We start from the raw sequence: 121,646 nt of genomic DNA, 5'->3' as shown, positions 1-121,646 counted from the left end.
GTTACGCTTTTGGTCATGGATGATCGGCATCTTTCCCGATTAACTGGCATGTGGAGCCCCATTCGGTATGGACCTGATCACATTTCGTCCTGTTAGAACCGGGTGTGACCCGGCTAATATGACAAGGTGTTATATTCGGGTTATACCCGTTTGGTTCTCAGCTTTCCGTATCATATAGGATATTTGATCAGTTTGACTTTGACCCAGTTGGGCATGCAATGGCACGAGTCGGGATCAGCGACCCCGACGTTTGTGCTCCCCGACGCTTCTTGACCACAAAGATCAGTGGGGCCCACGATGAAAAATACTTTTTGGAAAAAAAATTCGCCAGTGGGACTCACTGGTTTCTTTGGTCAAGAAGCCATGGGGGAGCGACGGGGAGATGATCCGGATTCCTTGTAACTCCCTATAAACTTGGTTTTCTTGACAACAACAAAAATGACTCTTCCTTGTTTGCTGCATAATCTAAGATTAATGAAAAATATACTTGCAAAATGAAATTTATTAGGTTGCTTATAATTTCGATGGAATTTCAGTATTTCAATCTAAAATCTGTGTAATTAATTGTTTGATCATTAAATATGTCAATATAATCTAACATAGGGTTTTTCATGAGTGTAAATTTATACTTCAAGAATATTAAACTTAGAACATATTGATGATAATCACTCTTGGTTAATGCAAGGGGCCTTGTTTCTTGAACCACTTTAGAAGCTTATGGGTTAAGTTGTGAGTTCTTGATTAATTGGTTCACCTGTACATTTTGGGTATCATATGTGTCGATGTGGACTGAACAAGAACACATCTTTTATAGGTAAGAGTCAGCCAACAAACTTCAACTCTGCAATCAAATTCTGTGGCTGCAACTAAAAAATAAACCCAGAAGTTAAAGAGGGCATTAACACAGTAAGTTCAAGCAACTAATTTAGGAATCAAAGAAACATAACAACCTCCTCTGTTTCTCTGTGAACAAAACATACACAGGCACTTGCAAGTTGGCTTTTTTTCATCCACTCCTTCTTCCTATAGTTTAATAAATAATCAATTAATACTATAGTTGTATATAGTTATGTATGCATAAAAAACTTTAAGTCAACAACAAGATTGTAATGTATCCAGCACAAAAAATTAGATTGTATTGCAATTTAAATTTTTTTTTTAAAAGCACTGAAGTGGTTGCTATCATAATTTGAATTTATTAGTCTATTATATCAAAGGAAGTTGGCAAAAATAAATAACAAGTCATTAAAAAGTGAAAAGTTTTGGTATCTAGATTCAATAATAAATTTGTGAGTAAAAAAAAGTGGAAAATGACATTGTACAGATAATTAGTATTTGTAAATGAAGTAGTGAATTGTGTAAAATAAACAATATTATGTTTGTCTACACTTAGGGAACAATTCAAACAACAGGTGAAGGAAGATAACCAAACCTATCTTATAACTTATAAGATCTTAACAGTGTAGTCGATCACCTTGATTAGCTTTCAAGGAGCAAGAGAAATTTGAAATAATAACTAAAACTACTATATAATTGATATATCAAACTTCAACTTAATAGTCCTTTTCACAAGGATATTTGGCTATTTTTTCTTTGTTTTTTCTTACCAGCTACCTGGGGGTGGGGAACAGAGAACTCTTATGTCACTTCATGATGATCTTATAATAAAGTAAGTCCCTCTAATAACCATTTATTTAAAGGATAACCCATTTTCCACTGTATAAACCTAGCAGAGAAAACCTACTAAGCCTTCTAATAGCTAATTTTTTGTAAATATGTTATTGATTATTAAACTTCACTTATTTTTCTGTTTATGAAAAGAAGTTTTCATTTTTATTTAAAACCCCAAGCAAATATAAAACCTAAGCTTCATTTGATGCACAATGCTTCAGAGTAAGGTTTGTGTGTCCAGCAACTGCTGTTGAACCAGCTTTCAAGGCTTGTGACCATGAGGAGTGTCTCCTAGAGCTGCAAGACTCTTCCAGTGGAGTCCGGATCATCTCTCCTGTTAGGGGTGCACTCTGTGCTCCCCGACGGTTTTATAAACACATGCCACTGTGGGCCCCACAGGTGAAGGTGGTGATATTTTTTTTTTAAAATATTTTATTGTTTTTCACTTGTGGGCCCCACCGTAGTGTGTGGTTGTAATGCCGTCGGGGAGCACAGAGTGCACCCCCGACTGGGAGATGATCCGGACTCCTTCCAGTGATGGTGGCAACAGGTGTGCTTCTTTGTTGCTCATTGCCACGTCATAAATAAGTGGTGGAAGGAAATGGTCCTTCCAAAAAGTGCTTTTCCTAGGTCAAAGATTTCCACTAGCTAACTGCACACCAGAATGTGAGGCTTGGAAAAGTTCGACATTTCTTATCTTGGCTTACAGATGTTCGAAAATGCTCTTTTCCCACAAAGGTTGTCCATTGTTGTGACCAAATCTAATCCCTCAAGTGAACAGCGGTTTGAACGGTTGTAGGTGGCTTCAAAACTTTTTCATAGAAATATAAGGTGAGTGTGGGTTGATGTTGGGCAAGTCGCCTTTAAAGAGCTAGTTAGATTTAGAAACAACACCAACCCAATGTTAGGGTTTTAAATGGTCAAGCTGAGTAGCTAAAAGACAGTAGGATAGTTAATGAGCATTATTTCTAAAAGCTGTAGGTGAGGGGTAGTTATAACTTAACATGACCCTTTGGAGTTGTCGGGTTACGCAGTTTTTGTAGATATCTTCCAAGCTTAACACGTCGGATGCGAGAGTTGACTGCTAACATGTCAACACACAGTGTGGCCTGACAAAACAAGCCTTGCAACTCGTAGCTGACAATCTAGCAAGTGTTTTGGCCAAGGCTAATTCTATGTCATGTCAATGTATCTTTTGTTTGGTGCATATTTAGGGCTCTTTGAGTTGGTTGACTTCCCCCTAGTCATTTCTAGTTGCTTGTGTCCATTTCCATTGGTATGCACATATTGGGAAGACGACGTTGCTAATCTGCTCTTACCCTAGAACACAATGTCGAGCCCCCTATTACATTCAGGGTTTGTCTGATCAAAAGTCACATACTCAGTCGGACCAATAGTTTGGACTGAGCTGCGGTACTTGGTACAAATCAGCATAGCACTTTCAATTATGAGCTTAGGTGTCACACCCCCACTAGCCAGCATATTGGGCTTACCCAGATCCTATGGCCCAAATACCTATGGTGGTGATCCACCACAAGATCTGGATTCAAGGCCAATCCATAGCAATGTAGTATCACATAGCATAATCCAAAAGTAAAGAAATTAATGTATCAAATAATTAAGTTATTACAGTCATCCTCAAATCATTATGTTAAAAGAAAGCAAGAGTTATTACAAGGGAAATCTCAAAATTACCAAGGATGGTTTAAGAGAATTTAGTTTAATCCTTTGATTTCCCAAAAGAGAGTTATGCAAACCCAGTCAAACTCTACCACAACAACAATAAAAAAGGATAAACACCGTATGAGTAGTCCAAGCATGGATACATGTCTCCATATCTCTGCCTGCTAAAATGTCATACTCCGGAATGATGGAGTCCTCATAACATGTTAAAGAGTCTAGAGAAAATATATCTTCGAGGAATGAATTCCACAAGATTCATTAAGGGTAACACAATCACATATCGTGCATCAAATACATAAATCAAGTATGAAATATGAATGCAAATGAAAAGGAGCAATGTATTTATGCAAGTATACCCCTGTACTCAAACAAGTGTTGGTCTCTATGACGGACGTGCATTAAGTCGTAACACCAGCCTCCTCTGAGAAGTCTTGTTACTCTGATCCCTTACAAACTAGATACTTCTATTGGGATCTCGCAGTGTAGGGATACAATCACATCACGCCATGGCTAAGGGATTAAGTCATCACTTGCTCACCACACTATTGGGTTTGTGTCTCCTCATGGATTAGATACCTCTGTTGGACACTCACAGGACTCAATCATTGTTATCATGGGTCACTTGACTTCAATACTCATGCCGAATGGATAGTAACATGTAAAAAGGTAATCTAGCAATGCATCTAGACACGTGTATATATAATACACATAATGGCTAAATGAATACAAAGGCACCATGGGCAATAGGAGAACCCACAACCAAGGGTTAATATACATGAGCAATGATTTACCACTTAATTCTCTAACGGGTAATTTTCATCTGGACCCCCTGAGGTTTGCTCTATGTCATTTTTAGTCCAAAATAACTGAGACGCACGCCTCCCGACTATAGAAAAGTCAATTTAAGGACAGATTATCATTTTATGACCAATTTGCCCTTTTTTAATTAAATTTTTTTACATACATAATCTCCATGTTTATTTTCTTCTTTTTTTTTTTCTTTTTTTTCTTTTGGTTCTACCATCGCTAATGTTTATTATGAGGGGAAAGTACACACTATAAACCCTAAAAAATCTTGATCTTTCCCTCTGGGTAGCGGCTGACGTTTGCAAGGGAAAGTACACAAATTATAAACCCTAAAATTCTTGATCTTTCCCTCGTAGCGGCCGACGTTTGCAATCGTGATTGGTTAGAAAAATTCATGGTTTCCCTTATTCTACATCTCGATTCTCTTCCCGTCCATCGATGGTGAAAAAGCAAGGCCCAAATTGCCCAGAAGCTTTTGGAGTTGTTCAACAAAGAACAACTAATCGACAAGGGCATAAAGTATAGCCAACACAACATGTAAATCCCAGCCATTAACCGCTCAAATAATTGTCCATTGATTACAAAGAGCGTAGAAAATCTTCAAACGGTAGAAATGGAAGTTCTTTTTGTTTCTCTTTCCTTTTTCTAATTAGTTTGCTTCTAGATTTGCTCAATTATAACTCAAATGGGGAATATGTCGGTCCATCGGGAAGATGCATTTGAAGCTTGGAATTTCCACGAAAATGGTTTGAATCGGCACGACTACTATTGAAAAAAAAAAAAAGGGAATTTCTTCGATCCGGATCCCGAGCACGACTACTATTGAAGAAATTTAAAAAAGGGAATTTCTTGATCCGGATCCTGAAGTTTTAAATTATTCTTGATCGAATCCTCAAGTTTTTAAATTATGTAAAATTCAAATTAAAAAAATAAATGGCAAATTGGTCATAAAGTGATACTTTGTCTTAAATTGATTTTTAAGGGGAGGTAGATGAAAGTTAATTTTTTGTAAAATGACATAGCAAACTGTCAGCCTATCACATTCATAGCCATAATTTGAAATGAATTAAGTAATAAATAAACATAATATATACCTTACCATTTATCCGTGCAAAGTCTTGCAATAATTTTGAAAATCATATATACAACACCACCTGAATTTTAGGGACGGATACAGTTCATGCCAAATATTGTTTTCGTGACGGAAGACATGGAGAGCACTTATATCGCGGTGCCTTTAGCGACGGTTAACCTGACGATTTACGTTGCATCTACTTTAAGGGACGGACCAGCAAATCAAGTTCTTCAGAAATTCACAATCAAACGCCTTTAGAGACGGAAGACCATTATAACTTTTTTAACTGTGAGAATTTTCGGGAGCTTTTAACGACGGATAAATGTGAGTTTTCTTCGCTTACAGTAACGACGAAGTGATAAGCGCAGATGATTACAAAAGCTCTGACTCGCCGTTGGGATTGGGTAGAAGTGGAGGTCCAGGTTTGGAGACATTCCCCAAGTACATCTTCGAAACCAATGCTAATGAAATTGGAATATTGAATCGAAAAGACAATTTTAGAAAACACAAGAAGTGCAGAAGTTGGAAACCATTGGTGCTGAAGCTATGTTTGGTATGAACTCTTAAGAATGCACACCAAATCAATCATCATGAGAACTCCCACCTCAGAAACCAGCCTGAGCTCTGTTCTTGTCCACCAGCACAAATAGTTACTACGACAGCACCAAGGATGATTAATATCACTGCAATCAGGAAAAACACAGGCCAAGTAGAGAACAAAAGGTGTGTTTCCAACAGTTGCTGCAGATTCCATTAAAACAAGTAAATGAAATCAAAATCAAACCAGCTACTTAAACCAATCTCTGAAACAACAGGTCAAAGCAGCAAATATTTTAGGGCTTATACGGGATATAAGAAACTCAGAAGACACAATATCCCTTCAAATTCTTTTCATGGGATACTGCACAATATCCCTTCGAATCGTTTCCTGTTCTCTCAGTTTCCCCTCCTTCGACTGACATTTGCACTGTATATAACTATAGCTATCAGACATTTAATGATACGGGAAGGATCATCAACTAAATTCAACCTTGAGCATGGACCATCCAATACTACGGCAACACCATGATTTCCTCATCAATATCTGAAATTACAATAAATTACCAGTACTCTGAAACAAAACATCCAACAATTGCATTTGCATGCATATACAGAACCTATGCATGTTCCCGCCAAAATCTAGATCAATGCAAGACTAGGAAGACGAACCTGGCTGGGACCTGTATGAATTTTTTGTTTTTTCCGATGTTACCTTGTGATGTCCTTAAACTGCGTAACATCTAAGTCTCTCATTTCTGTAAGAATCTCTAACCAAATTTCGAATAGCTTTGGCAGACTGGGCATGAAGTGATCCAAAAACAACTTCCGGATCCATCAACCCTCCACAATACATCACCACCTGTGGTTGAACTCTGTATGTTTTATCTACATTACCAGATTAATTGAAAGAGTTTGGGAAGGGGGAAAAACATCTAGCAGTATTATGTGAATAGTGTGGATGAGTAATTTGATGCTTTTTCTGCATTAGGAAATGCAAGTGCAGCGGCAAACCCATCTTAACCCTAAACCTTATCCCAACTAAATGAACCCAACTACATGCATCCCCCTTGACATTCAGATCGAAAAAAATATCTGGTGTCAAATCTACTCAATGCACATCTTTTTCTCACTACTCTCACAACCATTTAAGGCAATCCTTTGCTCTGCTAGTTTTTCCAATCTAAATCTCACTCCTTAACAGTTAGTCAAAGATCTCGGAACATAATCTGGATAACACAATGAAATGAAGAACAGGAGGCATTAGTCCACTAGCTAGATCATCATCTAGTAACTGAGACTTCGAAGAACTATAAAGAAATCCCACGATGCATGGACCACTAATTATAATTAGACTATGAATACCATTAAAAAACTAGACTGAAAAGTTGAGTCAACAAGGACTACAATAAAGTATATCAATACACAACACCCCCTGCATATGGTGGCCCAAATGCATGACTCTGCACGTAGCACCAAGGGCACACCAGACAAAATACAAACCCCTTCCACAGACCAAGAATCAAACACCGGATGTACCGACTTCGATATCATGTTACATTTGCTAATCCCAAAAACTCAAGTTGTTAAGGACTACAACAATGTTAACCCCGGGACAATATACATATTTGAACCACCACAAAAAAGAAATGGTGTTTCATGGGATCTTTGCATTCCCAAGCAGAAAGCTTTCAATTGCTACCAGGATTATACAACCATCTAATCTACTAGCTCAACAAAGCCTTAACCCAAATATATGGCTGCTCCACAATCAAATCTAAGCCATACTGTCTTTAGTCCATGCGTGTCTTTTCTAACTTCTTCGAAAACCCTTTTAGACTGCCCTCTGCTGTTCTAGCTCCTCCACTCTGAGTCATGTCCCTCCTCCATATTGCACGTCACCTCTAAACGTATCATGTATCAAAAGTTCAAAACTACTCTAAAATTACCTACAATGTGCCGATTCCTTGTTTTATAGCATGTAGTTTTACTACCCCCCCCTCTCTACACGTTTTACTAATCTGTTACTTTTTGTTGCCCAGCTTTCAGCCCCACACTTCGTGGTGGGTCTGCCTCACAAATTACCCTTTGGGAACCCATAATTTCCCAAAATACTACAGTTACAAGCCTAATCCAATATATCCAATACCTTACTGCCCAATTACTTCTTTTCCAGTAATATATTAAAAAGCTTATAAAGCTGTCTCTTCAACCCCCTTGAACAACAAAACATCCCAATTACCACCCAAAAATAAATGCAGCATACAACATGCCAGACAAACCAGTGCAACAGAGAACCAAGTCCAAATCTAATTGATCATCAATAAGCATCTCATAAGAGTGCATGCATTGCGGCTCCTCGGTGCTAGTTGGTTACAGATGCAGATCCAGCCTCAAACCAGGTCCTTTTTCCAAGAAATAGGCCTGGGGTTGGGTTATATAGGTATTGGCCTTTATTGGATGAGTTATTTTTGTAATAGGCTAACTTAGTGGACCCTAAAAAATTGGGTACATGAATTGAGTATGAAAACCCCATACAGTTAGTTTTTTATTTTTCTACTCCTTATTAGACTTGATAGATACAATTTAATTAGTCCATATTAGAGTTGATGCATCTTATTTAATTAGTCCTTATTCAGGCTAATGCATACAATTTAATTTAATCCTTATTATAGTTGATGGAGAATCCTTGTAAGGGTTGAACTATAATACCCAAGACAAATCAGAGTTTGTGTTAAAATTCAGTCAAGTTGTTAAAAGTACAACTAGGGGTCATATTCTAATGTTTGTTAAGACAATAAATAGCCATGCATAGCATGTAATAGTTTCCCAATTCAGATTATCAATAAAATCAGCTATTGCAATCTGCGTGTTTTTTGTTCCCAGAGAATACATAACTCCAATAGTGGTAAGGTATCTCTAGGTGCTCGAGTGGAAGGGTCTCTGGTGAAGTCAAACTGAGATTCCTCCGCGGCTGTGGATTCAGCCTGCCTTCAGTCCTGTTCACGATGCAGCTCTGACATCAAATTGGCCAAAAAAGGGCTAACTCCGTGCCAAAGGCTGCCACACAAGCAGAGCCTAGGCAGGCAGTTTTCCCACAATCTTACCCCAACAATTTTTGCTGGAAGGTCCGGCATCAAATTGGCCAACTTCCCTTTGAAATCAACTTAGGGTTGATAGATATGGGTGTTGGGCCTAGTTCAGCAGGATTATGTGGTTATCAAGGTTCGAAATATCGTTTAAAAAGGGGGTGTCGGTGGCTGGCGAAACCATCGACACCCCGAGATGTCAGCGATACACCCATGAGATATCGAGGTTTCAACGTTTAAACCGTAAAGTGTTTTATACTTTATAATTTATTACTCAAATAATATATAATATATTAATATAAAAACATTTGTATGTTTTAAATTGTAACCTGCAAGCGCACATGTGAAGCAGCGGGACCCGTGCAATTGATTTTCAAGCTTTTAACTTTTAGTGGTAAACGGTGGAGACCTTATCCGTCCTCACACCGCCCGAGAGCGAGAGAAAACGATGCGGGGTGATTGAGGGAGACGGAGTAGAGAGATGAGAAATGAGAAGACGAAGAGAGCGAGAGTGAGAAATGAGCAACGGTGAGCGACTAGGAGAGCCGGAGAAAGTCGGTGACGGGCCGGAACCGCGACCGCACGCGAGACAGCCGGAGAGCGAGAAGGGAGGCAGCGGAGCCCCATCGCGAGAGAGAAAGAAGATGGGAAAGCGGAGAGAGAGGGACAAACCACGAGAAGGCGCATCCGCGGTTCCCCGGCATCCACGGGGAGGCCACCAGCGGAGAAAGATGATTTTTCCGTTTTCGCGGTTGGCGAAAAGATCGATTTCATTGCGACTTTTAGTGTTGCGAAATCGCAGGGTTGAGGCATATGCGATTGCGCGAAATGTCGCGACATTTCGGCGACATAATGTACATTGGTGGTTATTAGCCAATTCTATGGGCCCATAAATTTTTTGTTAGGCCAAGTACGAAAATAGGTTTCTATTTTAGTACAATTGGTCTAAATATGTAAATTATGCCCAACTTAAGTTATAAGGCAGAATAGTCTTTTCTTATGTTTTATTTTAGTTTTAAGAGTCTAAGACAGTCTAGAATTTGACTAGGAGTGCTTTTAAGTTTAGTTTTAAGTGTCCTATTTGAATTTGGATTAGTATGTTGAGTACAACTAGGAAAGTCACTTTCTAAGTCCTAATTTCACTAGGATTTCTTATGTAAGGCTAAGAGTAAACCCCCGCACATGTAATAGATTACATACTTGAGAATACAATTAATAAAGTCTTTTACTGCCTAAGGGCAAGGTTAGTAGAGCTTCTCATTTGTGATTGAGTAAGCAACCTAGGTTTGTATTTGAAGGATTCTCCTTCAAAGTGTCCTTCAAAGTGCTTGTAGCCTGCATCCACTTCTTTCCATCTCCATTGCACCCCATTACAAGGCTCACATTACAAGTTAATAATAAGTCAGCACTTAATCCCATTCCCCCTCTCATATCACCCTTTTTTTTTTTTTCTTGAATTTTCTGAAACTTTAAAACTTTTCAAAGAAACCCAAAACTCAAGGTCAGATCTTTGCCAATCTAACTGTTAGATCTGTCCCCAACTCTAGGAATCCCATCCCCCCAAACCTTAGAGACCTTCCATCCCAATTGCAGCCATATCGGACCAACCAAACCCTAGTCTAAGCCCTAAACCCTTAACTGCCCAAAATTCCCAAATCCTATTCAAAACCCTAATCCCTTTGCTGCCCTAAATTCCCAAACCCTATCCTAAATCCTAATTCCTTGTTGCACTAGATTCCCAAACCTAATTTAAAACTGTGAAACCTTAATTTGAACCTCAGGCTAAGGCTGGTTTTGATAAGATCCCAAAAGAACTGGCCCTCACTGACTTGAGGCTACATCAGTCCACCATCATCACAGCTCACCACAGGGCCTTTCTTCCAAGTACATGGCAAGCCAGCAATCTCCCATCCCCCTTCTAACCTTTTTTTAATTCCTTTAAATTTTCAAACCCGCTTAACACCCAAAACAAGAACCATCATATCTTCCAATTTAGCCATCCAAACTCAACCATTTCAACTTGGGGGATCGTATCCTCATATCATTACCTATATCCCTACAAGTTTCAACCCATTCTAATACCTACCCACCTTAGCTCCCCATATCATTCACCATATATTTTTAAGATCAAGAAACCTTTAATTAATCCCATTTGAGTTGGTTCTCTTTATAGATCTTTGAAGAACTGACCCTCATTCAATTGAGGCTACATCATCAAGTCTCTCACATCCCCAAGCATGGCTTCAGTGCTTCACACTGTAATTGTGTCACAACAATCTTTTTTAATCCATCACCAAATTGCCATCTCCCCTGTTTGTTATCTCTGCTCGAATGGAACAGAGGAAGTGGAACCCATTTTTTCTCCACCATTTGGGGGAAGGTCTTCTGTCCAAATGTTGGCCTTAAAACCAGAGGATCCTCTCCTTTCACGCGCGGGGTGGGGGTGGGGGTGGGGGGGAGCGGATATGCGTAAATATGACTTTTGGTGGTTCACTTATTTGTGATGCTGTGAGTCAACTGACTTCTAGTGCAGCCATTGGTCATATTTGGTCCATAGATTATGGCATCTGGAACAAGCTTTCCTTCTTCTCTTCCAGATGTGTTGGCTTCCCAAAGTTCAGGTTTACAGTTGTTCCCCAGGACCCTCCCTCCTGCTGCTGCCATCTTCTTAGGGTTCCACTCTGTTTGTTTAGTAATTATTTCTTCTCCCCCTGTTCTTAGAAGCCTTGTCCTTCTCCAGTTCTCCTTTTAGTAATGAAACTTTTATTCATCCAAAGAAAGAAAGAAAGGTTTTTTATTTTCATGGATTTCTTCTTATCGAAGATCTACAATCTTCCTGGAGCTTTAGTTTGAAGATTTCTACTGTGCTATTTTCTCAGGTTTTACTGCTGCTGTTTTCTTTCCTACAGCGGATCAATTCAGCCACTTGGGTTGGATTGCTATTGTCAAGGTTATCCCCAAAGAAAATCCTTTTTACTGCCAATGGAGGTTGGTATTTCCTATCAGACCTATGCTGGTCTAGTCTGTTTAAGCTGCAACTAGGAGTTTCTCCTTTTTGCTGTTCTTTTGTGTGCTACATCTTTTGGTCTGGCTGCTGGCCACTGTTTCTGATATATTGGTTCCAAGGTTGAGTATATCCTGGTCAATGATGTTATGGTAGTTTGAAGTTGCATCTCATGATTTATGAGTGTTAAAAATACTCTGTAAAGTAGCAGTGCAGGGGGAATACATCTCAAATATCAAATGTTGTGTTCTGTCAATGATTTACGGATGCAGGCACAGACCAAGGCCACTTGGACCACTGAATAATACTTAGAAGATTGGTATTCTAGTTCAAAATCTTAAATCTAGCCCAACACCTAGCAATTGGTAGTGCAGTTCTATGGATAGTCATCATGGGTTGTCCTTGCTTGAAATATTGCCAAATGATGGTGGTATCTAAAGTTCAGAATAACTTGTCTAACCATGAGTCATGTTTCTTCTCCTTGCTGCTCTTCTCTTCCGTTTTTATCTGCACTGGTAATGATTCCCCCTAGTTCTATTGTAAGTTAATAAGTTATAACAAGACTTGGTTTCAACAAATTTAAATATCAAGATCTCCGAACCCAGACATAAATTTAAACAATATAAAAGGACTTCAATCCTATGCATGAAAAAGCATTGTACATGATTTCATAATAAAAGAACTTTTACATTGTAATTATTGTTAGATGCCTTCAATTATTTCATAGCATTAGATACAATTTTTAAGGACATACACTAGGACATGCAAGAAAAAATCATGAATGATGAAATTTCCTACTTCGGATTTAGAAGAAAAAATGGCCTAATGTTCAATCCTGAAAGCTTGTTCCCTTAGACTTCACGAATCAGTAGATCACATCAATTTTCTCTGAAAATCCCATAACCCAGTAGCAAGAGTTTGACATTCTGAAAATCAGCTCAGTACAAGAATTTGCTTGAAATAGGAAGATGGTAACGATACACAATCAAAACTCCCTAGGCATTGCATGCAAAAGAAAATGAAGGATAACATTACATAATGAATCATGTTTAAACAAAAATTTGACTTGATTCAGTTCTAACTCGAATCCTGGACCTAGCCATTACCCTACAGTGGTGTTTGATGAGGTGTGAGAGGTTTTTCATGTTGGCACCACCAACTGACAAACCTACGATCTACCTGTCTAATGTAGAGGTGATACGTTGGTAGAGACAAACACTAATGAAACCTATGATGTCTTATCGCAACTTTATGTGGTTGTCTACAATGATCCAAACAACATAAAGAAAACTAAGGTCAACACAAAAAAGGGGATGAGGGAGATATGATGTGCAAAAAAATAAAAAAACGGTAGAAATATAAGGAAAAGTCAAGGATGAAAAATAGAAATAAAAATAAAATAAGTACGAGGAAAGAGGCACAACCCAGCAAATGAGAAAATTCTCACCAAGTGGGCTCTGCCAGGATCCTTGCCCTCCAATAGGCCCTATCCAAGGTCATACTTGGTACAAACAAGGCCACACATGTACTTTCTCAGATCTCACATGGTCATTCTAAGCCTGTCCCAAGCTATCTCAGCTCCTTCAATCAGGATCATGTCATTCCCCCTACTGTGACATCCCTAGGCCTCTGTTGAACATGACCACACCATCTCAAATGACTCTCTTGGAGCAACTCTGAAGTCAGATCTAAGTCAATCATTCCTTACTTTATCCTTTCAAGTCTTCCACACCCATCTTAACATCTTCATCCCTACAACAGAAAAGCTTCTAGATATGGCACTTCTCAACTGCCCAACAATAAGCCCCATTCACCACAGCCAGTTGTACAACAGACCTGTAGACCTTCCCTTTAAGCTTTAAAAGTGGCAATGACAAAGTGCTGAATTCATTTTCCTGGTTTGGGTAACAAATAGAAACCATAAAAATAAAAAGAGCAAGATGAGGAGGATATGCAGGAATTTTATTTACCGAATTATCCAGTTGTCTCAACTCCTCGATGTTAATAAAGAACATTTTGGGTATAGGCCATCTGAGAGGGTGTCAATTCACTTGGGGCCATGGCTCTGACACCAACTGACGAGCTTTGCTAGATTGAAATATAACAAACAGTAGAAACCAGAGTCGCAGTGAACCAGAAAACCATGAATAAAATCATGAATATTGCAGAAACAAAATGTTATTAGAACTTGCATACCACATTTCTGATGGAACTGGAACTAACATATGTTAGAGGTTTGTAATGGGGTATGTCATATGTGGTAAATATAGTAATGGTTAAATCAAAATAAAATGTGCAGACAGATAATAGCAAGGAAAACCAACCACGTCATGATCATTAGTGTAAGCATGCTGAAGTATGGATCAAAGGAGAATATATAGTGAGCAGAATATTTCCAAAATCCAGCCTAATTTGATTGTTATATTCTCTGAATCATAGGCTGAAGTTTCAGACTTAGGCAAGGAAAATAATTCCAATTGCAAGATTTGTAGCAGTATGTTAATCAATGGAAGATGAGAGAAACTATAAGAAACAAAATAGAAAATTATATGATAATACAAAAGAGGTTAAAAATTTCCACCTGCAGGCAATTCTGTATAACTCTAAATGAATGGAAGAAAAGAAAAGGAAGACGAGAATATGATCATAGGTTTCATCACCATGCACACACTCACATACAGTTAGCTTTCTCATACATCAACTGTAAAAATCAACGAACTGATTACTAGAATACGAACTCTCCTTGCTCTTAGCTGCTCAGCAAACACTAAAAAGGAATCCCTCTAGAAAGGATCCTTAATGATTATAAGGAAAATAGAAAGCAACTAAAATAGAATCCAGGCTGGAATCCTTCCGGAGGGTCCCCTGTATTACATACAAAAGAGAAAGTGACAAAAATGGAACTTTTATTTAAGACTATGATCACTAAGTGACTCAAAACATGAAATTATAAACTAAAAATTTGACATATTACCTACTCAATCCAAATAGGCATTAAATTCCTGATTTTTTGGGCTTAAGGAATGGGCCTGTTACCAAAAATAAAAAACTCAAAATATATAACCATTGGACACTTAAAATGGGTCTAAAATATTGAACTACAGGTTGACTTGGCGAAAAAAATAGAACGATATTAGAGTCTCTACATTCTTCTCCCATGGGATATGAGATGCATTATTCTAGAATTAGTTCTGACACTATTCAACTTGGGTTACCATACAATAAACAGATGTAAAGGTAGAGGGCCTTCCCAATGACACGAAGTAATCCATCAGTCGAGTTTTTTCGGCTACGGATTTAGTAATGCGCTCAATGGACTCCAAAAGAATGCTACAGTGGATTCCTTGGAGGACAAATGGCTCCTTTCACAAGATTGATGTTTACCATTAATCCCTTCCATTTTTCTATGTATACTCGTCAAGTTTTCAGTTTGGAATTGTATCAAATTTTTCACCCAGCAGCAACTCTATTTTACTCAAATTTCTGGTTAGTTCCCCTGTTTTTCATTTTTTTAAGCTAATGGAATTTTCCGATTTCTGGATTCTTACATTACAGCAGACATACTTCTAACAACCTTACATCAAAAGCAACACAGGAAGAATAGCTCCAATCATAACATGCAAATCAAGCAAAGTGGCAGAAGAGGTTCATGAAAAATGTTACAGAAAAGTTTAAGTTCCTGCATCTATCAATCCAGTGTGAGCCCATGTAATGCCTCCTCTTAGCAGTAGGGATGCAATAGAAATGGTGCACATAAACTAAAATAATTCTATGTAGACAAGATACTGTGATTATCATAAAAACTTTAAAGAACCAAAGAGGAGAGAAGTCCACTATATGCTTATGGTAAGATATCAAAGCCTGCGAACATGGTTAGAAAAGTTAATGAATCTTGTGCAAGCAGCCAAAAGGATACTCTGCACAGCTATCGAACAGTAAAGATGCCAAACTATGCGTGTTAGGTTATAATATTCAGTGTACATAATATATAATCCCACTTTCAACTAAGCCCATCACTTAAGCTATAACTATGCTCTACAATTACACAATCTCCTCATGCCTGAATCCACTATCCCCGCAATCTGTACTAGGATCCAAGCTGCAAGGTGAATCATACCACTTAGAATTATCTGGGTAGAAGCTGTCTACCTGTATACCAACAAGACTCGCATCCATTGTACCGTCAATCCTCATGGGCTTAATCAATTTCGAATCCTCACAATTGAGGATGCTCTTCTCATCGAAATCATCACAAGCATCCTTCAACCACTTATCAGATTTACAGTTATCACTGATCAAAGACTTTCTACTCCTACATTCTGTGCTCATTTGATCCCAAGGTGCAACATCCACAAGTGTCCGTCCAAAACTATCATCATCATCCTCAATGAGTTCAGCATCCTTGCCATTCCCATATAACCGATCATGGTGGTGGTCACCCCAATGTGCCAGATCATTATCTCCCACCAAAACATCTTCTGGCTGTTGCTTACCATGAAGTAATCCCAGAGGCCTAGATGATTCCTCCCCAATGCTCCTAACTCTATTCACAACTTCTGAGAGTTCTCTAGACACCGAACTCACTAGCTCTTGCGGCATTTTTGTGATTCTTCCCTCAAGCAGCCCAATTTCAGCCTTAAGTTCCTGTACCTGGTGCAAAACTGAAAGCTGAAAATCACCATCGTCCTTACCCGGAAAGGCAAATGCATCAGTTTCGGTATCCTCATTCATCCCATACACAGTATCCTGATCCATCAAAAATCCACCTTTATGCCCAACAACCCTATGTATGATCCTAGCGTTTCCATCCAACGGACCCGGTTCATGCCCAGAATGCACAGCATAAAGCTTGAACACGGCCATCCCCTCCTCCTGATACACAAATGTCTTGTCTTTCTCGTTATAGTTTGAAATCGGAACAATTGCCCTAATCCGGAAACCGCAACCGCACCGCTTAGACGCGTAAGGCTCCCTCTTCAAAATCCTCGATTTCTTCGCTGCAGGCTCCCCCGCCCGGTGACAAGCATAGTCTTTAACTTCAGCCATAAAGGGTTTGTATCTGATATACTTCTGACGAATACAAAGGACAACCTTGTGTTTCGCCGCCAGCTGCTGAAGACGGTGAGGGACCTCCTTGGCAGGAACATCGAACGACTCCGTGTACTCGAATCTGCGGCGTTTAGTCCTGGGAGCGGACCCTGAAGCATCAGAGCAAACAGGGCAGGACGCAACACAAACTCTAATAAAGGATTCGGGAATACCGTAGAATTTGGCTCCTACGGTCCAAACTTGCTTGATACGTTCAATAGTCTCTTTCAACCCTAGATGCTTGAGATCGGCATCGCCGTGGAAGCTCATGACGATGTCTTGCCACTGATCAATGAAAGACACATACTGCTGAGAATTGTTCTTGAAATACAATACCTCGTTACCATGAGCATCGATGTGAGCGTTGAGCTTGTCTTGGATGCGCTTCCAAGCCGTGAGGTAAGCAGTATCCTCGTTTCGGTCCTTCCAAACGGAACGCCAGCTCCTGAGGACATCTCGAGGGGTAGCGTTGCGGATCTCTTCAGGCGTAGCAAGCCGACGATCTAGAATACACTGGACCATGAGAGCATGAGAATCGCGGTTGAAGGTGTAGAACTGAGACGAGATGTGAGGTTCAGGGTTGATGCAAACCGGTGCACGCTGGTTTATGCCCGTGGAGACTGTACCATCAGCGGCGGAGGAGGAGACGGTGCCGGTGTTGGTGTGGTGATGAGTGTCGTCGGCGTCAGACGAGCTAGGGCTTGGTGAGTCACCGTGTTTGTCTTCTTCTTCATCTTCATCGTCTTCGTCTCTAAAGACCACAATTTCGGAAATGGAAGGGAGAGAATAGGGTTCTTGTGCTTGATTTTGTGGTGGTTCCGGTGGCGGAGGTTGCAATTCCTCTGTTTGGCTCATGATCTGGTGGTCGTAGCCGTGGTGGTGCTCCTGGTGGTGGAGGTCCGGAGCTTTGTCGCGGCTCATCAGAAGCGGAGAAAAGTGGGGAACGTGTGTCTCGGTGGTGATGGTTGATTTCGGGAAAGTAGATCTTCATTTTTTTCCTCCTTGTACTCTTAGTTCGAGGCTTTAGATTGAGTTATGTTTATGTATTTCTCCCATTTTAATAATAGGAGTTTTTAACAATGCCACCTCACATTTAACTCTCTCTCTCTTTTTCTTTCTTTCCTTTTTTTTTTCCCATTCCTTGCAATATCTACATGAGGGGTTGGAGGAGACTCTACGCTTAGAAAATATATCAAACCAGATGGTTCAATTTAAATTTAGAGATATATCTTTTAATATTTTGCTCCCACCATAAGTGAGAGATCATGCATTGAACACCAATTTGTTGGCCATGTCGCCAATAAAGGAGCATGCATAATGTCTCAAAAACTAAACCCAACCTTAAGAGAAAGTCAAGGATTGTCTAGAGCGAGGCCAAATGAGGGTTATGGCTAAACCCCACAGCGAACGGGAGAACAGACAAATTGGGACTGTTCCAACAAAGAAATTGATCGGAGCTAACATTAAGGTACCGGTTATAAGGAAGGATTGAGTGGGGACTGGGGAGGCAGTGGCCGGTGAAGGGTCTCCAAGTGGTGATGCAGCCTCTATGCCAAACTAGCGATGATTAATTAACTATGGGGGAGGGGGACTGATAGGACAAGATTCCACACAAAGGAAGGGGAGACGGAACCTGAGAGGGAGGAGGACCCAAAGATCCAGTCATTAGCAGTGGGGTTGAAAGATGGGGTGGGAGGTTGGACCAAAATTGAGCAACACTCGAGGGGAAGAGGGTAGGAAATCTAGGAATTACCAAGTATGAAATGTGAGAAGAGGGTGAATTTCTTCAAAAAAATTGGTGAATACAATTTCAATTGTTGTTGTACACTTCTTTTCGAGCCTATATCCTCTACGCATAAGGGTAGAGGTCAATGCTCCCCTCACATCTCTCCACCACATATTATGAGAGAATTTCACCTCTGAATTGTGACAAAATGAATTAGAGATGGGACCCCCAGTGACCCCAACATAGATCCCCTCATAATGTGTGGTAAAGTGTGAGGGGAGTACAATCATCTACCCTAACAAGTAGAGGACCCGAGTTTATTTTTTCTCTTACTCTAATAATAGGGTCTATTACAATTCCTTCACAAATTTAAATATCTCATTCGCTACAAAGATTTGCCACAAAATTGCATGGATATCCTACGTGATACGTGTAATACCCGCGTTCCGAAAGTCCAGTCCAACTAGGTAATAAACTGGTTCTACTAAATGAACAGTAAGTCGGCGAACCAAAATCAATAAGGGGAACACCGAATACTCTAAATAAAGAAGCTAATTTTAAAAATTTTGATATTGGATCTAATGACTGTAGTCTTAGCACTGATAGTGGTACCTGTGGCCTAAGTACAGTTTACCCGTGGGACCTATATATGATGAAATTAGACTAAATTGAAGATAGGAGAATAATCAAAGTAATTTTCTTTATCCCAAGGTACCTACAACTTGACTATTAAGCTGGTCTTATACTCTGTTTTTGGTAAGAGCGAGTCTTATATCAAAAGCGAGTCTTATATCAAAAGCCCGTAATTCATTAATTAGGACCTAAATGGCAATTCAATAAATTGTATGCGTAATTAATGAGTTTAAATAAAAAGTGAATTAATAAATGTATATTATATATAGTATAGTATATGCATTTATATAATCAAATATCTTTATGGGTGGAATTATCCCACCTCCCAACTTGCCACGTTGAGTGTGAGGCGGTGAACTGGTGATGCTTGGGAGTAGAGTAAGAAAGATGGGAAATAGCTGATGGGTTAGTAAAGCGGTTAAAGACTCTACCTTTTACGGGGAGGTCTTGGGTTCGCACCCATTCGACGGCATTAATTTGAGGATGTAATCGTGGTGCGCGCAAGCTGGCCCGGATAAACCTCATAAAAAAATTGTAAAAAGAAATCAGTGGATAGATTGTGGGTTCAATCCTTACCGGCAGCATATGTAATATTCTCATTATTCTCATTAGGGTTGCAACTGGGTCGGGCTTTTGCAATTCCAAGCCTAGCCCTATATGTTCTAACATGAGTCCATTCCCGCCCTAATCCTAGCTCAGGGCCAATGATTATTGTCCCTAGCCCTAAGACCTACAGGGCCAAGCCAAGCACATTCCCGCCCTAATTGGCCCTAATTAGGCCGAATCAGGTGGGTTGGCCCTGACCCTGGCCCTAACCCTGATTGGCCTTGACCCTGGCCCTGTCCCTAGCCCTAGTTGGCCCTGACCCTGATTAGCCTTGTTTGGGCCCTGATTAACCTTATGTTGGCTCTAGCCTTAGTTGGTCATGTCCGTAAACCTAAAATATCAAATGTAAATTCGTAAAATATATATCGAGTTTGATTCAACTAGCAATTTTGCTTATCAGATTCAGATATGGATAGTGGTTAACCACTCCGAGCCTAATCCAACAAGGTGTATCATGCATGCAGTTAGAGAGGAGGTGTTGATGTATGAATTGTGAGATCTAAGTCAAATCAACCATGACCCAAACAATGTACAAACAGAAGTCAAAGGATCAAACCTAACCTCTTAACTAAGAGGTGGTGGTCATTGCCAACTTGCCAACTCTTTGGTGGTGACTAAGATTCTTTTTTCTTGAAGTTTATGATTAAGCTGCCCTAAACAGAACTTACATTTCGATTTGATTTCAGTTTTTAAGGCTTGTGTTTATTTCTGTAGAAAATTTTATCTTATATACAAATAAAATGTTCTGCAAAACAAACGGAACTTTCATGAAAATATTCATTCTCTTGTCCCTTTAATTTGGTGAGCTTTTCGAAGTGGCTACTGATGTGGGTTCTGATGACCTTTCTCAACCTGTGAAATTTAATTGAAACAAAAATTAAACGGTTTCACTTCATATGTTTCACAAACACTCCTAGAGTCAAGAACCTAAGATTAATATCAGCTTATCCCAGAAAAATATGTATTTCAAGCTCAATAAGTTGCACTAGTTTTGGAGATTTGTTTTTAGGAAACTGATCTCAGAATAGGCTTTGTGGCTAACAGGAATCCGGTGACTGAATTCTTCCTTGCAAGTATTTAGAGAAAAATTCTCGTGCTAATTCCTGCAGATCGCCATTGTTAGGATCTTGGTCAGCTTGGTTCCAACAACTTGACGTGTCAAACTGTAGATGCACTGAATCAACTAATGCGGATGCACCAGAACTGGGCTGTGAGTTGTTTGATGAAGCATGGAGGCTTGCTGAAGCAGGAGACTGTGATGGCGACATGGGCGGTGGAGGAAGCTCCAAGGCTGCGAGGTGGGCTTGAATTACCGCAAGCTCTGCCTGCAAATTCACCACCTGCAGTTCCAAAATACATCTTCTCTTGGTTAATCTCTTCATGTTCCGAATATACAATTCTTTCCTCTTCTTTCAGCTGGAGAGAGCTAGGTTCACCACTGATCTAGTGATGATATAAGACATACCCTAAATCAAAAGGAATTTAACATCTATGGCAAAAATAAAGATAACTCTTAGGATTACTCATACTCTTTATAGAAAACGAGTCAATTTCATATTATTTTAAAAGCTTTCTTTACCTCTTTCTTAAAAATTCTTGGGAATAAAGATAACTAAAACGGGTTATGATTTCTCACTTTAACAGGAAAAAACATTTGCTTATGTGAATTGTTAAGCCAGACGAAAAATCCCTATGATAAGATGAACCACGCAAGAACATAGATGAGAAGGAAACACGCAAATTTGATTATGGAGTTTGGCCAAAACTAGGTCTAAAAATTCGGAGCTCAAGTTAAAGCTCGATGCACCAAATGAAGAACTATAATCTTAAACTGAATGTTCAATACACACAATCACATTGAATCTTATGAAAAATTGCAAGATTTCAACCTTGAATCACCAGATTAGATCACATACAAAAGAAGAGGAGAAGAGTGGAAAAAACCCTAGTTGCAACAACAAAAGGAACCTAAGATGAAAAGAATCTAACTTCTCAACGAATAAGAAAAATATACACTTTGACACCCCAAAAAAAAAGAAAGCATATACTTCGGTTCAAACCCAACTAATATGTGCCAGTTCAAATTTGGTACATGCTAGAGTGAACAATAATTGGTTCTCCTTCAAACAAAAATACCTTGCATTAAGAGGGTAAATTTACAGATTAACCCTCTGATGAATCATGTCTATATTGCAAATGAAATTCATATTTGAATCCTGATATTCTCGTGTCCTAATGCTCACTGAAATTAAGTAATGAAATAAAATATTTCTCTGGAGTACATATTCCTTTATTATTAGTTATTTGAATGGTCAATATGTGAGATCCATTTTTTATAAGAACCTACTAGAAAGTAGTAGCTATATTTGTTTTCATTATCTTTTAGGCAAAGCTGTGGGCCTATTCAAGAAATGCATGAGAAAGAATTTTGAATTTAAGATAAGAGTTGTTTTTTTACCTAACAAAATAGTGTGATAGTGTTTATCATTTCGTTTCCACAAACAGGAGAGCTGCATCTTTGTAGATGAACTTAAATAGATATAAAAGAATTTCTAAACCTGCTCTGTGATATGAAAATCAACCTACACATACTCCCATGAGATCTAACGCGGAGGTCTCAAATTATAACTTAGATTTCTTCCTCGAGTTGATAAATACTTGCCAAAGTCAAAAGTTCAAACATTTAAATATTACCCATTTGGCTAAGTTCCTAAGCAAGTAACAAAGACTATACTATGTTCCTTGGAAGAAGCCATTAATGGCGGTGAGCTTCCTTCAACCCATCAAAACAACTGAAACCTGCTAGAGAACAAGAAGAAAAAGGGTAATACCTGCCGTTGTAGAGCAAAGATTTGACCAACAGAGCCATAGACAGGGTCTTTAAGTCGAGCTAGTGCTTCATAGCAGATGGTAAGAACAGCATCAAGACGTTTGTGGACAGGTAAACGTAGGAGAAGCTTGGAAACGTTGCTGGCACCAAACACCTTATGCACAGCAGCGAAGTGTGAAGCACCTTGTTCTGGGTCGAAGTAAGGTGCAAAGATGCAACCCTTGATACACTTCCGGCGTAAGAACTTGCAAGCTCCACAAGGCCCACCACCATTGCTGCTACTTTTGCTCATATCTTTCTCTAGTTTCTGCAGAGGTTATGGATTCTCTCCTTCTCAAATCTAGTCTCGGTGGGGTGGGGTCGAGTGAGAGAGAATGATATCAAACGGGAGGTGTTCAGAGAGAAAAGAAGAGAGAAGAGAGGACAAGAGAGTTGTTTTTGGGGGTTTGATGATAATTAATATAATGAAAAAGAAGGATTCGTAGTTAGCTAAGCTCTAGTGGGTCATACGAAGAAAATGGCATTTTTTTTCTCCATTCAATGAATGTGTTTGGGTTTCAGTTTCAATCTTTAAAGCTACGGCAGGCCTAGCAATAGCCACCTTTGCAGCAGCTTGCGTGAAGCAAACCCACATACGATTGTGTGCCAATCAGCAAATCTTTAGGGCTTCACCTTTTGTTGAGGATTTTTTATGAGCACATAATTACCAACTTTATATTCAAATTAAGGTATTAAAAAACGCCTTGAAATTTACAACATGAATTAACTAAGATCAAATAGTTCTTAATCATTAAATTTCACTCAAAAATGATTTCTTCAATTGCTTCTGAGGCTTCAATAATAAAACAGGAAGGAGAGAAGAATTCCAAAAAATTAACAAAAGCAGTGTGCTTGTTTAGCCAACTGTTTCAACTGTTAATGAACCATCAAGTCTAAATGTACTAGAATTCTAAGTCGTCACTCCTACGATTACCAAACGCGGCATTGGAATGTATGTGACACCCATGATCCAACCAAGCCTATGACCAAATTGGGAAGGATGTGATGTCATTTCCATCAGCAGGAATAGATATGAAGAAATCACTGAAAAATCATTCAAGAGATTCCCAATTGCCAAATGCACGTGTTGTTAACTTGGAAGACAGTTGCCATCGATGTGATTGTCCAATCTCTTCCATCTTACGAAATGGAGAAAATATTTGAATTCCGTGCGTAAATGCATATAAGTATGATGCAATGGTGATGAGAGCCTCTCTCTCTCTCTCTCTCTTTCTTGTACCGTTGTTTAACTGTAGAAAGAAAGACGACGCAGACACGCATGGAGCTAAGAGAGACACGGCGTTCAGGGCCGCGCCGTCCGCCACTTGTGCGGCGGTGGGTGTGAGATATGAGTCAGTATAGACGTACGCAATCTCCATGTGGTGATGATCACTGTTTGGATTGTGGAGAAGAAAGGTGTTTAAACTTGGGGAAGGAAAGCTAGCTCCATGAATTGAGAATCACTCGATGAAGTGCTTTTGACACATCACGTTGATCGTTCATGTATAAAGCTGCAAACCTTAGGGTGAAAGGCTCCAGGAATGGAAGAGAGGAATTTAGGGACGGCGAGTACTAGTCAGAGCATGCCGTGACGGCCGGCTCATGGCAAATGACCAAAGGTGTTCAGCCTTGAGACTAACCTAACTATTCGAGAACTAGGGGTTTAGTATAGGGGTGTCAATGGTGCTGTTTGGGATGGGCCTAATGGTTTTGGGCTGAAAAACATCTAACCAAACACGGCTCATTAGCAAAATAACGGTTTTGGGTTTGGTTTCAGGTTGGTGCGGTTTGGGTTTGGGCTAACGGTTTATATTCGGGTTGACTAACGATTTATGGTGTGTAAGAAGAAAAAAAAAACAAAAAAAACAATTGAGTATCCTACAACAAAAGTGAAAATTATATGGAAAGTAAAGTTATTATTGGTCAATTTCCATTAAAAAAAAAAACAACCCATTCTAAAGAAAATAAAAAACCTAGATATTAAATAGTAAAATGACTATTTGATATTTAAATTTATGCTTAATTTTTTTAATTGTCTATACAAACTACCTAATGGTAATATAATAATACAAATACTATTTAATGTAAAATTACAAAATGGGTTGTAAACGGGTTATAACGGGTTGCGGGTCGGTTTTGGGTTGGTGCGGGCTCCACAACCCTCAGCCCAATTATGGCTCATTAAGGTTTGGTTTGGGCCGGTTTGGGCTATAACGGGCCGATGCTGTTCGGTTTTAACGGTTCGGACTATAAATTGACACCCATAGTTTAGTAGGATGCATTAAACACACCATCTCTTTTGATGCTAAGCAACACTCTCGTATTTGTTTTTGGTATATGAAGTTTATCCGGGCCATCTTGTGCGCACCTCAATTACATCCTCAGGAGAGCTTTGTCATCTGTAAATGTCGAACCCATAATCTCTTCACTGAGAAGTATGGATCTTACCACTCTACCACCATGCATTGACAATATTCTCTCATGTTGTTTCATTGTTTTCATTCTAACCAGCCTAGATTCAAGTGATTTTGCTTACCTTAAAAGGATATTATTATATGGTATATGCAAAGAGACTTATTAGGTCAAAAATTAGGGTGGGTCACTGTAAAATAGGGCTAACCCAATCCTATCAAGTAAATCAACTCGTGTGGGGCTTAGAAAAACCCTAACATGTAGGGTTTTGGGTTCTCAAACCTTGGTGGCGTTGGGTTTAGACTGACCCTACCCTTTGCGGCCTTTCGACACCCCTACCAATATGATACTCAATACGAATACTTTAAACCTAGGTTTTAGTAAATTGGATGATGTATAAAATACAATTGTTGATGGGTAATTGATTTACATACTAGCCTTAATGTAATTTTTGTCAGGCATCTAGTCTCTTCAATAATCATCTTTTGTGGATGTGCCTTAGAAACCTCCTATGTAAAGATGGTATATAAAGAAGTCTTGACTCATGATTCGTGACTCAATTTTGGTTGTCAAACCTCCAAACTTCCACACACAGTTGTGTAGTGAACTAGAGGCTAACTAGGATGCATCAAATGCATCGCCCATATTTCTTTGATGTTAAAAACCCTGACTTGTGATTCAAGATAAGGAATATCACACGCAATTAGAGTGGTTTGGATGCAATGTGCAACCTATATCCATTATTAAAATGATTCTCTCAGTGTTTTTTTTTTTTTATTAATGGAGGTGGTATACTTCTTATAAAAGTTTTACACAGAGTCTTATATTTATTAACCTCTAAGTTTAAGATTTGCTTTACATTTGAATTTATTAAATCTTTATCAACAAGATATACTTGGTACGCAACTCTTTTGAATTTAAATTGAAGTTACTATTGAGTTGTGACTCATCAAAATTGTCCTGACTGATCCGATTTCCCGGGTCTGTGACCAATTGCAGGGTTTTGTTAAAGCCGATTCCGATCCATTTATATTTAAAATTTAAATGCTCCCCGTCCGATTTATTTTCCCGATTCTGAGTTTTAAAACCTTCGTGAAAATGACTCTGTAATCCGCATTTCGAGCTTCGATTCCCATATCGCATCAAACCTCAAAAATTGCAGGTTGAGCAGTTTTCTTGGAGGAAAACGAGAAGAGACCAGACCATCGAAATTTGAATCTCAACAGCCACTGGAAAACTACTCTTCCTTCGTCGACATTTTTGTTTTCGTTGAGGTGCTAATTGTTCTTGCTGGTTGAGCAGAGGACGTATTTTGTAATCTCGGCTCAATAATTAGGGTTCCTGGAAGAATGGCCGCACGAGCGCTCTCCGTATTGCAAATTTCGACAGCCTCTTCACAATTCGATTGTAGAATTCCGAGTCATTCTTCTCTCTCTTTTCCTGGGAATCTCAAACTAGATTCGTTGGTGAATTCTTTGCTATCGAACCAGCTATCGCTTCGTTACTCGCGTTTGAGGCCTCTGCTTCCGAGAAAACGAGCGGTCGTTGCGACGGTTTCTTTTAGTCTTCCTACTGCGTATGTTTCAATCTTATTTTATTTTAATTCATCTTTTAGCCACCTCTGAAAGGATTTGGGTTTATTTTCTGCAGTAAACCGGAGAGAGCTTCCTCTGAGAAGGTACCGAAGTAAGTTCCACTGAATCTTCTTGATTCATATTCGCTTTCTTGAATTGATGTTTGGATATGTTTTATTTTTAATTTTGTGTTGTATGCTGGTGAAGATGGTCACAGAGGGCCATTAAATCTTTTGCCATGGGAGAATTGGAAGCCAGGAAGCTTAAGTATCTCTCCACTGGGACTGAAGCTCTTCTCATGGGAATATTGGTTGAAGGTTAATGATTTTGCCATTCTCGAAAATCACCTTATAGGATTGCAGCCGAAGTTTTGGTATTTGAAATTTCTCATAGTTATTCCTTAATTATATGCTGATGATATAGCTTCTTGTCGTTACTAAAATTGTAATTTGTAAAATATATGTAATTTTGTCATCTGATCTCGCGAGAATTCAAAGCGGATCTCCTGAAAATTTCCTATGTGACAAAAAAGAGAGAGAGAAGAGTTTGGCCTTTGAAATCCTTTGCCTTGTTGCTCTATGTTGCATGGTTGTAGCAAATGAATATGAGACTGTTGAAGAAAAAAGTGGATAAAAAAATTCTTCGCTTTTTTCTCCTGCTCCTTGACATGTGGCATTATAAAATTTTCATGATGAACTTTAAAGATATGCTCTTAAAATCAAATAGTTATACATCGAACACAAACAGATTATATGGGGTATGTGACAACAAGAACGGAGGTTAGATGGTGAGAATTGGTGATTGGGGGACCTCAGATGACAAGTTGAAATATCTAAGCTGAATCTGAAATAAAAAAGAGAAATAGGTATTGCTGTTGCAGATGAAATTGCAGCAAGATGAAGTGGAGAGCTGATTCTAAAGTGTAATGTTATTGAGAGAAAGTCGTTTCAGGTGCCATGGGCACGTGGAGCATTCTGAACCCACTAAAAAGGAGTCATATGATTCAGGTTAGTGGAACTAAAGAAGCAAGAGGTTAACCTAACATGACTTTTAGGGATGTTTTGAGAAAATAAATGCATTTTGTAGGGTTGAGAGCAAGGATTGGTTATTGTTGTTTGACAGTAGGATTTGTGCAGCTGGCTTCGTTTAACTGCGACAGGGCTTAGTTGAGTTGAGATGACATCATGATGGCATATGTTTTGTTGTTGAACTGAAATGAGACTACAAAGTGGTCTAGAACAACAACTGCTGCAAGCTACCATGCCTCACAAAAAGTCTGTGCAAATTCAACGGAGATCACCAAAAACATTAATTTCCTTCCAGTTCTCAGCATACCCAAGAGATGAAGGCGATTATAAGGGTATGTCATTTCACAGATCATTGTGCACTTCATTAGCAGATCTAGGCTTCTATCGAGGATGCCTTTGGGAGAAGATCTTTACCTGTCTGTTTTCATCTCACCCACCCATCCCCCACCAAAAAAGTGTCTTTTGTGATCTTCTATTCTCGAAAATTAAACTAAAAGACTTTGTCAACCTTCTTGACCGTAGCTTGAAATGGCTAAATTTCCAGTTAGGAAATAAAAGCAAGTCTTAAGAAGGAAATACACAAGCTCTAATGATGCCCATAATCATCTAAAAAGAGCCCAAAGAATACTGAAGGATTTATTTGCTTATTAACTGTAAACTGAACTAGTTGTAGCACAGTTCTGAATTTTATTTTCCATTCCATTATAGTCAATAAGTAAATTATCTTCATGCCCAAACACTTAAAATAGGCCACTCATAGATGAGAATGGAAGGACCAAGTTAACGCTGCTGATCAGTTAGTTTGGTTATGGTTGATCATGTCCAAGAGAAGATGCAATACTGCATACGTTTTTTGTCTGAAGGGAAAGAATGAGAATACCAATCTTAGAATATCATGATTTACCAACTATGAACAGATTTATCAACTCTCATTTCTTCTATTGTCCATGCAAAATGTCAAAATTGATGTAGCAATTTTCTATGTTCTTATTACTTGTAGAAAATGTTAATTTGTAGCTCCAATAGCCTATAATAGATTATTAACCCCTTTTGCATATGAATCCACTATGTAGCATGCTGAACAAGAAACAATCTCAAGTGGGAACTGTAACTACTGGAAACATCTATAAGCAGCGGACTGCAAACTGCTTATTTTCCATTTTGTACTGTAGGATAACTTTCCTTTTTCTAATTGAAATCCTATCATGATAACAATTGAGATCTCTTTTCTACAATTGTTTTTAACGAAACTTACTTTACCTTTTACACTTGGACCATCTGCATGAGCCTATGTTTCACATTTTTTCTCTTCCAGGAACCAGTCGAGCAGCAAAATTTTTGTGGGTAAACGGAATTACACTTTTCAAGGTGCGAGAGGAAACTTTAAAGTTACTTGGTAAATCTGACATGTTCTTATTCAGCCCTGAACACCCTCCGCTCACTGAACCAGCACAAAGGGCGCTTGATTGGGCTGTTGATGAGAAACTGAAATCAGGTAATTAGCCGTTTTTGTGATAATTTGTATCTTAAATTATATTAAGAGAAATGGTTTATATTCATCTTTTTTTGTATTCCTAAAATATGTTCCAGGAGCATTTCTTACTTATCCCAGAGTCATTTATCATATAGTGATGTGCGGTAGTATCATGAAATGGGTGAATCAACTGGCCGGGCTCCGTTGGTCCTATCCAGGCCTCATGTTGCTAAAAAAATTGCAGTATGACCACCCATTTTCCAATTGTGACCTACTCCAGCCATGTATATAAATCAAATATGCATTGTGATTGGAAAAGAACCGTTTGATAGTAAGTGCACTTACAAGTAGTAAAATACAATTGTTTAGTTGTTCATCCAAATTGTCATACGATGAAGATTTCATGGGGAGCCTCAAAACCGCTGGAAGATTGCTACTGCTGATATAGCCTTTCCGTTGACTCTTATCACAGAAGATGAAAATGTCATGGTATGTTTGAAGGAATGCTGAAAGTTTGAACTGCAGGCTGAATTTTCTAGGCACTGCCCAACCTAGGACATATTTCAACAGGCAGGGAAGTTCAATCCCAATGTGGACCAATTGTAACTGCTTAGTGGAGTAGACTTTTCTCCTTCTCAGAGTCAAAATGCACGAAACTGGCAAAATGGTCAAAACTTTTACCCATATGGATCAAAATATGGTATTCAAACCATTGAAGGTACCATTTTAAAACAATTCCAGAAGTTCCAACCAAACTAGAATTTTGGTCAAGTTTATTACCCAGTTCTGTCAAAACCAAAATATTTCAAGAAATCTTGGTAGCTCTGATTGAGATTTTGAACTATGATTGGCGGGACATTGTAATTTTTAGGGGAGTTTATGTGTAGATGGATTTATTAATCTTTGATCCTTCAGGGTCCCCTCTATCAAGTATTCTTTATCAACAAATTACTACACCCCAACAAAATAATAATAACAATAGATTTGATGAAGTCTGTATCAGGAAGAGATCAACATAGTCTTCAGGTTGGTTGAACTTCATGACATCTGTTGCAAAAAGGGGATTCTCTTCCTCTAATGGATGATTTTTTGGGCATTTTTGCTGCTTGTATTCTTCGTTATTTGTTGGATCATTGTTGCTGTTCTCTTTATTTTGTTGTGCATAGTTTTAGTTTTTTTTTTGCATATGCTAGTTTTAGTCACTTTTGGCAGTGTTAATTTTCAACTATAATGCTGCTAGTACAGTGAAGATGCTGAAGGAATGACTGAATGAGTGTCCCTGAGAATCCCAAGATAAAGTAGAAGGGTTGTAGAGCCACAAGTACTGGAGCATGCCAAAGATCATTCGCAGTCACTGAAAAAACAGGGTCTATTGCTAGCAAACTGAAGAAGAAAATATCCTTTCTTCTTCTTCCTAGGAAATTGCATCATGATAAACAAACTTTACCTAGTCTATCTATGTGGCAGCTCAGATAAGGAAACATTCTCTAAAGCTTCTAAATAGCTGAAGTTTTGGCCTTTACAGTTATCTCTGAGAACTGATCAACCTGGTTCTGATGAAAGAAGCCTCCTTAAAAGTTTGAGCTTTTCTAAGGAGGTCCACCCTTAACCTAGAATTAGTAAGACTTTATTCTCTGTTCAAAGGTAAGTTACATTAGGACCACCCTTAACCGAGCTGTATAAAACTTTCCTCTCTGTTCAAACTAATAAATTAGGAATGGAGAACCAGTGGGCAGGTTTGATTTTCCATTAAAATCAGGTTGTCCTTAATAAAAATTTACGTGATTTAGGCAATGCCATTTGGACAACAAAGACTTGTTATTGGGCACACAAATCCTGTGCCACCATTTCCTTCACGTACACAACTAAATTCCGCATCTCAGCTTTGACCATGTGATATAAAAACAAGATAACTATAGCCAAACGCCAATGAAGTGCATAGGCAAGCTGACTAACTTTTATGGTATTAGGTATTAAATTCTGGCGGCAGTTTCTTCCTTGATGTATAATAGTTTCTGTAATTGCAAATTTGAAATTCATAATCCTTATTTGACTTTTACTATTGAAATGGCAGGTGAAAGTGGGGAAATTACAACCACCCATTTGCTTCTTGGGATATGGTCTGAAAAAGAATCAGCGGGTCACAAGATAATGGCTGCTCTTGGTTTCAATGATGAGAGAGCTAAAGAGCTCGCCAAGTCAGTAAGTTCCATACTTGGTTTCTCTCCAAAACATCAAATCCTCATCCCATCGAGCTCCATCAAACTAACAAGCCCCTCAGAATTTTAGTGAAACATGTACAATCTATATATATATTTGCAGTCCCCTCTTTCCACGCCTCTATACATTGGAATTCTAAGTCTGGATTCTCCTATAAGCTAAATATAACATCTTGAATCTCACCATTTTTGTATTGCTTTACCTACAGATGGATGAGGAAGTCGTTCCAAGCAATCAGTAGGGATGTGAAATAGTTCACAACTAGCTTGTTTCCCAAAAGCTCCTCTGCAGGACTTCTCAGAAGATCAGTTGCCTTGTAAAGAAAGTTGTCCTGCATGGCTTCATTCAATCAAGTTTGATTTTGTAAGGCACTATTAGGTGCTCATGTAACCATCATTGAGTTTTACAATTCTTTAGAAGGAAGCTCGATTGGATTTGATTTCAATTTCCTGGCAAGATTTGTTTCGAAACTGCTTAAGTCTGCATTGAAGAGACTCCAATTCTGCCTTGTTTAGATCAGTGGTTAGATTTCTCATTTTATCATCAGCTGAATATGTCTTTGTCCGCTTCCTGTATGATATGGATGACGCAAACTCCATATGGTAGATTTTGAGACTCGGAGGACATAAAAGCAGGTCTACTTGTTTAGTGTCCATGGTCAGACTCGCTCTACCAAAAGGTCCATAAAAAATAATTACGATATGATTTAATATATTAAACCGATTCAAAGTGATTTTAGTAAGAATGAAAAGTTATCAGGACCACCGTAATGCACGATGCACCCTGAGTTAGTCCATGTCGGTTTTTCTGCAAATTGCTCAAAACCATGGTGAAGCCAAACTGGAGAGAAACAGAGGCCATGTTATATGGTATACTGTTTTCCCCTGCTACGGATTCTGGTCTGAGACAAATTGCAATATGTTATGTTTGTGCTAGGTGTTTTTCAGCCCGAAACCGTTAGGCCCAGCTCGAAATCACCCGAAACCGCACCGTTGACACCTCTACCCATGAATAACCAATAAATTCTCAGTCTTCTAAAATAAATGTTTATAGCTTGAGTAGCATATTAAGCCCACTTACATTGAGGATGGTCTTTTATGGAATCCGGATCACTTCCTGGTCAAGGGGGCAATTGTTTCTTTACCCCCAAAATCGGGGTGGAGCTCATGTGGGTCTTACTTACTGTTCCATTTTTAAAAATTTTAACATTATTTAAATGTAGGTTCCACTTATTTTGTGGTGAAAAAACGTATGAGGAGATCGGCATAATTCTTTACCAAAAAGGAAAAAGGTAGCTGGTTTAATTGGTTATCCAAAAAAATTAGCTGGTTTAATGTACCCATGGTCAGGCTGAACTCGACCGGAACCAACCGAACCCTGACTTAAACCATGGCACGGCTCCGATTTCTCACTATTCATTAAAAAGAGTTTTTTATTTTTATTCCTCCATTTCGACCCTAAAACCAAGGATGAAACGTGAAGGAAAAGCTGTTTCAGCTTGATTGTCTGTAGAGTAACTGTTTCAGCATAAGAAATCGCCGATTGGATCGTACGGTTGCATTTCATCCACGACACGTGTCAAATAAGAGTGAGAATATGGTGCTCCCCTCGCTGCTCGCTTATCGCTACACCTATTTTGGACAGAAGCCGGACGGCGCGCGGCGATGTGCCTTCACCAACTTCTGTAAATTTTTATTTTTCTTTTTCGATCTCCATTTTTCCTTTACCAAAAAAAAGATCTCCATTTTTCTAATGTCTTTTTCTTTTTTTGGTAAAAAAAAAGTCTTTTTATTTCAAAAAAGAGAGTGAAAACGCCCGCGAGAACCAGTGGGCCCCAATGAGAACTCTCACGATTCACGAAGGCAGTTACGTTGGATCTCACGGAGACACGTGTTGTCTTTTCTTCACATTTATAGTTTGAATCTCATTTTGACTTTGACTTAGGGTTGAAAACGAGGAATCGACCTGAATCCGTTCGAAATAGTTTGATCCTCCTAATATGTATAAAATCATGGTTTTTAGTTGTGAACCGGTCGAACCAAGAAAAACCTTTAATATCATGGATCGGCTGTTCCCTAATACAAAATACTAAGGGTATCAATTGCATACCGATCTTGCCAAACCATGTCTTTTATAACCTCACAAGCACCATGACCAAACCGAATTTTGACAGTACGGTATTGGTTTCAAGTACTCATATTGTCGGTATGTACCGAAACCATACCAAATTGGTATCGTACCCAATTAAGGGATATAAATATAATTTTACAATTAAAACACTTTACCTTTACGTCCCTAATTCCATGTTTCAGTCTTACTCGTTTTGTCCTTCACTACTTTTCTATCGATGGTTTGATCGCAATTTCATTATAATCTTAATGAACTAATAACAAAAGTGGCATGGGTTAGTTCGTACCAAAATTATACCGCACTAGGTAAAGTGTTTAAACCATTTTTTCGCATCGATTTAATACTGAAACCATACCGAACCATTTTTGTAAATACCAAAACCATACTATAACGTATAAATTTGGTGCGGTAAGGTTTTGATTTTTGGTATTCAAAGTTGGTACTGTACCGATTGACACCCTTACAAAATATAGTGCTTTTGATGCGATAAAATGTGATTTGCTTTGGTTGGTTTTCCGGTCCGAAGTATTCAGACCAAACCAAAGCCTACTCAGGGTGGAAGCAAAAGGGCAAAAAGGAGAAGAGATTTAGGCGTCTAGTGCTCTCTACGCCTCTTCAAATACGCAAGCAGATATAGACTAAGTCTAGACACGTTTCGGGTTCTCAAATTTTGCGGTTTTTGTTAACATTTCAATTGAGATTTTGAAGATCAGCACGGAATGGCTCAGCATGAAGATCGATATACTCACTTGATGAAGTGACTGACTGCATTTTGAGACTTGACACTTAGAGAGAGAAAGTAAGAGAAAAGTTATAGATCGGAAGGTATATAGAAATCAAAGGCCATGATAATCTTAGAGAGAGAGAAAGAAAGAAAGGCACAGTTGGGAGTTACTAGGGTTATTGCATGCTTGCTTCACGCAAGCAGCTACAGGGGGGGTTGGATGTCTCGCGTGGCTTCAAAGATTTTAAATAGGATTTAAAAATCAAAGACGACCCACCACCAAAGATTATAGTTTTGGCTCTTCTCTTCTCGTTCGATCTCTTCATCAAATCATCCAACCCCACCGGGAAAAGTTTCATCATCACTTGAAAAAGATGAATACCGCTCCAAACAACACTGGCAGTAGCAGCAGTGGAGGCTGTGGAGGCTTTGGAGGTTTTGGAGGCTTTGGCGTCGGCGCAGGTGGTTCTGGTGGTGGGCCTTGCGGTGCATGCAAATTCCTCCGCCGTAAGTGTCAGTTCGATTGTCTTTTTGCGCCTTACTTCAACTCCGACCAAGGAGCTGCTCATTTCGCGGCGGTGCATAAGGTTTTTGGTGCAAGCAACTTCTCAAAGCTTCTCCAGAACTTGCCTCCCCATATGCGCCATGATGCAGTGGTGACCATTTGTTATGAGGCTCAGGCTCGTCTCCATGACCCCATCTATGGGTGTGTCGGCCACATCTTCGCTCTCCAACAGCAGGTAATAATCCATGCATGATGATCTAATGAGGTTTTCAGAAAATGGTGGAATACAATTTTTTCCAATCACGTTAAATTTCTTGAGTATGTTTTGATTGTGTTTTTCGTAATGGAAATCTTGAATGTGGTGTAGGTGGTGAACTTGCAGACAGAGATCTCATACATGCAGGCTCGTCTGGCAACCCTAGAGCTTCCAGTTCCAGCGCCGCCATTTTCTCAGCCACCAATGATCCAACTCTCTTCACCGGTGGTTCCTGTTCCAGATCTCCCTTCAGCTTTAGGCATGCCCTCAGCGTCTTCATTTGATCTATCGATGTTTTTTGATCCTGAAGTGAGAATGGAATTCCGAGAATATGGTGGTGGTGGTGGCAGGAACCCTTCAGACAACTCTAACCTGTCCATCACCACCACCGGAGAAAGTAGTGGCGGCGGTGACGATGATTTTCAGGCATTGGCAAGGGAGCTTCTTCTCGGACAGGGGACCTCGTTGGGTTCAGCACCTTCAACTGAACCATCACCTGAATTGCAGCCACCACCACCTCCATGATCACCACCTCCGCCTCTCTCTTGATAGATAATAATATCTTAGATTGACTATTGAAGCTAAATAAATGGAGTATTCTGGTTTTTGGGTATAGTTGTCTTCGTCCAAATCAGCAACTGATGATCATATTATTAGATGAAAATATGAAATCAACATAGTAGTTTACAATTTGTGGAGTGTTGCATGCATGGTATTAACATCTCTCGATTCTCTATTTCGAAATATATGATCTGTGAACCGGTCCGCCATGATTAGTGAAGTATAATATTTCACTATTTATCATATAACTTTTTCATGCGAAAGAAGATGATCATGATCAGCTTTAACAAAGCGTCATTGATTCAATCTAAGTATAAAACAAATACAGAAATAAACTAAAATTTCAAAAGATACCATTTTCAAATATGATATCAATTCGAATGATCAACTTTATGTGTTTGTTTTCGGGAATTTAGATCCTCTGCATCCGAGTAGGGCTTACGTCCGGCCGTTCAGCCGCTGAATGCTTTGCCTGTGGTAACCGGAATCCAACCCTAGTCCCACGGCCGCGCGGGGCATCCAGCGACGAAAGGCCTGAACGCAGAGGATTTGGATCATACTTTTGACTGATTCAGCAACAATGACCACTTGCTGCGCACGTGAGAACGGTTTCTTTAGTAACTTAATTATGACGCTACCAATTAATTCAAATTTGAACGACTTTCCATATTTACTTTCATTAATTGAGATACCTTGCGTCCGGGCAAAGCATCCGTTCACGCGTTCAGCCAGTGAGGCTCTGCTCGAGGTACCCAGGATCTAACCCTAATACCATGGGCAGGACATCTAGCGGCTGGATACTAGGATGTAGAGGATTTGGGTTGTACATACAACTGCTTTAGCAACAATGACCACCTTGTGTGCACCTAAGAATGGTTTCTTTAAATAACTTAATTGTGATGCAACCAATTGTTAGGGTAGTCACTACATTGGCTTAGTTTCATGCTCCAAGATAAAAATAGTTTGCCATATTGCTATCTCTCACTACATTTATTTTACTAACATCCTCGTGGGACTATGGTAATTAAGGAAGGCCTATTGGAAGCCATATTAGAAAGGCTTATAAAATTGTAGCAAAAGCAATAATAAAGAAGTGATTTCCTTAGGGCCTATTTGGTTACTTGAGTCTGTAGATTTCAAAAATCTAGAGATTTCAAATCTATAGACTTCAAATCTCTGGAGTCATGGTTCATAAAATTAACTTTTTGATTAGCTTGAATTTTTTGAATGAAATTTGTAGATTTATCCAAAAAAATATATTTATTGAATTATGGTTCAAATGTTTAATGCTTTGATAGTAGGGATGAAATCTCTGGATTTCACCTCGTACCCATAAATCTACAGATTTCACGTTTTTAGTGTAAAAAGGTGAATCTCTAGATTTCATGAATCTAGAGATTCACACAACTAAACGAGTAAAAATCTCCCATTTGTGAATCCAGATATTTGAAATCTCTGGATTCACGTAACCAAACAAGCCCTTAGTGAACGATTTTGGTCATCACAACCGGTACATAGGACGGTTTGGCCTAACTCGAATCCTAGTTTCTTTAATTGCTTCTCCTAACACAGGATAGGCTTGTTATTAATTCTCAATTCCCAAAAAAATTATTTATGTTAAATTATTCAATTAATTCTTTTTTTTTTCTTTGGTAAAGAATTATCCAATTAATTCATTACATTGGTTCAATCGATTTTTTTTTTCGTTCCTTAATAAATCAATTACATAGGTGGTTCTCTAGTGTACCATGGCCAATATTCACTCCGTGGTTCCAAGAATTTTGTTATTTTGGAGCTAAGCATTATGATATATTAAATGAATGTACTTCTTACCAAAAATAAAAAAGACTTTGACCATGCCTTAAATGCCAAAAATATGATCTTTCTTTACTGAAAACCAATTCCGGATCATGAGAATGAATGAGCATTAAATTATGTAACTGTCAAGGAATTAAAAGAAATAAATGAACTGAACCCAAAAAAAGAAGAAGCAATAAATGAACATTTATGAACTGATCTATAGTTTCTAAAAAAGATTGGTCAATTTAGTTGAAATGAAATATTCTTTGTACTTGATTTGATCTAAGTGTCTCTCCAATTGATTGAGGTTTACCGAGTGTGGTTTTTCTTCTTTTTTAATAAAATTTTTTTATATATAAGAGAAAATATTTTACGTAATTGAACCAATTAAACACACCTCTTGCATTTTTCTTGATAAGGGGTCAATGTTGCCAATTGTGGATTGGGCAACTAAGCTAAACAATGGAATCAATATTAAAAGATCAAACTAATATAATCTCAAATATGCAAGGAAAAAAAGATCCATATCCTCTCTATGTTGAGAAAGATGGAAATTTATTTACTCTCACATAAGTTGAAAAGATGATAATGTCACATAATTTCAAAATATGATAAACCCAAGGGGTGGCTTAATTTATAAAAATCAACACTTCCAAGTAAAATGTCAGAATTCGAATTCCCTGAGAGTCATATGGAAAGTTCCACATCTGATTCATTTCTTCAACATTTGCTAAAAGGTCTTTGTTTTCCTCACATTTTATTTACCACATAATAACCTAACAGGGATGTTTTTAAATAGATGTGTAAACGGATCGGATAGTGGTAATACCATATCTGGATTCTATTATATTCAAATGAATTCGGATAATATTCTATCGGTTATTGAACAGATTTTATCCGATAACCAATAATTGGATAGATATTTTCTTAAGTAGATCCTTTTAAATGGACATGAATACAAATAATTTATTTTAATGGTGAAAAAATGATAAAGATGTAAACAGATTGTCAAAATTTTAAAACTCAATTGGTACTTAGTGGATTGAGCAAGTGTGATGTTCCTCGCCCTTGATTTTACAATGATCAATATTGTTAAATTACGAAATATGTATAATAATATTAGGAACCCTAGTCGTGGATGGATAGGAGGAGTCTTCCATTTTATATTAATTAAAATGAATTTGTTTATTTATTCATATATATATATTTTTTTCCTTTGATTCTCATAAGTCAAATGGGTTCAATGAGGGGTATAAATTTAATAATAATAATTATTATTATTATTATTATTATTCTTTTGGTAATAAAGGTACATGTGAGTTTCTTGGCAGAAAAAAATGTCACTTTAATTCTATTAAAAAATAGGAGTTTCACTTGGTATGCGAATGCGACAACCATGATCCGAATGGTGTCTCTGGATTTTCTCAAACCGCTTCGTGCATCTCCCTTCTTCATGGCCGACTGATGGTAACGCACAAGAGTAGCAGAATATAGGAAGTCTGTCCACCTTGACCTCCGGCCACTTGCGCGCACCGCCTCCCCAACACTTGGATTCACATTATAAATGAGGAACTTCAGAGGTGCAGGAAAAACAAAAGTAACATATTTCACTTGACATTATGAAATCAGAGACCATCTTTTTTAACAGAGGCACATTTGGTTGGAGACTATGCCATTGAAGCAACAACGGTAGATGATCATGACAAACAAATGAGTGAGGCCATTCCTGGACTTCATGTAGTCTGAATATAATAATAACATCCAGATCAATCTAACAAACTCAACAAGTAATTGAAGACAGAGCCTCTTCCAAATGAACATTATAAAAACTTGGAAGCCAATCAACAACATGAGCATTACTAGGATAAAAATAAAAGGGGACCATAAATATGTATATATTTATAAAAGCATACAAGTACAAAACAAGAACAAAAAAAGAGAGATCAGCCTCTCCCTGATGATCATTGTAAAAATCTGAAAACCAATCAACAATGTATGCATTAGTAGGATATAATCACTTTCTTGTCTACCAAGAAATTGGTGCGAACCAGATGGGCAGAAATTTGTCTAATCCTGAAGGAGGAGTTCTGTAAAAAGTTTTGACACTTTTATCTTCCAAGTGAAATACACCTAAATCATGGTGATAAGGGCTGAAGCATCCGTCTGTGAAATATATGCAATTTCCTCTAAATCCAGGGCAGTCAAGTGCCGAGCGAGAGAAGCCAGTGCTTACACCAACAAATAGCATTTGATCCCCTAATTCCTCTACCTCAACCCAATATTGTTGTTTCTCCAACTTGAATATCTTCAGTGTCACAGTTCTTTGAATGGTTTCAATTTTGCTCCTCCTTTGCACCTTCACGTCGATATAATCCAGCCTAATCCATCTTATAACCATTAGCAACTCCCCACGACATTCCACCAAATAGAGATGCCTGAACATGCGGGGCGGGTTATCCAATTGTTCAACTGGAGGAGTAACAATGTTACAACTTGTTTCTTTTGGCTGATCAAGACCTAATTCCATTAATACAAGATCATAGTTGTACTTTATGGCGTACAGTTTGCCATCTTGTACAATAAAATCTTGATATCTAAGATATTTATCTTCCACGTAGTGTTTTGTGAAAGCAGTCCATGCCTTATCCCCTGGTCTACAAAATGTTACGAGATTTCTCCTATAAAGAACTAAGACCAAACAATCATCCACAACGACAGCATTGTTGTTGTTGTTGGTTCTGTTGGAATTAGAATTTGTATGGTCAGTAGTAGTAGCAACAACAGCAGCAGGCGACAACAAGATAACCTTGCGAATGTTGGGCCTAAAAATTGGCATATTAATGATGGGGCAAGGAAGAGTAGATGTATTTGGAAGTTCAATACGAACCCCAGTAAATGGATTCAAAAGAAACATGCTTCCGGATCGCTGATTCAACATTATCAACCATCCCCAATTAGACCCACAACACCTTGTATGTCGCAACCTAGTCATTCCCAACCTATAAATTTTTCCATGGAAGGCGCTGAAAAACCCATCATGATCATAAGGATGATGATGAGGAAGAAGATCCTTGAAAGTATTACCACGTTTCCATGAATTGAAGGAAAGCATCAGCCATGGGAATTGAGGTTTAGGGAGGACTTGAATCTGATGCCGTATTTTCTTGGCAGCAGCGGCAACCGAACGCAAGAACCTGCACGCTGCACTGAAGCGATGAAAACCAACCACGTCTAATTTGTTTACTATCAGAATCAGGATATCCTCTGGAAGTAGCGCCGAAATACTACAAATATTATTCTTCGAGTAGCTGCTGCGTGGGATCAACGCTAGGTTTTCTGTGCGATTGCCTTCTCTTCTCCTTTCGGTGTGAATAGGGTTGCTGCAATTGTCGTCGATGGAGGACGCCATTGCACTGCAAAGACGCGGCACAAACAGAGAATAAACTATTGAAAAACAGAGAAGAAACTATTGAAAGAGAAAAAAAGAAACCATTCTTATGCGGATTTTGCTTCAGTGTTGCGTAATAAACGTACATAACAATGAAAACTACAATAAACACAACCGTAGTAAGAAAACTACGGGAGGTGGATATGCATCGCTTCATTTTCTGCTATGGATCGAAGAACATATATGAATCAGCAAGAGTACTAAACGAAGGTTCCATGTCCAAAAGCAGCACACTAAATTTAGAAATTAAAACTTACCACGCTTTGCTGAACATTGGACTGAAAATCAGATAAAATTTGAACTTCTTCCCGGTAAGGATCGGAATTTCGTTTTCCTGCAAACGTATACGGGCTCAGAGATCTAAAAATTGGCAATAACCAGAACCGGGAAAAGGGAAAAGAGAATTTGTCTGTGAGCCCTATCTCTTACCAGTAAAAGAAGAAGATTGAATAAGTAGAACAAAGAGAGAAAATAAAACTACAGCATTGACAAGAATGGGAATGGTGGGCTGCCTGTAGGCGTTTGAAGCCTTGAAGGGTCTCATCTTCCTTGGAGATCAATTCGACCGGGTTGCAACTCCGAGTCAGCCCCTTAAAAGTGCCTATTGAGCTGGAGCTCACTATACGGTCCTGTGAGTTTCAGAAGAATAAGGTTCGTGTGATCCCCGCTGTCGGTAAGTGGCCTGGATACTAGGAGAGTGGATTCGGTCCGGTCGAGTTAGGCTGGGTTGGGTTTGCTTGCTTAAATGGGTTATAAGAGCACATGTGATCTTCAACGGTTGATATTTTATTTGGTGAGATGGCTTCATCCGGACCGTAGGCAGCTCAGTGTTGCCCATTTATTACGCAACACTGAAGCAATATCCTATTTGGATTTCCGCTGAAAGGGGAAAAGAGGGATTTACATCATCGACAATTCCTACCTTTTTATAGTTGACTGTGACTCCTAGCGGTTAATCAGGGTGAGAATTAGAATCCAACATCTAAGAATTTAATCTAATAAATCCTTAAAATTAAGTTTAAGAAAATAGGAGAGGAACTGTTTCGGTACGGTATGATTTTGGTAACGGTTCGGTACGGTTTCGGTATTAAATCGGTACGGAAAACGGTTTAAACACAGTAGCTACTACGGAACACTTTTGGTACAAACAAATCCATTCACTTTTCTTTTTTTTTTGGTTGCCAACCCCAGGTCCAAGGCTTTGCCCTGACTAATCCGGTGTTCAACCCGGGTCGCACACTTGGCTGTGGTGGGTGAGTCTCCCAAGCGGGAATTTTTGCATCCACAAGGTTTCGATACCAGAACCTAGCTTAAGCGGACCAAGTTGCTTACTACTTGGACCAACCACGTTGGTTAATCCATGTCACTTTTATTATTAGTTCATTAAGATCCTGATGAAATTACGACCAAACAATTGATAAATTTTGATATTAACAGAGATAAAGCAAGTAAATCTATGAAGAGGAGTGAAGGACGAAATGAAAAACTGAAATAGGGAATTATAGATAGGGTAAATGTGAAGTGTTTTCATTATAAAATTACATTTATATCCCTTAATTTGGTACTGTACCAATTCGGTATGGTTTCAGTACGTAATAACTACGTACCGACGGTATGAGTACCTAAAACCGAACCGTACCGAAGAAATTCGGTTTCAGTACGGAATTTTGAACTATACGATACAGTGCGGTTTTAGATGGCGAGGTTCGTTATAGTTAAGCGGTTTCGATACGCAATTGACACCCTTACCTTGAATAATTAACTGTGTCACAATCCTTGAATAATTAGTTGGAGGCTAAATTGATGCAAAACAGGCTAAATTACACAGCTTTGCACTTTTTATGTATATCATATTATCATGGTATTATATATATATACATATATATTTTAGATGTTTAGATTTAAAAAAATAAAAATAAAAAAATTACTTAATAAGATATCTTATTGTTAAATGTATTTTATTTAAATAGATTCTATTTCTAAAGATAATAATTAAATTTCAAATTTTGTCATAATTTTTTAGCTCAACTAATTTTCTCTTAAGAACTATCAAGTTACCATCAAGCTTTATATATCTTAGGGTAAATATCACTTATCTCCCCTCTTAGCTGGACAAATAGCATTTACACCCCCTCTTACTTGGATAATATCACTTACCTCCCCTCTATTAATTTTATCAGTTAAATTTAACTTTTACCGTTAAATATTTATCTAAAACCCCAAACTACCCTTGGCTAAATTTTTTTTTTAAACTCTAAATTACCATAATCACCCTAGCAGTTAAAATACTAAATTATCTTCAACTAAAATAATTGTTAAAAACCAAAACACCATAGTTAAAACCCAAATTATCTTTAATTATTAAAAGCCCAACATACCTTTTTTTTTAATTATTAAACAATTAAAAAAACCCCAAAATAGTAATACGTGTTTAATTTTATCAACCTACCTTCTTTTTTTAATTGCATTTTTTATTTTACTTAGATAGTAGTATGTGTTTTTTTAATTATTTGATAATTTAAAAAAAAAAAGTATGTTAGGCTTTTAATAATTAAAGATAATTTAAGTTTCAACTATGGTGTTTTGGTTTTTAATATTTATTTTAATTGAGGTTAATTTAATAGTTTAATGATTACAGTAATTTAGGGTTTAAAATAAAAATATATTTTAGCTCAGGGTAGTTTGGGATTTTATAAAAATATTTGACGGTAAAAATTAAATTTAACCGTGAAAGTTAACAGAAGGGAAGTGTTTGATATATTTGCTAGGTAAGAGGGGAGGTAAGTGATATTATCCAACTAAGAGGGGGTGTGAATGCTATTTGTCCAACTAAGAGGGGAGGTAAGTGATATTTACCTTAAAATAAAACTGAATTATCATTTTCTCTTTTTTTTTTTTTTTATATTTTACATTTCATTCATGATAAGATTTATTCTAATTTATAAATAAATAAAATAGGCACATATTTGTTTTACATTTCCTTTCTCAGATCGAACTCGAAGAAGGTTGCAAGGATGATGTCCAATCTGAGTTCCATATTCTCCTGATGAAGTCCAAGGTGAAGCTAGATTGCTTCAGCTGTTTCTATTGGCACCCATGATCTGGTTGGTCTTCTATGTTCATCAGGACTACTGGGTTACCCAGAGATTTTACATTGACTTTTAAGATCTCAACTTCAAGCAAAACCCAGCAAGTTTTTGGAAAGAATTCTGTGTTCTGTCCCGGGTTCCACGTCTCTTTTGAATCTGTTCTGCTCAAGCAAAGCCGTCCGAGGGGTTCCCTTCAATGTAGAATCTTCAGATCAAGCGCTTTACTGAACTTTGATCCATCTTAGCTCCATGCAAACTCCTCTAATTTCAATGTTTAACTTTGAACCTTGCTGAAGCCATTGTGACTCCAATTCATGTTGCCTCTAGACAAAACCGTGACTGATATATAGAGCAATGAATTGAGACAACCCAACCTACAGTACCTGTTGACTGTTTAAAACTACATCAAAAGCAAAGATGCATAAAATCCTTGGTGCATTAGAGGAAAGGGGTTCAAAGCAGTGGCCCATTTGACAGTCAATAGGATCGTTCTCGTAGGATTAGGCCTATGCATGCCAAAATTAGCAAAGTTTCTGGCCAACCGAATGAACTAGATGATATAACTGGTGCTTGTCATCTTGCAAATAGAAGCAGCAGCAACAAACGATTTGAACAGCACAAGAATGGACAACAGTAAGAAGGCATTCAGTGCTTAAACCAAGTGGTCCAGCAGCAAGTATTCCTTTGGTAACTACAGGACACCAAAATGTGCAGTCAATTCCAATTTCAGTCCTGCAAAAAAAATACAAGGTCAACAGAAAAGGGATAGTTTTGCTTGAGAAACTGTTGCACCATCCCGAATGTTACTCCAAAAACTGCAATTTTCATAGGAAACTTCATCTTACTAGGTGGGCAAAACCAACCATCATTAGAAAGATTTGGACACTAAAGCTTGATGAAGAACTGCAGAAGCAACACTAATAAGAAAAGAGTTCCACCTGCTACTCACAATGAGCCTATTTAACTTATAATGAAATGGTTGCATTAACAGTAATAGCAACCATAAAATTATTTAACCTTGGAACCCAGATCCTAGTATCGTAACATATTTATATGGTGACCCACTCCCAATTTTTTACACATGAAGCACTGTGATTGAGAACAAACTTTTACAAGACCATTCAAATATGGAACCTTTTCACTGAAAATAGAAGGATTCAACAAAGATCTGCATAGCAAACACTTGATTTTAAAATTGCAAGCCTAAATATGGTCAGAGTTCATGGGAAACACTGTGATTGAGACAAACTCAGACCACAATTTGGAACATTTTACTAAAGAAGGTTCACAAGTCTCACAGAAAATCTGCATCAAAATTCGAAGCCTAAATCTGGTCAGAGTTCACGAGAAAGCACCAAGTGGACTAAGACATATTTTTCCATTTGATTCTTATTGTGAAGATGTGGACATTGACATCGTCCAAGGAAGGCCTAGGATAAACTACTATGTACAGAAGAGAACAATAACTAGATCAAGGACAACCTGCTGGCTAATACTGTAGTAAACTCGGTTAAAACTGAGATATAGATCTCCATATCTGTAAACATATGATAGTCTCTACAGAATAAAGAGCCCCCCAAAAAAACAGAAAACTGACATGGACCAGAAAAATCTTGGAAATTGTTCATGGAACAAACCAGAAAAATGGGTGATTTCAAATACAAATCTCTTGTGAAGTCTGATGGACTACCAATTCGAGGTCAAAGGACCTGATATAGACACTAATGAAACCCCAGAAAACCACCAGTGGAAGACAATGGACAAGTCACATGTAAACTCAGAAAATTTTCAAAAGGTACCAAAAAGGTACTGTCAACCGTATCTGAGAAAACCAATAGTGAGGAATTCAGAGCTCTGATTGGCTCAATACTGGGTTGAGTACTTGACTGCGCTATTATAACCAGGCAACAGTGCCTCAAAAAATCAGTAGAATATGTTGGGCAGGTACAGCATGAATTCAAATAGATAAGCAAAGAAGCCCTAGTTTATTTTCATATCTTCGTCAACCAGGGTAGTAGACAAATATTATTCAGCAGAGGTTGCTGCAACATTACAGATAGAAACCCTTCAAAAACCAGAATCAAGTAGACACTGCTTATGGTTGAGGCTCTAATACCATGTAACTAAATTAGAACTTGGGAAGCTAAATTACACTACTCGGTCAACAAAAGTCAAAATAGAGAGACTGGGCATTGTTGAAGGACATTTTGGGCATCACATATGCCCATCAAGAATTAGCGCCATAAAATCCCATCTGGAGTAGAATTCCATCTGGGTTTTGGACTTCTAAAGTCCTATTTTATTTTATATTATTTCTTTCCTGCTTAGGACTGTAACTATACCTATAAATAATGAATAACGAGCATTGGAGCTCTTCATGATAGAAAGTGAAGCTCTACAAAGCACTGCAGCAGGCTTCTTTCACTTTCTCTCTTCTTCTTCTCAACCTTCAGGATCGATTTCATGCATCAAATCAAACCATTCTAAGTTGTATGCAATTTGATCAGTTCTGATGATAACAAAGCATTCTTACGAATTGAAGCCAAAACTTTAGCCTCTGAATCTTTACTCATAAATCACCCACTATGGACACGATCTTCTTGCCAAGAGATTCAATCTTTGTCCTTGCAAAAAGAAATATGATCAGTTCCTTCACAAAGGAAAAGAAATAACAATTATTGATCCAATCTTGAAGAAGTTTATAATTCATCAGCATCGCAGGACATCAGCAGGAAATACAAACAACAAAGAAATGATGATTAATAGTAATAAGTGTCGCGGATAAGGCTCCAATTCTTTGCACACAGATTCTTCATCAGACAAATGAGAGATGGTGATGGTTTCAGATTCGAAAGCCATACCTCACCTCTGCAGCTCACCATGACAGAAGACTATGAGGAACAAACTCACCTCAGAGAAAGAAAGTGAAATCAAGGCAAATCCAATAACTCCCAGTGCAATGACGAACTCCTTGGCTCAATTGAGGTCCCAGGGCAATGTCAATATATAGGAAAACATTAGTCAAGATACACTGAATAAATAATATGTGTACGGTTAGGATCAGAATACATGTTTTCAAAGAATTTTTAAAATATATATGTTTTTTCATGAATCAATGTTTCTAAATGCACCCAAACACAGCATGGCATGTATCCAGACCAAATGAATAGACTTTCCACAAATTTTGGGTGAATTAAGCACCTCACAAGGCTCAAATCAGTCCAATGTCTCATACTTTTATGCTATAGCCCAGGTTGAACTAGACCGCAACTTCTGGGAGATTTGAAGATGTTAATCTAATTTGTGTTCAATGATCAAGGCATATTTTTGTCATCTCATTTACTAAAATTCATACTGACGATAATATCTTGCAAAGGAATGTGGGATAAAAGTTTCAAACTGCAGGCAGCAAGGCATAAATAATTGACTTCAGACAGCAGGTGGAAGCATGGAGCAGGAAACATCACATACTATGCCTTTCCACACCGTAAATGTCAGCAGAGTAATGCAAATCACTAGCTTTGAAGAGCGTAGACGCAGGCTCAAGTTGGCTACAAAGATGACAACACCCACCCAGTTTGTTCCCCCATACGGAAGGGGGGGGGGTTGGGGGGACAATTTGTTTACAGATTCAGAAATCAGACCCATCGTGATGTATTAGCATTGGGTACCATTTTTCTTTCCAATACAAATCCAAGGACAAAACAACCAAACCAGCATCCAGGCCAGAAGGATTTTTACCATTGAAAACAGCTATTTTTATACACAGACCAGAGCTCCAAAGCTGTACACAGTAGGTCCTATTCTTTGCATATGCCATTAGCCCCATGTACAATGATTAATTAAGAGAATGAGAACGAAATCCAAAGTAAGCAACTCAACTAAGCACCAACAAAATTAGAAGGTTGTTTTTTTGCATCTAACTTCAAATAATCTCTCAATACAAACTCTACCTCACCAGCCACCCCTAGCTTACTAAACCACCCAGCCAGGACCTCTGATGCTTCTTTGCCGATGGTAACACCATCTCTTTCTAAACCTATAAGAAGGTCCATGGCCTTCTTAAGCCTGTTCTCCTTTTCATAGGCAGCCAGCATCAATGCCACACATTTATCACTAGGCTCAAGTCCAGCACTCCTCAGATTTTCAAATACACTACCTGCATTGCCACTCTGACCTGCCACTATATAAGCATTAATGAGAAGTGCACACAGTTTAACATCAGGGGTCATCCCAGCAAGCTGGATAGCATCAAACACTCTTTGAGCTCGTTTGGCATCACCAACCATGGAGTAAGCTCTTAACAATGCCTTGAAAACTTCTTTTCCTGCATAGATATCTTGAGCTTCCATTTCTCTCAGTAGACTTTCTCCTCGTGCGGGCATTCCAGCTCTTATATAAGCCATGATCATTGCTCCATAAGCTCTTTTATCAACTGGCACTCCCAGCAACTTGATCTCTTCAAATGTTGCTTCAGCCTGCTTAAGATCACCTGCCTTGTGATACATGTGAATCAGAACAGTAAGCGTCACCTGATCACAGGAAAAGCCTCTGCTCTTCATGGCTATTAGAGCATTTTTGGCATCTTGCAACCGGTTTTGCTTTCCATAACCATCAATTATCTTGGTGTAATCACGAACATTGGCTTCAAATGATTCTTGTCGTAGGGCAAGTTCTGTTACCTAAGAAGAATGTATTAGACAACAAAAATATAGCCATGTTAAACCAATACTTCATATGCATGCAAAATCAATACTAATTTTGGAGGTCAAGAGAAAATAGCAGGCAAGATCAACAAGGATACATTGAATTGCACTACACAGAGAAGAATAATCCATATTATTCTGAGAGGAATCAGAAAAATGGTAGCTAAAATATACAATTGTAGTCTCTTGTCTGAGAATGAGAATATAGTTGGGGAGAGGACTGAATATGCCACCAGCTTTCTGTAAAGCCATGGCATATGCCATCACAGAACTGGATACAGGAGGAAGGGATCCCAGAGGGGCAAAGAGAGGAAAGCACATGCCATGCACCCTGGATGCTTCCCAGCATTTTCACTAGTAATCATTACTAATATTCAAGAACATGAGTTGCTGACACCATGCAGCTAAGATTTTCCAGATTTCCCGGGCTATATCCTCTTTCCTCTTATTCTATTTTCCATTTATCATTTGTTACCTCATCTCTTCATTTTTATATTTTTTTCCTCTCAATTATCATCTCTCTTTGTGAATCTCAGTTTCTGCCATTTTGTTTTAAAAGGATCCATCTACCTAAACTCATTTAGTTGGGATAAGGCTGATTAGTTGTTCTTTTCAAGATTCAAGAACATGATCAGCCACAGTCATACCCATGTCCTAAGGAAGCCTAAGCACCCCCAAGACAACCACCCCCCCCCCCAAAAAAAAAAAAGAAAAAAAGAATCAAGGAATAGCAAAGCTCAAGAAGTAAAAAAGCAGACTGTTTAGTAATTGGGAACCCACAGGCCACAAACAGTCAAATTCTAGTTGTTCATTTTTCTGCATATCTTTTCTTCAGGTCTTCTTAATTTGATACAGGCAACTGAGATAACAGGATACAACAACAACAACAGAAATAAACCTTTTTCCCAACTAAATGGGGTTGGCTACATGGATTATTGCCTCCAATCACGAAAAGCGGCAGCAAGAACGGCCACGCCCCGCGGCCGCCCCCACACCCCCCCCCAAAAAGAAAAGAAAAAGACGGAGCAAGCCAAAAGGAAACCAGACGTAGTAATGGGCCCCGGCCCAAACAGTAAAAGTGTCTTTCGCAATCTCTCAGGTCCTTATTTGAACGGCACGAGAAACAGGAACAACAACAAAAAAAAAAAAAGAAATAAACCTTTTTCCCAACTAAATGGGGTTGGCTACATGGATTATTGCCTTCCAATCAAACTGTAGTTGAGGTCATACTAGATATAAGGCTTTAGCTATGCATATACTCCTGTTCACCACTTCTCTTAAGGTGATCTTAGAATTGCCCTTAGTTCTAATTCCTTCAATCTGGATTAAATTGCTTCTCCGCACAGGGGCATTTAAAGACCCCCATTGAACGTGGCCATACCACCTCAATCGACTTTCTCGTAGCTTATCATTTATCAGAGCTACTACCAGATCAGCTCTAGTATGATATTCCTTACTTTATATTTTCAAGCTTTGCCACTCATCCATCTTAGTATTCAACAATAAGGTCAATCATGTCAGGCTAGTTTAGAATATCCAAGTCTTCATTCTTTTATCTGTTTTAAGGAACAGTAGGATGGCACTTCTGACAGCAATTGGAAATTTGGAGTGGCAGAAATCTAAGACATTTGGACCAACCTATCCATTGACTATAGTTAGATCAGATATCTTTCACCATTCAATTATAGTCAGAAATCTTTCACCATTCAATGAAACTGAAAACATAAGCACTAATTGTCCAAGATGCCATCAAGACTTTGAGTTGGCTAGCCCTAGAAGACTGTAGTCACCAGCTGTTTTTCACAAAGACTACTCTTGATTATTGATATATATTTCAGTCTTCTTTTTTCCCCCTGTGCTGGTGAGAAAGGCATCCTACAAATCAATGAAATAGAGGAATGCAATTTCAAATAGTTCATTGGCTGCAGTATGATGGAAAAATCCAGAAGAAACTCCATTCACTTACTCTCTAATTAGTATACAAGCTTTTTATATTCTTTCATCATTCTACAAGCTTTTCTTATTTTTTCATCATCGTGTATAGTTTACCTTATTCTCTCATCATGCTTTGCCATATCTTTGTACTCTGTTGTTTCTTTCTTCACAACGATACTGTCCTCGTAATTTTTGCAAAACTACTAGTGACAATTGAAACCAACTACTTAAAAAGCTTCCAGATTTTCAACTTGATCGTCTAAACCCTGTACTACCATCTTATGTAACCTTTTTCCATAATTGCTAACAAACAAACTGTTTTGAGTACTTCATAATCAAACACAAAACCTGAAAAAACCCAAAATTTAGTCCAAAACCAAGATTTTTTTTCATTTGGGGGGGGTGGAGGGCAAAGGAGAAGTCTGTCCATGCATGCCACTACTCTACAAGCTCTCGAACATGAACTCAGTCTGCCAAACCTTTTGCCCGATTTCTTGTCAGGACTATAATGCATATGGAATTGTTAGTAAACTCCTCTGACGCTGTTTTTATATATTCAACCAACCAATCAACATAAGATCCCCAAAGAGTTCAACCTACACCATCCTGTCAAACCAATCACCCTTCTCTTTCAGTTTTCTCGACTGCAATTGCTCTTTCTGCACAAAACCTACACTGCTCTACTGCGACACTTAACACTAAAATACCTTTTAGGAACTTCAAATCAAATCCTGAATATTTTAAACCATACAAAGCCCTCAGGATTCTAGCAGTCTTATGTCACCCAATTTTTGTCCAATAGTGTCTACAGAATAATGCTACTTCAGAACTTGCTTTCATGATAGCTGATTGCTTCTTCCTCAATAAAGTTGGAATCATCAGGAGGAGAGCACCATCTTATGACTGAATATACAGTGAAAAAGTGGGTATGGTAGGGAGAATTATGATGAATAATATCACTCAGAAGGAACTAATTTGGTCTTTCTAGTTTCAACTCCATGCAATGACTTAACCTTTCCTTTATTTGGCGAATAAAGTAAACCCAATCAACTTTCTTTTCTTGCTTGGATGATTCTGCAAATCATAAGTTTAATGGTTGCGTACGTTATTTAGATATTCTCTGCAGATGTCAAAAGGGTTGCAGAAAGCATCCAGCATAACCTTATTTATAAACATTCTCTAAGTGAATTGGATTTTCTTTTGGAGAGAGTCTGAGATGAGTTGGTCACCTCCTCTCAAATTCTAAGGTGCTCTTTCAAAGATAGAGAAAAGCCCTAGTCCAAAATTACAAATCTGGTCATCGGAAGAGATGTATGGACAGAAACAACCAAGTATTCAAAAGAAAGAAACTGTTGCAAAGGCTATCAAAATGAAAACTAGAACTTCCTTTCTTTCAATTCCAAATTATTGTCTGGGGATGATAGAGATCTTTAAAAAATTGTACAAATCTGGGCTGGAAACTCTGACAATGACTAATACTTTTACAGCAAGTTTATCAAAACAGCACTCAGTTAAATAACTTAAAATTGCTTTTATCCAACCTGAATTTGAGCATTTCATCATCTGTATTTGACAAGTCCTTCCCTCTAAGACAATAACAACAACTCAACCTTATCCCAACGAAATGCAGTTGGCAATATGGATATCTTCCAATCAGCGCTGTTAGATGTCATACTTGATACAACACCTAAATTATACATGTCCCTCCTCATCGCTTCTTTCCTCATCTAGTAATAATACTGAGATATTGCTATTCAAATTACCGCTATAAAAAATCTTAAAAACAAGGAAAAAGCTATAAGCTATGTACAGTATGAAATTTAGGTTGTTGCATGAGAAATTCACTGGGGAGATTTAAAGTGTGGTTTAGAGGGAACCCTAAATTTAAGAGTTGAAGTTTGAAGAATGTAGGATATGGAGAATGAAAGTACCGAGCAAGAGTCCTAGAGAACTATGTAAGGCCATCTTTATTACAACAAAGACACGGATTCCATCAGAAGTATAGAATGAAAATAACTTTCTTCATTTTTAATCTAGAGTAGTGGAAGCCTCGTACACTGGAACACTCTTTTGATGATCGAGAGTATGAACAAAGTCATTCAATGAATTTAAGCTCTCCCGTCCACGGGCATTCCAGTACCTGTCATCGTAAACAAAAATTCCAAGACATACCTCTTGCAATATCAGATACATCACAATGTTGCTCGACAAATTGGTTCTAAAATCCCTATTGGCAATCAAACCTTATAATAAACACGACTGGCATCTTCAAACCCAGTTTGCAAATCATAAAGGAAGAAGGTGGAAGCATCAAGACTATCAGAAACAACATAAACTAATCAAAACACCTTGCAAGAAATATACAAAACTTAAACTATGATTAGAGAAAACCACCCCAGAAAGGGGTTACTTTCGTGCATCCAGAAAATGGGCAGATAAAAGATACAACAGCTCAGCCCAATCTGAGTTAACGTGTTTGCTACATGGATCCTTGCCATCCAATCATCTCTACAAGTCATACTTTACATAAGGCCTAAGTTATGCATGTCTTTCCTCACCACTTCCCCAGGACTGTCCCTGGCTGTTGTGATTCCTCTGCTATTTTGATATGAAAATAACTTCACCAATAAAGTCAAATTTACTATACATAGATAAATTTAGAGGGGGGAAGAAGGGAAAAATCCCACCTCGAATAGCAGTGGATGCTCCATCCTCCTCAGCTCTTTAAGAACTGAAAGCCAATCTGCTCTTCTGGGCTTCATGATTTTCACCCATGCATCTAATAACTGAGCTATATTATTCTCTTGAGCAGAGAGACAGATGAACTGTCTCATAAGGGCCTTACATCGCTTGGTCATCTTCCTCGGAAGCTGAGATATCGCCTTCTTTTGTTCTTCTGTGGCGCTTCTTCCCACTTCAACCCACTTCAACTTGGGTTTCTGTTCGTTCAAGCCACCGCCTTCTTCTGTTTCGTTCCCATCAACAATATCCACGGCTGACCGTATGGGGAATTTGATTGGGTTAAGTGTTCTGGGTTTACAAGGGAGAGAGACCCTCCATGGAGGGTCTTGATGGGTTCTCCAATTGACGGAGATGATTGGTTTAACTGGGTAAGAACAAGATTGCATGTAACAAACAGAGAAGCTCATGCCCTATCACGCTACAGCAATACCAGAAACCGGGTGTGGGAAACCTGTGCAGTACTGTTAGGAATATCACACCAACACAAAGCTAGTATACTAACATCGTATGATAAATAAATGGTAGGAATAAAACGAACATTCATTCCCGGAAGAAAACTGATCAATTCTGATACTACGGTGGGAAAATATGAGCAGTTCTTGGTTGCAGAGGTGCAGTGATAGATAGATAGGCGCTGGACTGCGGCCGCAAGGCCAATAGATAATTTTCTTTTCGGGGCAATTCTCAGTAGCACCCCGTGACCGTGAGTTATCTCCTACAATGTTAATGTTCCTGCGTTACCTAATTTCTTGTTTGATCCCTTATCACTGAGACGGTTAGTTTCTCATTAGTTTTTATTTATTCATATTCAATATTTCCTCCGCATCTCATGTATAAACATTTTTCATTAACCATATCTCAAATTCAATCAAAATTTATGGTTGGAAAAATAAGAAGTCTTAGATAGTCAAGGGAGACAAAGGGACATGTCCAATGTAGGATTTTTCTCTCCACCCAAACTACCCATTCCCTCACATTCACACATAATACATTGGCCTGTGTGTGTGCTTCAGGTTATTCAATTTAAATTAAATTTGAATTTTATTTAAACCCACCCATAGATTTGAATTTTATTTGAACTCTAGTTTGTTAAGTAACTTTTTGATTCCTTAAATGCCACATAACACAATCCTATGAGGGAATTACAGGGAATTGTAGGGAAAAGAATTATAGAGGATGTGAATCCAAAATTTACTACTAAATGGTTTGAGAAGTTACCTAAAAAATACCAACCTGATCTTTTGTTTTTATGTGAACCTCTTTGAAAGCAGTTTGAAGTTGTCAACAAATAAAAATAAATAATAAATAATATATATAGAGAGAGATAATAATAAAAAAATAAATGAGTGGAACCTTGCTTCATTTCGTATCTCTATTTGAACTCCCAAGTTTAGATATCAAATGGTTAGGGGGGGGGTTTCTAAGTTCTTTCTCAAATTCACCACAATCCCCAAATATCTTCTGTCACAAGACTATGAGGCAATCAAATGATTTGGCTTGGGAGTGTGTTTAGTGATTCTTTGTGTCTACGCCCCCACCTTAGTACACTGGCAAGAAATTGTGTTGAAATTCCCTCTTTCAATATATATTTGTTCTGACATACCCTTTCCTAATCCTAGTTGATTGATAAATTTGGGGGGACCTTTCTTACCCTCGCCTGCCATTGATGAACTCCAATGCCTCATTTATAGCTTTGATATATTAGCCATTCATGGGCATGGATCACAATTCACCTAGTCTAACCATAAAAAACAAACAGATCTAACCATGGAAGCCATTGATAAAGTTTGCTTACCTTCTCTCTATGGCCTTTCTTTTTTCTTCTTTTCAAATATAAATCGCACCATCGTACCTTCAATTGGTTTTGATCACAACCCTCTTATTGTGGATACTAATGGGTCTATTATGACAGGTATAATACTTTTTCATTATCAGTCTGCTTGGCAATACCTCTTGGATTTTTTCACTGATACAGGTTTGTTTTGGAGAACCATGGAAGATAAATCTCTCTCTTATAAACTATCTATTATGTATCAGTTTCTAAGGGTTTGGAATGCTTAAAATCTTGCTAACGTTTATATTTTGTGTGATGAGATTGAAGCGGAGCTAAATGATATTGCTATGTCTATAAATCCTAATCGGTTGGTTTATAATGAAAAAATTGTTTGTTCGCAGTAGTTGCATAATACACAAGAGATGTTTTGTTTTCAAAAATCTCACATATAATATATCAAATATGGTGATAAAAATAATAGGTTTTACCAATTGGCTTATGAAATTCACGTGAAACAAAAGGAAAATTGATTTCACTATTGTCTGACAATGACTATGTGGTTGATCATGGTAAAATTGCTAATTGCTTTGCTTACTTTATGAGTAATTCATTTACCACCACAAATCATGCCATTCCCTCTTTTATTGATGATCCATTTCCAGTTGTTAATTCTATTAGTGGAACCTTGCTTAATTTTGTATCTCTATTTGAACTCCCATTTATTTGGGGTATGATAGATGCAACTCACAACTAGAGTGGGAAAATACGTGTTTTATGTACAGCTTCACAAAAATGACAATATTGTAAGGGATCATACTCAAGAATGTTGTCCATACAAACACCAAGATAACATCAACGTGGTGCACCTGCTTATACTTCAAGGACTATGTCCCTAAACCAAAGAAAATGTGGCTTGAAGATTTGACAGAGGATCTACTCTTACTAAAGCAACTGATAAGGGGCGCTCAATTTATACAATTCCTTCCGTGATTGAATGACCAATATGGCAAAGAATGCTTCTACCCTTGTTTCAGATGTAGGGTGGGGGATATCAATCCCTATGATTTTTGTACATGTTACATGACTTAATCATTTTATATATTTTGTTTTAACCAAAAAAAAAGAAAAATAAATCCGGATGTCTTGGCTTCTTGAAGCTTGTAATTAAATATCCGTTTACCCAAAAAAGATAAAAAGAAAAAAATGAAAAGCCAATAATTTTTGTTGTTTGTGTAATAGAAAAAGCTAATAATTATATGTTTCAGTTTTACATGGAAAAATAACCGGACAGACACTTTCTGTTCCTGTTTTATTTTTTATTTTTTATTTTTCATTTGTATACAAAAAAAAAATGTATTTATATTTTAATAATATTGCTTACTTGGAAAAAACTCTATTTATTTTGTTGTAAAAGTAATTAATTTTCACTTTTTGGTTTGCGTATATAAAAAATGATATGCACATGATATAGGGATTGGTCAAAGTGGTAAGTAGCTTGGTGGTTCGCTTAAGTAAGGTTTCGGTATCGAATCATTGTGGATGGAAAAAATCCCCGCCTCGAGACTCACCCACCACAGCCAGGTGTGCGACGCGGGTCAAACCACCGGTTTATAAACCGGGGTTGGCAAACAAAAAAAGAAAAAAAAGAAAAAAAAAGAACGATATGCACATGATATAGTGCTGGACCGCTGGTTCGGGTTTTGGAACTCGACCGATCTTTGTCCGCGACTCCTGGCGGCAAAGCACGAGTTACGAAGTACGATATTGAATTGTAATTAAACGGTAGAAAACCCTTATTTTTTCTCCCGCCAAGGAGTCTCACGTCTCCTCAGGGTTTAGGCAGGATTTATCTCGTTTCGGAGCTCAATCCCCAGTCATTCATTTTCACTCGTTCAGCGGGGTTCAGAGTTCAGATACGGGTGCCTTCATTCATCATTTTACGAGCTTCTGCACAGTTCTGAAACCCTAGATTAGTAGCAAAAATGAGCTACGCGGCGTTCAAGATGATGCATTGGCCGACCGGAATTGAAAACTGCGCCTCCGGATTCATCACGCACCGTGCCGATATAGTTCAAGAGATCCCTTTAATTCAGGCAGACGACATGGAATCGGAATGGCCGGCGAGGAAAGGAATTGGACCTATCCCTAACCTTGTTGTAACTGCCGGCAACGTTCTTGAGGTGTACGTCGTCAGAGTTCAGGAAGAGGACAATAGAGCTTCACGGCCTCCTTCAGAAGCGAGTCGTGGTGGTATCCTGGCTGGAATTTCTGGCGCTTCACTTGAACTAGTCTGCAACTATAAGTATGTTTTCGCAACTGGTGCCTTTTTATTTTCTATCTTATTCTGCATCTGTCTATTCCCCCCCTCCCTCCCTTTTTGAATCAACGGAAAGAAAATTATGTTTTTTTTTTTTTTGGGGCTAAAGAAAGTTATGGTCTATTGCGTTGCGATTAGCTTAAAATAGTTCAAATGAAATGCTGAAGGAACTTTCGTTTTCTGTCACTGTATTCTGAAATTTGAGGCCGTAATCGAAGGATTCTGGCAGGTAAAGAGGAGTAATGAGTTTTGGTTCGGTGGATTTTACTAGAAGCAAGACCTAGTCCAGCTGAGATATTATATGTTGAGTTTTCGCTTTCCTTTTTCCTTTTTTGGGCAAAATTTCAGTATGATGCACATTCGTTTTGGAAGTCCACTTTGAATTGCACCCTTGTCGAAAAACGTTTTATTCTACCTCTTCTCCAAAGGTTACTGGTTTTATTAGACAAAGACTTCGAATCCAACCTAGTACCTTTGGAAAATGGGGACAATTGAAGAATATAGTAACTTGATTTTCATTCTCTTTTGAGTCCACCAACAACTCAGGGTGACTTTCTTTCTCTTATCCTTGAAATATTTCCCGAGTTATTTCAACACTTTTCTGGCTGTGGTTAGCTTCACCACCTCCAAGTACAATCTAAAACATAGTCAAAGAGTGGCAAGTGTTATCCTTTCTCATTATTTCTTTCTGAATAACATTCTCATAAGTTTCCTGTAATAATCCTGGTTGACATGATCATATACCTTCTCCATGTTTACTTTATAGTGAATCTTGAACTGCAATTACAATGATGATCATTTGCCTCATTGGCTGTCTGCACACGATCAAGAAACCAATGGCCTTTTATGTATGCCCCAATCCATAACCACTTTAAGTCTATAGGAATGAACCGTGCAAAGGATCCTGTCAATGGCTTCGCTTGATACTCATTAAGGGTGATGTGAACCCAAAATCTAGGGTTTAGTAATTGATGCAATGCCCACATTTAGGGTTCACCTTCAGGATCTTATTCAATTGAAACGGCAGTAAGTTTAGGGTTTAGTACCCTGTGGTTATAGGAATAGTGTTGAATAGGTGGTTCTAGGGTTGAGAAAGGAGAGCTACCTGGAAATGACGTTTAATCCTGAACCTTTGCTTTTATATGAATTTCAGAATTGAATCTCCAAGCTTAGGGTTCTGAAATTCAGGGTTTGATAGGAATTAGGGTTTCTAGGGTTGACTAGGGCTGGGGATATAGTCAAAGGTCAAGGAGGGGTTAGGGTAGGTGATCCTAAAAAGAATTAGGGTTTGAACGAATGGTTTGAAAGTTATGAATGAAAGTAGGTTAGGGTTTCTAAGGTTTGGTGAAGAAGATGAAGTTTAGGTATCCTGGGTTTAAGTGAAGGGAAGGGGGCTGTTAATTGGGGGCAAAGTAGGGGAGAGGGAGGTGATTTGATAAGGGGTTTGGGAGATCTAGGGATTTAGGGTTTGAAAAATGTTTGGTTTAGAATTTTGGAAATTCCAGTGCTGCCACAAGAGAGGAGAGAAGAAATCAAGAAGAAAAAACTGAAGAAAAACAGAAAAGAGAGGTTGTGCTTGAAGGGACTAGGGATGGGCAAGGGGAGGGATTAAGGGAATAGGGTTGGGGAGGTAAGAGGATGCTGCTGCAGGGATAGGGGAAAGGGTAGGGTTATTTGCGATGGGGAGGGGATGGTTGAATAGATTTAGGGTTTGGGGGTGGGGGTCATGCCACAGGTGAGGGGAAAGGGAAAGAAGGGCTGTGAATGAGAGAGAGAAGAAGGGAAAGAGATAGGGGCTGGGGTGGGTCGAGAATCGGGGTTGAGTAACGTTACAATCTGCAGAAATCTCATACAACAGCTGCCGCAAATTCCCCTCTTAGGGAAACCTAAGACTCCAACCTCGGCACCTTAAATTCTCAAATTTTATTAATCAATCATAATCTGCCTTTTACAAGCTAAGAGGCTCTATTTATAGCCTTACATGAGTGTAATCATATTAGGACTCAACATATGAAGGTGACTCAAACTTGGGCTCTAACTAGACTTGGTCCTCTCACTTTAACAAGTACTTTGTTGAAACATCTTCTAGGATGGTCCAAATTACAAGATAAGAGTAGATCTAGAATCTTGGTAAGAAGTGGGGATCATGCTTGGGAGCAGTGCTGCTCCCAGCAGCGCACGGTCCAGATGCATTTTGGGTCCAGAGCAAGTCTGGACCGTTGAATGACCACTTCACTCAGTGGTCCATATTTGCTTTGGACACCAAAATGCATCTCAGCCTTTGACTGCTGGGAGCAGCACTGCTCCCAAGCAAAATCAAAGAAGTGGACTGTTGTAGCTAAGGGAATCCCTCTCCACTTGGGACTCCTAAGTTGACCAAGACAGGCAAGACTTTTCAATAACTTGTCCAAAACTAAACCAAATTCAAACACAAAAGTAGATTTGGTATCCCACTAACATACTAGGCCCAACAGTCCCTAAGTTGACTCAACTAGAGAAAGAAAAAGTTACCAAAATACCCCTGATTTCCTATAGAGCCGTAGGGTTTTGGTCCATCATCCTAGGCCCTGTTTTGGCCCTTATTGAGGCCTTGAATTTGGTTCACATCAAAGGTTTTGTCAACTCTTCATATTTGAAGAAAGAGATGGGTGTATACTGTATATGATTGCTGTCCCAATCAAAATTCCAATTTCATAGGCATCAAGTTAGTTTTAATGGTTTACTAAAAAAGAAAAAAGAAGTCAGTTTTAATGCTGGACCAGCGGTGCTGTACATATCCATTAATTGGGAACTAGTAATTTGTTAGTTTCATGGGAAACCAGCACTATTCTAATCTCCGTTACAGAGAAGGTCCTTTTCAGCCAGTTTTTCTTATTATTTGACTACACTTAAATTCAAGGCTTAGGTCTTTCTGGTAATTAAAACTTAACAAAACTACTATAATAAATAGGGCAAAATACATATCGACCCCTGAATTTGCAATTAATTACATCTAATACCCCTATAAAAATCAATTACAAATGTCCCCTTGCTATTAAGAATTGGGTTAAGTGACGATGTCACCACTAAATAAAAATTCGAAAGACCAATTTTGCCCTTCTTTGTTCAAGCATTTCTCATAATAGCAATTTTACTCTAATATTAAATGACTACAATGCCCTCAAAAATTACTAAAGAAGTGGGAGAAGGGATTTCCTCTTCACCCATCTCTTTCCTTAACCGTGCCAAAAATCACCTACCGGCCCCACCATACCCTATTGGAAACTGGAAATTTGTTTATTTGGCGGTGGTTTCCGGTAGGGTAGGGCTGGTGGTTGATTTTTGACAGGATTAAGGAAAGAGATGGGTGAAGAGGAAATCCCTTCACCCACTTCTTTAGTAATTTTGAGGGCATTTTAATCATTTAATATTGGAGTTAAAATTACTATTATGAGAAATGCCTGAACAAAAAAGGGTAAAATTGGTCTTTTGAATTTTTATTTAGTGGTGACATCGTCACTTAATCAATTCTTAACAGCAAAGGGGCATTTATAATTGATTTTTTCTCATGGGTAGTAGATATAATTGATTGCAAATCCAGGGGGTCTATATGTAATTTGCCCTAATAATTAATTGCTTGATTGGATATGATTTGGTCATTATCCAGTCCTATTCTTATAAACTTCAAGGTGCATTCCAAATTTTACTTGAACTAGACGATGCTAAAATTGATAGAAAATCCTTGTAATATGTTCTCCCTTTTTACCAATGAAATTGTGCCTTTTGAATTAATGCTGACATATCACAAATGCCAGCCAGTGTATTGAGCTATGTGATTGGCTAGATTCATCGTTTGATGTACTTGCAGTTTTTGCACTTGCTATTGGGTTGAATAAATTCATCATAGATGAAAAGAATGTAATCATCAATATGCATCAATGACAATTTGGAAGGAAACTGTCTTAAATCTGGGCATCACGTGGAGCGTCTTATGAATGTTGTGAATTTGTGGAATCTTAATATACTGGTACATGTTGAATGATACTCCATGTTAGACTTATGGAGTTGGGGAACTTCTGTTTTTAGTATGACAATGTATGATTTGAATGTATTGCATGAATTGTCTTTTAAAATTGTGTTTTCAATCATTTTTTGTCTTGCTGTTAGGTTGCACGGTAATGTGGAAACAATGGCAGTCTTGTCCATGGGAGGTGGTGATGGTAGCAGGAGAAGAGATTCAATTATCTTAACCTTTCAAGATGCAAAAATTTCAGTGCTTGAATTTGATGATTCAATCCATGGACTTCGTACAAGGTGAGAAATAAGTATAAGCTGGTTAATCAGAGTGTTCTTGTTTTGCTGAAAGTATGAAGAAAGAATAGGAAATCTAGAGAAAAGATTCGATAAACAAGATAATTTTTGCCACTTCAGTATCTCTTTTTGGTTTATTAACTTCAAGCTCCTTTAAAGGTGGGGTTTCCTCGAGAGAGATGGCAGACCCACCTCCTCTCCCCCCGGCTGGCCCTCCCTCTTGGTCCTCTCTCTTCTCTTCATCCTCTTCCCCTGCTAACCGTACCTATTGCTACACTTCATCCAACTTTCCACTTATGGCTTAACCAACCCTCTGTCCCTCTTCATCCCTAGTCCTTGGTATGGCAAAATAGTAGGCTTGTCTTGTTGGAGGCATCATCGGCCGTCATCCTCCCTTCAAAATTGTTCATGCGTCCCTTTCTAAATAGTAAAAAGCCGATGACTCTCTCCACACCTACTTGCTCAAACAATGGTGTTTTTGTACTCTGTTTCTCAACAAAAAGGCTGAGCTCTGGGTTACTGAAGGTGTCACTTGGTAGGTTGGGAATAAGTGGATTTACCTTAGGTGATGGGATCCTGAAATGAGATTAGAAAAATGGATTTGTAGGCCATCCCCCTCTGGGTTTCCTTTTCAAGCCTTCCGTTGCATTTCTAGAACTTAGATTACCTTTAGTGTACTACCTCTCTCATCAGAAAGCCACTACAAATGGATGCCACCACCTTCAAGCAAGACTGCTTGTCATTTGCTAGAAGCCTAGAACTATGTGGCGGTCTTTGCTTGCTCCCCGTTGCTCACTTCGGGTCTAATCAAGGATTAAAATGGTGTTGGATTGGATCAAATTCTACGTTTTTAGAACCTCCCTCCTCTCTGCATTTAGTGAATTAGTGCAGGGTGTTCGGTCACTGCATTTTTGTTTGCTTTGGCTCCGGTGACACCATGATTTTTACTCCAAGATGCTTCTCTGATCAACTTTGTCTACCGCCACCATTGGCATAGTCTCATGACCCTGTTGACAACTCCAATTGGCCAACATGGTGAAAGGAACAACTTTGCCCTCTTGCTAATAATGGTGACCACTTGGTTCTCGCCGATTGAGACCTGGTCCACTTTGTCTTTGCCTCTGAACCCTTGAACGACACTGCCATCCTATGTTTTGTGTGGCCTTGAGTATTGTTACTGCTACCTGCGACTATTCTCTTCTGGTCGCTCTTGCATGCATTGCAACCATCTCTTGCACCTAGCCACCTACTAGTGGTCCACCTCGGGACTTGTCTCCTTGCAAACCTCCGCGTGCAACCCTCTTTCTTCCACCTAGGGCCTGTGTCTTATTGTCCTAGTTCTCTTAGTCAATAATTTGCACTTCCTGCTGCTTGCTTTCTCTTCTTTGCCTCCTTGTCTTTCTGCAACCCTTCCACTGACGGTCCTCTCCATTCCCCCTTCTTCGTTTGGTTTGCCCCCCTTGAACGATACCTCTTGTTTGCCCTACCCATTTCAATCGCTCCTCTTACCCCATCTCCTCTCTTCCTCCTTTGGTCGTCTCTCTTGGGGCCACCACTCAACCCAAGCTCCCCCTTTCACCTTTTCTCCTTACCTCACCCATTAACCTTTTTGGATTTGGGCCGTTCTTCTTGGCCTGGTTCAACTCTTATTTCCTGATGCAGCACAACCAGAAGTTACTGTTCACGCTACAGTAGCGTGAACAGTAACTTAGATGATAACTTCATATTTGGTGGGCCCCAAGTTCAGCTTGCATGGAAATAGATTCAAATTTGGTGGGCCCAAACTCCAGCTTGCAAGGAGATAAAGTAGGAACTGTTTTTGTGGGAGTTATAGAGATAATTTATAATTTTGTTATTTATTATTGGGATAATCATGTAATCAAAGTTTTTATTTGGGTAGGATATCTAGGATAAATTTTAGTTAGTTTTAAATTCCTAAGAGTCGTAGTAGGATCAGTCTTTTGTTAGTTTTAAATTACCAAGAGTCCTATTATAGTTGTTTTCGTATCAAGTATGTTTGTTTTGTTATTTAAACATGTAATCAGCTTATTGAGGATGGAATAGAAAAAATGAAGTAAAGCTTGAGTTTTGTGCGTTTGCAGCCCCCCTTCTCTCCTCTTTCTTTCTTCTCTATTCTACCCCCCATTAATTGGTATCAGAGCCCAAACCTGGATAGATCCCTTCTTTATCTCATCGTTTGTTCAACCTTCTTTTCTTTCTTCCTTGTTTTCTTCTCCTCCTTGAGATCTTTCTACTCTTCATCCTTTTTTTATTGCCCCTTATTTCTTTTCTCAGTAATTGTGAACAATGCTTCAACAACCTATCAAATCCTTTTTTTGTGGTGCCAATCGCGAGACAGATTTTTTCTATGAAACTCGAGGACGAGTTTTTTTTAAGAGAGGGAGAAATTGATGCAGCACAACCAGAAGTTACCGTTCACGCTACAGTAGCGTGAACAATAACTTATATGATATGATAATTTCATATTTGGTGGGCCCCAAGTTCAGCTTGCATGGAACTAGATTTGTTAGAAAACAAGCATTAAATAATCAAAACAATAGCTGAACTAGAACAAAGAAAAGAGAGAAGAAGAAGAAGAGAAGAGAGATGAAGAACCAGTAGAAGAGGCCTGTGATTCTTGCTTAAGCTTCTAGAACCACAAAGCCCTTTTATTTATAGCTTCTAATGAATCTAATACAACTTGAGAGACAAGTAATTGTCCTCTAGAAAAAGGAAACAAAAAATTACAGCTTTAGTAACTTCCTAGCTCCTAAAATAGAAAATTCTGAAAATAGATACTATCTTTCTAAAAATTCCCAAACTTATGTAGCAAGACTCCTACATCATAAATGGAAAGTACGGTAGCATCACTAGCATTATATTGTTCACGTGAACAGTGCAAACAGATTTTACTGTTCACGTGAACAGTAAAAATCATACTTTACTGTTCACGTGAACAGTACCGTGAACAGTAAATATCTCGAAGTCTGTATACGTCAACAAGATTCAAATTTGGTGGGCCCAAACTCCAGCTTGCAAGGAGATAAAATAGGAACTGTTTTTGTGGGAGTTCTAGAGATAATTTAGAATTTTGTGATTTATTGTTGGGATAATCATGTAATCAAAATTTTTATTTGGGTAGGATATGTAGGATAAGTTTTAGTTAGTTTTAAATTCCTAAGAGTCCTAGAAGGATCAGTCTTTTGTTAGTTTTAAATTACCAAGAGTCATATTATAGTTGTTTTCGTATCAAGTATGTTTGTTTTGTTATTTAAACATTTGTAATCAGCTTATTGAGGATGGAATAGAAAAAATGAAGTAAAGCTTGAGTTTTGTGCGTTTGTGGCCCCCCCTCTCCTCTTTTCTTCTTCTCCTCCTTATGAGTGTTCTTCTCTCTCTTCCTCTTCTTCAAGACTAATTCTTCTAAGATTTCCCTTCTTCCCCCTATCTTCTTTATATTCTTCTTTCTTCTCTATTCTGTTTCCCATTATTTCCTCTCCCCTTTTTCTTCTTTGGCCCGGCCCCTCCCTGGTCCATCTCCTTCCCGGCCCAAGCCTCTTCGTCCCCTTCTCAATTCTCCCCTCTCCTTCTCCCCTCTCTCTTCTAGTCGAACCCTCTAACTCTTTCCCTTCTCCCATCTCCTTCTTCCCCCTGTCTCCCCTCCCTTTTTGCTTGTCTCTTCAAATCCGACTCTTGAGTTTATTCTAGTGGTTGTGGCCGGCATTGATGACTCTTTTGACATTGAAACCCCCTTTCCTCCTCTTCGAGTTAACAGAAGTAGCAGTCGTTCTACTAAAGGGCGCCATCATCTCAACAAAATTCTCATAGTGGAGCTCAAGTTAGTTAGGAAGAAGAAAAATAGGAGAATTTTGTTTTTCCCCTTGTATTTGCCTTGGCATCTTTTTATTTTTTGGATGAATAAATAATCAATTAAAGACGGAAAACAAAGTACAGAGAAAGATCCCAAAAGTCAGGATCAAGGGTGAGGATGGGAGTTGAGACCCCAGGAGACAACAATGAGCCTGTTCCTTGGGGAGTCAACCACCGGGGGGATGGGGGTAGCAGAAATTTTAGCAGATACATCAAAGTAAATAACATTCCAAATAGTGTCAATAGAGCGGAATTTAGAGGTCCAGCGACGGAGATTCCGCTCCCACCAAAGATGGTGGACTGTAGCACCAAAGATAATCTTGCCAATGCGATCACAAATAGAAGAACCTGAAAAGTTACTCAATACCCAAGACCAATCCCGGCTAAAACCAAAAGAACGACGGGAGCGGGGCCAAATGGAGTTAAGGGCTTTTCTCCAAAGAGAACTGGAGAAAAGGCAAGAAAAGAACAAATGCTCAGTGTCCTCGGTACCATTCCAGCAAAGGATACAATTTGGATTCACAGGGATGCGGCGGGACGAGGAAAGATTGGGTTGGAAGGGCTAAGTTTAGGGCTCTCCAAAGGGTAAGTGAATGGCGGGGGATATGACCTTTGAACCAATCCAAGGGAGGCTAGGGAGGGGAAGGGGAGGGGGTTCGAACCAAGTTCCAAGCAGAAGAAGTGGTAAATGATTTGGTGGTAGAGGGAAACTAGATAACTAAGTCTCGAGGAAGAGAAAATAGGGGGGAGAGAATTCCAGACTTGTGTGAGACTCTAGTGAGGAGAAGGGACCCAAGAACCATTAGAGATGAAGTGGGAGAGAGGAGTAGATCTGGGAATGTGGGTCTCATAAGCCATGCAGGGGGGTAAATAGGTTGAGAAGGATCCCCATTGGATGCCAAGGATCAATCCAGGAGGAAGTAGAAGAACTAGAAGAGATGAGGATGGTAAGAGCAGGAAGAGCCCGAGGCCTTAGAAGAAGAAGCTTCCTTCAGATCCAGGAAGGATTAGGAGGGATAAGGGCAGTCCAGAAGGAGTTAGATTTGAGAAGGTGAGAGTGGATACAGTGGACCCAGATAGAGTTATGATTTGAGACAATTTTCCAAATAAGTTTAAGCAACACGACGGAATTGACTTCTTGGATTCTACGAATTCCTAGGCCCCCCTCAGTTTTGGGTCGACAAATGTTGGACCAATTGATGGGGCGAAGGAATCGCTTAGATTCCTGACCTTTTGAAAGAAAAGCACAGAAGAGAGATTCCATCGCCGACAAGATGGCCTTAGGGAGGGAGAATCCCACACCAATAAAGGTAGGAAGATTGGAGAACAGATCGAATGAGTTCCACCCTACCAGCGAAAGAGAGGAGCCGGCTTTTCCAAAGTTGAATACTCTTGCGGATATGGTCCAACATGGGGGAACAGTGATGGCGAGAGAGCCTACCTAGGATAAGAGGGAGGCCAAGGTAGACAACAGGGAAGGAGCCTAGCTTGAAGCCAGAGAGATTTAGGAGATTAGAGCGCAAGGGCTCAGTCACTTCAGAAAGGAAGAGAGTAGATTTGTCAAGATTGACCCTAAGGCCAGAGATGGATTCAAAAAAGGAGAGGGCAGAATTGATGGAGGAGATAGAACTATGATTTGCTTTGGCGAAAATCATGAGATCATCAGCAAAGGCAAGATGGGTGAGATTGAGGGCTTTACATTTGGGGATAGGAGAAATTAGGAGCTGATACGTCTTTGTTTGAAGGATACAAGAGAGCACCTCCAAAGCCAGAGAGAAGAGGAAGGGGGAAAGAAGCCCGCCGGCGAGCCATTGGTTAAAATGGAGAAGAAGGGAGAGGAGATGCATCTTGGTTTTGGCTTTAGTGCATTGTTGCTAACTTGTTTCCTTTTTAGCTTAGGGCCTCTTTGGCTTTGGTTGGGCTGTGCTTTGCTTCTTGTTGTTCTCTTCACCCTCTGTTCTCTCCTTTTGGTTAATGAACTTTTTCTTCATCCAAAAAAATAACGAACCAAGTTCAAAACTGAGGTTTAAATCTCACAACCAGCATGATGCAATTGCAAGCTATGTTTTGGAATTTCAATAATACATTGGCCACATGAATGTGATTTTATCAGATTAATTTCATTAGGAGTAGTTTCTTGAATTGGTTATTTCTATTAGTGTATGATCACTGGGTATCTGTGCTGATTATACTAAGTAAAAGCAGCAATGACAATCCCATACATTTTTTTTTCTTGCCATCATCATGTTTGTGGTGACGTTGCTAATAACTGCAACAGTAATAATTATAAAAGCACCACAAGTTAACAGCATAACATTGTTATTTTCACCCAAGAATTTAAGGTTTCAGAAAACTTTATTGAAGCAATAACAAGAAGTGAACTATATATATATTAACCCAGTTATAGGGATTCAGGGAACTGGTATTCCTTAAATCATACTTGATCTATTTCAGATTTTGTGCCAGCAAAAAAGGGAATGAACTCACCATAAAAATGAAATAAATGTTCATTCAGTTGATTTTTGCTTCAAATATATGGTTCTTATTCTTAATAATACTAGATCTTATTACCTGACAACAAAGTGGTTGACGGAGTTGTCTCGCTCTATTGTGAAAATGATAACCCCCCTGGTGTGTGGTGTGGGGGGACTCTGATGATTATGTCTGAATAGGTATCTTTTGTTCTATATTGTTGTTTAAACCCTTGTTTGCCTGCCTTCTTTCTTCCTAAGTTGTTTGCTACTTTGCTGTTGATTAGTTTTTGGATTTTGCCATGTATTCTTGAAAGGAAGATGACAATTGCAGCAACGCCTCTTAGTATTGATATGGTGTGCATTTCTGTTTTGACTAACAATTTAACATTTCTGTCTTATCCTCTGTCTTACTTGGTTGAATGGTAATTTCATGATTTACATCTTTTCCCCCCCTCTATTCTGCAGTTCAATGCACTGTTTTGAGGGTCCAGAGTGGAATTATTTGAAAAGAGGTCGTGAATCATTTGCTAGAGGTCCATTGGTAAAGGTTGATCCTTTGGGCCGTTGTGGTGGAGTTCTTGTTTATGGCCTGGAGATGATAATACTTAGGGCTGCTCAGGTGCCATCTGATAACATGTCTTCTTTCAGATTTTTATTTCTTCCTTTAACGGAAAGCTACAATTAGCAAATAAATTCATTTTTGCCGCAAGAACTTTGCGAAAATCTTTCGTTTTTTATGTCTTTTTTATAAAAGCATGGGAGCTGCATGACAAAACTATGAATGTATGGGGCATTTCTAGATGTATTGCTGCAGGATCAACACATGTCTTCTTGTCATAGTTATCAAGGCGGCAGAGCAACCATGACATTGTAGAAGATATAAAACCAAGGCAATAAGGCGCGTAGGAAGGCTTCGCCTTGATAATATTGTGACACATTTTTGTGAACCAATTGAAATGTACTTCATATTCTGCACATTCCCATCTCGGAAATTATTGGATATAGTTATCTCCATCATGAAAGTAGAAATTATTGTTCTGCCTGAAGTCCATTTGTTGTGCATATTAAGAACACGTATGTACATATTTTTTTAATAATTAACTGTTAATTAATAATAGAGAAGTACAGGATAATTGGGGGGGGGGGGGACACATATGTACATATTTTTTTAATAATTAACTGTTATATTAATAATAGAGAAGTACAGGATAATTGGGGGGGGCATCAAAATGTTCTTGCCCAAGAAAATTACAGCAAACATCCAATATGGCTTACAAATGGATGGCATCCCCAGAATAACACTCCTTGTTTTGTCAATTCATTTGCAATCTCTCTTTCGATATCCATTATGGCATTTTTATCGCCTTTTGAGTGTTCTTGGTATCATGATATAATCTTCTAGAAATCTTATTTTTTCTCAGTGAAATGAAATATCGTGTTTTATTTTAGTGCTAAAAACAAATACTATTCATGCATATCTTGTAAATTAATAGGAAATTCTTAACCCCCAAAAAACAAATGATAGTCACTTGTGTTCTACTCTTACTTGCTTGAGGTCACTCCCCTTGGATTAGTTGGCTTTCCACTTGAATCTTTGAATGACCCTGTCTTGTGACTGTAGGGCTTGTACCGTAGTAGTCAAAGCGATGCCTAGCTTGTGCCTTGGTGTCGAAGTCCTTTCTTGGTGCCTAGGCACCTGGTGTTGCATTGGTTGCCAAGGCGACACCTTGTTGTCTCACTTCCCCACACCTCCCCTCCTGACCAACTTGGATTGCCTAGACGCTGATGTCTATGGCTTGGACAAACTCAGGGAATTGTCAGGCTGAAGGCGTGGAAACACGTTTTGGGGGGGGGGGATTTTGCATGCATCTTGTAATATTTTATTAGTATCTTTTATGAATAAAAATCATTATTTCTCACATTTGGTATTAGTTTCTTTTGTTGTAAATTTCTAATAGATTTATTTAATATAATGTGAATGTGAAAGGTTTGATTGATGGATGACATCTTGGCTTTAGCCACTTTAGGATGTGTAGCCACCCAGACTGTTTGAGATTGACAGAGTTAATCCTTTGAGTTAGCTAACACCAGCTTTACATTCTCCAATGCAATCAACAAAGTGAATTTATCCCAATAATACTATCTGATGGTGCCTAGTTGTCACTTGTCAGTCCATGTGGTGCTTTCTTAGTTGAGAGATGGCTGAACAAGAAAGAGATAATTAGGCTGCTTTTCTTTAGACCTTTTTCCCCCCTCCTTGGGGGGGGGGGGACTAGCAGATTTGATTTTTATTAGTCAATGTGCTTAATTTTTACAGTTTCCCATGACTAAATATGGTCCCATGCATTTATTGTTAATCCAAGTCAATTGGAATTCAGTTAATGACTCATTGGCCCAAATTTGGTGCCTTATTTACAAATAATGGTTAGAAAGCGGATTCAGTGGCCTAAGAATTGAGATTGATAAGCTGCTGGTTATTGTGGAATCAGCTGCAGCCTGCAATGATCTGGGATGATGCTTTATATTGCTTCTGTTTTGGGTATTCTACAGATAGTATCATTGATACCTCTTGTTCATGCATTCTTCTAGTGACAGACAAATTAGGTGCTTCGCGAGTTCTTTGTTGGCTTGCTTTCAGATCAAATGGTTATTTTGGCCTTTCTTCATCTTGTGCTCCTGACTTGAACTGATGCAGGCATGAGTTATTGGGCACTAATACTGCCAATAGCGTAAAATTGTCCTGGAGTAGTCTTAGAGAAACCTTCGAGCCACATGTGCATTTGTAGTCAGAATCTCCTCTGCAATTCCTTCCCACCCTAGTAGCCTAGGTAGCCTCTTCTGCTTCCTTCTATCTTGGCCAACCCCCAAATCATTACCTGTTTTTAATTATTTTTTATTCCTATCACATTCCTGCCACTATCCCAATACTATTTTATGTGGGAAACCGAATCATCCCCTTTTAGAGAGTCAAAAGAGTCTTGAACAATATGGTCTGGAGTCAAGGGCCTCCCTGTGTTCTATATGGTCTGGAGTCAAAGAGTCTTGAACAATATGGTCTGGAGTCATGAGCCTCCCATGCTGGGGCCTTCAACTTGTCATGTTTGTTGTCAATGTCCTAAAATATCCCTTTCATCTTTAAGTAATAGAGAGATAAAACCCCTTTATATTTCTTCAAATGCTGAAGAGTTTTACTTTATTTCAGCACTCTTTTTCCTTTTCCTTTTGTTTCTGAAAGGATTTGCTAACCTTCAGAGACCTCACTGGTTGCTGATATACTCATGCAAACACATCACACAAGATTCTTGGCATTGGAAACCCTTAAAATAGATGGAATTAAAAATAAAAATAAATTTTATGGGAAGTGATTAGGCTGTAAGCTTCATAAAGCTCTCAAAACTCTAGTATCTGCGAGGTTGGCACTTTTGTTTGGTGATGGTTGCTGAAATCTCCATCTTAGTTTGGAGGTGCTCTACTTGTTTTACCTTTGTTTTACATTATACTGTCTTAGTAGGCATAGTTGTCTTTCAGAAAAATGGGCTTAGTTTACTGATCAGAAAAATAAAATTTGTTCTCATGAGTAAACTCAGTTCCATAGGTTTTCTATTTACTTGGTAAACTTTGCAGTGCAGGTTTCTTCCATTTGGTTACTTGGTAGTCTTAATTTTCCCTTTTTTATAGGCTGGTTATGGCTTAGGTGGAGATGATGAGGCTAATGGTTCTGGAGGAACTGTGTCTGCTCGAATAGAGTCATCGTATGTAATGAGCCTACGTGATTTGGACATGAAGCATGTGAAAGATTTTACGTTTGTGCATGGTGAGGGAACTTAACAATTATCCTTTGTTGGCCATGTACTTCAACATAATGTCCACTTATCATTTGTGAGCAGATATGTAATCAGTAACAATGTGAAGGGTTAGGATCTGGAGAGTTTGTGCTTGGAAAGTTGAGAGAATTGCCTTGAGCATAGCTTTCTTGTCACCTTCCCCAGAGACAGCAGTGGAATGTAATTTAAATGGAAATTCTTTAAATATTTGATTAGTTATCTTGCTTCAAGAATCTGCCTTAACTTTTATTTTATGGTCACTTTAATACCTTTGTTTATCATTGCTGTGATTGATAATTTTTTAACAGTTGGTGCCATTTTTGTCATAGTCTTCTGTTTTTCATCAGATGTTAGGATATTTACCTCGAGTATTATTGTCCTGTGACACTTAACTTTGTCTATAGCTGACCACGGTTTTCTTTTCGGGGGGAGGGGGACTGTATCTGTTGTAGTGTGCTTGTCTCTTTGACTTTCCTTTCTTTGTAATTAGTTGTAGGCTTGTACACTAATGTTAGGACCACTACTGAGAGACTATTGCTTTGTGATTATGAGGGAATATACCATGACAGGTTTATGGCTGTGTAGATTTACCTCTCCTAGAACCTGCACTGATGTGAACTTCATGCTCTGGTATATCATATATCTATGATATCCTATATATCTATCTGTTTTGACAGTTGTGCTGGGGTTTTCTGGTTTGCGGTGTACAGCCACATATGCTACATATGCTACCTCATTTGATCTAAGCCTCTAGTGGGTACTGGAGACATAGGACCAGATTGTATCTCAAGCTGAGTTTGAGTGGAGTTACTTTGTGAACTTTATAGCCGAAAGGCACCATTGAGGTTGATAAAAAATCATTAAAAAACAGAAGGGAATTTAGTGTCCCTTTCATGATACTGTGAGGCTTTCACTGATGACTACTAAATTCAACAAAAGGAACAATCTGCTGGGCATAATAAAATGATGCATCTTAAAAGGTAAGCTGAAGTGCACTGGTGAATCAGGATGTTTATGGAGGGAAATCTTATCTTGTAGCGCTGCTAAAGAAAATAATTTCCTAATGGTTTGTAATATAAGTTTGTGGATGGAATTTGTGACATGTAAGATATGAAAGCTGAATAGCTTGGCCACCTACATTAGGAATTTTACCAGGTCTGTCAGAATGGACTATCAGTCACATCCAAAGATTAAGATTAAATTGGAATAAAAGATTTTCTATCTTCAAAATCTTACCTCAACCTTTGGATGTGACTGATGGACATGTATCCTTCATCCAGAGGGGAATAAATGGTCCATTTCTAACCTGATAAAATTCACCTACATCACTGAACTTCCAGATGAATTGCAGAGCAGTCACAATTAGTTTTCTAAAACTTGATGCTTTTCAAGGGTTTAAGCATGCATAGAGACTAATCTAAAACCATTGAAAGGTGGATTGAAGCCCTTTAAGAGATCCTTGATATGGAGGAAGTGATTTTGTAGGTTGCGTATATTTTTTTAGTGAACTGGAGTGGTTAACGAATAAGAACAAGCACAAGGGTTGCTGGAATGGAGTGGAAGTGTATCAACCCTGCTGCTTTTGCTAGGTTATTCAATTGTCAATAGAGTTGAGTGCTTTTTAACCCCAGGGTGTTTGATGCTTTTCCAAGGTTATTCAATTTTAATATACAGACATGGACCTTTATTTTTATTTTTAAAATCTATTGTTCTTTATTTATGTTTATTCTCGGAAATGTGTTTAATACTCAATATATGGAGTTATCAGTAATTAGCCAAATATTTGTTTGTAATATCTGACCTTCCTAGACTCTGCTAAATGCAGGAACCTTGTGCATTTGATAGGACATTTTTATATGGAAGTATCAATTGCTCTGTAATATTTTATAGTTTCTATGAGTTAAGGAGCCAGAATTGAGAAAAAGACACAGAGGAAGATGAAGAAGAACTCGTCAGAATTGGAAGAGCCAGGATTGAACTGGTGACAGCCTTTATCCCTTTATCAACCTTATATAGGCTGCAACACTGGAGTTCAATTAGGAAACAAAATAGAAAGTAAAATAAGAAAAGAATTCCGTCGAGTGCCTTTTGGGCTTGCCACTTGATCCTGAGAAAGTCTTCTTCTCCCTGTTACCTTTTTACCTTTAGTACTCCAATGCTTCCCTTCAAGTTCGAGCATATACATAAAAAATGCCCAACTTGCTATAAATGGAATCAACTCTCTCAGTTCCCAAAGCCTCTGTAAGTAGATCTGCTAGTTGCTTCTTTGTGCGGACATCTATGAGAAACAATGCCTTACTGCAGTTCCACTCGAACAAAGTGGCAGTTGACTTCAGTATGTTATGTATGCTCATGAAACACAGGGTTTGAAGCTATATGAATGCTTTGCGTAGCTATATGGTTCATAGCTGAATCATCAACAAAGCCTGGTTCAATAAGTAGTTGTCTGATACATATTAACTCACAAGTGACATTTGCCATGGCTTGATACTCTGATTCTGCACTTGACCAAGCAACCACTATTTGTTTCTAACTCTTCCACGACACTAGATTTTCCTTAACAAACGGAAAATAACCTGTGGTTGATCTTCTATCCATTGGAGATCCAGCTCAGTCTGCATGAGGAAAAACCTTCAACTCATCTATGTCCACGATCAATATAGATTAGTACACACCCAGGTGCTTCCTTAAGATCCCTCAATATCCTCATGACATCATTCCTTTGAGAAGTCTGAGGATCTGACAGAAATCAACTCAGAACACTGACGTTAAAGGTAGTATTAGGTTGAGTCACGGTCAAATAATTTAACTTGCCCACAAGTCTCCCGTGCATCTCAAGATTATCAGGAATGGTTCCATTGTTTGGCATAAGTTTTTGATTAGAGTCCATGGGGGCATCCAAGGGTTTAAACTCTCGCATACCTGTTTCAGATAATAAATCAGTCACAGACTTCCGTTTGGACAAGAAGATGCCCTTCCTTGACTGTGTGACTTCGACGCCTAAGAAATACTTGAGTTTCCCTAAGTCTTTAGTCCAATTTTTTTTGTTGTAGATGCATCTTCAACTTCTCATTACCTAATAAATCACCCCTTGTAAGTTGTAATAACAATGTTGTCAACATAAACAACAAGAAATATTTTATAGAATGTCTGAAAAACACAGAATGATCACTTTCACGTTAACCCAAACTCTAATGCAACTGTAGTGGATCTTGCAAACTATGCCTAAGGTTACTGTTTCAGTCCATATAAGGATTTCTTGAGCATGCCGCATGTGATATGTCCTTAAACAAATACAGTCCCCCAGATTCATGGCCTATACAAATTGTCTTATTCCTTCTAGGATCCTGAAAAAGATAAAAATCAGAAAAAGGTGACAGTACAGTTGTAATCGGAGGTGAATTTATGAACAGATAATAAGTAGAAAGGGAAGTCAGCTAAATAAATGACTGAGATAGGGATAACAAAGGGTAAGACGGATGGTACTTGTGCCTTTGACTTTACCATGGGAACCATCAACAGGTGTAACGGTCAAAGAAGATGAACAAAAGATAAGAAGATGCCAGAGATCCCAGTCGTATGGCCAAAAGCTCCTGACTCAATAATCTAGGGGCAAGATGCAGTTGAAAGGTGGGTGGTGGCATTACCTGTGTGAACAAAGGTGGCAATGGAGGGTTGTGACTGAGTGGCCTGAAATTGGTTAATGCAAACATAATCCTCATTTGACATTCTTAGTCTTAACACTTAGGTGGTGATGTAGTAGTAGAGTGGTGGTAGTATTAGTAACCTGTGTAAGCTTGCCATGAAGTTGATGCAGAATTGAAGACATATTTACGAAAGAAGAAGCCCATTGGGTTAGGCCCATCAAAGGCCTAAAGTTGTCACCTAAATCAGCCTATGGCTTTCATGGGCTAGGACTGTTTTAGTGGGTTAAAGTTAGCCCACATATGTTGAACTTCATAGTCTAGACCTAAGCCTAAATCTAGTTTTTGAAAAGTCAATAAAAGGGGCTTTAGTTTGAAAATAAGAGAACTCATTGTCAAAGGAGTTCTCCTTTGTCAAGAGTTAGGTAGTAGTTGAGTTATTAATAGGTAGGTGGTGTTAGCTAGTGGTTAGATGTTGCCATTAATGTTTATGTCTCTTTAGAATGCTATATAAAGAGACTTATGTAAGTGGTGAAAAAACAACTTGTGAAACGAAATCAAATTGCTTGCTAGCATTCCTCCTCTTGGAGAACCCTTGTGTTTGATCAAGGTAGATTGGTGTTCGATCCAATTGATCCACCTTGCTGTGAGAAGCCGGGTGTTACATGTTACTTTGTTGTCCTTATTGTTCTCTTAATTCTCTTATATTGTTCCATCCATTCTTCTTTATAGCATACTGCTGTTTTGAAAACCTAGTTAGTCCTTGTTCTTAAACCAATATCCTTGTTCTACCACTTCGGTTTTCAGCCTTCCATTATATCTGAATTTTATCTATTTTAAGTCTATCAAATCTGAAGTTGATTCCCTGTGAAAGGTCCTATTTGGCTACTGTTTTGATCATTCAAATACAGTACTACATTAGAAGTTTCTAGCAAAACCACTGGATATGTCCAGGACGACCAAAGTGGTGGTAGGTGTTTACTGTCCCTGAAGTATCTGAAGATCCTTGTAAAAATTTTTAATAGAACTTCCTCCATGACCACATCTTGAAGCCTGTCCTCTGGTAGTACCACGAGTAGGGTTGAAAGACGCAAGAGATGAATTACCCACTGAAGTATTATCATAGGAGTTCTTGTGGGACACTCGGAGAACATGGGAACATGTATCTGTCAGTGGGGGAATCTTATATCCTCCATGAATTTGAGAATGGACTGAATCAAGCTCCTTTCCAAGACCTCCCAAGAACCCCATCACTGCAAGTTGTTCTTGCTAGTTTTGCATTTGTTTCACATCGTAGGTGATAAAATAGAGTTTAGTTCTTCAAACATTCTTTCAAGATCCGCAAAATATTGAGTCAGGGGCCTGCCCTTCAGACCAACCCTATAAAACTTCTGTGATAACTCAAAAATAAGACAATTTATTTTGGTTAGAACATAATATATTTAAATATTCCCATGAGGCTTTTACTGTGTCAAGATGGGTCACTAAATCCACAATATTATTAAAAAAAGAGTTAAACATTTGCCCCAAAATACAGGCATCAGTAGTCTCCCGTGCTGCCTCACCTGAAGGGTCAGTCTGTTTCAAACGAGCTTGCTGTCCACGGCCAGTAGGAACAGCCTTAACGATAATTGGCAGCTCCTTCTAACCTTTTTCCAGTCACACAATGGGATGTTGAGGCCACAACTCATAATATTCCTCGAGTCGTTACTCGTTAGTGGATTGTGTAAGATCTCCCATTATATAATAATCAGAAAATCAAAGGTAGCACACAAGCAACAAATAATCACAAGTCTGAGTAGTATCCAACAAGAAATATTAGAAGTATCGACTTGCAAGAGAAATAAAATTTATAATTTGTGATTACCCAATGCCAGCTGTCCCAAATAAAAGATAACAAAGCTTCTGTCCCACATGAAATACACAGAAAAATCTTCAGAAAGAATTCCCATGAGAAATAGGATTGAATCCTCCAGAAAATTAGCCACTATTTTTTATTGAATTAGGAATTTTCAGAAAAAAGTATTGTACCTCTTAAAGGAGACCAGAAGCTGTTCTGAATGCAGTCAGACCTAGTTCACTAATTGAAGCCATGAACTAGTCTGAAAATTTACCAAAGAAAAAGCAGCAACGGGTGCTGCGATCTTCAACTGGTGAATGGAAGAACCTTCAAAATATCTTCAGCAGTTTCACTGTAGAAGCCTTGTTGCAGAGTCTACTGTCTAGTAGTCTCGCTATGACACCGTGTGAATTAAGGAACCTGAATAGAGAAAGAGGCACGGAGAAGAAGAAGAACACATAAGAATTGGTAGAGCTTCATGACTGAATTGGTGAGAGCCCTTAACCCTTTATTAACCTTATATTGGCTGCAGCACCTGTTAGAGTATAAATAAAAGTAAAATAGAAAAGGAACTCCCTGAATCCCTATCCCGAGAGAGTCTTTTTCTCCCTGTTTTGGCCTTTGCACCCTTTATACTCTTAACATTTTCTAATGCAACGATTCTATGGCTATTGTAGATTTGTGTAAAAAATAAATAATAGACCTGCAGAAAGGCTCTTTTTTTTGTTATTGTTTTGTTCCTCTGGAACAGTTATTGTGGGATTTCATGTGTTCCTTGCCCTTATCATAGGTTGCTACTGGTTTGATTGCTGCTGCTACTTTTGTTTATTAACGTTTTGTTATTCCTGGATTTTGTGTGTTCTGTTTTCTTCCATACTTCCAATTTCTCATTTTTTGTTATAAAAAATAAAAATGTATGTTAATTTTGCTTAATTCCCATAAGAATTGGGTTCAAGGAATTTGTTTTGATAATGAGGTTTCACAGGCTCGATTTTGGATATGTCAGCTTAGGGGAATCTGAAAAACACATCATAAGTTGTCTGTGTTTGTTAAAAAAAAAAGTTGTAAGTATCAGCTCGATTTACATTTAATATCTATCTCAGTGTACCATGTCTGGAATGCTGTTTGTATATCATGTGTTTCGTTAAAGAAATATATAATATTTTGGTTAGTCTAGGGGGGAATGTGCATTGCATAGTGAGACATGATGAAGGTGATGGGTTAAAATCCGGCTAATCTAGAGTGTTTCTCAATGTCTTGATGGGACTTATCATCCCTCTGTATGGCTAGGTGATGATGGACATTTAGCCTGACTATTAGGTGGAATATTTATATTTATATTTTGATTTATTTATTTTCATGCGATATTTTGTTTTTGAAGGTTTTATTTCTTATGAATTTAACAATCTCTCCTCCAATCTTATTTTTCTGACCATAGTCTCATTTTTTTCTTCTTTCAATTTTTAGGTTACATTGAGCCTGTTATGGTAATCCTTCATGAGCAGGAGCTTACATGGGCAGGACGTGTCTCCTGGAAGCATCATACTTGCATGATTTCTGCGCTTAGTATTAGCACTACTTTGAAGCAGCATCCCCTCATATGGTCTGCTATGGTGAGTAATTTAACTTTCAAAAAGGCTATTTTGAAAAAGAAATAATAATTCAACGAAAACCTTTAAATTGTTGGAACTGCAAAATAGAAGCAAAACATCATATTAGTGTCCTTGTATTAGTCTTATGGACTCTAATGTTAGACATCCATTGAAACTCTATGACATAGATGCTGCATTTTTGCCAAAATTAGGACCCTACCGGGTTTGCAGCAGCTGCGACTTTATGCTTGTCAGTCACCTTGCCTGTTGGGCATGTCACATGGGTCTCTATCTTGATAGGATTGTATGCATCTCTTGGGAAAAGCTACTGCTTTTCAAGAGTGGTATATGTTTCAATTATGCTTGCAGAAGTTGCAAATGAATGACTACTTGAAGAACTTTATTGAATTTCAGTCGTACCCTAATTATATGTCTCAATGCCTTCAAGTTGCTGCTTTTTTTTTTTCTTCCTGGGGATGGGGTTGGAATTTAAAGGGTTAAAGTTAGGTTAATAATCAACTAGGTAATATAATGCAACTACTCCAACAACTAATTTTGCTGTATTCTCTTCCAGTATTCTTCGTGCAATGTTAAGCTGCTGGAACGATTCTGGTTTGATCAGGCACTAGTTGTTTTTTGTGTAGGCTGAGGTGGATTGGTGTTGAGGCCTTGCCCCTGGTTTACATTCTATACTGTGCGTTACTGCAGTGTGCAAGGTTATAGATATGTTACTATACGCTACAATTAATATCCTGTGTCGTCTGGTTGAACTGGATTAAGATTGTGGAGCTGTACCATCAGTGTGGATTGGGGTTGAAAGAAAACTGGCCGCAGTTTATCCTACTAAGACATGCAGTCAAGAGCCTAATATGTTTCAACTGAACTCAAAACCCATATCTCACAATTAGTCGTTAGTGATCCTGAACTAAGATTGGAAATACTAAGTGACCAAAGGACCAATATTCCTTTTTTTTTTGTGGATAAATGCCAATATTCTGCTGACATTTATGATTGGATGAAAGATGAGAATATTGCTAATTTGCCCCGAAAATAAAATCTAGAATGCTTACAATGCTACTAGAGTTCTGTCAGCATTGTAAAATACTTAAGTACCCTTTTTAAGAACTACATTACTTTAAAAGCCATGGGATCTCAGTAATAGTATTTGTAGGCTTTGGACCTTGGATTAAGGTCACTGGCGAGATCTAATTGCTATTCTAAACAAAAGCAATAGTAGCTTGCACCAATTAGAGTTTCATCAAGAAGGAAAATACAACTGAACTCATACTTGTGGTTATGGCTCCTAACAATCCATAACTGCACAACATGCTCTATCTTTTCTCTGATGAACTTTCTAGCCCTCTAATTATTTCTTTGTTTTTCTCTTGTTGTCATCAGAATCTTCCCCATGATGCCTACAAACTTCTTGCAGTGCCTTCTCCTATTGGTGGTGTTCTTGTAATTAGTGCAAATTCTATTCATTATCACAGTCAGGTGAAATTTTATCCTTGTTTATTCACATTAGCTTCCAGCATATCCCTGTGCTGCCATGCATATTTGATTGTTATATCTTGTTGCTCGTTTAATGTTTTTCTTTTTATTTTATGAAATCCTCTTCTTTATTCAGTGATACATAGAATCTTTCATATGCCTTTTGATTGTCCTTACTTGACATCTACTGTTTCTGTATTTGCTTATGCAGTCGGCATCTTGCACATTGGCCTTGAATCCTTTTGCTTTGCCTGTTGACAGTAGGTAGTTTCTTGGTCCACTTATTCTTATTTTTAGGTGTCGTTGGTTTTTGTATTTTTGTATCAATGATTTAATGTTTAGATCCAGCAACAGCTATCTGAATGTTTTCTAGGTATTTCGTGCTCAGAAGACTAAATATTTTCCTTAGAGCCTGCTTTTGGTTTGTTTATGTGAGTGTTGAATTGTTGTTTACTATCCTTAGACATATTGAATCCTGATGCTATGCTATGGCATGGATTAATCATAAATGCTTTTGGTGCTATGCTACAAAGTTGACTTCTAAGTTTTTCAGATGTGCATGGCTACTTTGTGTTGTTTGGAAAGGCCACATTTTCAACTTATCTGACTAGTACGCTTAATTTTTCTTATAACATTCAGTCATTAGTGTTTGCTTTGGTTTGCGAATCAAGGTTTCATGCATGAGTCACTATGCACGTTAATGTTCACACTGTTTATATGCATAAAAAATCTCATCTACCCCATATTTTTTGTAGGCGGAGTACCAGCACTGCGTTATGCTTTTTATAGTTGAACTTTTTAGCGGAGGTTGCTTTATATTTTCCAGGGATGAATGTATTTGCTTTTTGCTTCATTAGGTGGTAACTGCTGTCATATGGTTTGCTTGTTGCTTCCGATTTTACTTTGATATAACAACCAAGATTCAAACATCAAAGTGCTTTTCTTTTGTGTTTCAGCCAAGAGATGCCTCGATCAAGCTTTAACGTGGAGCTTGATGCATCCCACGCAACTTGGTTACTACATGATGTAGCCATGCTATCAACTAAATCTGGGGAACTGCTTCTACTGACTTTGGTTTTTGATGGGCGGTAAGTACCTTCAGGTCATTCTGTTTAACTTTTCTTTTCCCTACTGATAAAAAATAGGAATATTTCTTCTCTCATTCTGATAAAATTTGCTTGCAAGAGTTCATGTGTATCATGTCTTTGACTTGCTCCAACTTCCCAACCTACAAAATATGTAGCTTATATAGAATGAAGCTAATATAATTCAGTAAAGGCAGTTGACAGTAACCTGCTCTGTTCGTTCCTATGACATCTGCTGTGCCAAATCTATTAGTAGTATTGAAGTTTGTTAGACAATCCGTGCCATTGTTGGTTGATTAGTTTTCTTTTTGTGGGACATTAGGACTCTAGGAGTCTAGAACCATAATTAATAGAAAACACCCAAATCCTTCTCTATGTGCCAGTTATGCTGTGTGGGACTCATGCAGCTTCTTACCTTGCAAGCTCTGAGAACTTGATTTCAGATCCCAACACAGTCAGGAGTTACCCTTGCTTTTGCAGAGGTTATTTGCAATCTTGAGTCCATGATGACTTGGCTTACTAAAGGATGTAGCCAGCTTTACCGTTGCTTTGGTAGGGTGGTTGCTTCCAGCTTTGAATCCTTGACCACTTGGTCACAATGGAGCAACTTTATTGTTGTACCAAGGCCTGCATTCTTCCACTTGGCTAGCTATGAAGTGTAGATATCATCATTAAGCTATTAATATTTAGGCATCATATCCTTTATCTCCTTGTCAACTACTAGTTGAAATAAAACTAGAGCTACTTAGTTCCCTTCCAAAAGTCTATCCTTTCTAGCTGTGGCAATTATATGCACAAAAGCCCTACACCAATCTGTATTGGTCTCGGACTGCAGTTTCTGTTCCATATGGGTTGAGGAAACAAAGAATAGAAAGAATGGGGGGCGGGGAGGAGAACTTTTTCCCTATTTCTTGGTATCTCTATCTAATATTGTATACTACCATAATTTTATTTTTTTTCAATCAAACTTAAGTAGTGATTTTGTGGTTTATTCTTATACAAATTTTTTTTTAATTGCAGGGTCGTGCAAAGACTTGAACTTTCAAAATCTAGAGCTTCAGTTTTGACTTCGGTTGGCTTCATTTGAAATAATTATTGATAGATTTAAGTTGAATACCTTGATGGTAAATGTATTTTGCCAGTTTTGGCAGCTTTTTCAAAATTTAATAAAGATGCTTCTGTTTGCCTTTTAGGGAATTGCAACACTTGGCAACTCATTCTTTTTCTTGGCCAGTCGTTTGGGAGATAGCATGCTTGTGCAGTATACTTGTGGGATGGGTACATCGATGTCAACTTCTGCCCATGTGAAAGAAGAGGTTCATGTCATAAGTTGATAGCTCTACTTTATAATTTGAATTTTATGGAAGTGAAATACTTATTTGTGTTGATCATTTCCTTGGTGTATCTTTGAGTTTTATAAAATTTTTTCTCTGACCCCTAATTCAGTACTTCAGAAGGCTTCACTCCTCATGCATTCACCATGACTCGGTTAACGATCACTGAAGCTAATGATCTTGTGATTCTTGTTTGTTATTAGTTCAATTTGTCGTATCAACAGCAGCATATTATACTATAGTTTAATATTGGCTGCACATGTTTTATGAGATCTTACTGTAGTGAATGTCCACAATACGAATTATGGATGAAACATGAAAAATGGAAAGAGTTGGGTTGTTGTTTACTTGTTACAATAATTTTACCATGTTTATCAATTCTTAGTTACATGTGTATCAGTGTATCTCAATACTGAATCTATTGGTTCATTCTTTCTCTCCATCCACTGATCCACATAACATATGATGATAATTATATGACTATAATGGATCCAATCTTCTAACCCGTCCCTGCATTATTTTTCCACACGTATGCTCATTCCAGCTATAGACGAGGGGAGTATTAGGAATGCGTTCATTTTGTGTTATTTTTCCATGTGAGCACTCATTCTGCATGCCCACATCAGTTAGTCTAGGACCTTGGTTGACTTCAGATGGTTTTGTCCTCCACTTAATAGTTTGAGCCAGGAACTTGGGTGTTCAATCACTGGAAAGTCTGAGGGTTTTTTGTTATGTTATGCTCCTACGCCTTGTGTCCTCTTGAAGCCTCAAAATGGTGTCAGGTGCATAGCTCTATGTGTGTGGTAGGGCATGCTAGTCGGTTTTTGTTGATATTTTTATGTTGTTGTGGCCATTACTTAACAACTCAAGCTTTCGGAATGAAGCAGTTGTAACATCTTTGATCGATGTCTTGCTGACAGGGAGGAGATATTGAAGCAGATGCACCTTCATCTAAGCGGTTAAGAAGATCATCATCGGATGCTTTGCAAGATAGTGTCAGTGGTGAGGAGCTTTCATTATATGGTTCAACTCCAAACAATTCGGAGTCAGCACAGGTCGACTGATATCCACTCTTTGTTTTCTGTAGTTCTTCTACATATCCTTCAACATTACTTGTGTGTTGCATGATTGCATAACAATTTGGTTACTTGTATTTGGATATTACCTTTTTTTTTCATGTAATTTTTCACCAACTGTTTTCAGTAGTTCTTCTACATATCCTTCAACATTACCTTTTTGTTTTCAGATCATTTACCTACTCTGTGTACTGTTGCTGCTACTGTATTCTTTTTTCATTCGTTCGAAGCCTAAATTAACATCTTTTATATTCTTATATTTTTTCTCTCAATATATGCAGAAGGTTTTCTCATTTGCAGTTAGGGATTCCTTGATTAACGTTGGTCCTCTGAAAGATTTCTCTTATGGGTTGAGGATTAATGCCGACCCAAATGCTACAGGAATTGCTAAGCAAAGCAACTATGAACTGGTTGGTAACAATGTAGACTATATTACTTTTGAGATTGCATGAATAATATGGTATCATCCTTCAAAACATACTGTTTTGGTTTTGTATTTCTCTTTTGGGTGATTTTTAGGTGAAGTTATTGAAGATATATCAAATGAATATTTTATTTGTTTGTTTCTTTTGGTTTTGTATTTCTCTGTTGGTTGATTTTTAGGTGAAGTTATTGAAGATGTATCAAATGAATATTTTATTTGTTTGTTCTTTTTTTTTTTTTTGGGGGGGGGGGGGGGAGGTATTTATATTTGTTTTGTGATTATGTGTTTTCCCCCTTTTTTTTGTAATTTTATTTAGGATTACATCCTTACAGTTGTTGCTTTTCCTTGATTACCAGGTGTGTTGTTCTGGTCATGGAAAAAATGGTGCTCTGTGTGTTCTGCAGCAGTCAATACGCCCAGAATTAATCACTGAGGTTTGGGAAAAGTTCTTTTTTGTCCCATATGCTACATTTTCTTTCTTAAACAGTTTTGAGTCAAATAATTTGATTGTTGAACGAAGAAAGATATGTGACACCATTTCCATGCTATAGTTTCCCAACTCTTCAAGATTATTTCATTGGATTTTCATCAAATTAGCTGAAAGCTGGCCTGATGCACTCCTCTAAAATTTAAACTTCCTTAAATGTTTATGTATTTTTGTAGGGCCCCGTCCAGTCAAGCTGGCCTAGAAGTTCTCTTGTTCTTTAGAGGCTACATGGCATGCCACATACCCTTGACATGGTGATGCAGCCTTAGACTAATAGTGTCAGCTAAGGGTTAATGCTGGCAAGGAGCCTTGAAAAGAAACAATTTCGAAAATTGAAAATTATGGTTTGGGTTAGTGAAATCCTGGACTTAGGTTTTATGGTGGAATTTAAGATTCTTTATGGGGTTTAATGGTGGAATTTAAGACTCTGGCTTGACTAATTCTAGTAAAGGTGAAGGAACTTTCCTATCCAAAATAGGAGAGCTGGTGGCTGAGCTATTTAAATCTGAACTTGTGGATTTTGGGTTAGGTGTTGGGTTTCCTGAATTTTAGGTTCCAGAGATTGAAAGGAGCTGTAACTTTCGTGCGTGGTCTGTTGAGGGATTGAGTCAATCCAAGTTTGGACAAAAACTGATTGTGGGAAGGGAATTAGGGGTAGACCTGAATCCCTGGATGAATGGGCGTCTAAGTGGATTATGATTGAGTCGATTCCATGATTAGTTGTTCATTCCATACTGGACCAGACCAGAATAGGGTTATGTACATTCTCATTATGAGAAGGGGTCATTCAGGCGTATGTATGAATTCTGATTTTCTAGGGTCTGGGGGTAATTCTAGGCTTTGCTAGGTCTCAGAATTAGCTTGGGATTTAGAATTAAGGCTGTAAATTGAAACAGGGTTAGTGCTTCCCCTTTTTTTTTTTGGGTTGGGGGGGCGTGTTGGGGAAGGAAAGATCAAATCCTCAAGGTTTGGCTCAATTCTGATGGACAGAACATAGGAACTTCACAGTTATGGGTTTTAGGGTTTTTAGTGATGAATCAGGGCTTGATGGAAACTAGGGTCCTAATGGACACAATGAAGTGAGACTTGGAACAAGGTCTGGGGGATTGGAAGGATGTCATGCTCCGAATATGTGACATTTCTTATGGTGGGAGGCTGGAAACTGATATGGATCAGATTAGGGCTGGGGTTTCTCAGTGGTTGATGGAGGCTTTAATCAGAACAGAAATTAAGGGGAGAAGAAGAAGACGATGGAAATGAGGATGTCTGGATAAGATTCACTTAGTGCTTTCTCACCAAGACCACCTGGATATGACACATCTGGTCTGGTTCCCACAATGGAGAAGTTAATACTTAATACACCAATAATTCTCTTCTTAAGCAGCAATGAAGTACCAATTTTCCAGTTTTTTTTACTCTTCCACGATGGCGCCATTCATAAGGCTATAATCAGACTTTTAGAAACTCAAAGATTGAACAGAAGGTAATATCTAATTCATAGTTGGCAAGGCTACAATGTGAGACGAGGCGATAGAGGAAACCAAGAAAGTCGACGCCAAGCAAGGCGCCAAAGCGTAGCCTAGGTGACAAGGCGACACTAGGTTGACCCAAAAAAGGGCCGGGATGCCTAGGCTTCACCTTGGCGATCCCTTGACAACTCTTCTAATTCAATTCCTTGATGGAATTGAATTCCTATTACTAAGCTGACTATTAGGTATCCTCGACTAACTTCTTACTGCTAATCTATAACTTCTAGCTTTCCATATAATTGACCAAACTAAGTTCAATTATATCATGTGACTTTAAGTGGTTGCTTGGAACTCTAAAACATGGTTAAACTAATTAAAGAAATAAACCTGTGTACCAAAATGTTGTAGGCCCATAGAGGGTGCCCATTATCCTGAACCCATGGAACAAAGATTTCAACCTCCAAAATAACCACATATAGTAGGTCCTAAATGCAAAGTCGCAGGAAGAAAGGAAGAGAAGAAGTCGCCTGTCGCTGCTTGCCGGAGTGTCGTCGTGGGAATGGAAGAGAAGAAGAGACGAAGAGAGAAAGAGATTAGGGATTAGAGTGAGAGTGAAAGTGTGAGACTCGAGTCAAGAACTCATTCTCTTTCGATTTTGTTTTTCTTATTTTAACATTTGATCACATGTAGCATCATTATAAATATGCATATAGGTTCAAACAATAGATACTTTACAATCAGAATCTAATAAGTTATTCAATATATGCCTTCGATCTGGCATCTTTCATGTGATTTTAAAAAGGGAAAAAAAAGCGAACGCCTTGGGGTATAAAGCGTCCGAGGCGATGCCTCATACCCCAAGGCGGTCGTCTTATTGCCTGAAAATAAGGCGACGCCGATTTGAGGCGCTTCGAAGGCGCCCAGAAGCCTAGGTAATGCTTAGGTGATGCCTTAACAACTATGGTTTGAACATATAGGTATTTATGAAGATTTGAGAAAAGCCCCCAACAGTAGAAAGTTGAGAAAATCACCTAGTTTTGAAAATATAGTTTTTGTTCTTGAAGTGGGGCTTTAATTTTTTTTTTTTTTTTGGGGGGGGGGGGTGAATACAAGCTTACAAGGGGCTTTGACTTTTTATCCTTTTAATGTTGATTATTTAACTATCGTCATTGAATATGAATAGTGGGTATTTTCTTTTGTATGAATAATAATTTAGTTGAATAAAATAATGAAAACATTTGTTTAAAGGATATTTGGCACAAATAAGTACCAAAGGTCCAAAACTGATTTGATACCACCAAGGTGACAGTTTCCTAGACCCCAAGAATTCCACCTGGTTACGTAGGGCGCCATCTTGACGACTATGCTTTTATGTCATCTCTTTTTAACATATTGGATGCAATTACATTGGTATATCAACATAATTGTAGGTGGAAGGGTTTTTGCATGGAAGTGAACTGGATTCATGCACGTCATGTTCAGTGCTTTAATGTTTACTAACATGCAGGTTGAGTTGCCTGGCTGTAAAGGAATTTGGACTGTCTACCACAAGAGTGCACGTGGTCTCAGTACAGACTCTAAAGTGGGATCTGAGGATGACGAGTATCATGCATATCTGGTTATCAGTCTTGAATCCCGAACTATGGTAATTCTCATATGCCTTACATGGTAAAGTGGAAGCTAAATGTTTCATGTAAAGTGACTTTTACATTATCTGTGGCCAGGTAATCTCTATTAATTGAGCTTCCTATAAATATAGTACACTTGTTTCCTTCTTTTCCGTGCGATGAGGAATAGATTATTTGAATGAGAGGGGTAGGCTACTCCAACTTCAGAAGTCAATGCTCGAGGAAGTAGTCTCGCAATGCATAATCATTCCCAATCAACATCCATTCTTACAATGTATAATATTCCCCAATCTTCCACTTTCCTAGTTGCAATCCTTGCTGCAATCTAATGATCATTTTCTGTTTGATTCCCAGATAACGTCCTTGGGGATAAATTTCTAATGTAGACTATATGACAATAACCTCAAATTGGGGGGAAAGATTAAGTTTGGAAGCTTAAGCAGTGAGATGCAGGATGCAGCTGATTCCAAAATTGGGAGGTGTAAATTATATATTGTGGGGTTGTAAACAGATATCTGGTGCATGGAGAATCATTTCTGTGGGGGAATTTTCAGATAATCTTCAACATTAAAGCACAGTGCAGTTTTGATGAAGAGAATGTATTAAAACAGCATCAGAATCAGCCATATGCACTGAAAAATAAAAAAGGCCTAAGGCTTAATTACAGAAACAAATGAAAGCCTATATAACAGAGACTAAAACAGAACATGATAAAAGAAAAAAAAAGCTCTCTGTCTGGTACAGAAGAGCTACAATGTTGAATTTTGTGGTGGAAATGCTTATGAAACCTTTATACGTCTGGCTTCAATTCATAAGAAAGTATCCAACTATTATCCAATCCTTCATTGAAATCCCTGAGAAATTCTTCAGGAGTTCAGGCATTTCGCTTTCTCCGCGGAGCGCTTGAAGTGGGAGAAAGAATCATCCTGAATAAAAACCTCCTTGATGATCAAATCATTGATTTTTCGTATTTCTGACACACCTTACAATTGAAGCTTGTGCCAGTTGGTAAAAGTCAGATCTGCCCACTGGAAAGTGAAATCCTTCCATCTATTCTGCTTGTATCCTTTGAGTGGAAATGAGGGGGGGAAAAATCATAATGATGTTCCTCATGTCCTGCTTTAAGCTTGGGAACCCTTGATTCCTCAAAGGTCATGACTGCCAAGCATACTGCAACTGGCCTACATTTCTTATGCAGTGGGAGGAAAGATATGCTTAACTTAGGCCTTATATCATGTTTGATTTTGAATAGAGGGATAAGGCTATGTTATTGTTGGAAATCCCAAAGGAGTGAGATCCATGGGAAATAAGTTTACAACCTGATCTCAAGTAATCAATAAAACTAGATCTGAGAGAAAATTGACGACTAATAAAAAACAAATCAATTTCTAAATTGATGAAATGGTTGACTCTGTTGGTAAAAAAACTACTCTAAAAATAGGTCTGAGGGAACATTGGCTACTACCCAAAATAAAATTGGCAGAAAACTTTGATCAGATGTGCAAATCAATTAACATAACAGGAGTGCAGGATTTTGAGTTATGGAATAATATTGTTGAATCAGGAACTGAAAATTCAGGATGTAGTTTCTGAAATAAAAAACAGAAAATTATTCAAAACAGATCCATTCAATGAAGAAAGGTTGAAATTTTAGAGCAAACTGAACCGTGAGCGGCCAACAAAATTCAGAAACCAGAAAAACTAACCTGTAATTGAAAGGAAAGAAGACTTGTTGTAGGACTCTTAAACATCTTGCGGCATTTATTGTTAAAACTAAATTTTGTAATCAGAATTCAGAAGAGAGAGATTATGTTTAACAGATCATAAACTAGCATAACAGAACTACAGAAGATGATATAATAGGGAATCAGAATTAAAGAGGATAAAGAGCATGCAGTATTCAGACATGACCTGCAATTGGATAGAATGGCTAAAAAACGGGAGAAGATATGGTCAGGAATCCATCTGATCTGTAAGGTTAGAATCCCACTAGTGACCCAGCAGGGTTCACTACTTAATTCACTGCAGTTGAATCCACAAGAATGAACACACCTGAATCCCATGGATGCAAGTCTGAAACCATAGACTAAAGGTCCGAAACAAACAAAAGTTTTCCATTGATTCATAAAAGTTTTTTGGTAGGGCATAGCCCTTCCAGATACTTTAATATGGAACTCAAAATATAACTTCATTTAAGCCTAAAACTTCTTCTTCCAGTAACTTGCGAGGTTTTGGTGACCTACTTCTGAGTTGTAAATAAAATAAGAAGGAACACCTTAAACATGGTTGATTTGACTATACTAATCACAATAAACTATTAAACCAGCAAACAAAAAATAAAAGAAGAGAAGGGGGGAAGACGTCAATGCAAGAAGAAGATGAAGCTGTGCAGAAAGAGGGAATGTTGTGTAAGAATAATTGTTCACCCATTTGTCAGACTTACATTACGGCTTAAACATACATTGAAGGATTACAGCTTAGAATCCTAGCATAAAATGACACTGGTTAAAGAAAAAAAAATGGCATACCATGTGCACTAAATAGACTACAACTTGGAACTTTTTTCTATCTAGAAACTACTAAGAGAAACCCACAAGTCACAAATGTGCAAAAACTGCCAGCTACACAGAGTGCATACGAGTCCCAAAAGGCCAAAACATACCCCCGTGGACCAAGGTACATATGGGCCATTTACCTTTACTTAAACCGGTGGATTTTGCCAGTTGGAATCAGAGACTGATACGACCAGATATCAACAGAAGAGTAATGGAAAAATTATCACACCACGGTAATAGCTATCTCCAATATAATCAAAAGAATCTCAAACAAAACACTCTACTAGCAGTAGGTGAATCATACGGCTACCCCAGAGCAAGAACTCTCACTCAACTTCCCAATTAACTCCTAAAACATGTCTCTTCTACTCTTCCTTCCCCCTATTTATAGCAATTACGTTCCTACAGTATTAATTAACAAAATCATCCCAATTCGAATAGGACTCTTCAAAAGTAACCTTAATTCGAATAGAACTCTTCAAAAGTAACTTGAATGTAATATGACTCTAACCTGAATGTAATATGACTCTTCAAATCTAATCCTAAAAAGTAACCTGAATGCAATAGGACTCTTCAAATCTGCCAATCGTTTCCTTCCTTAGAATTTAGGGATTTGCTTTCCCTCTCAAGTGTAGACTCATGATACCAGGGGCTTATCAGAGACACTTAGTCTGATTAAATCACTTCTATAACAAATAAAGAAATAATGGAATATGCTCTAACTAGACTGACTAATAGATCTTGTATGCATACCTCCTACCCATGTTTTAGGCCATAAAAGGTGGCCTAAGTTACGGCCAACACTTGTGTGACCCAATCCAATGTTTATTTCCTTAAAATAAGCTCACATCTTTGATTTATCTGCATCAAATTGCTTCCCTCTTTATGTGAACAAATTCGTCTCGATGTCATAATCATATTAGGGATGTTTGGAGAACAGGCCCTCTTTGATTGCATATTTCTAAGATTCTGCTCTGCACCCTCCAAGCAAAAGAGACATCCAGTAGAAGTGGTTAACAGTCTCGTTCATCTGAGGTTTTTTTCTCCTTGCCATAAATCCATAGGTAGCTCTTCAATTTTCTAGGGTTTTATTTCCAAATCATATTGAAGTCTATGTTTTCACTGTATTCTGCTGACCATCCTTCTTCCCCATAACCCCCCCTCATGCTGCAGTTTTCCTTCTCAGATTGATGCTTATCTGTACCTATTACCTGTATTATCTAGGTACTTGAAACTGCTGATCTTTTGGGAGAAGTTACTGAAAGTGTTGATTATTATGTTCAAGGAAGTACTATTGCTGCTGGGAATTTGTTTGGAAGGTGAATGCATTACTTTATTCTCTCTTTTCAGCCTAATATGAATAGACTGTTAATTTGTATGGTCCATTCTTGGTCCAACGATAAGTTACACCATTGTGACTTGGTGGTCGCGGGGTCAAGATGGGAAGCAGTCTCTTTGCAAAAGCATGGTTATGGCTGTGTACTTATGACCCTCCTCAGACCCTGCAGTGGCAGGTGCCTTGTGCACTAGGTACACTCTTTTTAGTTTTTAAGAAGAAAATGTTACTGAGTGAGTTCTTTTCGTTGAATGTTATTGGCATGATTTTTTTTTTTTTATTTTGTTGGTGGTAGCAAGCTTCTTTCATAACCCTCATCAATTTGTTTTTAAGATTTTCTTTTGTTGTATGAATTTAAAAAAAAAAAAAATTTTCATTACCAAGGAAAGAAAATTTGGTGGGTGAGGGATTTTTGGGCAGCAGTGAGAAAAACAAGCACCAGCCAATTACAAGATCTTTTTCGCTTGGCTTTTTTCTTGGTGTGGCTACTTTAGTAAGGGACTTTTGCCTTGTGGCACTTAGTAGTATTTGTTTATTCTCTTTTTTTTTCCCGATATATTTTCAGTTCAAAGAATCCCTCCTACCCCCAAACAACAACAACAACAACAACAACAACAACAACAAAAAAGAGAGAGAGAAAAGAAAAGAGAAAAAAAGAAAAGAAAAGTAAAGAAAAAAATGAGGCTTTTAGCTTTTACTTTTATGTATATCTCTTGATCTTTTGTTAGATTTCTTTGTTAGATTTCTTTGTTAGATTTCTTTGTCAGTTTCTTTTAATGTTCATTTAAGTTTTTCATCTGTTGTGTGTAATTTCGATTCCATTCATTTCCTCTTCCTCTTTCACCCAAAATTTTTTTCCCTCTTCAGGATTAGAGAATTGTTGTATAATTATTTATAAATAAATACTGTTGTCATTTAGCTTGCTTGATTTTTCTAGGCGCCGAGTTATCCAAGTTTTTGCACGCGGTGCCCGTATTCTTGATGGCTCCTACATGACTCAAGACTTAAGCCTAGTAGCCCCTAATTCTGAATCAAGCTCAACTGCTGAAAGTTCAGCGGTTTCATCAGTTTCCATAGCTGATCCATATGTTTTGCTTAAAATGAGCGATGGAAGTATTCGGCTTCTTGTTGGAGGTATGTGTGATCTAATGGATTTATTATTTGTAATTCTGAGCTGCTTCGCACCTCAACTCGAGCCATTCTCAAGGGCAATATTGGTTGACTGAATACTAACTCCTCAACTTCTTAAAGGCAACCTATAAGTACTGTGTAATGGACTACCTTGCCTTTCCATGAATTTGCTCAAATATATGAACCTTTATATCGTGGACACTATTACTATCTTCTGTTAACACTTCATCCTGGAACTTGGAAGAAGTTAGCATGAACAATCTTTATCCAACTATCTTGTTTATTTCCCCCACTCCCTTTTACAGCTGAAGCAGGCACTTCTACATGTCTCTGTCTGTGGGCCCTTTTAGTAGATCTACTCTGTAGTTCATGGAATCTTAAATGAACTAATTTTTTTGGAGGTGTGTCGGTGGGTGGGGTCCCCCCCTCTTTCTTCTGTACCTCTATTATTTTTGCCTCCATAATCATTTATATATTCTAGATCTTAGTGCATTGTAGTTATCATGGCATCTAGATGATCCTTGGCATTGGAAAAGGGGAATAGCCAAGCTAACACCAGCAAGCTGAGTCAGTGACACCAACTTCTCACCCTTGAGGGAAAAAAATTAAAGAAAAGAAAAAAATGTTAGGACTCTGGGAGGATGCTATGTGGAGGGGAGAGGACTTTGGGTTATAACTAGGGGTGAAGGTGTGAGAAAGTTTATTGAGTTGTTTTGTGTGAGGTCTGGGCAGCTTTTGGCTGAGGGCAGCATTATATGCTGTAGGGGGTGACTGGCACCATCAAAACCAGTATTTTCTCTTAGTCTCTTGCTGTAGTTCATATTTTCTGGTATTGGATTAGCGGGTCTTAACAGAAAGGTGAAAAAAGAAATCTGGATCATCAACCCAAATCACTTGACAATATGATCATACACCAACTAACAAGCCTGTCTCTGATTTTGTTAGGTACAAACTATTCCTTATGGTCCAAACTATTCTTCAAACTATTCCACTAAGGTTTTATTCTGTTCTGCAATTCCATTAGACTGTTACATATTGACCATCTTTGGTTTTGAGTATGTTTGCAGATCCTTCAACGTGCACCGTGTCTGTTACTTTTCCTTCCATTTTTGAAAGTTTGAAGGAATCAATATCTTGCTGCACACTTTATCATGATAAGGGACCTGAGCCATGGCTGCGCAAAGCGAGTACTGACGCATGGCTTTCTACCGGAGTTGGTGAGGCCATTGATGGAGCTGATGGGGCACACGACCAGGGTGATATATACTGTGTGGTTTGTTATGAAAGTGGCACACTTGAAATTTTTGATGTTCCTAGTTTCAAATGTGTTTTCTCTGTGGATAAATTTGTGTCTGGTAAATCCCTGCTAGTAGATACCTTTGTCAGGGAGCCATCCAAAGATCCTCAGTTAACTGGGAACAAGAGCTCTGAAGAAGTGGCTGGTCACATAAAAAAGGAAACTGTGCAGAACATGAAAGTTGTTGAATTGGCTATGCAGAGGTGGTCAGGGCAGCATACCCGTCCATTTCTTTTTGGAATATTGACTGATGGAACAATGCTTTGTTACCATGCTTACCTGTACGAAGGACAGGAAAATATAACTAAAACAGAAGAGGCAGTTTCTGGGCAGAATTCAGTTGATCTTAGCAGTATAAGTTCTTCTAGGCTTAGAAATTTGAGATTTGCTCGTGTTCCCTTGGAAAGCTTCACAAGGGAAGAGGCTTCAGCTGCGAGCCCATGCCAAAGACTCACCATTTTTAAGAACGTTGGTGGTTACCAAGGTTTGTTTCTTTGTGGGGCAAGGCCTGCCTGGTTCATGGTCTGCAGGGAGAGGCTTCGAGTCCATCCACAGGTAATATGGCAGAAATATCTCAATTAGAAGTGGGTTGAGTTGAAAGCGTCACAGAGCAGAGTCTAACCTTATATTAGAAATATTAATGTATTGCACTGAATTTGATGAATACATAGATCATTATTTGCTTAATTTCTTCAATGTTTTGATTGTTGAAAAGCAAAATTTTACTCTTGCAATTGGATCTTTGGTAGTAATCATGTTATGACTTGTCCCTTATCCACTTTAAACAGTTGTGATTGCTTTATGGGTTGTTCATATATTTGGACCTGTGTATCACTAGAAAGAGGTGCCAATCTATTCATCGTCCTTTGAATTTCTTATTTTCCTGGAAGATAAATGAGCCTTCTGATGCTTCAAAGGTTGGAATCACTAGGCGGTCCCATGTTATTGTAGTGCCAACATAAGTACTGTCTTTCATATGATAACACCTCATCTCAACTTTTATATGGAATTTATGGAATTGTGTTGATATTTCTTTGTAATTGTGGAGGTGTTGATGGAGTTAGAGTGTTACAGGATTAGAGATTAGCTACCTAGAGAGTGTAGAAAAATTGAAGGAGAAGACAAAAAGAAAGAGTAAGAAGAGAGAGATGTGAGAGAAAAGAGAGGACCATAGGGGAAGAAAGCTGGTCATGGTAGACTTATTAGATTCTTCTACTGGGGGTTACTGATACATATATGATAAGAATCTATCATTTTACAATTTCTGGACAGCCTGAGTTATTTTATTATACACTAGCCCTTACTAAGAAAATATGATACACAATAACAAAGAAACAGTAAGTATTAACTAACAAGCAAAAGCTACAATTTATTGACAAGGATCGAAACAAACTCATCCGCTCAATCATAAAAGAAGGTGATATAGAGTTTCCCGAAGAATAAAAAATGGGTTGATGAAGCTGAGAGGTGTGTCCAGGTTCTTTGATGATTGTTGTATTCCTTTAAAGCCTAAAGGAAAATTCTTTAGGACAATCTGTTGTGAGGCAATAGTAGTAGTTATTTTACTATTGACGGTAGAATTGTCTTGTTAGGATCTTTTACTATTCTCTTTGTAATATTCTCATTTTGGGAGATTTTGTTCTATTTTTGGCAAGTTCTTAGTATAAATAAAGGCTCTTTTGTGTCTCTTTGAAACAAATTAGGATTTTCTCAAGTCTTTCAACATGGTATCAGAGCCAAATCTGATTTGAGAAACCCTACCATTCCCATAGCAAGAGCCCCCCCAACTTCCGCAGTCATTTGAGAGCCACCACCGCCTGCCGCCACCTTCTCTCTCTTCCTCTTGCCATTGAAAACCACCTCTGCACATTTTCCAGCCCACCGCAACCATTGCCAAATGCCCGTAGTACTGTTCCTTTTTTGTTATTCACTTTGATGTGTGGGGTCTTTCTCGGACTATGTTTGTTTTCAGCCACTGGTGATTTGTTACTTTCATTGACCGTTGCACTAGAACCACATGAGTTTACTTCACCAAAAGAGTGATATTTTTGTGTTTTCAAAATTTTCATAAGATGGCTAGGACACAATGTAGGGATACAGGAAAAATCTTTCTTACAGATAATGGAATTGAGTATTTGGGAGGAATATTTCCTCTTAGCTAGTTGACCATTGCATTATACACCAAACCAGTTGTGTTAGACACTTGTCCTCAAAATTGAGTTGCCGAATACAAGAATATACATCTTCTTGAGGTAGCAAGTTCCATGTTGTTTACCATGCACGTGCCTCCTCGGTTTTGGGGTGATGCTATCCTTAGTACGGCTTATTTGATTAACTAAATGCTTTCCCATGTTTTATAACAACGCTATCCCCTTGAAGTTCTTTTAGGAACAACAACCTTTATTGTACTAACTAAGGTTTTTGGTTGTTTAGCTTTTGTCCTAAGTTGGATCCACGTGTTGTGGTGAATTTTCTTATGTTATTCTGCTACTCAAAAGGGATATAACTGTTATCACCCTGGTTCTCGTCGTTTCTTTGTCTCTATGGATCCCTTCTTTGCCCCTACATGTCTTCAGGGGGAGACTATTAGTGAAGAGGTTTTGGTTTTTGTTCCTCCGTTAGATATTTCTTTTGAGGTTCCTATTGATGAATTTTCTTTAGAAGATGGAGTGACTAGAGAGGAACAGTTGGTGGATGATGTGCAAGGGGAGCAAAGGCCCTTGAAGACCTATCAAGGGCGATCCATATGAGAAGATTCCCCTTTGATCGTGTTGCTAACCAATTAAAAAATAATATCCTATACTAATCTAGCAAGCAGAAAGTATGAGGTTGAACTATGGGGAACTAAAAGGCTAAGTCACTAAGATTGAATTCAACAAAACTGCATTTAAACTAAATCTATTAATTAATGCAAAAACGTTAACTATGAATATGTGAAGATCTTTGGGATTTCGAATCCCCAATGCTTTTCCCTAACCGATATACTCTACACTTCAAAGTAAATTAAGGATGGTCTTCCTAGATATGCCCTATCTTCGCAAGACTATCGTCCTTCGCGGAAGCTTGGCACGCTTAGTTCGCTGAGCTATAAAACATCTTTGGCCAAACTCAAACACAATCAACTAGAAGAGATAGAACAATCAAATTAATGAAATAAGCATGGTTCATCTACATCCCAAAGAAAAGGAACTAGCTACTCATTATTACAAAGTTCATAAGAAAAATAAAGATGAAACATAGGAGGAGAGAGAGAGAGAGAGATGTGGTCTTCTTCTTCAGCCACGAGAGAGATGAGAGCCACATTCGCCGTCTTCCTCTCTTCTCTGTGGCTGGCTTCTCTTTTATGTCTCCCGCGCACAATGAATCCCTTCTCTTTACCCGTAGATTCGACCTTTATTCTTTCGGAATTTGGAAAAACTCAAAACTGGAAAGTTGTAGATATTTTCAATATCGTTCCATAGCATCTTGAATCATTGAAATCCAAGCTCATACGAGAGAGATATGCCCAAAATACTGAAGGTAGGTCTGTTTACCCGATTTTCAGATTTATTACCAATTTTGTTCCTTAGACCTCCACCTATTTCCAATTTGGCTAAGATCTCACTTTTCATGATTTCTTGAGCAGCAAGATTGAATGCCATGATTTAAAATCCACCAATATCTAATATATTTGCCAACTTTACTCCATATTATCTCTAATATCCAAAATCTCCTTATTCCTGAAAAATACACAAAAATACTCAATTAGATCTCTTTAATTAAATAAGTATGGGGAATTAAATCAAATAAATAATGGTAAATGCATGCTTATCACCCTTCTATACCTAGTCAGTTGGAAGCTCCTGCTCCCAATTTTGAGGCAATAGTCCTCTTTTTGAACCATCCTTTGATCCAGCTGTGGACTTACCCATTGCATTATGGAAGCAGCCACACATGCACTAAACATCTTATTTCTAACTTTGTTTCATACCAGTCCCTATCCCCTGAATTTGAAAGCTTAGTTTCCTTGTTGTCCTCTACTTCTGTTCCAAATGCATGGTAGGAATCATTGTTTCACTCAAATTATAAAGAAGCAATGGATGAGGAAATGAGAGCTCTGGGGAAAAAAAGGACGTGGGAACGAATTTCTTTGCTTTCAGGAAAGCCGGCTATTGGGGGCAGATGGGTGTTTGTTGTCAGGCACAAGGCAAATGGAACAATAGAGAGATACAAGGCAAGGTTGATGGCCAAGGGCTTCACTCAAACATATGGGACCTAATATTAGGAAACATTTTCCTAGTTGCCAAGATGAATAAGTTCGGAATGTTCTTTCATGTCTAGTAGGGGGTGAAACCTACAATAGCTAGATGTGAAGAATGCTTTCCTTCGTGGAGAGCTTTAGAGGAGTTGTATATGGATGTGCCACCTAGGTATGCTACCACTGAGACTCATGGGAAAGTATGCAAACTGAAGAGAGCTTTGTATGGGTGGTAGGCAGTCTCCTAGGGCTCGGTTTCGGAGGTTTCATAAAGCCATGATTTCCAACAGCTACAAGTAAGGTAATGCTGATCATACCCTGTTCTTCAAGAGATAAAATTCCTAGACCACTGTACTCCTAGTCTACGTAGATGATTATGTGATAATTCTCCTAGGGCTTGGTTTGGGAGGTTTCACAAAGCCATGATTTCCAACAGCTACAAGTAAGGTAATGCTGATCATAAGAAAATTCCTATACCACTGTACTCCTAGTCTACATAGATGATTATGTGGTCATAAGGAGTAGTGAAGAGGAGATTGCAGCCTTGAAGAAATTTTTGGGAACCGAATTTGAGATAAAGGACATGGGAAAACTTATATATTACCTAGGGCTAAAGTTGGCATATTCAGCCAGTGGTGTTTCCCTCTCTGAAAGGAAGTATACTTTGGATCTATTGGAAGAAACTAGAATGTTGGAGTGTACACTAGCAGAAAATCCTATTGAGCCTAACCTACACTTGAAGGAAAAAGAAGGAGAACCAATCGACAAGACAAGTTATTAAAGTTGGTGTCAAGTTGATCTATTTATCTTATACCAAACTAGACATCACATTTGCAGTCAGTCTTGTTAGTCAATATATGCATGACCCTATTCCTTAAACTTGGATACAATGTACTGTATCTTGAGGCACTTGAAGGCTACTGTAGGAAGAGAATTCTAATTTCAGCTCATGGACACTTAAAGATTGAAGCATACACAATTGCAGACTGGGTAGAGGATGTCCACATGATGGGAGTTCTACCTTTGGATATTGTATGTATGTAAGAGGTAACCTGGTGGCTTGGAGGAGCAAGAAATAGGTTGTGGTTACAAGGTCCAGTGCCGAAGCTGAATTTAGGGCAATTGCTCGTACCATTTGTGAGGTATTGTGGTTAAAAGGGCTGCTTCAAGAGTTTGGTTCAGATTTAGAGATTCTTGTGCAACTGTATTCAGATAGTAAATCAACAATCAACATAGCTTACAATCCAGTACAACATGACAAGACCAAGCATGTGGAGTTTGATAAACATTTTATCAAAGAAAAAATTGAGGCTGAATTGATTCATATAACTTTTTTCACCTCAAACAATCAATGGGCTGATGTGCTTACAAAGAGCTTAATTACTAAGATGTTTAGTAGTATCATTGGCAAGTTGGGCATGATAAATGTCTATGCTCCAACTTGAGGGGCTTGTTGTAAGGCAATAGTAGTGTATGTTTTATTATTGAGGGTAGAATTGTCTTGTTAGGATCTTTTATTTTTCTCTTTGTAATATTGCACCTTGGGAGATTCTGTTCCATTTTTGGCAAGTTTTTGGTATTAAAAAAAAGGCCTTGCTGTCTCTCTTTGACATAAGTTAGGATTTTCTCAAGTCTTTCAACACAGTCGTACAACCAACTATGATATATGGTGCAGTGTGTTGGGCTACTAAAAAGCATTATATAGATAAACTCAGTAGCCAAAAGGAGGATGCTTAGATGGATGGGTGATAAAAACTAGGAAGGATAAGATAAGGAATGATCAAATTAGAGTTGGTTAGGAGTAGCTCCAATAAATGATAATCTATGAGAAAGTTGATTGAGGTGGCACGACTAGGTTCAACTGAGGCCCTTAAGTGCCCTTACAAGGATAATTGATTTAATTTAGATTGAAGGAAATAGAAGATTTAGGGAAGACCTAAGATAACCTTAGGAAAAGTGGTATGAAAGGATATGCATAGCTTAGGCTGTGTATCTAGCATGACCTCAAATAAAGCTGATTGAAAAGCAAGGACATGGCTATTGTTTTTGTGTTCTTCATCATAACAAACACCTAACAACTTTAACCAAGCGAAACACTTTGGTATGCCTTATTATCTTTTTTTGGGGGTGGGGGCAGGTTCCTTTGTTGCTGTGTGCAAGAGCGTTATCTGTTGATAACGGCAACAAAATATAATAATCTTTAATCAACCAAAACAGTGCAATAACAAGAAGAACTAAGAAGAAGAAAAAAGAAGAAGAGAAGCGAAGAAGGAAGAAGAATTGATTGGAATCACATAAGCCTGCGATTCTAGCTTTGCTAAGCTAGAATCGCAACCTCTTATTTATAGATATCAAATAGTTTAGATTACAACTTGAGAAGCAAGCCATCTTACCCTCTAAAAAAAGAAATAAAAAGTACAACTTATGGACAAAATTTTCCAGTAAAACTAACCCCTAAAATCTGTCCAAAATAGAAAGTACTGAAAAAGGAAAGTTCTGAAATTAGTAACTAATAGAAAATAGAAATTATGCTTTCTAGAAACTATCAAAACTTGCGTAGCAAGATTCCTACATTAGAAAGAGTAGCATATCTAAACAGGAAACAAGGAATAATGGCATAACACTGTTCACGTGAACATTAACAACCCAAAAATCAACATTTTATATTCCATGTTTGTTCATGACTATACCTTGTGGTGTTGGAACCATTGAATTGCTATTAACAAGTTGGAATTGTTGCATTTGTATTAACAAAAGCTCTCTCTTTTTTCCCCCCCTCCAATTCTTGGTTGCTTTGTTAAATTTTCTTTCTTTCTGAGTATATGAGCTAAACTCTTTTTACAAGGACTTCAATGCTTGGATCCATGTTGAATGCTACTATCTTTCTTGTAGTTTACCAGAAAATTTGTTTCCCAGCACTTATTGGGACATTGCTCCCTTAGACTGGGGGGCAATAATTTAAAATTGATTGCTTCATGTGAAGCAAAACATTTGCACTTATTTGTCTTTGGAATATTAAGAGTTGTCCCACGACTATGTCATAAATACAAATTACAGTGCAATATTTTCCATGTGGAGTAGTCACAGATTTGTGGCATGTGTTGTTTTATATATGAACTATAAAGAACTCTGGCTATAGATGGTACTAATTTTAGTGTGTTTGTCGAATTCTGACTCTTATTTCTATTATATCTTTTATTTTCTTATAGCAATTTGATTGGGTTTTGATAATTTATTTGAGTATATGTTGATCTGCTTCCCCACTCCCACCTACCCAATTATATATATATATATATATATATATATATATATATATAAAATGTGAACATGAGCTTACTTTGTCTTTGGTGTGCTCTCATTTGTTAAGGGATTTACTAACAAGTTTTCCCCCCCCCCCCCCAAGTTTGCTAAGACTAATTTTGGCCTTATGGACGACTGATGCTTTGCTGGTTTTGCCTTTCAGAGAATTTTTTGATGTCCTCTCTGTACCTTTTGTTGTTTTTATTTATTTACTTTTTTGTCTTCTTCCTTGTTGCAGCTATGTGATGGTTCTATTGTTGCCTTCACGGTTCTTCACAATGTAAATTGCAATCATGGTCTTATATATGTTACCTCACAGGTTGTATAGTCATCTTCATCTGCTTGTGTTGATGCTTTTAGCATTACGGTCCTTACGTATGCAATGACCTATATCAAATTTTCTGTCTCAGGGTTTCTTGAAAATTTGTCAACTTCCATCCGTGTCAAGCTATGACAACTATTGGCCAGTTCAGAAGGTGGTGGTTTGTCCTCACTTCATTTTTTCTTGATTCCTTGTTTTCTATATTTTTCCGACTGTAGTACTGTTTAATCATTTTTTAACACCCCCCCCCCCCTTCTCTCTTCAATTTGGGCAGATTCCTTTGAAGGGGACTCCACATCAAGTCACCTATTTTGCTGAGAAGAATTTATATCCTCTTATAGTTTCGGTTCCTGTGAGTGAGCTGCATAGTTTACCCTGTATTCGAATCAGTTAGTATTTTTACTGATTTTTGCTCTCAGTTAGTATTTTTACTGATTTTTGCTTGGTCTGCCATCACATAAATTTCAAACAACCTGTCCATAAAAATTTGGTAAACCTACTGTCACAACTTGGCATTTGTTGGTCGAAACTACCGGAATTCATGAATTATTGGTCGAAACAATTGAAATTTCTGAAATATTGTCAAAACTTGTTTAAACCTGGGACATTTAAAACTAACCCTTGGTTTTGTCTTGGTTTCTTGCGAAACTGAGATTTAACCAATAAATTTGCCCCATCTTGGTCAAAACTTGAATCATATGGCTTGCTGTATGGAAATAAACACCATTTTATCTTGTTCTTGAGAGCTAATCCAGTGTGTTCTTTGTGAAGAAAGGGATGTCAAGTAAATATGTGGACATTAGTAGGAGCATATGCCATGAAATGTACTGTAGGAGTACCTTGTGACTGACATATTCTCCTTTAAAGCTTAAAGGGAAGTCCTATGGACTGTTGTTTGACCAGCCATGATAGATGAGAGGCAGAATCTTGGGTAATTAAGAAGTGTCTTATTTATAACCTTTGTGTAGCAAAGATGAGGATGCTAAGATGGATGTGTTGAAAAACATGGAGGGATTCAGTGAAGAATGAATGTATTAGAGCTGACTTGGGAATTCCCCCAATCAATGATAAATTCTGAGATGGACTTTTAAGGTGGTATGAACCTATTCAATGGAGGCATAGGGACCAACACCCAGTAAGGAGTGATATGATTCCAATCGAAGGAGTTACAAGAGTGAGTGGTCGACCTAATTACCTAAAATAACCATAGGAGAAGTGGTAAGGAAGGATATGCATAATGTACGTCTTGTACCAATTACCTCGGATAGAGCCTATTGGAGAACAAGGATCTGTATCCCCATTAGCTCAGATTATCCTAACTTATTAGGCTGGGCTTCTTTCCTCTTCTTCTCGCCATTCTTGTTCGGGTTCTGTTTTACCACCTTTGCATTTGGATCATGTAGCTAACCCTATTAAGTTTGGATGAGGCTGCGTTTGTTGTTATCTCGTCCTTTATCTTGATCGACTAGAGAGGCACTCTTGTGAGCTAAAACTTTTGTGTGGTATAGGAAGAGAGAATGAAGGCAATTAGAGAATTGACTAATTTCAGACGTGATAGCTCATCAAAAAAGAAACTTTAGGGCCCTTAAACTTTTGATTGCTAGAAAATTCAAAGAGTCCATATTTGGGTGAATTCCTGATTATCCGAGAGAGTACACTTGGATCATGATGGATGAAAGCTAATTTGGGGGAATGAGAATTATCTGTCATGAGGGTTGTCTTCAACCGTATTCATATTTGAGTGTTACATTTGAGGTTGATTTTAGGGAGAAAGGGATTCGGTGTGGCCACAAGGTTGATTTTTCACTTGCCTGAGTACCAGGCAGTCTCCAGGTCATACATTTTGTTCAGATCCCCTAAGAGCTTTTACATGAGTGATATGAATATTTAACTTCAGCATATAAAGCATAGGGGATGGTTCTGACACTTTAAAGAGCTATGACATTAATTTTTTGCGAACGTGTGGCCCCAGTTCAGACTTCTGATCAAGGAGGGTTGGAACGGGCAGTCAGAATGTTGGATGGATAGACAAAAATTTATGGAGGCCACATGTTGTACTTTAGGCTCCAAAATGGTAAGTTCATTTTTGGAATATCTAGAAAAATGAAAATGTTCAATTTGTTATTATTTAAAAAAAGGCTTCCATTGATTAATATTCTAGATAATTTGGGTTTTAATTTTGTCTTGACCAGTTCACGACCTAAGCAAAACTTGGGCCGATTAATGGCCTTATTTCCCACAGTGGAAGGTGGGGCATTACACATGTATACCTCATTCTGACTTGGTTTATTGATTTTACCTGAACAAGCTGCTGCTGCTTCTATCTCCTGCATGAGAATCTGCATAGTGCTTGAAATCTAGGTAAAGCTTGGTGAGTAGCGTCCAGGTTGTTGCTTCTTGGTGTGTAATATCCAAGCTGCTGGTTGGTGTTTGATGTGTAATATCCAAATATAATTGTCAAGGCATCTAGGCTATTCAAGGTCGTTAACGGGTGAAATCTAATGTGACATCAGCAATGTTTCAGTCTTCTATCTCATCCAACAATCTGTTCCATTGAAGGTCATATCAATCATGCCGTAAGCAGCGGGTCCGTCATCTAATCCATTCCTCCTTTCATTTTGATTTTTAGGAACAACCTCATCTCAAGAACCTACCCATAGCCTATACAATCAAGAACTACCCATAACCATAACTTTTGGAATTCATCTGAGAGGGCCCTAGGATCACGGTATTACGCTACATTGAGGAGAGAGAGAAGATTAGGGTTGATTAGGGGGTTATAATTTATAAATAAGGGTAAGATGTGGGAAGTGGAACCCCTATTTATAACCTCCTAATCAACGCTAATCTTCTCTCTCTCTTTCTCTCCTCGATGTGCGTAATACCATGATCTCAGGGCCGTATCACCATCCAAACTTGAAGCTAAGCCTATACAATCATCACCCACATCCTTGGAAGTTGGAACAATCCACCTCATTATCAAGAAGCCACAACAAGTGATCTCTTTTCTTGACATTCAGAGTTTTCAAGAACTTGTTTCCTCCCACTGAATTGTTTTAAACGTGAAACAATATACTGTTAACCTATTAATCTTGAGTTGATCATTCATACCAAAACACTAATTGAGATGCCCCATCTCAAATCCCTAACTATCTCGACCCTATAAATTCCTAAAGATGCTTACTTCAGGTGACAAACATGTTATATCTATCGTACTCCACAAGCAATTTTAAACCTTTCATCAAATAACCATTCCGATTGGAGAGTGAAACTCTTAACACAACCAAATTGAGCTAACTCAACCCATAAGTAGCCTAATTCAAGTTGATTTTATTTAGGGAGGCCCCTACTTGATGCCTTTCGATCTATGGCTACATCAATTTTAGTAGGAGTCTTATTATGAAATAGTTTTCTTCCTATTTTGTCAGAGTGATCAAGGTGTTGCCTAGGCATTCAGGTGCCTTTCTTGCACCTTGTTTGCCAGTTAATTGCCTGGGTGATGCCTTGTTGTCTTGTTTGTGGCAGCTTATTAAACGCCTTGCTTCTCCAGATGAGTGACAACTGTGGTTGACCAAGGATTTCATCATAAAATCTAAGTCTAATCATGTTTATCGGATGGGTAGTTTATATATAGGGCTGCAAACAAGATGTTTTTCTGGTATTAAGATGATTATTTGAGCCCTAGGGCATTGGTGTTGGTATTGGCTATGGTAAGAATTGTTGGTTGATTTCTGGGGTAGCAGCATGTTTATGTTACTGGCATTATATATTGCTGGCGTAAGGGGGCTTTCCTATCAGTTAGCATCACTTTGGATTGAAGGAAATGAAATGAAATCCGGAAACAGTCTTGATCAAGGTGGCATCAGAAGCTATACATAAGATTCTTTTTTTGTGCTTCTATCTTTAAAAAAGTATCTGATTTTTTCCATATCAGAGTTGAAGTTGTTCCTTCAGTTTAGATTTGTGTATCCTCATGAACTGCCCTCCTTGTTAACTGCAATTCATATTCACTCAAATAACATGAGAGGACCAGGTTTTAAATTCTGAAATCTGTACTGGTGGTAGATTTAGATATGGTTTCATTTGCAGACCAGTAACTTGCAGAGGAATGAGATCCAAGGGTTTGAATCATCTAGATTTAAGATGATTACACCCAAAATAACAGAGAGGAGAGTAGAAATGAGAGAAATTGGAATCATAAGAGGGACTGATTGGCACTGCTGAAACAGGGTACGGAGAGAGTGAGATTGGAAACTCAAAAGTGATATCAGGATGCAATGAAGAAGGCAAGAATCGAATTAAAGGACGAGCAGGTATTGCAGGGAAAGGAGAGAAAATCGAATGTTCCACTTAACATACTCAATGAGAATGAATAAGATCCTAGCCTACTTGGTACAAAATAAGGGATCTCTAAGCCACACAGGCGTCAACCAAACAACTCACATTTCCACTACCTCCAATCTCTGTCCTGAAATTTCATCCTAGGTACAAGATATATTACTATATTAGAGAAGAAAAACATACATAACAAAAAACAAACTCAGATAGGGAAACTGGAAAGTGAATCTAATCTTCTGCATACCCTACTCAATGGGAATAAATAAGATCCTTAATTCCTACTAGACCATAAAGCCCAACTTGACCTGGTTATTATTAGACAAACATGTCCAGCCTATTCTAAAGAACTGTTCTTGCAACACATTTTTCTGTGCTAAAACGTGTAAACCCTGGTTTTAAGCATTCGAAAGCAAGGCTGGTAAATATTCTTTCTGTTACAAATGGAGGCCCTGAGCTTGTAGCTGTTTGTAATTTTGAGATAATGTTTTGGGCCTACTTCTGAGTTGTATTCTGTTTTTGCAGGTTGTTAAGCCACTGAATCAAGTCCTTTCGTCTCTTGTTGATCAAGAAGGTGGAAATCAAGTAGAGCATGATGGTTTGAATTCTGATGACCTCCATAGGACTTACACCATGGATGAATTTGAGATTCGGATATTGGAACCAGAAAAATCTGGTGGCCCCTGGCAAACTAGGGCTACAATTCCGATGCAAAGTTCTGAAAATGCACTTACTGTACGAATGGTTACATTATTTGTAAGTTCTCTTGACAATCTCCTTTTTTTTTTAAATGATTAGGCTCATTTTCAGTTACTATAATGATGCTGTACCTTTCTACTTCTGTCTTGTATCTTGTGCTTATCTAGAGATATAGGAAGAACAGCATGGTTGGATCAGTTAACCAGCTATCTTATTTTCCCCTTTCAGAATACCACGACAAAGGAAAATGAGACACTTTTGGCCGTAGGGACAGCATATGTGCAAGGAGAAGATGTGGCTGCAAGAGGACGTGTGCTTCTATATTCAATTGCAAGGAATACTGATAATCCTCAAAATTTGGTACCTGTTTGGATTTTTTTTTTTTTAAAATCTTATCCCTTAAATCCACTTCCCACAGTCGCCACTCCCTTTACTTTCTAATTATGTTAAGAAATGTACTCCTTTTTTTTGTCTTGTCGAGTGGAAGTGCTGCCAGTGAACTCTTTAAGTGTTGCGATTTGATGTTTACCTTTTCTTTCCCTCTCCCCCCTCCCTCCAATTTCTGACCAGGTTTCTGAGGTTTATACAAAGGAATTGAAAGGAGCTATCTCTGCTTTAGCCTCACTTCAAGGTCATTTATTGATTGCATCTGGCCCTAAAATCATCTTGCACAAGTGGACTGGTACTGAATTAAATGGTGTTGCATTTTATGATGCGCCACCATTGTATGTCGTGAGCTTAAACATTGTAAGTGTGTTTGCTCCATGACTTTGATGCCTTCCTCTTTCTTCTCCTTTTGGGGTTGAAAGCAAGGCATATTACTCTCTTTATGGATTTTATGTTTCAATTGGATACCTATTGCTTGGATGTGTGTGAAAGCCTCTAGGTGACTCACTCAGTCACTTGGATACCTATTGCTTGGATGTGTGTGAAAGCCTCTAGATGACTCACTCAGTCACTTGGATACTTATTGCTTGGATGTGACTCACTCAGTCACTCTCTCTGTCTCTCTATCAATGGAAACCTTTTGTAGTTGAAAGCAAAGCGTATTACTCACTTTCTTTCTATCTAGCTAGCTAGCTATGTCCATATTGTGCTTTCAGCAAGTAGCAATGCAGATTGATGGTTTTTATGTTTCAATTAGATATCTATTGCTTGGATGCGTGTGAAAGCCTCAAGATGACTGTTGCAGGGGAAAAAGGGTTTCTTTCTTGTTGGGATAACTTTCTATTTTTTCTCCTTAACAAATGTATATATATATGGATTGAACCTTGCATCTAGAGAAAAAGGGAAGAGTATACAAGAGCCGGGCCAATAAAAAAGAACAAAATAACAAAGATAATAAACAACTTGCCTATGCAAGAGGGGGCTGCAAAATGGAAAGCAGCAGACCTGATAACAATGAGCCTGTTCCTTGGTAAATTCCTTCCGAGTAAATGGGGAGCAATGCAAGCTTGGAGCTGGCATTAAAGGAAATGGCATGTTGGCATTTCACATCTTATTCAAATAACAGGAGTTGAAAGTCCTTGAGAGGTTATGTTCCAGGATTCCATCCAGATATGGGGATGGAAACACAAAAAGCGAGTTTGTCAGCAGCTTACAAATGGAGTTTCTACCAAATGTCACATCATCCAAGATCCAGTTGCTAGATGAGAAGGGATCTTATTCTTCCAAGCCAACATCTAATGAGCACTCCTCCATACAGAGTCAGTGAAGGGGCAAGAGAAAACAAGTAGTCTGCGATCTCATGAATCCCAGCAAAGCGATGGAATGGGAAGATGTGAATTTGGCATATGATTAGGAATGCCTGGGTAAGGAAATAGGGGGAAAGGGCTCTCCAAGCAATAAAAGGCTGTTGGGGGATGTGGTTTTTAAGGATTGAACTAGACAATCTTGTGCCATGGGGGAGGGAGGCCTTTGTGCCTTAGCAATTCCCAAGCTGAATGGGAGCTGAACTAACTTGAAGCTGAGGGACAACCATATCGCCTTAACCACAATGGCCAGTAGGGATCTCCAACTGTCTGACAATGGGGAGTGGAAGCAGGGGACCAAGCACCGTGAGAAATAATAGAAGCTATCAAATATATCTAGGATTTACCACTGCAGAAAGGATGGGTGCTCCTTGTCATGCCAAAGCAAGGTACATATGCCGCCATCAATCCCGGAGGAAATGGCATCAACAGCAATGTGCATAATTTACAGGATCCCATTGAGGTTCTAAATCTTGGCTTTGAACAGCCAGAAAACGAAATATGGCCTAAACTGGTTGAAACTTGCTTTTTCCTTTGCAGCCAACTCAAGCTGGTAGTTTGAAAGACCATAAATGTTCTGCTCTAGATTTTTCTATACAGCCTCTCTGTGACACTCTAAGCACAACAGATGACCTATTCTCATGCACGTAAAAAAAAATAACACACTCCAAAAATGGTTCTAAAGGTTTTGAGCCAAATTTACTATAGTATATTGTTCTTGGATGGATGTTTATATGCCTAATCAACGTTTCTCATTGGATCCTGGTTCTTGGGGTTGATACTGAGTATTAAAGCCTGTTTGTCAGTAACCAGAACGGTCTGACCAGCCATTCACATGGTCCGTGGAAAAATTGTCCAAACCTTTAGTCTGCAAAAGGAGGCGGTCATCGTTTTTTTTCTGTCTGGCTGGACTCAAAGTTCTGTTTACCACATCTGTCATTCTAGTCTTCTATTTGTAGTTTCATCTGTTGAAGTGTGACAGTGTGGCCTATTCCAATATCTCATCTAGTCGCCTAGAGGAATGACTTCATTGGTTAGTTTCTTTAATTTTTCTTGTTTTTTCTCTTTCCACATGTGAAATATCACTATTTGCACCTCTCCCTGCTGTCAATATTGAGAGTAGTTTTTAAAGGTAAAGTAATGGGTATAAGTGTCATTCTTAATTGAAAACTAACTCTTCAGTCCCTATATATTTTCTCCTCTCCTCTTTTCTTCCTCTTTTTTTTTTTTTGGATGAGTAAATAATCAATTAAGACGAAAAAAACAAACTACAAAGGATCCAAGGGACATGATCAAATAGGAGGAAGGAATTGGGAGTTGAGCCCCCAGGAAACAACAATGACCCTGTTCCTTAGGGAATCAACAACTGGTGGGAGCGAAAAAGAAGAAATCCTAGAGGATTCTCTTTTCTTCTTATTTATTCTCTTCTCTTTCTACAAACGTGGGTTAAGGAAAATTGAAAAAACAAAAAAATCTTCTTCACAATTAGGCATTCTCTCTCTCATTTTTTTTTGGTTATTCTTTTATTTGATTTTATAGTCTCTCTTTCTTTATTTTTCCTACTATTTTTGTTATTTGATTTTATATTGGGCATGAAATATCTATAGTTAGTAAGGTAACTAACTACCATTGGTTTGCATCTAACTTTTTATGGTTGAAATCATGTGCCATTTTTTTTGGGGTATAGTTGCTTTAATTTACCCATATTTTGTCAGGGAAAAAAAATCATTATCAATAATTTACCTATTTTTTTAATGTGTGGGCCCACAGAATATATTTGGGCCCACTACCGCATACGTCTGAATATGTGAAAATAATTTAGAGTTGCAACCTACATAGGCCCACAATATGTGTGGTGAAAAAGCATTAGTGTTGCTCCAACGGGGAGGTGATCCAGACTCTCATCCTCCCCCCCCCCCCCCCCAATGTAGAATCTTTGTTCCGCCCCTTGACTATTATGCATGTTGTCAGTTGCCACCTTTGCCCTACATGTGATGATGTGAAACACTCTCAAGTCAATTTGAATATCTTATTGATTTTTCACTAAATCTAAATGTCGGCATGCGTAGTGAGAGCTGCAAATCATGACATGCAAGACGGCGAGGCAAATGTGGGTCCATGTGATGAGGAGCCAAAGGCCATCTCATTGGTGAAGTTTCAGCTTGAACTGCCAAAAGCATGAAGGAGACGGTTTAACATTCCAAAGATGCCCTTTTTACTCTTCCATTATCCTACTTTCATCTGCTTTCTTTACTCATTTGGTTGAAATTTTGACTGACATGAAAGGTCCTCTATCAAATGGAGCCACCTACCCTAGTACTATCAAGTAGTGAGGTCGTAAAGTGTGGGCATCACTAGGTGCATTAACAAATCCTACTCCTGATAACTCCCTTGAATTGCAAATTACAGTCACCTATCAAAGGCTGTACTGGATCTTTTGATTTCATGGATTATGACATGTCTATCAAATTATGTAGTACTTTCTGCCCCTGGGGTACTAATGTAGTTGTTGGTGTGCAGTTAAATGACATCCTTATCATGCTATTGTATACTGTTGCAGGTCAAGAATTTTATTCTGCTTGGTGACATTCACAAAAGCATTTACTTTCTTAGTTGGAAGGAACAAGGTGCTCAGTTGAGCTTACTGGCTAAGGATTTTGGTAATCTTGATTGTTTCACTACAGAGTTCTTAATTGATGGAACTACTTTGAGTTTGGTGGTGGCAGATGAACAAAAAAATGTTCAGGTAAGCATCTGACTTTTCTGTCCCTCATTGTCACTAATTGTATGCTGGATTATCTGAATTCTGAAAATCTATCTAGCTTTCCTTTTACCTTCTTGGGGTGGGTGAATAACAGATGCTTATTGATCAATCTCCAAGCAGCGTTATGGTGATTCCATCTCTTGGACAACCACGCAGTTAATACATAAAAGGAAAATCTGTATAAAAATACTTCTTATTTTCATAATTTGACTGAAAATCTATATAAAAATTTAAAAATACTTATTGTATGCTTGCTTGTCATGATTGTCTTGAGCAATTCTGACGTCTTGTAAGCTATGCAGATCTTCTATTATGCACCAAAGATGTCAGAGAGTTGGAAAGGGCAGAAGCTTCTATCCAGAGCTGAGTTTCATGTTGGTGCCCATGTGACGAAGTTCTTGCGCTTGCAAATGCTCCCAACTTCGTCTGACAGGAGTGCCCCAGGTTCTGAAAAAACCAATCGTTTTGCCCTATTATTTGGTACCCTTGATGGCAGCCTTGGTTGTGTTGCACCTCTTGAGGAGCTTACGTTCCGCAGACTTCAGACTCTGCAGAGAAAGCTGGTTGATGCCGTTCCCCATGTAGCTGGCCTGAATCCAAAAGCTTTTCGACAGTTCCGTTCAAATGGAAAAGCTCATAAGCCAGGCCCGGACAACATTGTCGATTGTGAACTGCTTTGCCAGTATGTTTCTCATTAACTTTTTCGAAGTAATTATAGAATGTCTGTAGACTGTAGTTGCCTTGGTGTTTGTCAGTAGTCAAATCATCCTCAAAAATGAACTGGACAATTTTTTTTGGAGTTCAGATGTGTAGTGATCATTAATTGAATGGTGAAAGACCTGAAAGAATTATTATAGTTTATCCTTTAGTCTTCTCAATCAGCTAACCATTTTCTCTAAATTTGCATTCCCATGTTTCTGCAGTTATGAGATGCTGCCATTGGAGGAGCAGCTTGAGATTGCTAATCAGATCGGTACCACCCGTGCTCAAATCCTGTCAAACCTGAATGATCTTTCACTTGGCATGAGCTTCTTGTGAGCAACCTCGTGTTCGTGCGTTGGCTCATCATTCTGTATGAAGGGAAATTTGATGTTGAGTTGTACATGGTGTATGCTTTCAGCTTTATATGTGAAAAGCAGTGCTTCTCAAGCATGTCTAAACCATGGACAAACACTAATATGATCAAAGCTATGTTATCAGATCCAGTCCACAGGGGCAGGCAGGGTAAGGTGGCAACATCCAACTGTTACCAGTCGACATGGTCAAGTATCGGTTGATATCGATCCCATTTCTAGTGCCATCTGAATATGTGCTTTACAGGGATTAAAGCTGAGTGAGCTATATTTATTCGATTGTGGCCGTTTGCTTTTAATCTGATATGGTGAACCTGTCCCAGAAAATTTTGATGTCACTTAGAATAGGACTTTCAGAATAAGATTTAGTTTTTTCTTTTGGAGGATTTGGGCAACAATTTGGCACCACCATGATAGCTTTTCGAACCAGGTGACCATTAAGCAAACGCGGTGATGTCAGGGTCCATTTAGTTAGTAGACTGTGATGCAACTATGCAAGTGCTTTCTTGACATTCTCTAAAGTCGTGTGATCACTGGAAAGGAAAAAAGAAGAAGAGAAAAGTCAGATGCATTCACATTCATTTCTCAACGATTTGGTCACCCATTCACATACACTATGGAAGTCAGTTCAAAGCAAGTCTACCAATCTTGTACAACTCATTCACATAGCGTTTGTGCTCAACATTTTCTCTGATCTGTATTTAGGGACCAAAATATTTTTCATATCCATCAAGTGTGTTACACGATTCTAATACTTTCCATGTGGAAAATCAGCGGTTCTAGAGACTTGTTCTCGTATCAATTGTTAGGTTCGATGGGGTGATCAAAAGAAGTGTGAAAGCTCTCCTTGATGGGTTTTGCACTTAGTTCTAAGATTTGATAAATGATTAATCCGAATGTATATAATTATTATCTAGAAGCTCGATTTCCAAATCTTTGTGGTAATGATTTGAATTGACGAAGAAAGGCTTTCCTTGATGAGTTGGTCTTATCTCTCAGTCATGAGTCATCGTAACAGTATTTGTATCGGTAAAACCCATATCGACCCGATAATTTTACTTTACGCTTCAAATTTTTACTCCCGATACAATATCAATTTTAAACCAATTCCTAAAAAGCCATGGATTTGATTGCATTCTAGTTAGAATTTAAAATATGGTTCCCTCAAATGAAGGATTTGTGCAAATGTGAAAGCAGCGCCATGGTGCAATGATCTCTCAATTCTTAGGTCCACGTATAAATTATCACTTAAACTAATTAATGTTTTAACCCTAAGTGCCCTTGACCCGTGTCATGAGTTTATCATAAATTAAGTTTCATAAATGATAAAAATGTAGTAGGGAAATGATCAAAGAACCTTAATTATTTTGATTCCTCCTCCTCTGCCAATCTCTGCCACACTCCGATTGGTTCCACTCAACCAAAAAGAAAGGAAGGAACAAGAAAGGATCCATATGAATTATTTTCTTCTTTTTCTGCTAATGATGTATGTACTTGAAATATTTAAGACCTTAAAAATCTATGATTAGTCTAAAGTTTTTCCGTTTAATAATAAGTAGATGACATTATGATGAAAGGGTATTGATGAAACTTTTTCCTCTTTTGGCACATACAAAAATACTCAATACTAGATGATTATGTACATAAGATCACCATCAACTCGAAAGATAAGTTTTAGAAGAATACCCAAAAATTCCTTCAACAACAAAGTATCCCCTTTAGGTTTCAACACTAAGATTTTGAATTTGCTTCCACTTATAGTTTACTTTTCCCCCCTCTTTTGTTAAAAGCCCCTTTAGAAGTAAAGAAACACATTGACTGAAGAATTTCAAAAATTTCACAGCCACAAAGGAGAAAATAGGCCAATTTGTCATATTCTGTGATGATACGTCCTTCGACAAGAGAATTTGCTTCCCTAAGAATATAGTTAAAAAAACAATTCATAACCAAAGAAATCAAGTACTTAATATCCTCGACCGAAGGTAGAATGAACCACAGATTCCCCGCCCCCTCCCAAATAAAAAAAAAAAAAAAAACTGGTAGAATGTCCCATGAAATACTTGCAACTTACAAGTTGCTTAATGTTTCTTTTGTCTCGGCATTAAATTTTTCTTGGAATCATTTATTATTTTAACATTATATGGAATTTTTGTTTCTTCTTAACTAAAATAAAATATAAGTTTTTTCCTTCTAATAAATATTTTATTTCTATAAACACAGAAAATCTCACTCTTACTGATTTTCTTTTTATTCAATATAATTTGCAAAAAAGGCAAAATCGCCAAACAAGAACCCTCCCCAAAGAAACTTCAAGGCAGCCATTAGTTATTCAAGCCTTGAAGGTAGAACAGGATTTTTATTACAACTTTCCCCAAACCTTGGCTTGTAATTCCTTCCATGGCTATTCTGGGTTGAATGCTGTGTGTTTGAACACGTGTGAGTGGAATATCACAGTCTTCCAGGTAAATGCAATGATGGTTTCCACGTGTGGAGCGTCCACCAGTAGCAGGAGGAGAATCTTAATGAGTTTCCAAAGTGTATACAGGGGACCATGTCCACATAAAGTGGAACCTTCCTAGGTCAAGATGAGAAAAAAAAAGCATATTTCAATGGATGAGAAACCATAGATTGTCGGTTTTCTTGTTTACTGTTCTTTCTTCTCACCCATCTTCTTCAGGTTCAAACTTCAAACACTGCCTTCTCTTCTCCTCTTAGAGTCAGTATTGGAATCCAAGTAATGAAGGTTCAGGTCCCCATCATGGTGGGCTGCATTGGAGGAGAAAATAAGAGAGATCAGTCAGTGGAACTCATCAAGGCCAAGTAAAAGAGAATCTCTCTTTCCTTATTCTTTTTCTAGGGTTTTAAAAATCTTCATGGGTTTTTGGGTTTAGATATATATTCCTACTTTGAGTAACAAAGGTGGAATTTGTCTTGGTCAAGCATTTAGGGTTTAGACCCAACTTCATAGATTCAATGTGGGTTTAGGGTTCACAACCACATTCTTCAAGTAATGCAGGCTCAAGCTTACAAACACTGCCTTCTGTGCTCCTTCTAGAGTTAGTATATAGCAAAGTGGAATCCAAATAATGCAGGTTCAGGTTCCAATCAAGGTGGGGCTGCATTGAAAGAGAGACAGTGGAAGTCATCAAGGCCAAGTAAAAGAGGACCTTTCTTTCATTATTCTTTTTCTAGGGTTCTGAAAATCTACTTGGCTGTAGTTATATATATTCCTATTTTGAGTAACAAAGGTGGAAATGGCTTGGTCAAGCATTTGGGGTTTGGAGTTTAGACCCAACTCCATGGATTAAATGTGGGTTTTAAGGATTCACCACAACCACACAGCTAGTGAATGGGCACTCCACATACAGATGAATCTGCATATATCTTCTTGAAGTAATCATTTGTAAAGCTAGGCATAGCACTGTAGCTTCTGGTTCTGACACTTGTTTGATTCTCATCCATATGAAGTAATTGAATCTAGGAAAATGGCTTTGTTTATGACAATTACTTCAGTACAGTGAACACTGAACAGTTTAGTGGATTCCATTGTGGCAGATGAGTGTTGAGATACTAAATAGAGTATGAATTGAAAACTGGAAATGCTCAAGTGGCAAAGGGTTTCAAGTACAATGTACTGCTCTTGATCTTCAACTATTACAGTATTACTGCCAGTTCTTCACCAAAAAAAAATATATATAACAGCTCTGGTACTCTTCAAATCCTGGGTGTACGGATATAATATAATAGCATACAGGAGTACAGGACTTGCTTACAAGCCTAACAGGACACAATAGTGTTTCCATGATCACCCATCAAAGTGTTATGCATTATAAATTTAGTTTAACAGTCTCAAACAATAGTTATAGTATTATTTTGTTCTTTAAAAACAAAAGAATGGGTGATAAATATTTATTAAAATGGTTTATTCTTCAATGAGAAAAATGGTCTTTAAGAACGACTTCTAGGAAATAATAGAGCTCTCTTCAAGACCAAGACCATCTTACTTATAGAACCCCCTTTATTTTATTCTATTATTTAATACCTTTGTTTGAAAACTAGATTTTTCAGATTATGGGTTCCATTGAAAAATTATTTTTGAATGAATTTATCAAACGCCCATATCCCACAAAGAAGATCCCCTAACTATAAACTGTGTAAAAATGATTTTATACAAATAACTGATATCCCATGATAAAAGTGTTAGCAAACTCATTAATATGGGGTTTGTTGTATTATTAATCCTTATATGTGATACTAACCATCATTGTTAACAAATGGTTACCACATATTTCAAAGCCATAATAAAAACTATCACCCTTAACTACCACCAATGTTTTCTTGTAATGGTCATGCATAACCTATAAGATCTCTTTGGATGCAGAAAAGCTGAAATGGTTAATTATTACTTAATTAAATATGCATTCTTGGTGATGTTAACTATTTACAAGAGCAAGTTGGAATGCCATTTGAGCCACAAGTGGAAGCATCATAATTAGCTTGGTTGACAAAGTTTAGATTGTTTAACTTTTAATGGCAACAAAGGCATATGCTGTAAAATATTTGCCTGGTATCCTATAAATTTGAAATTACAAATGTCAGATGATAAGATTATTTATGCGTCCATATATATATATACACACAAAGGATTTATTAACGAGGCATATGATATATTTAATGCTTTCTTGATCGTGTTCTATTACATTCTCAACCTCTTTAAGTAGTATACACATATGTATTAGTGCACGTCTGTGCATCGTAACTTTCTTGTTACAACATTTATTACTATAAAAAGTCCTGCAATTATCAAGGAAGTTTCCTCTTATTATAAATAATGTGATTAAATAAATAATACTTTATCACCATTATCCACTTGTCAGTCTCTGATAGGTCTCTATTTTCTTTTACTATCTCTTGTTTCTTGGATGGATAAAAAATGAAATAGATAAAGGTCAATAGAAGAGATAAAGGAGATGAAACAGGGATTTGTTTTAAGAAACACTTACACCAAGATACATAGATGTAAGGGCTGATGCCCTTCTTCTTCCGACAAGTCAACAAGATCTAGTGATACTGTTCTTCATATGGTAGGCATGGATAAGCCAATGGTTGAAAGATTTGAGAAGCCTTAGCCAACCCAAACCTTCATGATGATGAGTTCTGATTCCAACCCAACAATGCAATCTTGCAATATTTTCATTGTACTATGTGAGTTTGAGTTAATGCCTTCATGGGTTCCTCCACTCAACTCTTAATACAGTTAACAAAAACTTTGATTACGAGAAATTTTCTGGAAGTTTCACTTCCGATCCATTCTATCGAAATTCAGAGTTAAATTTCTTTCCTAATATGTGATGGAGTGATGTGAAAAGAGCACAAACCTCTGCTTTGATAGAAATAAAATACAGACTCGTACATACTTATGGGTTGTATGATTTGTTGGCTCAAGCCCATTTGGTCCAACCACTAAAACCACACAATATCAACTTGGGTCGGACCAGTCCATCCCAGCCAATTTTGAACCAGACCAGCCAATTGATATTTTGTTTTCCTCTTGGTGGACCCAAAGAAAATAAAAAGAACTGAAAATGCTTATTGGGCTATTGATCAATCAGTCAATTCAAACAGTGGTACACGTCTTTGCTTTTGCTCACGCGCTATAGAGTTTATCAACTTATCATTGCTATTCCCACTTTTCCTCTTTTTTTTTTTCTTCTCTTGAAGAGGAACCAGTCTAGTCTAACCAAAGACATGGATTGTTAAAATTAAAAGTTGGAATTGGGCCTGAATGGGCCCCCAAGAAATTGATGTGTGTGATGCCGTTTCAGTTTCTATCGTGGACCCCACATGCTCACTACTGATTCTAATGCCAATTCACACGAACACAATCAAAACAACCTTTCCTACTTCTATTTTTTTTTTCTTCTCATTTTGGTGTGTACACAATACAAAACCAACAAACTTATTTATATAATAAATTCACTAGCTTTCCGCCTAGGGATTATTGTGAACAATAAAAAAATTTCTAAAAATCAATTCAAGAAATTTGCATAAATAAGGCACTAAGCATTGAAAATTGAAATCATCCACTTGGTCTCTTTCTCTCACCCTCTCTCTTAAGACTATTTGTAAAGCTAGCTTTGAACAACCCCACGAGCTTCTTATAACATCTCTTTTGTCCTTAGCTCTGCAACTCTTCTTCACTTCACTTCAATTATTATCTCTTCTTGATCCACATATTCTCACTCTCACACAAACCCATCACCTGAAATCACTTCGTTTTCTTTTCCCATCTTCATCTCTGCTATTCTTGTTCAAATCATGGCTCTTGAAACATGGTTGATCAAGGTAAAGGTTGCTGTCTCTAATGGTCTTGATACTATTAAATTACACAAAACTTCCAGCAAGAAGTCTAACGTTAGTGTTCAAGCTTTTGAGATCGCGGGTCTCATGTCAAAGCTAATCCATCTTTGGCAGTCTCTTTCAGACAAGAATATCCATCGTCTTCGCCATGAATCCATTTCTCTTGAAGGAGTACGCAAAATCGTGTCCAACGATGATGATTTCCTCTTATCTCTTGCTTGTGCTGAGATGGTTCAGAACTTGAGGCTTCAAGCCAAATCTGTTTCCAGGCTCAGCAAACGTTGCAAAGAAGGTTCGGGTCTTCATTGTTTCCATCACCTGTTCGAAGAATTCTCCAACAGAGGCCTTGATCCTTATGGCTGGGTTTTAAGCTGCAGAGAGATGGAATCGAAGCTGAAGAAGATGGATCGGTACATCACACTAACCATGAATCTTCATAAAGAAATGGACAAGGTTGCAGAGATCGAGCACGCTCTGAAGAAATTAATGCAATGTGCAGACATAGTCAAGGAGAAGAGGATAGCTGATCTGCAACAGAAGCTTTTCTGGCACAAACAAGAAGTGAAGCACTTAAAAGAGAGTTCTTTATGGGGGAGAAGCTTTGATACTGTCACGTTATTACTTGCAAGATCGGTGTTCACTGTTCTAGCAAGAATCAAGCTTGTGTTCGGCATTGGACCAACGATCCATGGCCCTTTACCACGAAGCCTATCTGGATCAGCCATGGTTTACCCTTCTGATACTACTAGTGTATGTAAATCTATTTCAGAACCCTTGACGATGGAAGCATCTAAGCTTGATCATCATTACAAGGTGAGTAAGCAAGATGAACTGATCAATCAAAATGGGTTCCTTAGACCAGCACCAAATACCTTAGGAGCAGCAGCTCTGGCTCTACACTACTCGAATTTGGTTATTGTGACAGAGAAAATGATCAAATCACCACAATTGGTTGGTCTTGATGCAAGAGATGATCTCTATGCCATGTTACCTACTAGTATTAGAGTGTCATTGAGGGCTAGATTGAAAGGTATTGGATTCTCAGCGAGTGATCCAGTGCTCGCCGGAGAATGGAGAGAAGCACTTGGGAGGATCTTGGGTTGGTTATCACCTTTGGCTCATAACATGATTAAGTGGCAGAATGAACGTAGCTTTGAGCAGCAGAATTTGATACCAAAGACTAATGTTCTTCTTTTTCAAACACTCTACTTTGCAAACCAGGCCAAGACTGAGGCAGCCATAACAGAGCTTCTTGTGGGTCTCAATTATATATGGAGATACGAGAGAGAGATGAGTTCTAAGGCTTTATTGGAATGCTCCAACTTAACCAATTTGCAGACACCTTCTGGTTAATTAAACTCTTGAGGGATGATTCTGTTTCTTCTTCTCTTTTCAAGTTTTATGTGGATTGTTTCATCCATTCCTTCCCCCTCCCTTCCTTGGTAGCTGCTTTTTTTTATTTAGATTAATGAGGAGTTCAATTGTCTTCTTGCCAACTTTACCTGTATATCTCAACATAGAAGAAGATATCTGTGAATACCATCTTATGGGTAGTTTTCTTTTTCATGGCTCTGTGAGTTACAAGATGTAATATTGGGAATTTAAGTCGTTCCAAATAGCTTGCTTAATAGATGCTAACATTGTTTGACATTCATCTCAAAATACAAATCTGATAGAAGTGACTGAGAATCCTATGCAATTATCTTGCAGGATGAACAGTTGACTTTTGGCCTTAGATGGCTTGCTTTAATTGCCAAAGTAGGGTTCTCTTTACCAATTACTGTGCCATGTGATTTCTTGTCCCGATCTTCTGAGCCGTAAAGTCCGTACTTTCTTCACACTTCTTCATCACATATTAAAAGGAAGGCTCATGAAGGAGAGTCCACTAGAGTTTCATCTTTGATACATTTTGTAAGAACTCAAAGGTGCCAGTCCCCCTCCTAATGTATAGTGAAGAAGTACGAAAAGGGCACAGACTTCTTCCCCAATGAATAGAAGATTCAGACTTTAATTTCTCTAAGGTTGTATGTAATTAAGTGCACATGCTAGAGGAGTATTGGGTTATAGGGATCTACCTTAGATTCTATCTTAATTTATTAAGATAGGTCAATACCTAACCAGCCAAAGAGACAAAAGCTCCACCTGCAGATGCTTTATTTGCGCCCTATTGAAATGAAAAGAACTGAAGCTTGGAACCATTAGAAACTTGCAGAGCAATAAACAATTCTGTGCATTTCCTTAGTGTCTCAAGAAATGCCAAAATGGCAGCTAAAGCTACAAATCACCTGTAAGGAAATGCTAGTTGCTAGAGATCTGTTTCAGAAAAAGTTAAAAGGAGATATATAGATGGAGTTTGTCGCTCTCTTCCAATTTTGCAAATTGATTGGACACCTTTCCTCCCTTCATTTCTTGGCAATTTGGACCCTAGAGAAGGTTATTGTAGGTGATTGTGGATCTCTGCTCCTAATGTGAAAT

At 38.2% G+C, this 121,646-nt stretch overlaps 7 protein-coding genes and 1 pseudogene across 8 annotated transcripts; 4 read left to right on the top strand and 4 right to left on the bottom strand.

The window, feature by feature from the left end:
• Window positions 1-11,329: 11,329 nt before the first annotated feature.
• On the bottom strand, window positions 11,330-18,137 carry LOC149013729 (uncharacterized). Its single transcript, XM_089158953.1, has one exon. The coding sequence runs from the start codon at window positions 17,873-17,875 to the stop codon at window positions 15,908-15,910; it is 1,968 nt and encodes a 655-aa protein (XP_089015079.1). The 5' UTR covers window positions 17,876-18,137; the 3' UTR covers window positions 11,330-15,907.
• Window positions 18,138-20,391: 2,254 nt separating this feature from the next.
• Window positions 20,392-23,175, bottom strand: LOC149013728 (LOB domain-containing protein 19-like). The gene is made up of 2 exons (XM_089158901.1): window positions 22,751-23,175; window positions 20,392-21,259 (listed from the first exon to the last, which is right to left on the bottom strand). Exons 1-2 carry the CDS (start codon window positions 23,039-23,041, stop codon window positions 20,957-20,959), a joined length of 594 nt encoding a protein of 197 aa, XP_089015027.1. The 5' UTR covers window positions 23,042-23,175; the 3' UTR covers window positions 20,392-20,956.
• A 3,097-nt stretch (window positions 23,176-26,272) lies between these two features.
• LOC149013727 (ATP-dependent Clp protease ATP-binding subunit CLPT1, chloroplastic-like) lies at window positions 26,273-32,010 on the top strand. Its single transcript, XM_089159631.1, has 6 exons — window positions 26,273-26,776; window positions 26,851-26,886; window positions 26,982-27,091; window positions 29,118-29,297; window positions 31,351-31,478; window positions 31,705-32,010. Exons 1-6 carry the CDS (start codon window positions 26,550-26,552, stop codon window positions 31,735-31,737), a joined length of 714 nt encoding a protein of 237 aa, XP_089015757.1. The 5' UTR covers window positions 26,273-26,549; the 3' UTR covers window positions 31,738-32,010.
• A 2,714-nt stretch (window positions 32,011-34,724) lies between these two features.
• LOC149013726 (LOB domain-containing protein 30 pseudogene) lies at window positions 34,725-35,636 on the top strand (annotated as a pseudogene).
• A 3,720-nt stretch (window positions 35,637-39,356) lies between these two features.
• On the bottom strand, window positions 39,357-41,407 carry LOC149013725 (putative F-box protein At4g22165). The gene is made up of 2 exons (XM_089159984.1): window positions 41,178-41,407; window positions 39,357-40,885 (listed from the first exon to the last, which is right to left on the bottom strand). The coding sequence occupies exons 1-2, from the start codon at window positions 41,192-41,194 to the stop codon at window positions 39,499-39,501; spliced, it is 1,404 nt and encodes a 467-aa protein (XP_089016110.1). The 5' UTR covers window positions 41,195-41,407; the 3' UTR covers window positions 39,357-39,498.
• Window positions 41,408-47,631: 6,224 nt separating this feature from the next.
• Window positions 47,632-54,138, bottom strand: LOC149013724 (Tetratricopeptide repeat (TPR)-like superfamily protein). Its single transcript, XM_089159537.1, has 2 exons — window positions 53,338-54,138; window positions 47,632-48,691 (listed from the first exon to the last, which is right to left on the bottom strand). Exons 1-2 carry the CDS (start codon window positions 53,797-53,799, stop codon window positions 47,891-47,893), a joined length of 1,263 nt encoding a protein of 420 aa, XP_089015663.1. The 5' UTR covers window positions 53,800-54,138; the 3' UTR covers window positions 47,632-47,890.
• A 2,769-nt stretch (window positions 54,139-56,907) lies between these two features.
• On the top strand, window positions 56,908-113,920 carry CPSF160 (cleavage and polyadenylation specificity factor 160). Of its 2 annotated transcripts, XM_089158870.1 has the most exons (26): window positions 56,908-57,468; window positions 61,630-61,776; window positions 68,583-68,736; window positions 71,796-71,931; window positions 78,893-79,038; window positions 80,416-80,511; window positions 80,720-80,772; window positions 81,465-81,596; window positions 82,614-82,665; window positions 82,787-82,909; window positions 83,848-83,982; window positions 84,285-84,413; window positions 84,784-84,861; window positions 87,891-88,028; window positions 91,791-91,885; window positions 92,840-93,036; window positions 94,101-94,885; window positions 102,106-102,186; window positions 102,278-102,343; window positions 102,464-102,541; window positions 107,050-107,280; window positions 107,452-107,583; window positions 107,794-107,970; window positions 111,535-111,720; window positions 112,041-112,420; window positions 112,662-113,920. In XM_089158870.1, exons 1-26 carry the CDS (start codon window positions 57,149-57,151, stop codon window positions 112,774-112,776), a joined length of 4,362 nt encoding a protein of 1,453 aa, XP_089014996.1. In that variant the 5' UTR covers window positions 56,908-57,148; the 3' UTR covers window positions 112,777-113,920. The 2 variants fall into 2 exon arrangements, with proteins under 2 accessions (XP_089014996.1, XP_089014997.1); XM_089158871.1 differs by lacking the exons at window positions 111,535-111,720; window positions 112,041-112,420; window positions 112,662-113,920 and adding an exon at window positions 111,044-111,507.
• A 5,209-nt stretch (window positions 113,921-119,129) lies between these two features.
• LOC149013722 (protein PSK SIMULATOR 1-like) lies at window positions 119,130-120,524 on the top strand. Its single transcript, XM_089157742.1, has one exon. It carries the CDS (start codon window positions 119,130-119,132, stop codon window positions 120,522-120,524), a length of 1,395 nt encoding a protein of 464 aa, XP_089013868.1.
• Window positions 120,525-121,646: the final 1,122 nt, after the last annotated feature.

This window comes from Hakea prostrata, chromosome 6 (assembly GCF_041222555.1).
Source record: "Hakea prostrata isolate BN-2017 chromosome 6, UWA_Hpros_2, whole genome shotgun sequence".
Lineage (NCBI taxonomy): Eukaryota > Viridiplantae > Streptophyta > Magnoliopsida > Proteales > Proteaceae > Hakea > Hakea prostrata.
This window is presented reverse-complemented; position numbering and strand designations above follow the sequence as displayed.

Excerpts from the sequence above, each read along its gene's own strand:
- LOC149013727 (XM_089159631.1), top strand. The coding sequence starts at position 26,550 with ATGGCCGCACGAGCGCTCTCCGTATTGCAAATTTCGACAGCCTCTTCA. Across the intron at positions 26,887-26,981 it reads TCCTCTGAGAAGGTACCGAA|ATGGTCACAGAGGGCCATTA; the intron begins GTAAGTTCCACT and ends ATGCTGGTGAAG. Across the intron at positions 27,092-29,117 it reads CATGGGAATATTGGTTGAAG|GAACCAGTCGAGCAGCAAAA; the intron begins GTTAATGATTTT and ends TTTCTCTTCCAG.
- CPSF160 (XM_089158870.1), top strand. The coding sequence starts at position 57,149 with ATGAGCTACGCGGCGTTCAAGATGATGCATTGGCCGACCGGAATTGAA. Across the intron at positions 79,039-80,415 it reads CCCTCATATGGTCTGCTATG|AATCTTCCCCATGATGCCTA; the intron begins GTGAGTAATTTA and ends TGTTGTCATCAG. Across the intron at positions 80,512-80,719 it reads CTATTCATTATCACAGTCAG|TCGGCATCTTGCACATTGGC; the intron begins GTGAAATTTTAT and ends TTGCTTATGCAG.
- LOC149013722 (XM_089157742.1), top strand. The coding sequence starts at position 119,130 with ATGGCTCTTGAAACATGGTTGATCAAGGTAAAGGTTGCTGTCTCTAAT.
- LOC149013729 (XM_089158953.1), bottom strand. The coding sequence starts at position 17,875 with ATGAGCCGCGACAAAGCTCCGGACCTCCACCACCAGGAGCACCACCAC.
- LOC149013724 (XM_089159537.1), bottom strand. The coding sequence starts at position 53,799 with ATGAGCTTCTCTGTTTGTTACATGCAATCTTGTTCTTACCCAGTTAAA. Across the intron at positions 48,692-53,337 it reads AGCATCCACTGCTATTCGAG|GTAACAGAACTTGCCCTACG; the intron begins GTGGGATTTTTC and ends CATTCTTCTTAG.
- LOC149013728 (XM_089158901.1), bottom strand. The coding sequence starts at position 23,041 with ATGAGCAAAAGTAGCAGCAATGGTGGTGGGCCTTGTGGAGCTTGCAAG. Across the intron at positions 21,260-22,750 it reads TCTTTGCTCTACAACGGCAG|GTGGTGAATTTGCAGGCAGA; the intron begins GTATTACCCTTT and ends TTGGAACTGCAG.